The sequence below is a fragment of the Thalassophryne amazonica genome, chromosome 23 (genome assembly GCF_902500255.1).
Source record: "Thalassophryne amazonica chromosome 23, fThaAma1.1, whole genome shotgun sequence".
Lineage (NCBI taxonomy): Eukaryota > Metazoa > Chordata > Actinopteri > Batrachoidiformes > Batrachoididae > Thalassophryne > Thalassophryne amazonica.
Window position 1 is genome coordinate 21,702,813 of NC_047125.1, and position 124,465 is coordinate 21,827,277.

At 41.1% G+C, this 124,465-nt stretch overlaps 1 protein-coding gene across 1 annotated transcript; it reads right to left on the minus strand.

Moving 5' to 3' along the window:
* Positions 1 to 233: 233 nt before the first annotated feature.
* m1ap (meiosis 1 associated protein) lies at positions 234 to 92,937 on the minus strand. Its single transcript, XM_034165044.1, has 15 exons — positions 92,608 to 92,937; positions 92,248 to 92,403; positions 92,040 to 92,165; positions 47,156 to 47,419; positions 46,752 to 46,949; positions 40,901 to 41,066; positions 39,851 to 39,856; positions 17,290 to 17,445; positions 16,991 to 17,150; positions 10,386 to 10,527; positions 10,011 to 10,059; positions 9,775 to 9,917; positions 9,565 to 9,680; positions 9,382 to 9,460; positions 234 to 529 (listed from the first exon to the last, which is right to left on the minus strand). The coding sequence occupies exons 1-15, from the start codon at positions 92,935 to 92,937 to the stop codon at positions 287 to 289; spliced, it is 2,334 nt and encodes a 777-aa protein (XP_034020935.1). The 3' UTR covers positions 234 to 286.
* Positions 92,938 to 124,465: the final 31,528 nt, after the last annotated feature.

The following is a 124,465-nucleotide window of genomic DNA, read 5'->3' on the forward strand; positions in this document are numbered from 1 at the left end:
CAATCAGACTTCCCAGCGCAGCCATTCCACCAGAATGCATGAAAAAATTTTGCGTTTCCAATTCCTTGACCTCCCTGCGACCACATATGGGGACATCATGTTTTTCAAAAAATTACTTCCAATTCAAGGCCAAGTGTTAGGAGTTTAAGGCACATTGAGCTCTTTTTATTTGATGTCACGTGCCTTGTACAGCACATTATGGATTAAACGTTTACGCCAAAGACTTCTTGCTGTTGCTGTAATTCCACATTAACTCTCACCTTCTGTCAGTCATCCTCCAGTTTTCTCACAGTATTACCATCAAATCATCATTGTCGCTGTCGTTGTTATGCCCCTGGACATCGAGGCGATGAGGTGTCACCCCAAGAGCCCGGTGACTACTGCTGCTATGGAATGTTAAAGCTGGACGGGAGGCCTTAGCAGGAGGCGGTACCAAGGAGGAGGCGGCGTGAGAGGAGGTGGATGGCAAAGGAGCCACAGTGGCCCTGACTTTGCTGTTCATTCCCAGCTGGCGTCCTTGGTTTGGTGGCTGAGTGGTGATAGTAAAAAGACACAAGAAGAAAACAAGAGATGAGAAGAGGGTGGATACAAGTTTTAGAAAACAAGGTTTGAGAACAACTTTTTAACAGAAGCAAAATGGTACAGTGTACTGTGACACATTTAATGAGATACAAGAAGAAAATATGAAAAAGTGAAACTATTACATTGTATAAAGAGAGGAAATTACAAAAAAAAAGTTATGTTTCTACATGGTCCAATTCAAACATCACATTGAGTTAGCTGGAGTGACTCAAGAAGGTACTAAAGAGAAGAATAAAGCAACATTTCCCCTGTAATGAACTACTGTCAGTATCCTGATGGTAACAAACAAAATAATAAAATCTCACAAAGTACATACATACGTACATCTTCAACCACTTATCCAGGATTAGATCGCGAGGAATCTCACAAACTGAATGATAATAATAATAATAATAATAAAAATTGTCCAGTGCTTATTTAACACACACAACTAAAATACTAAAAATCGACCTTTAAAAATACATAAAAAAAAGTATTTTGATTTACATGAAAAAAATATGTATATCGCTTGCACATATTAAAGTTATGTTTACTAAAAATGATTTAGTTCAACCTGGTCTCACAGTAAGTCGTGATTCAACAGCACGAAATATATATTAATCTATTGGTTTGTGATATTGTGACGAAAAGAGCCTCATTTTCATCACGGCTGCAAGGATTCATTCTAATTCATTCCGTGATGGCTGCACAAAATTAAAAGTGAAGCGGAGGGGTCGGGATGGTTATGGTTAGGGTGGGGGGAAGGAGTAGGATTAGGTTATGGTTCAGGTTAGGGTTGGGGGTAGGAGGAGGGTTAGTAATAGTGAGTTAAAAAAACCATCCATCCATCCATCCATCCATTTTCTTCCGCTTTATCTGGAGTCGGGTCGCGGGGGCAGCAGCTCAAGCAAAGCCGCCCAGACTTCCCGATCCACACACACCTCCCCCAGCTCCTCCGGGGGAACCCCAAGGCGTTCCCAAGCCAGCTGAGAGATTCCAGCGTGTCCTGGGTCTTCCCTGGGGCCTCCTCCCAATGGGACGTGCCCGGAACACCTCTCCAGCGAGGCGTCCTGGGGGCATCCGGAAAAGATGCCCGGGCCACCTCAACTGACTCCTTTCGACGTGGAGGAGCAGCGGCTCGACTCCGAGCTCCTCCCGAGTGACCGAGCTCCTCACCCTATCTCTAAGGGAGCGCCCAGCCACCCTGCGGAGGAAACTCATCTCGGCCGCTTGTACTCGCGATCCTGTTCTTTCGGTCATGAGCCAAATTTCATGACCATAGGTGAGGATCGGAACGTAGATCGATCGGTAAATCAAGAGCTTTGCCCCCCTACTCAGCTCTCTCTTCACCACGACGGCCCGACACAGCGACCGCGTCACTGCAGACGCTGCACCGATCCGTCTATCGATCTCACGCTCCATCCATCCCTCACTCGTGAACAAGACCCCGAGATACTTAAACTCCTCCACTTGAGGCAAGGACACTCCACCGACCTGAAGAGGACAAAGCACCTTTTTCCGTTTGAGAACCATGGCCTCGGATTTGGAGGTGCTGATTTTCATCCCGGACGCCTCACACTCGGCTGCAAACCGCCCCAGTGCACACTGAAGGTCCTGATTTGACGAAGCCAACAGAACCGGTGACAAAGGGCAGCCCTGGCGGAGGCCAACGTGCACTGGAAACAGGTTTGACTTACTACCGGCAATGCGAACCAAGCTCCTGCTGTGGTCGTACAGGGACGGGATAGCCCTTAGCAAAGGACCCCGGACCCCGTACTCCCGGAGCACTCCCCACAGGGTGCCCCGAGGGACACGGTCGAACGGCTTCTCCAGATCCACAAAACACATGTGGATTGGTTGGGCGAACTCCCATGAACCCTCGAGCACCCGATGGAGCGTGTAGAGCTGGTCCAGTGTGCTGCGACCAGGACGAAAACCACACTGCTCCTCCTGAATCCGAGGTTTGACCATCGGTCGAATTCTCCTCTCCAGTACTCTAGAATAGACCTTACCGGGGAGGCTGAGGAGTGTGATCCCCCTATAGTTGGAACACACCCTCCGGTCCCCCTTCTTAAACAGAGGGACCACCACCCCGGTCTGCCAATCCAGAGGCACTGTCCCCGATCGCCACGCGATGTTGCAGAGGCGTGTCAGCCAAGACAGTCCCACAACATCCAGAGACTTAATGTACTCAGGACGTACTTCATCCACCCCAGGAGCCTTGCCACCGAGGAGCTTTCTAACCACCTCGGTGACTTCTGCCTGGGTAATGGATGAGTACGCCTCTGGGTCCCCAGTCTCTGCTTCCTCTTCGGAAGACGTGACGATGGGATTGAGGAGATCCTCGAAGTACTCCTTCCACCACCCAACAACATCCCCAGTCAGGGTCAACAGCTCCCCACCCGCACCGTAAACAGTGCCGGTGGAGAGCTGCTTCCGCCTCCTGAGGCGTCGGACGGTTTGCCAGAATCTCTTCGAGGCCGACTGATAGTCCTCCTCCATAGCCTCCCCGAACTCCTCCCAGACCTGAGTTTTTGCCTCTGCGACCGCACGGGCTGCGGCTCGCTTGGCCTGCCGGTATCTGTCAGCTGCCTCTGGGGTCCCACCTACCAACAAAGATAAGTAGGACTCCTTCTTCAGCTTGACGGCATCCCTTACTTACGGTGTCCACCACCGGGTTCGGGGATTGCCGCCGCGACAGGCACCAGAGACCTTGCGACCACAGCTACGAGCGGCCGCATCAACAATGGAGGTGGAGAACATGGTCCACTCGGACTCCATGTCTCCAACCTCTCCCGGGATCTGGGAGAAGCTCTCCCGGAGGTGGGAGTTGAAGACCTTCCTGACAGAGGGTTCCGCCAGTCATTCCCAGCAGACCCTCACGATACGTTTGGGCCTGCCAGGTCTGACCGGCTTCCTCCCCTCCCAGCGTATCCAACTCACCACCAGGTGGTGATCGGTCGACAGCTCTGCCCCTCTCTTTACTCGAGTGTCTGAGACACGTGGCCGAAGATCAGATGATACGACTACAAAGTCGATCATCGACCTCCGGCTCAGGGTGTCCTGGTGCCACGTGCACTTATGGACACCCTTGTGCTCGAACATGGTGTTCGTGATGGACAAACTGTGACTAGCACAGAAGTCCAACAACTGAACACCACTCGGGTTCAGATCGGGGAGGCCGTGCTTCCTGATCACCCCCCTCCAGGTCTCACTGTTGCCGCCCACGTGGGCGTTGAAATCCCCCAGGAGAACAATGGAGTCCCCAGTCCCCTCCCAGGGACTCCAGGAAGGTCAGGTACTCTGCACAGCCGCTCGGCCCATAGGCCGAGACAACAGTGAGAGACCTGTCCCCGACCCGAAGGCGTAGGGACATGATTCACGACCCTCTTAAAAAAAATCCTGTTACAAAAATTTGACTAATTTCGTGACGGGAGCACGAAAAAACCCATTAGACTGTGCTGATTTAGTCATGCTCAATATACTGAATTCTTATTTGCTCAAATAACATGACTTTTTTATGTTGATTTAAAGCTTTTCTTTTATGTTATGTATATGAAACTACCCTATGTTAAAACATTACTTTTTTGTTTTTAGTGTATTTAGTTATCTGTTAAAGCAACATGAGTTTTTATATAAAGTATATGCAGTGATTTTTTTATGTTACCAACCTAATCTCTTCAAGTAGGACTCACACTATTAAGTTATAAAGCTTCTGCTTACTTTGCTATTTTTGTATGTTGATTTCTGTTATCTCAATAAATGAATCCAGCCTAATATCTCAACTACAGTATTTACTACCATAAAATTTTCAAAAACATGAGGCATGAAGAAAAACATTTCTTTTACAACAGCTGTATTTTGTTAAAAAATAAGACAATTTTAACACTGGACAATAAATCCAGTTTTAACACATCTCACTTCCTTTTCATTCACAAGGACAACACATGTTGACCAGGTTATCAAGAGTGCATAGTAAACATTCATAACTGCTACAAAATGCATCCAAATTCACAATTCGTCTTCCAACACCAAAAACGTGGCTAACTTCTTCTTCTTCTTCGTGTTTAATGGCGGTTGGCAACCAGCTTATATGGAGCATTACCACCACCAACTGGACTGCAGTGTTGATCAGGACGCTAACATCACGTGCCTAACTGCTTCATTGGTAAAGTTTTCCCTCCCATGTCGCGTGGTCCCAGGAGGCGGAGTTTCCAGACAAAACACAACTACTTCTTTCTTTCTTAACATGACTGAGACTTGTTGATTTTACATCCCTCTAGATTACAAGAATTCTACAAGACTGACATATGTTCAGAAAAGGCACATAAATTAATTGTGTCATATATACAAACTACATTATTTGTACACGGAACGATCCCCCTTTCCCCCCTTTTTCAGTGTAGAAAGAAATGACTGCAGGTAAAAATTGAAAAAAAACACAAAAAACATCAAAATTAAATTTAAGGTACCTTGTTACAGGCCCACTAAAATTAAATAAAATGAAACTGAACTACATGGACATGCCTCATAGCACCTTAACTAATAATGCTCACATCTGGGCACAAGCATAACCATTTATAGTCATAAATCACAAAGAATAAATATGTGCTTGAGTGTCAATTTAAAAGACTCAACAGAGGCTCAACATTTAACTTTATAACCTCAGCGGGTAGACCATTACATAAACCAACAGAATAACTGATAGCCACGTAGCCTGCTGACTTCTTTTTCACCTTCATCCAACATATTTTTTGTTTAAAGAAGGCACCAACTCTAACCATGACACTCAAGTTCATTGCTACTGAGTTCTAACTTAAGTTATAAGATATGTAAAGACATTAGCCATTAAATTATAAATATCAAGTGATTCAATCTCAGCAGTGTACCAATGTTGTATAATTTGCTTATTTTTGTATACTTTCTGCATATACCTTTATGTTTTAACAAGAAAAAAGCATGTCCCAAAGAAAATATTTATCTCCATAAGTCATAAAGAGGAAAGTATATCTGAACCAGTATTACCAATCTTTTTAACGCGACTGAATCTCTCACTTACATCAGAGAAACTTAACATATTTAAATTACTAGTTCATAAAGGGGCATCTATGTGCCATGAAATGCCAATGGGCAATTCCATGAGATGTAACAACCGTTTCCACTTTCAGTGGTCCTTTTGTGATCTAGCCGTCCCAGGGAATTATGGCTTGACCATTATTTATTAATCCGATTGACAATAATAAGTCTTTGTGACAGCTAGATTACAGCAGGACCATTGAAAGTGGAAGCGGATGTTACAGTTTCGCAGAATAACCAGTGGTGGGCACAGATAACCAAAAAATTAACTTTGATAACAGATAATCAGATAACTGAAAAGTTATCTTTGATAAAAATAAAACAATAAACCACCCAAAAATGTATCAGAAGTTACAGATAACTGATAAATTCCAATATTGTCTCTTACAACCACTAATAAACTGAATTTGAGTTTTAACACCACAATAGCTTCTAGTAATATTAAAAGTGACAACAGACCGAAACAATGAGGCCACACTTTTGTCTTTGAACATCCTGCCCCTTTATGAAAATAAAGTCATGCTGACTTATGGTTTTGATTTATAAATAACATTAATACCGATAGAATAACTCCATTAATGTCAATTCTGTCATTTGTACAAAGTTAAAATATAACATACATCTTTTAATGTTGAATAATGCACTAATTCTGAGGTTTTGTAACAAACACAGACAGATTGCAAAGGATTCTGGGTAAAAGTGCCTCTGCTAAACACTGATTGGTTCAGTCATTCATTATGTAAACCAACACGTTAAAGTGACGTGTGTTGGTGTTTACAGATAAATGTGCTTTTGTAAAATATTCCATTTTTTATTTGTAAAAACAGGCATTTTTATGGAGCCCTGGAAGTGTCAAAATGTTTTGAATGTGGAGAGAATGAGCGCTCATTTTATTATATTGTGCCGTGCGCACGTTTGATGATGTTGTAAAACGTGCACTCAATTTTGTCTTGACACATAAATGTTGGCTTTACACTGCGAATTTTGGGCCTTTTTCAGATGATTTTTCATTCGTGCGAGAATTTTTTGGACCGAGTTTCAGGTTAATCATGCGTCCTGCATGGTGTAGTGTACATGGAGTAACAAGCTGCGTTTAACATCTCATGACCACCTCCTGATCGCCGATGGTATGGTCGAATGAAAATCAAACCTGTTTGATATTATTCTGGTCGGCCGTCGTGAGGTTATCCTGATGCTGAGGGGCTACAAGCGTCCAACCACTCGCACTGTGCCTATGCAAACACAGCAGAGCTGTCTTGTAATGTTATTTTTTTGTTTTTAAACTTAATTTGTAAAAAAAAAAAAAAAAGCCATTTGCAAAGCCAAAAAGTTGATTTCACAACCATCTGATATAACCGGGGTCAAAATAAGTACAACACTGCCAACTACTGGTGCCCAGATGCTTAGTACTTAGGGCGAATACTGCCATGAACACTACTGGCCAGAAGATGGCAGTAGAGGCCTGAAAAACTTGCCAAAACAAAATCCCAGATAATCCGTGTCTGCTACATTAATGCTACGTTTACACATAACGACGACAAGTCACGAATGCCACGAAGTACACATTCTTGGCCGCTGATCATGAATGTGATTATTCGGGGCAGAGGCGTCAGGTGTCCTCAGGAACTGCTGCAACCTGTTACCACACGTTACGATTAATGGCACGGTCAAGAATAGTGTTCCGTGTTGTTACGCGCTATCGTGCGCTATTGCGCGTAACAGCGCATCGTTAAGTTCTGTCACGTTGTGAACGAGGTGAATTGTCTCCACACACACACACCCATATTCATCCAACCGAATTCAGATCGCTCCAGTTTTTCAGAAGAACTTTGTGACTGCATGCGTAGTTGGGCTCTGTGCCATGGCGCAGAGAGGAGGAAAAGTTCAGCGCCAGATGTGTGGCTTCATGCGGCTTTCGTCTGGCGCATTTCCCCAAACATCAGGCACATGCAGCAGGTGGAACACCTGCAGGAGCGCGCTGAAGAGCACGGAAATGTGACTTTTAGCCGACTTGGTGTCAGCAATCAAACAATGTTGTGCAGCGCAGGGTTCAATTGTGCGCGCGCTTCTTCCTCCGCCGAACTGGAGGAGGTGCAGAGATGTCTGGCTGCACGTGAGTCTCCTCTCGCTCCTCTGGTTCAGACTCGTTCTCCCGCTCATCGGTTACAGCAGGTGGAACACCTGCAGGAGCGTCCTGAGGAGCTTCAGCGGGAACTGTGGACCGACATTTGAAGCCGAGTTTAATTGTGCGCACATGACAGAAAACTGATTAGTCGTGGCGCGCAGTGAAAGGTGACGCCGCGTCACAAGTTGTGTCAAAACTTGACAGTTTCCGTGTCACTTTGTAATAACGTGTGACAGTTTGGGCAAGAACCATCACAGGAACCACTACGAACGTTGTCACGTTCTATTAAGGATCAATACTCATCAAGACACATCAATACGCTCAGTTGCGACCTCCACGACGTGAGACGAAATGAGGGTGGTGTGTGACATTCGTGGAAGATTTTTTGACAGGCAAAAACATGCTCCACGAATATCAAGAATATCACGCACCAACATGCACTATTAAGAAACCTATTCAGATGCGTTAAGTCACAATAAGAATGTCAGGAATGTGTCACGAATGACAGAAAAATGACATTCGTAACGCGTCTTGCTTATGTGTAAACGCACCTTTAAGATGCGTGGAATTTAACAAACACAAATACAACGTCTATAAACCCAGAGAATATATTCACGAGAGTTTTAGACACTAGAGTTGAATGCTGCGGTCCGTAGAGCTTGAAGAGAGTGTCTGAAATGCATTTGTCCTGTCGTGAACATACTGAGATTAGACTATCCTACCCATAATGCACTGCTGGTCACAGCATGTGCTCACTAAAACTTTAAAATTAGCACATTACTTTAAAACTAAAACATATATCTGATATTTTCACTTTATAAAACGTCAGACATGACAGTAATTTTAAATAACTTGCCCAAAATTAGTTTGGTTAAAATTTGAACAATAAGTTAAAAATGTATGCCTCTGGATGACTTGGGTGATATTGCCAGCGTATCAGTATGGTGTTATAGAAAATGATGATTTTTTTTTGTTTTTTTTTGTGAGACCAGTTTTCTTTTGTCTACAGAGGATAGAGTGGTTTCTTATGGAAGCAGCTCTCTTCTGCTTGCAGAGGGTAGAACTATGCATCTGTTAGGAAACTTTTAATAGGTAGGTGCTCAACTGATTTTAAATTTTAAAAGTGTTTGTCACTGTTCATCTTTGTTTACTATGTTAATTATAGTCCGATTATGATTTTTAAAGTTATCTAAGAAGATAATCTGATAATGAAAACATTATCTTTGATAATTATCTGTTATCTGATTATCAGAACTGTGCCCACCACTGAGAATACTGTATAACCCTGATAGACTGCAGGTTTTTGTTGTAGCTGCTCATACCACCAAGTGTCGCCAGCGTCAACACTGGCGAATTCCTCCCCTAAACTCCAAGTGATGATGGACAATAAAAGCACCTGATGAGGATCTGTTTCAGCAAAAACTTGCAGACCTTTGTCCCTTCATGGCACACAGGTCCTGGAGGAGTTTCTGTGCTTGTGTGTTGGTAATAAAGTGAAGCAGTGCTGCTATATGTACAGCTGTAATAAAAGATTGCCACACCTTCTTCCATGAACAGTTGAGTCAGGTCTCTGTGCTGATTAGTGTGAGCAGCTAAGACGACCTTTATAACGTATTTACCTGTCGCTGTTGTCTACTGACTGCAGCTTTGCCGCCCTCTAATGGTTGTAATTGGGTTCTGTTTGAAATTGGTTGGAGCCTGAAATCAGAATCACCATTAACAGTTGATGCATCATGTTCATTCTCACGTATGTAAATGCACACACACAAACACACACACACTCCACAGTGAGTACTGCTGACCGGTATGGATATCGAGGCTGTGACAGCAGACCTCTGCTCCTCAGGTACTGGTACAGGTTAGTGTTCAGGGACAGAGGACTGAACACAGTGTCCTCATCAAGCTGACTGAGACACCCCTAATGTACACAGACAGCAACTATGAAATTAAAATCTTTGTGCCCCTGAGGTCTGGATGCACTTTCTGTCATTTTTCAGTAAAACAATGCTCGCCTGTATAACTTGCACAGCATCAGGTGTGGGGTCTTGAGTGGATGCAAGCATTGAGCAAGGCAGCAACAACTCTCTGGACACTATCGGCTTCACAAGGAGTGACAGTGATGGTGAGGGCTGGAGCACGTAGTGAGAATGCACACCTGCAAAAGCACACAGGATAGGGGCACACACACAGACAAAGAGCAACTGGACTCCAAAAATCACACACAGGCAGTTTAACCATGCAAACAGACCTGAGCCTCCAGCAGGATCCATCTGCAGAAGCAGGAACAAGTCACGAATCTAAAAACAAACAAACAAAAAAAAAGCAAAATAAGTTCTAAATATGAATTAAATATGTTGAGAATCTATTTTAGTATGTATCACAGAGAAGGATTTATTGTGTAACCATCAAAAATAAATGCATATATATAAGTGATAAAATTTATTTGGATGATGCACTGACATAAGGAGAATACTGACAAAATAATACAGCAGATAAACTTTCAAAATGTATACTAACTGTCTTTATTCACACAAAAAAACATCACCGATATGAAGCTGTGGCAGCTTTTGATTATTGCTGTTGCTTTCTCCAGCTATAATGACTTTAAAACACATCCACACACCCTGAGTGTGTGACACAGGGCGTGGAACAGGTTGTGGTTCGTCTCCATCTCGTCCCAGTCCAGCTGCCAGCAAGTGGTGGGTCGGATCACCAGCGGCAGGCCGAACAGCAAACTCTCACACAGTCCGTCTGCACGCAGAGCCCTGTGCAACACATCAATGTTAACACAACATCGACATTGACGACACACAGCGGCTGTCTTTAATGTGAGAGAAAGAAGACAAAATGACATAATCCTTGCCGAAGTGAATTTGTGCAGCGTCTCAGCCCTCCAGCATTATTTAAATATCAATAAATTATGACATCTGTGTGTGGAAACATGCACAACTCATCGGCGCAACAACCATTTTTCTTGCCATTGCTTAACTGAACTAACATCATTTGGATTCCATCTTACACAGTTCAGTGGAATTGTCATTGCTAGTTGCTAGCCAACGCACTCATCATTTTCATGCCAAGTGCCCACGTTGTTTGAATAGCAAATGTACGTGCACTCCTCTGTGCCACCATGCATGCACTCTTGGTGCTTTGCTATAGTAAGGCAGCAGAAAGCAACCATAGTCCACTTGATGTTGCCATTGTAGTGTTTCTAGTGCTTTGGGACACTTAGTAGTTTATGATGCAATAGCATGATGTTCGTATTGTTGTGAAGTAATTTTCAAAAACAAATGGCTTCATACAATGAATCATTTTCTTTTCTATTTAGATTTTCAAGCATTTGTGAACAGTGACTCCTTGCTTGTGGTTTTTTTTTTTTTTTTGAAAAAGTCAACAAATTCCAAAACAATATATTCATTTACCTTTTCAAGTGTTTCAAAACAATGAACCGTTGCCTGAAGAAATGGTTTCATTTACTGTTTTGAAACAGTGAATCATAATCTGAAACAATTGATTCATGGCGAGTTTTCAGCATTTTGACAAATGGCTTGGATCAAAGTTTCAAAAAGTCTTATTTCTGCCATCATTCTGAGTTTTATATTTTGGGGATCTATAAAACAAAGCAAAGTCTGAAGTGACGAGACGGCTTGATTTTAGAAACTTTCCACCGGCCCCTGCCCTCAGAATGGAGCAATTCATTGACAGACATGGATTGACTGAATGAACACGATCCATGTGGCATGCATTTGTGCCCTCTCACCCCTTACATGACACTGTGGGAGCCTTAAGCAGCTCCTTCAGTAATAGATTGCTGCATCCTTGATGCAAAACAGAACGCCTGTGCACGACATTTATTCCAACTGCAGTCAGACTGTATGATAGCTCAAAATGTTTTTAACATCATAACCACCTGCTGATTTTGCACTATTAACTACACCTTCCGGCACCTTTTGTGCTTTACTACATGCACATCTATGCAATTTATCCTGTGCAATAATTTTACCTTGCATACATACATATATGTATATGTATACTCACTTATATTCTATTTTTCACATAATCTGTTCACATTAGTATTTATGCAACCACCAGAAAACACTGCAATATACTTTAGTCACCTTTCTATAATGAAAATATTTCTGTGGGATCATTAAAGTTTATCTTATCTTATACACAGATGTATAAGATAAGATAAACACAGATGTTGTTTTGTATCCACGCTGTGTCTGGTTTCTGTGCCGAACGTAAGGCCTGAAAGGAGTTTCTGTAGTTGGGACTGTACACTGAGACTGCTACCTGCTGCTTTGGACTTGAATTAACAGTCTTTTTCAAGACTTTTTTACTTTTTTTACCTTTTTTTTTTTTTTTACTTTTTTACTGTGCTCCAACGCCTAAGGAAGACCTAACGGTCGAAACATCGCGACGGAGCACTTTTATCTGCTAACTTTCATCAGCGTTGGCAAGCTAACTAGCTTGCTAACGCTTTCGTTTTTTATTTATTTATTTATTTATTTTTTTCTCTTTTGGCGCTGTTGTCGTGCGTTGCCTGTGCTGCTTCATGGCCTGTTTGGTGCCTTGATTGGGGCACTCCTTCTGCTGAATCACCTTTAAATTATTTACACATTATTCACTTTGTGTGTTTTTAGGAATCCGCTAGGTTGCGTAGCTACTAGCTCTTAGCCGATTTAACATGGCGGCTTCTCCTGTCTCTCCCGCACTTTTCTGCTCTGGGTGTGAAATGTTTAGTTATTCCTCGGCCTCCTTTAGCAGTAACGGTACTTGTAATAAGTGTAGCTTATTCGTAGCTTTGGAGGCCAGGCTGGGCGAATTGGAGACTCGGCTCCGCACCGTGGAAAATTCTACAGTTAGCCTGGCCCCTGTAGTCGGTGCGGACCAAGGTAGCTTAGCCGCCGCTAGTTACCCCCTGGCAGATCCCGGGCAGCCGGGAAAGCAGGCTGACTGGGTGACTGTGAGGAGGAAGCGTAGCCCTAAACAGAAGCCCCGTGTACACCGTCAACCCGTTCACATCTCTAACCGTTTTTCCCCACTCGACGATACACCCGCCGAGGATCAAACTCTGGTTATTGGCGACTCTGTTTTGAGAAATGTGAAGTTAGCGACACCAGCAACCATTGTCAATTGTCTTCCGGGGGCCAGAGCAGGCGACATCGAAGGACATTTGAAATTGCTGGCTAAGGCTAAGCGTAAATTTGGTAAGATTGTAATTCACGTCGGCAGTAATGACACTCGGTTACGCCAATCGGAGGTTACTAAAATTAACATTAAATCGGTGTGTAACTTTGCAAAAACAATGTCGGACTCTGTTGTTTTCTCTGGGCCCCTCCCCAATCGGACCGGGAGTGACATGTTTAGCCGCATGTTCTCCTTGAATTGCTGGCTGTCTGAGTGGTGTCCAAAAAATGAGGTGGGCTTCATTGATAATTGGCAAAGCTTCTGGGGAAAACCTGGTCTTGTTAGGAGAGACGGCATCCATCCCACTTTAGATGGAGCAGTTCTCATTTCTAGAAATCTGGCCAATTTTCTTGGATCCTCCAAACTGTGACTGTCCAGGGTTGGGACCAGGAGGCAGAGCTGTGGTCTTATACACCTCTCTGCAGCTTCTCTCCCCCTGCCATCCCCTCATTACCCCATCCCCGTAGAGATGGTGCCTGCTCCCAGACCACCAATAACCAGCAAAAATCTATTTAAGCATAAAAATTCAAAAAGAAAAAATAATATAGCACCTTCAATTGCACCACAGACTAAAACAGTTAAATGTGGTCTGTTAAACATTAGGTCTCTCTCTTCTAAGTCCCTGTTGGTAAATGATATAATAATTGATCAACGTATTGATTTATTCTGCCTAACAGAAACCTGGTTACAGCAGGATGAATATGTTAGTTTAAATGAGTCAACACCCCCGAGTCACACTAACTGTCAGAATGCTCGTAGCACGGGCCGTGGCGGAGGATTAGCAGCAATCTTCCATTCCAGCTTATTAATTAATCAAAAACCTAGACAGAGCTTTAATTCATTTGAAAGCTTGTCTCTTAGTCTTGTCCATCCAAATTGGAAGTCCCAAAAACCAGTTTTATTTGTTATTATCTATCGTCCACCTGGTCGTTACTGTGAGTTTCTCTGTGAATTTTCAGACCTTTTGTCTGACTTAGTGCTTAGCTCAGATAAGATAATTATAGTGGGTGATTTTAATATCCACACAGATGCTGAGAATGACAGCCTCAACACTGCATTTAATCTATTATTAGACTCTATCGGCTTTGCTCAAAAAGTAAATGAGTCCACCCACCACTTTAATCATATCTTAGATCTTGTTCTGACTTATGGTATGGAAATAGAAGATTTAACAGTATTCCCTGAAAACTCCCTTCTGTCTGATCATTTTTTAATAACATTTACATTTACCCTGATGGACTACCCTGCAGTGGGGAATAAGTTTCATTACACTAGAAGTCTTTCAGAAAGCGCTGTAACTAGGTTTAAGGATATGATTCCTTCTTTATGTTCTCTAATGTCATATACCAACACAGAGCAGAGTAGCTACCTAAACTCTGTAAGGGAGTTAGAGTATCTCGTCAATAGTTTTACATCCTCTTTGAAGACAACTTTGGATGCTGTAGCTCCTCTGAAAAAGAGAGCTTTAAATCAGAAGTGTCTGACTCCGTGGTATAACTCACAAACTCGTAGCTTAAAGCAGATAACCCGTAAGTTGGAGAGGAAATGGCGTCTCACTAACTTAGAAGATCTTCACTTAGCCTGGAAAAAGAGTTTGTTGCTCTATAAAAAAGCCCTCCGTAAAGCTAGGACATCTTTCTACTCATCACTAATTGAAGAAAATAAGAATAACCTCAGGTTTCTTTTCAGCACTGTAGCTAGGCTGACAAAGAGTCAGAGCTCTATTGAGCTGAGTATTCCATTAACTTTAACTAGTAATGACTTCATGACTTTCTTTGCTAACAAAATTTTGACTATTAGAGAAAAAATTATTCATAACCATCCCAAAGATGTATCGTTATCTTTGGCTGCTTTCAGTGATGCCGGTATTTGGTTAGACTCTTTCTCTCCGGTTGTTCTGTCTGAGTTATTTTCATTGGTTGCTTCGTCCAAACCATCGGCATGTTTATTGGACCCCATTCCTGCCAGGCTGCTCAAGGAAGTCCTACCATTATTTAATGCTTCAATCTTAAATATGATCAATCTATCTTTGTTAGTTGGTTATGTACCACAGGCCTTTAAGGTGGCAGTAATTAAACCATTACTTAAAAAGCCATCACTTGACCCAGCTATCTTAGCTAATTATAGGCCAATTTCCAACCTTCCTTTTCTCTCAAAGATTCTTGAGAGGGTAGTTGTAAAACAGTTAACTGATCACCTGCAGAGGAATGGTCTATTTGAAGAGTTTCAGTCAGGTTTTAGAATTCATCATAGTACAGAAACAGCATTAGTGAAGGTTACAAATGATCTTCTTATGGCTTCGGACAGTGGACTTATCTCTGTGCTTGTTCTGTTGGACCTCAGTGCTGCTTTTGATACTGTTGACCATAAAATTTTATTACAGAGATTAGAGCATGTCATAGGTATTAAAGGCACTGCGCTGCGGTGGTTTGAATCATATTTGTCTAATAGATTACAGTTTGTTTATGTAAATGGGGAATCTTCTTCACAGACTAAAGTTAATTATGGAGTTCCACAAGGTTCTGTGCTAGGACCAATTTTATTCACTTTATACATGCTTCCCTTAGGCAGTATTATTAGACGGTATTGCTTAAATTTTCATTGTTACGCAGATGATACCCAGCTTTATCTATCCATGAAGCCAGAGGATACACACCAATTAGCTAAACTGCAGGATTGTCTTACAAACATAAAGACATGGATGACCTCTAATTTCCTGCTTTTAAACTCAGATAAAACTGAAGTTATTGTACTTGGCCCCACAAATCTTAGAAGCATGGTGTCTAACCAGATCGTTACTCTGGATGGCATTTCCCTGATCTCTAGTAATACTGTGAGAAATCTTGGAGTCATTTTTGATCAGGATATGTCATTCAAAGCGCATATTAAACAAATATGTAGGACTGCCTTTTTGCATTTACGCAATATCTCTAAAATCAGAAAGGTCTTGTCTCAGAGTGATGCTGAAAAACTAATTCATGCATTTATTTCCTCTAGGCTGGACTATTGTAATTCATTATTATCAGGTTGTCCTAAAAGTTCCCTAAAAAGCCTTCAGTTGGTTCAGAATGCTGCAGCTAGAGTACTGACGGGGACTAGCAGGAGAGAGCATATCTCACCCGTGTTGGCCTCTCTTCATTGGCTTCCTGTTAATTCTAGAATAGAATTTAAAATTCTTCTTCTTACTTATAAGGTTTTGAATAATCAGGTCCCATCTTATCTTAGGGACCTCGTAGTACCATATTACCCCATTAGAGCGCTTCGCTCTCAGACTGCGGGCTTACTTGTAGTTCCTAGGGTTTGTAAGAGTAGAATGGGAGGCAGAGCCTTCAGCTTTCAGGCTCCTCTCCTGTGGAACCAGCTCCCAATTCAGATCAGGGAGACAGATACCCTCTCTACTTTTAAGATTAGGCTTAAAACTTTCCTTTTCGCTAAGGCTTATAGTTAGGGCTGGATCGGGTGACCCTGGACCATCCCTTGGTTATGCTGCTTTAGACGTAGATTGTGGGGGGGTTCCCATGATGCACTGTTTCTTTCTCTTTTTGCTCCGTATGCATCACTCTGCATTTAATCATTAGTGATCGATCTCTGCCCCCCTTCACGGCATGTCTTTTTCCTGGTTTTTTCCCTCAGCCCCAACCAGTCTCAGCAGAAGACTGCCCCTCCCTGAGCCTGGTTCTGCTGGAGGTTTCTTCCTGTTAAAAGGGAGTTTTTCCTTCCCACTGTTGCCAAGTGCTTGCTCATAGGGGGTCGTTTTGACCGTTGGGGTTTTTCATAATTATTGTATGGCCTTGCCTTACAATATGGAGCGCCTTGGGGCAACTGTTTGTTGTGATTTGGCGCTATAGAAGAAAAAAGTTGATTGATTGATTGATTATACCAAACTTTGGCAGACGTTCTTTTAATTGTCCTCAATTTCTTGACAGAATTAATACTATATTAACTATAAAATTAACAGATTAATCAGTAGATGTCGCTCAAGTACTGACAAAAAAATGTTTTGTGCACATTATCCACTGCAAATCTTTTTTCTACCTGATCACTTTCAGCCTCTGTACTGGTGGCTTCTGATTCACTGGGCCTTTATTGAGAGGCAGGAAACTGTTTACGGTCTCAGTTCTCGCTCCCAGGTGGGGGTCCAGAGGGAGCAGTGCAGGGCTAATGAGACGCTCCTGCATGTCACACTTCACGCACACTGCAGTGAACAAAAACCACAAGAAAAATGTGAAAAATTTGGCTTCCTCTCTATTCACCTTTTAAGTAAAAAAAATTACAATGTATAATAAAAAAGCAAGGATGTGACTACTGTTAACAGGCACTGTATGTGCACGAGCCTGGCTTGCATTTCTCCTGCTGGTTCGGCAGCAGCAGCTGAAGATGTTCCCGGTCTCCACCCTGCTCTTGAAGCCACGCCTTCAACACAGTCTCCAAGGCAAAAACAGTGTTGTCCACTTGCTGCAGGTCGACTTCCATCCCCAACATCAGACAGTCTGCAGATAGAAAGACAGAATACATCAACACCAGGAAAGACATAAGACCACCAGCAGCCTTGCTGCACTCCATCATTTGAGAAGGTCACACACATTTCTCCACTAGATGGCAGCAATAATTAATGTAAGCTCTGGCCTGAAACGGAGACTCACAGCTTGTCATCATCAGAGTGTTCCAAGATCTGTAAATCACACAAGAAACCTTCTGAAGCTTGTCTGGATGTGAAGGAAAACGTGAAGATGTATTTTGAGTGTGATGCAAGGCGACAGGCTTGACGACAAACTTTCCAACAAATGCGGAAAGTCTGCACTGTAACACACTCAGACTGCTTACTGCTTTGAAATCAGTTTTTTTTTTCCCTTCCTGTGGTTTATTCTGGAAATTTAATGTAAATCTCTCTCTTTTCTAAGCGCACTGACGGTATATACACTGTGCTCCTCTACATCCACTTTAAGGCTTTAGAAGCCAGCCTTCCCCTCCTCCTCTCCTGGTTCTCTCTGCCACGTATCACTTATTATTATTGTAAAAAAAAAAAAAAAACTTATTCAAAGTTTCCTTCTATAAGGTGTTCAATAGTTAATGATCCATCAGGAGACCACTAATGGACGGAAGGTGGGGCAGAGGATCACTGAGTGCAAAAACAAGACGCAGAAGCCACATTAACCTGAAATAATGAGAAAAAGCAAGAGAAAGAGAGAAAAACAGCTGAGCTCAGGGATGACTGAGGGGAAATGCACATACAAAGAGAGAGAGAAAAATAAATGCATTAGACGACAAGGAGCGTCAGAGGAAGCGGGGCAGCTGCATCGACAGTGGAGCGATAAGAGGAAAATCCTTGAGATGAACAGAAATGGAGGAAAAGAAGTTAAAGTAAGCTGATGGCCATTCCAGTCGATAACATCTGTGCGGGGGTCAGAAATTACAGGTCGATAGCGAGCGTGTGCAGGGAGATTAAATGTGACGTTTGATCTGATTACTGCAAAAGTGCAATAGGAAAATTACATGTTACTCGTTTGCATGTCTTCCTTATGAACCCTGCCCATTTCTTCTCTCTTCTGTGTTTGTAATGAAAATAAAATAAAATAAAGAAACCCTATGAAATTATGAGAGAATATACAGGCTGGCTGCAGTGAATCCCATTAGCATGTCCTCTGCTTTGTGTGCACATGGAGAAGATAAACTGCAGCATACAATAGTGTTCAGAATAATAGTAGTGCTATGTGACTAAAAAGATTAATCCAGGTTTTGAGTATATTTCTTATTGTTATATGGGAAACAAGGTACCAGTAGATTCAGTAGATTCTCACAAATCCAACAAGACCAAGCATTCATGATATGCACACTCTTAAGGCTATGAAATTGGGCTATTAGTAAAAAAAAAAAAGTAGAAAAGGTGGTGTTCAGAATAATAGTAGTGTGGCATTCAGTCAGTGAGTTCGTCAATTTTGTGGAACAAACAGGTGTGAATCAGGTGTCCCCTATTTAAGGATGAAGCCAGCACCTGTTGAACATGCTTTTCTCTTTGAAAGCCTGAGGAAAATGGGACGTTCAGGACATTGTTCAGAAGAACAGCGCAGTTTGATTAAAAAGTTGATTGGAGAGGAGAAAACTTATACACAGGTGCAAAAAATTATAGGCTGTTCATCTACAATGATCTCCAATGCTTTAAAATGGACAAAAAAAACAGAGACGCGTGGAAGAAAATGGAAAACAACCATCAAAATGGATAGAAGAATAACCAGAATGGCAAAGGCTCACCCATTGATCAGCTCCAGGATGATCAAAGACAGTATGGAGTTACCTGTAAGTGCTGTGACAGTTAGAAGACGCCTGTGTGAAGCTAATTTATTTGCAAGAATCCTCCGCAAAGTCCCTCTGTTAAATAAAAGACGTGCAGAAGAGGTTACAATTTGCCAAAGAACACATCAACTGGCCTAAAGAGAAATGGAGGAATATTTTGTGGACTGATGAGAGTAAAATTGTTCTTTTTGGGTCCAAGGGCTGCAGACAGTTTGTGAGACGACCCCCAAACTCTGAATTCAAGCCACAGTTCACAGTGAAGACAGTGAAGCATGGTGGTGCAAGCATCATGATATGGGCATGTTTCTCCTACTGTGGTGTTGGGCCTATATATCGCATACCAGGTATCATGGATCAGTTTGGATATGTCAAAATACTTGAAGAGCTCATGCTGCCTTATGCTGAAGAGGCCATGCCCTTGAAATGGGTGTTTCAACAACACAATGACTCCAAGCATACTAGTAAACGAGCAAAATCGTGGTTCCAAAAAACCAAAATTAATGCCTCGCAGATGTGAAGAAATCATGAAAACTGTGGTTATACAACTAAATACTAGTTTAGTGATTCACAGGATTGCTAAAAAAGCAGTTTGAACATAATAGTTTTGAGTTTGTAGCGTCAACAGCAGATGCTACTATTATTGTGAACACCCCCTTTTCTACTTTTTTTTACTAATAGCCCAATTTCATAGCCTTAAGAGTGTGCATATCATGAATGCTTGGTCTCATTGGATTTGTGAGAATCTACTGAATCTACTGGTACCTTGTTTCCCACGTAACAATAAGAAATATACTCAAAACCTGGATTAATCTTTTTAGTCATATTGCACTACTATTATTCTGAACACTACTGTATATGCTGATGTAAGGGTGCAGGGGTGACAGTCCAATCTCATTATGTGTGTGAGTCTTGTAAACTTGGATCTTGAGTTAATCTCCACTAACCCAGTTACATGTGTGAACCAGATGTCAAGAAAAAACATTTTGTCAAGAGATTCATTCATAAGTTCACACTGTTTAAAGGTAATACAAAAAAAACCCCTGAAAAATATATTGAGTTTTTTACATTTGGAAAAAAAGTGTACCATGTGATATTGGGAATCTTAATTGTATTTCATGCTGTTTCAGAGAATGTTAGAGTATTTAATGGCTCCAAATTTACTTTTAATAGCATCTTTCTTCTTCACCTTCTGAGTCGCATGTACTGTTTTTATGTACACAAAACTACATTCCATTTTAATGTGCATATAATGAAAATATGCACTCCACACATACACAAACACATCACGTGAATCAATGCATTACAATAATGTGACCCATAATTCAGCCCGCATGCTTTGCACCTGGACAACCCACAATGTCTAATTTTCCTCCGTGCATTAGAAAGAGTGCTTACTAATAACTAATGGCCAGTGTAATCCTACCTTGTGTGGGGAAATAAATGAAGCGGTGAGCTAATGCACCACCAGAGGAGTGTCCAAAGGTCTGCTGTACAACCCACTTTCTCCTCATTTACTTGATAAAGATCAGCTTTGACAAACAGATAATGGACACTGCCATGATGAGTATCTAATGAAAGCTTCGCACCACTACCAGAAGGTTCACATTAAAATGGATCTACTGAGGAAGCTACATCAATGAAAGTTGGATAATGTTAATTTGAATTTCTCTGAGTAAAATTAATTAAAAGTAAAGAGTGAACATTAGCAAAAAACATTTAAAGTTTCTTTGAAGGACTATTCATCAATTTGCTACAAGTCCATTTTACCAAAAAAAAAAAAAAAAAAAAAAATCATGTTCATGACATTTGTTTCTGTGGCAGGATGACAATACCATGGCGGGTTTCCTACTATTCCATAAAAATATGATTGGCATCACGTGTCAAATCACCATGACGATGAATGTGTGTCCGGGACACAAACTTCACAAAGTTCAAAAACATGATGGGGAAGGCGCATGTAATTGCATGATGAATCCCAGTTTGACATTCATGTTTCAATTACAGAGTGCATACTCTGCTCCAGTCTGTCAGCGGGTCGGCAAAAACATTAATGATGAATTGCTTATTGATGTCGTTTGAGACGATGACAAATGGGTCATTGATCATTTAGTCTGAAGCACAGACACAAGACACCAGTTACTGGGTCATCTAATTTCCTTGCAAGCATTTCTGTTAATGCCACAAGGTCACAGAGACAATGACTGCAGACGGACACTTGAAAAGGACAAGAGGACGAGGCGGCAACAACAGCTCTCTTATCTGTCATCTCAGAGATGTAGGGACAAAAGAAGAGATACTGAAGATTGAAATAAACAGAAAGAGTAAAAACAAGCTCCTTTTCTTCAGTGATTAATATGTGGGTTAACATAATCTTGTTTTGATTCTGTGCATGAGCCACAAAGATCAAATTGTAACAGAGAAGCAAAATAACAAATGTTTGATAAAATACAGCATAAATCGAAAACAGCAAGAACCAATGAATTAGGTAAATTTGTCACATGTAATTAAAATGTTGAAGTGTGCCACGCGGCAGAACTGGTTTGCTTTTTGATTTTGCATTTTTTATTTGGTTATTTCGACAGCCTTTCAAGACACAGTCAACATTTTTGATCTGCGCAGAAGGTGAAAAATCTCCACAGAAAACTCTTGCATTACTAAAACATTCCATACATAAGAAGAAATGTAGGCGAGCCTTCGAAAATGAAGAAAGAATAACAATATAACTGGTACAGAATTAAAGCATCTAAGATGGAAAGTGTGCTTGAAAGAATTTCAACTTAAATTATTTCAGCAAAAGATAACAGGACATAACACAGAAGTATTCAAAATATTTCATAATACATATAAAGTTAACAAGGATTTTATGAAATTACAAAAAATATAGTACACACAGTTAGCATGTTTGTTTCCCAGCAAGAAAGTTTGTAGTTCAAAGCCACCTGTGCCCCACTGTTCTCGTAGATGTTGCATCAGGAAAGACACCTGGCGCAAATGTGTGCCAAATGAACATATAGATTTGTCTGGACCTGTTCTGAAGACCCAAAGGAAAACAGGAGAAGCCAAATTTAGCTGATATATGGAATAGCTGCCCTTCAGAAGTACTGGCAGCACCATCAACGTAACTTTTCAAGAGCAGAATGGATACACAATGGGACACCTAAGTCTTGAAATTCAGTCAGACAGCACAAATAAAAAAGACAAGAGAGCCTATGTTACACCCGATGCAAAGCAACGGGTTTAAGTAGCAAATGTACTTGCACTTGTACTTGTGTGTGTCCATGTGTGTGTTGGTCTTCAAATGAGGTGTGGTCAGGTGCCCTGTTGGTGCATTGCTATCAACTATACTTGACACTGGCGAGTCCACAGTGTATGTAAATTCTGCTTGTGTGCAATGCGAAACAAACCTGGATTCATAGGAATATGCTAAACATATTGGAATTAACTTTTAGTTTGGTGTCATACAAATCGTCCTAAGAATTTGTTGCTCAAATGCACTTTTTGTGAGCTTTAGACCCATGTGTGCTATAAATCTTCAAGACGGGGCCTACAATATAGCTAACAACATACAGGACGAAATCGCCTGCAGTCACAGTAGATGTAAGGGTTAGGTAAGACTGCATCAGGCACATGGGGTAGGTGATTTCCCACAATCCAATTAAGTGGTCAAATCAAACAGTCTGTTTCATCAGATTGGGAAGTATGACCAGAAGAAACAGAAGAGTAAAGTGGAGAAAAGAGTTCAACTGCCTGTTTTCAAGCAGAATCTGGAAGGAGCAGACAGTCGACCTGAGGAGGAGGACAGAGAACAGCACAGCTGGATGAACTCTCTTTGAAGCCCTTTGAAAAAAGGTCCACAAGAAGAGCTCCACAGACTGCTCATGAAGGGAGAGTTGGAGAGCAGAGAAAGGAACGCAAAACAGAAATAAAAAAAAAAACACTTAAAGTACATTTTGAAGACACAGACATTATTTTATCACTGATAATAGATAAAACGAGTTCAGTACAGCCACAAAAAGAAGAGTTTGAATAGTTTTTACAGGCGCGAATGCTATAAAATGTCCTCGACCATGTTCATGTGCAGATCCAAGTGAAAGAAGCCTGCAAGGACAGGCAGGCAGTAAAGAGGATGGACAGATGAAATGAGAGCAGGGCGGAGACACTCAAGAGGTGACAGCACAGAAGAAACTACTAAAAAAGGGAAGCAGGAGAATGACCTTGAAGGCCAAGATGAGAGACTGGTTGCAAAGAAAAGAGGCAGACAAAAACAAGGGAAGGGAGATGTAATTTCGTGCTTTTACAGTAAGTGGTTTTATTGAGTGGAGGTATTGGAGAAGTGAACAAGAGAGCGAAAGGAGGAAGAAAGAGTCATTATAGAAGAAAAGCAAAGAAAAAAAAAAGCAAAAAGCAAAGCAAGCTCCGCATACTGCAGAACGACTGGTGGCTAGCTTTTGCGGAGAAGACACAACAACATGCCGATGCCGGAGACATGCGCTCCTTTTATGAAGCCCTCAAGACCATCCATGGGCCAGCACATCAAGTGCAAGCACCCCTGCGCTCCTCAGACGGCTCCACCCTTCTGACGGACAAGGAAAACATTATGCAGCGTTGGACAGAACACTTTGAAAGCCTCTTCAGTGACAAGCGCCCTGTGCAAGAGTCATCAATCGAGAAGATTCCCCAGGTGGAGGTGAAATGGGAACTTGATGACCCCCCAACACTTGAAGAGATCCGAAAGGCCACCACGCAGTTGAATCCAGGGAAGTCTCCTGGCATAGATGGCATGCCAGCAGAGGTGTACCAAAATGGAGGTGAGGCAGTCCTCGACAAGCTTCAGATTCTCTTCTCCAGTTGCTGGGAAAAGGAAATGGTTCCACATGACCTTCGGGATGTGGTCATTGTCTCCCTGTACAAGAACAAGGGCGACAAGTCCGACTATTCTAATTACCGGGGCATCAAACTCCTCTCAATAGCAGGTAAGATTTTGGCTCGAGTGCTGCTCAACAGGCTTACCCCTACCATAGCGCATGAAAATACTCCCGAAAGTCAGTGCGGATTTTGGGCCAACAGGGGAACCACCGACAAGATCTTCGTCCTGAGACAGATCCAGGAGAAGTGCAGAGAACAGAACATGGCCGTTTATGCAGCCTTCATAGACCTAACCAAGGCTTTTGACACGGTCAGTCGTGAGGGTTTGTGGAAGATTCTTGCACGCCTTGGCTGCCCTCCAAAGCTCCTCACCATCATCCGCCAGCTGCATGAAGGCCAGATGGGACAAGTGAAGTACAACGGGACTCTGTCCGGCAGCTTCCCCATCTCAAATGGCGTCAAACAAGGTTGCATCCTCGCGCCCACTCTGTTCTCCATCTTCTTCAGCATGATGCTTCGTGAGGCCAAAGAAGACTTGACAGACGGCATCTATATCCGCTTCAGAACCGACGGAAGTCTGTTTAACTTGCGGCGCCTTCTGTCCCACACTAAGATCACAGAACAGCTAATCATGGAGCTGCTCTTCGCAGATGACTGCGCCCTCGTCGCCCATACGGAGCAAGCCTTGCAGCACATTGTCAACTGTTTTGCTGAAGCAGCAAGAGCCTTCGGCCTCACCATCAGCCTGAGAAAGACAGAAGTGCTATATCAACCGGTCCCCCATACAGCATATACCCCACCCCAAATCAACATCGAGGGTACCAGCCTGAATGCAGTAGAGCACTTCACTTATCTCAAATGACGCATCTGTTGCCAAGGACCTAGACAGTCGCCTTTCCAAGGCCAGCAGTTCTTTTGGTCGACTCTCAAAGAAAGTCTGGCAGAATCATGAACTGCGCCTTTCCACAAAAGTGCAGGTCTACAGAGCCATTGTGGTCCCTACCCTCCTGTATGGAGCTGAAACCTGGGTTCTGTATCGCCAGCAGATCAGATTACTGGAACGCTTTCATCAGCTGTGTCTCCGAAACATCTTCGGGATCAAGTGGCAGGACTACGTCTCAAATGAGGACATCCTTACCAGAGCCAAACTGCCCAGCATGGAGTCTATTATACTCAAACAATAGCTTCGTTGGGCAGGTCACGTAGCCAGGATGGATGATACACGCATGCCGAAATTAATTCTCTTTGGCGAGCTCAAGGAAGGGAGACGAAATCAAGGGGCCCCCAAAAAGTGCTATAAGGACCAGCTGAAGAAACAGCTCTCCCTTGCAGGCATTCAGCATCAGTCATGGCAACATCTAGCTACAGATAGACTCAGCTGGCGTTCCAGCATCAAATCCGCCAGCCTGAAGTTTGAGGCAGAAAGAAGTGAGGCCTCACGCCAGAAGCGTCAAAGACAGAAAGAGCGGGCAGCAGCACAAGCCCAGTCTACTCAAGTGTTCATTTGCCCCAAGTGTAACAGGTCTTGTGCATCCTGCATCGGACTTTTCAGCCACCAGAGGGCTTGTAGAAAATAAACTAAAAAAAAAAAAAAAAAAAAAAAGGCCTTCCCACTATCCTCGCAAGCGAGGAAACTGCCAACAACAATAGAAGAAGGAATGAAACTGAGAAAGAAAATTAGAAGGCAGAAACTGTACAGAAGATTAACTGATCTTCTACAGATATCCTGCCCAACTGTTTATCCTCATGTTAGTGCAGAAACAAATGAGACGGAGACAATCCCAATATCTCGTAACCTTTTCAGTAAAAGTGAAAACTTTTTATATCTTTGGAGGACATTAGAAGTGGAACTGTGTTGTGTTAACTTACCGTACTGAATACTGTGACACTGTACGTGTCTAAGTCAACAATCCCACCATGCTTGAACTCTACCACGCTCATCCTGCTGCCAAAGAAACCTGTCATCAGCAGTTGCTATGACTACCATCCAATGGCACATACTCCAGAAATTATGAATGTTGTGTGGGGCGCTGAAGAGGAGGTACTGCTGGCCCACCACCACCAGATGGCGCCCTGCTTGGAGTGCGGGCTCCAAGCACGAGAGGGCGTCGGAGCCGCTGGAGGTGACAGCTGTCATCCATCAACACCAGCTGTCACCCATCACCACCACTATAAAGACCGGACTGCAACTCCACCTCCTCGCCGAGAAATCTTCTACCATACAGGTAATTTTCTCTGCTGACTTAAACTTTGAGTATTAGTCTGATCTCTTTTTGCAGCCGTTTTCCTGTGGTGTGCCTTATCTGCGGAGTTGGCGTTTGGTGTGGACTGCGACGGCTTCGCCTCACACCCCACTCAGATAAGTGGTTAACTCAGGAGCTGCACGAGTGTGTGATTGGAGGTGGAGGTTCTCCCTCCTTAACTGAACACAGACTGTGGGATTACTGAGTGTGCGGACTCACACTCATCCAGAACTGTTTCTGTTTTCTGCCAGCAGTACCGGGTCTGACTGCTGAAGACAGTGGCCACCTGGGGCGCAGGGCTTGGCGGCTCCGGTGTTCTTCAGGTCCGTTGGTGGTGAGGCTTGTGTGGGTTCCGGCTTTTCTCTCACCGGACGTCTCCTATCTTCGAGCCTGCCACACGTCACCTTTTGTCGGATTAATATAACACATATTTGTATCTGTCTGTATTACGTTGTGCACCTTCACAACATTAAATTGTTACCTTTTGGCTATTCCATTGTCCCTTCATTAACGCCCCCTGTTGTGGGTCCGTGTCACGACACTTCCCCAACAATGAAGGGGTTCGCACAACTGGTCCTGCAACACATCAAAACCAGTTTCCCAGTCACCATAAACCCACACCAGTATGCATACAGAGCAAACAGGTTTAGAAAAGATGCAAAACACTGCTTTCCCCTCTTGAGCAGCAGGGAAGCTATGTGAGGACCCAGACTTCAGTTCAGCTTTCAACACAGTCATCCCGGACAGACTGGTCCCCAAACTTGCTGGGTGAATACTTTCACAACTTGCCTGCCACTGGGTCTAAAGTTTTTTTGACAAACTGCATACAGACGTATACAGTAGGCTCCTACCTCTCCTCAACTCTCACACTCAACACCAGCGTCCTGCAGGGCTGCGTGATAAGCCCCCTTCTGTTTGCTCTTTACACCCATGACTGTGTCCCCTCTCATTCTACCAACACCATTATTAAGTTGGTGGGTAGAATGGCTGTGGCTGGATTCATTTCAGGAGGAGATGAGACAGCCTATGGGGTTGAGGTTCAAAAGCTGAGGGCATGGTGCACTGAGAACAACCTCACCTTCAACTCTACCATAACAAAATAATTCATAATAGATATCCGGAAGCACAAGATGGACTACAACCCAATACACATGAATGGAGAGTGTGAGGAAAGGGTTTCTGCCTCCTGAGATTTTGGAGGCATATTGCAGAAGATCTCTCTGGTTGACAACCATCACAGTGGGAGCCAAGAAGGGACAGCAGAGACTCTACTTCCTGACGAGCCTCAGGAAAAACAACCTATAGAAAAACATGCTGCTGTCATACTGCAACTCTACATGGTATGCCAGTAGCTCTGGGGCAGACAGGACAGCCCTTCAACTGAACATTAACTCTGCCCAGAAAATCATTGGCTGCACACCACTCTCTTTGGATGAACGTTTCAGCTCTCGCTGCCTCAGTGGAGCAGCCAGCACCATGAAAGACCCTTCACATAATGGACATCACAGACAAACATCAATATCTACCCCAGAGTCATATGAGAACTGAACACTACCAAACACCTACACTGACTGACTTTTACCAGCATAAACAACAGTCACTTTTGCACTACAAAGTACACATTTGCAATATAATCAACATAACCAAGTGTAATAACTCAGCTTTATCGTACTGTACTATAATGCAAGTATGTCCATTATATGATAATGCACCATTTGGACTGCTCAAAATTCTGCGGTTTGCTCTGCAATGACAATTACCAAAAAATATCAATCAGTCAAAACGCATATTATAGAAGTCACAGTCTTGCTTCCATAAAGACGACAAAGTAACTGACATACAGAAGTAACCTATGAGTAAAATTAATAGGGGTGTCGGAAAAAAATTGAGTCACATCCGAATCGCGATTCTTATTTATTACGATTCTGAATCGATCCAAAATGTCCAAGAATCGATTTTTAAAAAGCATTTTTTTAAACATTTTCTTGCTTTCTCACTGGGTGTACTGTTTGTCAGGCAACGGCTTCCGTACTGCAGCGTCCCCGCGAGGGGAGGGTCCAGCGTGCTTCAAACATTCGTGAGCTTCAGCTTAGCATGGCGGACGAAGAGCTAATTCAGCCAGCACCGTCTTTGCTGAAGGCAAATGTTTGGGCGCATTTTGGATTTTATTATTTGCTGTGTAAGAAGGAGCTTGACATGACTTATGCAGTGTGCAAAATCTGCAAAATGAAAGTCAGGTACTTCGGAAACACTTCAAATCCGCAAGCCCACATTCTACGCCATCACTCGGAGCTAAAAGAGGGGAGCAGCGGTCTCTGCTGACTACTGACCAGCGCCAACTCTGAACGAGCAAAGCAGATAAGTAAATTTACATCTAGAATCACTTGATTAACCTTGTAGAGCTGCATTTTCTTAAACATGAACATTTTTTAACTAATATAACTATTTCTCAGAGCTGTTTGAATCGAAAATCGATTCTGGATCGAATCGTCACCCGAAGAATCGGAATCGAATTGAATCCTGAGTTGTTGTACGATTCACATCCCTAAAAATTAACTAATCAAAGCCCTAATCAAACTGCATATGTCAAATCTGTTTCTTTATAACAAATATGGATAACGAAATGAAAAATGTCAATTCTCCCAAAGTTATTCTTACATTTACTTTGACTTCTACGAGGTCTGTCAATAAAGTATAGGTCTTTTTTATTTTTTATTTTTTTTCAAAAACTATATGGATTTCATTCATATGTTTTTACGTCAGACATGCTTGAACCCTTGTGCGCATGCGTGAGTTTTTCCACGTCTGTCGGTGACGTCATTCGCCTGTGAGCACTCCTTGTGGGAGGAGTCGTCCAGCCCCTCATCGGAATTCCTTTGTCTGAGAAGTTGCTGAGAGACTGGCGCTTTGTTTGATCAAAATTTTTTCTAAACCTGTGAGGCACATCGAAGTGGACACGGTTCGAAAAATTAAGCTGGTTTTCCGTGAAAATTTTAACGGCTGATGAGAGATTTTGAGGTGATACTGTCGCTTTAAGGACTTCCCACGGAGCGAGACGTCGCGCAGCGGTCCCAGGTGCCGTCGTCAGCCTGTTTCAAGCTGAAAACCTCCACATTTCAGGCTCTATTGATCCAGGACGTCGTGACAGAACAGAGAAGTTTCAGAAGAAGTCGGTTTCAGCATTTTATCCGGACATTCCACTGTTAAAGGAGATTTTTTTAATGAAAGACGTGCGGGCGGATTGCAGCGTCGGCTCGCAGCCGCCGCGACGCTCCGCCACAGGAAAAACACCTCTGTTGGAAGTCTTAAGGACAAGTTGGAACATGTCCAGCTGTTAAACAATTTCTCATATACTCACTCCACTGAAAGCCATCAAAAGCCGCCTGGATTTTACAAATGGTTATCAACATGGAGGTGTTTTTCCTGTGCCGCCGCACCACGCCGGCTGCGTCCCGACGCACAGACCCGTCCGCACGTCTTTCATTAAAAAAATCTCCTTTAACAGTGGAATGTCCGGATAAAATGCTAAAACCAACTTCTTCTGAAACTTCTCTGTTCTCTCACGATGTCCTGGATCAATAGAGCCTGAAATGTGGAGGTTTTCAGCTTGAAACAGGCTGACGACGGCGCCTGGGACCGCTGCGCGACGTCTCGGTCCGTGGGAAGTCCTTAAAGCGACAGTATCACCTCAAAATCTCTCATCAGCCGTTAAAATTTTCACGGAAAACCAGCTTAATTTTTTGAACCGTGTCCACTTCGATGTGCCTCACAGGTTTAGAAAAAAATTTTGATCAAACAAAGCGCCAGTCTCTCAGCAACTTCTCAGACAAAGGAATTCCGACGAGGGGCTGGACGACTCCTCCCACAAGGAGTGCTCACAGGCGAATGACGTCACCGACAGGCGTGGAAAAACTCACGCATGCGCACGAGGGTTCAAGCATGTCTGACGTAAAAACATATGAATGAAATCCATATAGTTTTTGAAAAAAATAAAAAGGACCTATACTTTATTGACAGCCCTCGTATTTCATTGCAGGCAGTATGAACCCATGATTTCACATTTTGTGTGATCGACTTGGCTTTGCCTCATTGAATGGAACATTCCATCTTTCAACTCATGCAAATATTCTTCCCACTGCACTCATAAACCTTCATTATTTGAGGTCTAAAACATTGATCTTGGCATTCAAAAAAGGTTCTGGCCAAAACCAGACACTAAATATCACTGTTTAACATATGCAGTAAAAGACAAAATACCATATGTAAATAAACATGATGTCAAGAGGTTTAGGTAAAAGTAAAATCATTTGGTTACAGATGCAATTGTGTGCACAGCGTGAGCAAACAGTCCTCTGTCAGCATGTGAGTAATAGGTTCCACATCCTGGTGTGAAGAGTGATTAGAGTCGCCGTCTGTACAACCACCTGCTGCTCTGCTGACGTCACACACAGGTGAGAAGATGTTGACCTTCAAAACCTGTATTCCACAGTGGAAAATCACCCACTCTGGACTTTTATGCATTTTCATTTTCAATCAAGGGAAAATCGAAAAGCTTCTGCTGAGCTGCCTCATTTTCACTGCAGATTTTACAGCCAAATCAGTATGTGCAGTGTTTGCTGTGTGGAAATGAGGTTGGACGTGTGTATGACAGATTTTTAGGTGGGGCTTCCTCATCAGGAGCCATGTGCACTTTACCTACCACACACTGAAGTGAAGTAGCTGACTCTGGTGGAATATCTCACCGAATGAGACAGACAGGCACAGTGAGATGAAAGGCAGAGGGATAGACGGAGGAGGCTGGAAGATCGCAACTGTGTGGTTGAAGTTCTAACTAAGAAGAAAACATCTGGTGGAATGTGAAAAGTTGGTTTTTCGTTGGAACAATTACACAAAAATGCAGGGATGTGGTTTATTAACATGCTGCAGGAGTTATAAGCCTGCTGTGAGCAGATTACAAATACCACTGATAACCACAGACCTGAGCAAACTCACAGAATGATACCCACGCTTTGCACGTTTTGACTAAGGGTTCTTGTATCATGTTATGCTGATAGTAAATCTTTTGTGGTGAAATAGCGTAATTAACTAACTAATCTGAGTATGGACAGGTTATACTCACAAAAAACTGTAGCAAAATGTACAAAAAGTAATGCAAAAAAAAAAGAAAAAGAAAAAACATGGTACATATTTTTCAGCTACATTCATACATGTGCACATATTCCTCCATCAGGAGGCTGTATGACATCACAGACAACAAGACCGCAGATCATCTGTGCAAAAAAGTGGTAAGTTCAATTATATTTACGATAATTGTTATTCTAACCCTAAATCTAAAAAAGCAATGCATAAAAAATTGTAACCATTTGTATGCATTTTTCAGCTGAATCTGCATATGTATACCATATATTCCTCCAGCAGGTGGCTGTGAAGACATCACCAACAAGATGGTAGATAACTTGATCTCAGATCACTTGAGCTGGAAAAAAATGCCCCAAGTCCTCTTATACTTATTATTGTTATTCTAACCATAAACATAACCCTAACCAACACCCTAAAGTGTGTTTCTGAATGTTAAATGCAAAACTCATGCTGTGTATGCACATGGAAATACACAAAAAATTATTTCGTACAAAATACTAAACATGCCATGAACTTGGTTCCTTTGTACATGCAACTGACAAATATAAACTCTTCTTGAAGATGTTGAACATCGGAGCATCAATCACTGGCTCGGTCTTGCCTCGACATGCAGTAACAAAAATATTCCTTTAATTTTTGACTATTTTGTCACATTTGAGGAAGAGGCAATGAATGATTGGTGTTGAGTCTCACATGGGTCTCTGATGGTACCATACAGAGACATTCCATTTGCATGGATGTGGCCTGCTGATCTTTTTTAAAGAAGCTGCCCTGTAGGTCTGAACTCCCCGTGGAGAGGTTTGCAAAAAGTGTGGAGCGTTTTCCTCTGGGCCTCAGTGACGTTTCACATAATTATTGTGATGTAACACAATAAATAAGACATGTTGTGAGCCCTCAGGATGAAGATTTGGCTCCCCTTTTCATAATTCTTGGCTTGGGCCCAGCGAACTGTAATCCGCCTCTCCAGGGGTACACATTTTCAGTCGTTTTTCTTGTGGTCAAATACAGATTTGTGGGATTTTTACTGATCCGCGTGCAACTGTGAGAGGTTTGGAAATGTCTTACGGGTTCTCAAAAAGGCAAATAAAGAGAAAGAAATACTTTTAAAAAGTAATTAAAGGTACTGGTGCAGGTTGTCAGTCGCAGATATGAGATTATATAATATGAGCAACACAAAACTTTTGGCAGCACATAGTTGTGAGCTGATGGAGATTTTAATTAACATATTTGTGATGTTTCATATGGGCAGCATGGTGGCTTATTGGTTAGCCCTGTTGCTTCACAGCAAGAAGGTCATGGGGTCGATTCCCACCTGTGGCCTTTCTGTGTGGAGTTTGCATGTTCTCCCCATGTTTGAGTGGGTTCCCTCCGAGTGCTCCTACTTCCTCCCACATCCAAAGACTTGCAGGTTAGGTGGACTGGAAACTTGAAAGTGTGCCTGCGGGTGTGAATGTGTTTGTCTGTATGTGGCCCTGCGACAGACTGGCGTCCTGTCCAGGGTATACCCCGCCTCATGCCCTAGGACTGCTGGGATAGGCTCCAGCCCCCATGATCTTTAATTCAAGTAAGCGGTTCAAAATAAGTGAGTGAGTGAAGTTTCATACTGACGTGGTGACAACATGGCGGCTGGCGCACTTTTCCAAGCCAAATGACCACAAGCCACCTCAAACTACAGCTTGTGACAGCTGAAACCCCACTTTACAGTGTGTGTTGAACAAAACCAACACCAACAAGAAGAAGAAATACTTTTAGGGTAATCCTGATTATGATGATAGTTTAAGGTGTGTAATTGTATCACAGTTACACAATATTTCCCAGTTGCACTTTGGCAGCTGTGAAAGTACCGGTAGCTTGTTTTTTCCAAGCTTAATCTGCGTCTTAGCAGACCTACGTGCTGGAAAGGTGCAGGTTTAAACAGAATCTGGGTTAATACATAGTGAATCTAAGACGAAAGAAGAGTTGAAATATGATGCTTCACAGGATGGCTGGAAAATAAGAGGCAGGAGGGAGCAAGTGGGAGACCAAAATACTGAACAACTTTCTTGTTCTCCAACCAAAAATGGACATGAAGATGGAAACGGGGGAAAGTAATTACACTGCTTTAGAGAGAGAAGTAGGGAAGAGGAGACAGTCCTCTCATCTCCCAAATTAATCGCGGCAGATACAGTGGCGCAGAATGTAATAAAAGAAAGATGAAAATTATAAAAGTAAACTGCGTCACACATAGATGTGCAATCACTCACACAACCAAGTGTGAAAAACCAGACAAGACATTCGGTTGCACAACTACGCAGAGACAAACAAAGCGTTCTCCGTTCTTTCAACCATTAAATCAACAACTGTCATGTGTCCTTCTGTGTAGCATCAACTTATCTCATTTGAAATGGCAAGACAGGAATCAAATAAAAAACAAAAAAGAGATAAATACTGCAGGACAAACTCTGAAATTATGCTGTGGAGAGAGGAGAGGATGAGCGAGCTGGAATGTGAGCGAGAAAGGATTAGGGGAGATATAATGGTGTATAATCCTTTTCTGTGGAGATCCAGGGATCGCTGACGGGGTGTCAGTTTGAACAGTTTGAAAACACTATCTGAAGAAGATATAAATCCTGTTTCTAGTCTTGGGGGAGCTCAGAGTTTAGCTCAGAGTTGTATCAAACATTTTCTGATGGCTATGTGTTGTTAATAATTACCTTGAACCACAATCAAGGTAAGAAATCTGCTGTGTTATAAGTCTGAAATCATATATACACTGTAAAATAGCCATTTTACACTAAGCCTGAAAAATTACTAATTATGTAAACAATCCAAAATTAAACATGAATTACTATAATACCTCATAATTATAGCATTCCTCACTATCAGTCAGCCTCCAAAAATTAGTTTTAGAATTTAGATACGATATTATGCAACTCATAAAACTGTCAATATAATTAATTCTACCCATCCATCTTCCTAATATCTTTGCTCACTTATTCTGTTGAAGACAGGTTTAAGCCTATCCCACGTTCACTCAGGTGTCTGCCTTGATACACCCTAACAGCTGGTCATTAAGATAATTAATTTTTGAGAAGAAAAAAAAACCTTCAATATGACTTTCACTGCTCTAGTTATTCTTTGTAAGGTCTCCTTCACACATAGTATGAATGTGGTCAAACTGCGCATGAAGCAGGAATCATATGCAATACGTGTAAAATCGTAGCTGCCTCCAACAACTCGTACACCTGTTGCTACAACTATTTGTGCACACCAGCGGTTGTAGTGGTGGTAGTGCTAGTGCCCCCACGACTGTCATGTTGCCAAGTATGCATGTGGCATGCCAGAATGTCAGCTCCCCCCACAACACGTGTGCAAGTTTTCCGACCCCCCCCCACGCAACACGTGCGTGCATGTTCGCGCACCCCCCGCAGGCGAGGCGCCTCTCATTTGATCACAGAGTGACACCTTCATCTTTGCGCTGAACTGACGGGAGCATGGCTGGCTGTCAACAGCTGTTGAGACATTTCTGGTACTGAACGCCACGGCTGCAGAACACGTACCGTGTTTTGACAGACATGCGCATGTGTGTGCTTGCTGTTGTCACGTGGAAATACATAAAAACATATCTCACTTTTGTGACGGACTGGAGAAACGGACCATCAGTTCATGTGGACACAAAGCCACAAATGTCACGACTGTCTGACAGGACACACATGTCCTGTGAGTGGTGCAGGATTATATGACAAGGCAACAGTGTGACAAATATGCCACTTTCAGCAGAAATATGCTGTAATAAACGCAGTTTGGTCAGTTATCATGGTGCTTTTTTCTCTTTTTTTTTAAAAATACGTTTATGTCCTTGTTGATTTTAGCCATTTCACACTCCTGTTATGAGATAGCGACTGCAGTGCAGTGGTAAAGTTTCCGTCTGATAATCAGAGCTTTTGTAAACTGCAGGTTCGAATCCTGTGAGTGGCATTTATTTTTTAATTAACCAGGGTTCTGTATTGCGTCCCCTTTTATTTATTATTTATATCAACCCAGTGATATTCACTAATTATACAGCTGGTTTTTATTTTATTGTTCTCTACTTCAGCGGCACGATGTGGTGCACCACGCCCCAGTTGCTCGCACTGTGTTCCTGCTCGCACGACACCGTCGCGTGCACGACACCGTCGCGTGCACAACACCGTCACAGCGGGCTTATTCATGCCTGTCTCTCGGCTCGATGTTTTTGTGGTTCACTCATACGAGCTGTTCCGCTGTGATTCGCCCTGATTTGTACTTATTCTTCTATCTTTGAAGGGGTCCTAAAACTGGGCTTAGGTTCATTGAGTTTCACAATGAATCATAGTGTCACAATATCTTCATGTTAACTGATGGTCTATCTTGTCCCCATCATGGCTGAAAATATCAATTGATGAGTTATAAAATAATTCAACCCCAGCTTTTTATCACCACTGAGCATGTAAAAATATCATTAGAAGTGTCTGGTACCTTGGAGAGGACAAAAGTGTGCATGCCTACCTCAATAAACATTATGAAATAAGAGATTATAGAGTTTGCCATTTTCCTGACTCCCCAGCCCATTCAGTCATGTCGCACTCAACTGAGGCCGATGAGGCGCTCTGTTTCTCAGGTTATTTCTAGCAGAAAACTAGTTTATTCTGCACACAGAAATTTAAAAGTGACATCACCACAATATTTACAATCTGATAATTTACAGTAAACACGTTGCTTTAGAGTGATATAGTTAATAAAACAATGCAGGATTATTATTTTACCCTGTTGTCTGAATTGTTTTCTTCTGCATTATCTCACAAAACTATTGAGGGATCTTGTAAAATTATTACCTATCGTTAGGGGCTCCCTCAGTAAATAGGCGTCTACCTGTGTGAGCTGAGGTGTTTGTTTTTGGAGGAAACTGCATTTACCGCAAAGCTCAGAGAGCTACAAAACCAATAATAGAGGGTATTGATGTGAGAGACAAGGGGGGGGATAACAGATCAGTGACTGGATATTACCCAACCACCTCAAACTACCTTTAAAAAAAGGTTTTAGGATGGCACGTGAATAGAATAAACACTGTCATTTGGAAGCTGGATTTGGCTGCAGCTATATTTGGGTGGAATAACAATACTATCATTTTAAAATGCATTTGGAAAGGAGGCGTCTGGCATAAATAAATGCTCCATTTAAGAAAAGAATGTGATAAAGACTCAAAATGTGGGTATAAGTGTTTGTCAAAATATGACGATGAAGAAATGTATTTTGGCAACTATTTAAAAGGGATTTATCTTGAGTTGTGAGAAGAATGAAGTGCCTGGATTTTTATAATACTGCACCTCACTGAGAAGAAAAGTCTCAATCGGAAGAATGAATTCCCAATCACTTGCAAACAGATTTAAATACGATGCACAAAATGCACGAACATCAACAAATACAAACATTGATAACAATAATCAGGAACTCTCCTGTCGCATCAATGAATGAGCGTTCAGCAGTTCACGTGATTTCATAAGCACTTCCCAGGCATGGCTCAGTCTCTAAAACTGAGGTTCCAGAGACGTGACTGTCATTACAAAAAAAGTGAATCTTTCAACATCTTCTGATAGCTGAGTCCAAAAAGTCAAGAAAACCTGGATGTTATTATTGATCCAGGCCAACTGCAAACAAAGACACTCCAATGTCCCACTCAGCTTCTCATGTGCTGCAATCAAGGCATTCACAAAGATCACAGCCTTATCCAAAAATCATTTCCTCACCAACAAAGGCACCCAAGCTGCTGGACTGCAAGACCCTACAGCTGAGGTCTCAAACTGATTCCAGAAAGGACCAAGAGGGTGCGGGTTTTCTGCGCAACCATCCACTTCACCAGGTGATTTCACTGATCATTTTGAGCTGTTAATCAGTGAAATCACTTAGTTTGAGACCACTGCCCTACGGAATATCCAGTCCACACAAGAGTGTAAGCCAATATGCCAGAATATGCCACTGCAAAGAAGTCGGAGAATCTGCCCACTCTGAAAAACACTCCCTGTACCTGTGTATAAGCTGGCTGTCATGTCCATCTTTGATGTCAGCTGATCAAATTAGCTTCAGTCAAATCAGTCCCAGTGAAATCAAATGATTTGGAAAAATCAGCATAGGCTGCAAACTAAGCACTGCCCATGCTCCAGTTCACTAAGTATTCATAGACCTAGGCTGTGGTTGATTCCTGTTTTCCTCATAGAAAGCCAGACTGCTCTGGCCATTGTTCAGCATGTAGCTGCGACTGAATCCTGTTAAGACAAACTCTTGCAAGTATCTTAGCAGCAGAGCAGTGCAAGGCAGTTACCTTTTCCATCATAGAGAGGGACAACATATTCTTTCTTCCAGTCTGTTGAGATGATGCCCATCTCCTCGATGGAAACAAAGATTGTATCCAATGTCAAGAGGTGAGCATCTCCACCCTCCTTTAGAAGCTCAGCCCTGACACCACAGATCCTTGTAATACCACTAAAGGCTCCATCACACATAGCACGTATGAGGCCAAATCAGGGCAAATGGGAAAAAAAGCCAAACTTCAAGGTGCAGTCAGGAGGGACAGACATTCGGAGAGCCATGTACAGATGGCGTTCGAATAACCGGGATGTGGACCAAAGCCACCTCGAATGATTCGTGCACATTCGGCATACAGCAGCTCTCGAATCCAGGTCGACTATGGCCGGAACACAGCACGGATGCCCAGAATGCAGATCGAATGCGGCTAGAACAAAGCACAAAACCCCACAATGCCGGCAGAATGCCGCAGGAATATGCAGAATGCACCTGGAATGCCGTATGTGTGCAGTCCGATTACCACCTGAGGTCTGGGTGGAAGGCAAGCAAGGGGAGGGGCATGGCAGAGCGAGCGCTGTGGTCTGCTTTTTTGAAGACCTGCCTTGTCTCACTGCTTGATTTCGATTGACAATTTCGATTTAAACAAAAAAGAATTCATATCAAGGTGTTGCCCTTCAGACACAAAAACACTCAGAGCTGTGAAAGAAGAGAATGACAATGAATCAGGAGAGAGAGAGAGAGAGAGAGAGAGAGAGAGAGAGAGAGAGAGAGAGAGAGAGAGAGAGAGAGAGAGAGAGAGAGAGAGAGAGAGAGCAAGTCAGTCTGTTTCAGGAAAACAAAATGGACACTGCACCACGTCCTATAATATACAGCACTTCACAGACTGACTGACACACATTGTTTTGGAAGGTATCTGTTCTGTTTGCAAGAGATTGTGAGTGAGAACATCCACAAAATTAAAACAATCTTGGTATTAAGGGAGAAACATTTGCTGCCACCTCTCGCTCGCACATGCCTCTCCCACAAACCACTCTGAGCTCCCCTCCCACGGTCTGAAAATCCCTTGTACACAATCACAAACTTCCACTGTCATCACCAACATTTCATTAAATATGTGGCTACTTGACTATACAGAGAATGATATAAATTCCATAATTAGTTTTTTGTCTTTATTTGTCTATTTGAATAGATTTATTGATTCCTTTAAGTACTCATTTTTTAATGTCGTCTGTTTAATTAGATTTTCACAACCACTGGTCAGAATCGCAAGTTATACTGTGTTTCAACCAGTTTTCACAAAACTTGGAGAAAAGCACCAGTCTGGTCTGGAATAGTAAATCCTATTTACACCCGGAGGCTTGTTGGTGCTGGTATCTATCTCTGGATTCGGTAGCATGAGGTGGATGAGAGTCTACAAGTCACCCTGGATGGGATGCCAGTCCAATGCAGGTTACTTCCCCTGCCATGTTACTTACACCATGAACTATTTGAACTTGAGATTTTCTCTGTAGCCCTATTGGTTGTGAAGATATACTAGGGGAAAAAAAGACCTCATCTTTTGTTCTAATCTCATAGTTTCTATGTAGCTCTCGGAATTTTGGAGGGTATATTCAGAGAGCTGGATTACCTGATTTAAAAAAAGATGATTATTTCCCCCTCCTTTATTCCACTGAAATTTAAGGTATTACTACTCAAAAATCAGACTATGAAGCGAGAGCCCATAGTGGCGAGACAGAAACACCCTTCTGCAAACACCGCCTTCAGTTAAAAAAAAACAAAACAAAGATACTCCACATCAAACTCTCATCAAAGCTGCAATCAAATGATTATCAACACAAGCTTTCCATGTAATATTCATGATATTTATAAGTTGCTAAATGAAATGCAACAGTTTGTATGCATGAGAAATAATTCTAAGAGGAAGCACAGCAGATCTGACAGATTGGTGGTTTGAAGCTCCATAAATGTCAGTGAGGCAGCGACCAAACATGTTTTTGCCACTCTGGAAAGATATTTTTTTCCACCAGTGTTCTCCAGTAGCTTTCATTTTCCATACCCTCTGCTATAAACTCTTGCAAGAAAACAACACTGTGGAGTAACTGCAGCATCACAAAGGCAAAAGGGTGTCGGCCTTGGTTCCAATAAAATGTGGTAACTATCAAACTCTGTCAGCATTACAAACACTGTTGAATGGCACTGCTTTGTTATTGGACAATGGGGGACACAAAAAGCATCATTCATATTGGTCAATCAATGCCCAATTACTTGTACTGAGGAGGGAGAATGACAGTAATGTGTGTCTTTGATTACTGGGTATCAGTGTACGGTGTATCAGTTTTGGGCACACTGTGCACACATTTGAAAAGACACTTCAGTGCATTCAAACACGGTTGTCATGTTTTTACTTGCCGAACGCCGAAAAAAAGTGAGTCATCAAAGTTGGGAAGGTTTTACAATATCAAATGTATGGAGGCAAAACACCAAGCTGAAATGAATGCTCGACGTTCTTCAGACTATTCCAAGAGAGGCTGACAGCTGGTCAGTGTGAAGATGAACTCATGATGGCCTGTCGGACAGCTTGCAGTGTTTCTTGATTAAGGAGACAAGGACAGAAGGGACATGGCCACACGGCGCTGCTTCAGACAGACATAAAACTGATGAAAGCTTTAGAAGTCCTCTTAAGCTGCAAATCATGACAACAGGCTGAACTAATCCAGGATATCAACTCATAGGAGGGCTCAGTACAAACACACATCATGACAGAGAGAGTGCACGCCTACATCTATATATAATGTAAAAACGACAACAAGGGGTTGATGGCAAGGCACAAGGTTGCGAGAGGGATGACACAATTGACATAATGGTGTCAGCTGAGTAAAAATTCCCATCATTAGTATCATGTTTGCAGCAGTTCAAACAGTGAAAACAACTTCCTCTCAACTGGGATATTTTTATACCATAAAATTTTTTAGGAAGCAGATAAATATTTATACGCCCTGCTATCTCTTGCCACTGCACTACTCTGAATTAAATTATCTGTTTGTGTCTGTATGTGAGCCAATGTTTTGCGTGTAGTTTCACGCGTGCATGTCTTTGCGTGTCTTACCCTCAGTGTGTGTAGCTTCAGGTGAAGAAATATCTTGGCCCCAGTTGTCTGCACTATTGATCTGAACCACTAGGAGACGCCTCAGTGATACCAGGTCAGCATCTTTGAGCCCCATCTCTAGCTGGCATACAATGCCTCGCCCTGGCTGGCTGGTCACCACGGTAACCTAGGAATGACATAACCATAGGGGGAGAAAAAGAATCTCTGTGAAGAGACAGCAAAAAGGACTCCAAGGCATTGTTTTAAATTATGCATATTTACAGTGACTTTCGAGGAAACTCGCATCAGATGCTTACTTGTCAAAGAAAATACAAAGGAACAAAACAGAATATACTAACAGTGCCACTTAACATGAGCCTATAGCTCCTAGAAATCATCAATCTCTTGGCGGAGGCATGAAGTACACATGAACCCCCTTTGTCCAACAATTCAGTCAATGAATTAAATTTAATGATAGAAACCAGCACAGCAATTTTTTTAAAGTTGCTGTTTGCTGAGCAACCACTGACCTAAAGTGATAGCTGGTTGCTTTTGGTCGTCGGGTTCTCTGGAGGATCCTTTGGTACCCATGGACTTAGTGTCAAATGAGAGGTTTTTAAAGGCGATACAGATGAGGCGAACTAATTGCACTGTGAGAGAATGCCAGATATGATCTACGATAGTCATGCGGTGCATTTTTCTAGGCATGATCCAGCATGTAGGTGCTTTAGTACTGAGGATGCTAGCAACTGGACAAGAACAAGGAAGTGCCACCTGTATCACCTGGATGTAGAAGGAAGAAGACTATGTTTGACAGTTGAATAGGGTAGTCTTCCTGAGTGGTTGCCAACCAGGACTCAGAACAACTGCAATTGTGATGAGCTGCACCAGCAGATGCTCTCAGAAATGACCTGACTTGGCTCTTTTCTAAAATGTTCTATAAAGCGAAGAATGGAGTGGAATACGTCAAGGCATCAACTACTATTAACATTGACTAATATTAAGATCCCTCAGACCAAAGTCCACTTTTGAGGCTTTCCAGTTGCAGCTATGAAAGAAAAAAATTAGTTTCATGTTACTGAAATAAAAGAGACTGCAGAACATCACCACAACAAAGCATTCTTTTGGCTCGACTGTAATATTTCTGTTGTACTTAAGGGACATGATTTGCATTCCCAGTTAACTCCCACTCTGATACACTGATTATTCTGAAACAACACATACTTCAACAACAGGACTTGATGAGAAAACAATGAGGGCAAAAAAGTAAATATAAGGATTAGTGTGGATACAAATGATCACTTTTACAGCCAGTTTTCTTTAGACAAGTCAGGGGATGGATACATGAACATTTCCAAGTCACTGAATAAGTCTTGGACTTCATCTATATCAATCATTAAGAAATACAAACAGTGTGGTAGTGTACGGTAAATCTGTTGGCAAGTCTCAAAAACTGAGTGCCTGTGCAAGAAGGAGACCAGTGAGGGAAGCCACCAGGACAGCTAGACAACTGAAGGAGTTATAGGCTTCTGTGGCTGTGACTGGAGAAACTGTGCATTATGCAAATTTTGTCTGCTGCATTTCCACTTATGCAGCTTCAGCGTGTCTTTTCCTGATTAGGACACGAAGCCAAAGGTTTCGATGAACGATCTCTCTTTGTAAAAGGTAAAGAAATTAATTTTGTTACCCTGAAGATTGTTTGAAGTGCAGCAGATCATCACAACTGTTTGGCACAACAAATAAAATTAAATTAAACTGCACATTAAGGGGATGAATCCACTCAAATATGATGGTAGTTGGGGCCAGAATGTGGATTCTAGTTTCAATTTTTAGGTCTTGATGGACTCGTGCACTCTCCACATGACACAGTCTACTGTACTTATTCATCTTGGACGTTGTGCAGCACTTTGGATAACGATGACATGATTTGATGAAATGAAGCTAAACTGTTGTTAAGTAATGTTTAATTGGTCTATTAATTACCCTTTTTGTATTATACTGAATAAATGTATGGATTAAAATAGGCTATTCCAAATTTAGATAATGGAAAGAACTGAAATTGGTTTTCTGTGGTATTTAAGTGCCTAATGAGGGGAAGACAGAGAAGGTAGTGACAGTGAGAAGGTGAATCACATTACCAGTAGCTGTAACTGATGATTATAATCAGATTATTTTGTGGTTCTGATCTCTGGTCCCTGCTGCATTTCTGGCCAAAAGTACAATCTGCTGCTGAAGCCTGATGTGAAGCACATAAGACATAAAAGGCTACAAGTGCTCGAATTGTAAAAATGATAATGTGGTGTGCACACTGAGCCATGTCTCTGCTCAGTGTCCCTCTGTCTCCTAATAGTGGTATTCATATCTGCTGCTGGCGGAAACAGTGGGTCTTAGTGTAATCATCTGTCCGGAGCCTCCTAATAAAGCTGGCAGGATTTGAGAACTCTCTATTAACAACGCACAGCCTTTTTTCCCCACAGGACATTTTGTTCAAATTTAACTGGAAGGACAGCGACCAGCTTGTTTCTCTTCTGGTTCTACAGTCATGCTTTCAGAACTGTTAGCTAAGTTTCATATTCCCCTCAGTTGAACAAAAGTAAAAGCACTGCAACTATTACATGTTCTTAGTCTTGATGATTGGGTAAGTTTGTCAAAACCAGTGGCTTACGTGTCTTTGTTAGCAAGAAAAGGTTTACCGGCATTGAATTTGCAGACAATGTTGCGATCTCTGTGGAAGCAATGAATACCTTGATGACAACAGTAGGGAAGCTGAGTGAGTAATCAGAACATCTGGGTGTGTGAATACCCAAAACAAGATCCAGGATTTCAATAATGCCCTGGAATTAGCCATGAGAAGTGTTTCTGTGGTGAAACTGTTGAACTTGTACAGACCTTCACTTCTTATCAGTGACGTTCATGTCTCTGGCTCCTCAGCCTTTGAGATCAAGACATGAAGGGAAGAGTTTATGGAGACATGAGGTCACTGGATAGAGGTGTGTGGTGATACCAATATCTTTGCAGGGAAAACAAGGTCCAAGTCATGAAAGTCTTGGTAGTTCCTGTCTTACTGTATGGTTGTAAGACTTGGATGTTAACCAGTGATCGAAGGCAATCGTTAGAAATCTTTGCTACTAGGTCCTCTTTGGAGGACCTTGGGTACCACTGCATTGACTGTGCGTCAAATGAATAGTGAGGGAAACTCAGATGAGAAATATCACTATCATGGTGAGGGACTGTCGTCAGCTGCAACATTTTAGATATGTGGCACCTTTCTCTGGGCATGATCCAGCACACAGGTGTCTCAGTGTTGTTGAACTCAGTGGCTGAAGAAGGGGATGGTTTGTTTGTCTGCCAGGGCAGTTGCTACCCAGGGCGCAAAGTGGTTCAGAGGTGTGGTGGATGCAGCAACAAACGATGTGTTCTGACTGAATAACCTCTATTTTTTACAACCCTAAAAATCCTTTTCAATTGGCAGCTAGCTGTAAACAGACCATAGTTTAGCACATATTGTGGCTTGTACTCATAACTATGATAATTTACTCACTTCAAAACTTTAATACACTTTAATTACAATGGATTTATGAAGAAACGACAGCTGATTTTCATAGCGCTGATGTCCTGCATTGGAAATGTACATAAACTGGATTCAAGTGGATTGTCTGATATAAGGAGCAAAGAGCTCTCTTCCACCAAAAATTGACAGAGAATATATGAAACTTTTAAAAAATGCAAATAAAAGTCCACATTCAGTATGTTTTTGCAGCTCCTAAATACACTGAATTGGATGTGAAGAGAGCTAATTTAATAGTGGTAAAGTGGAGCCTATTCACTACATTAGCATGAATTGCAATGCTTGAATAGCAAAGTGGGTCTATTCAGTCTGAGCTAGTTGGCACTTTTGGAGTTGCTCCTTTGTGACAGTGATGAAAAGATAGAATAGTTCATTGTTTGGTGTAAATTAGAGCTTTGAACACAACAAGGAAAAAAAAATTACATAACTGAACAAATGGCTGTATGTTCCATCAAACTTTTCTTAAAAAGTCTGCAGGCCACAAAGCCTTCTCTTATTATGTGCCTGTTTTGTGGAATGATCTCCCTGCAGGGATAAAACAGTCAGATTCCACAGAGACATTCAAATCCAGACTAAAGACGCATTTATTCTCCCTCTCGTATGGCTCGCAAACTGGTTTAATATGGAAGTATGCTTCCTCTCCTTTTAATTCATATTATTAGCAACGGAGCAGGTCTCAACCTCACTTCATTTAATTTCTGGGTCTGTTAGTGAAGCTCAGGGCTAGCTGCCGGTGAGCACCTTAGTGTTCTCTGTACTTCCCTGTGAATTTATACTGTTGGTGAAGCCATACCTTAGGTGCAGTTATTTCTGGCAGACTGATTCTGTTCTTTTTCTCTCTGTCCGAGGCACCGATGAGACATCCATGGTGCTAGACTGACCACGAGATGCCCTGGCTGAAGCTGATACAGCGGCCCGTGGACCACCTTGCTGAGGGTGAACTCTCTGAACCACTGCAGTCTGCTCTTGGAATGCAGTCTTCCATGAAGACAGCTTTTACTAAAGTGAAACTGACGAGGTGATGGATGGACACTGACCCTGCACCCCAGGGAGCTGGACTTATCTCATGAAGCTCTGCCTGTGGCGCCAATGACTGCGTGCTCACCTCAATAATGCACTTTGTTTTTGATGCTATTTTGATTTTTCTGTTTCCTGTTTCTTCAGCTTGGTAAATCTCGGTAAAAACCTTGTAACTGTTTGAAAGTAATCAGCAGTGGGCTACCCCTCTGAGTCTGGTCTGCTTGAGGTTTCTTCCTCAACATCATCAGAGGGAGTTTTTTCTTACCACTGTTGCCTCTGCGCTTGCTCTAGGGGTTGGTAAGGTTAGACCTTACTCATGTGAAGCGCCTTGAGGCAGCTTTGTTGTGATTTGGCACTATATAAATGTCATAAATTGAATTATATCACTTGTTTTGTAACAGATTCAGAGAGCTGTAGATTCATTGTAAATCACATTTTACATGTACGAGCTCCTGGGTTCAATCCCCAGCATCTCCACTTCTTATTTAGGTACACCTAACATGTGATAGTGTGGCATTGTGTAGCTGACTTCACCAATTCTGTCACCACTGTTTATTTGGGATCCTTTTTACTGCTTGTTTGTGAAGTAAAGCTGCCAGTTGTGCTCAGCCAAGTCAGAAAAGGTCAATTAAGCTCATATTGGCTGTAAATGTTAAACGATTTCAGGAGCTGAGTCGGAGTTCCTGCTGTCGGCTTGAATCACGCTTGGTTTGGGGTGGCACAGTGAAGGTTCAGCGGAACTCAGTGTACAATTTCATGCCAAGACTAGTAAAAGTTAATTCGAGATATCAAGAGTTGAAGACGCATTTCCCTGGAGTTTAAACTGCCTGTGTTTGCCTGGAGTTCCACTCGGCCATTCCAATCTGAGCACAAGGTGTGACTTAGTGCTGGCGGGTGGACTTTTCTGGACTCTGTCTCCTTGGGAGGACTTGGGTGCCAAACACAGTCAGGCAAGAGCAAGCTAAGATGTACAAATCCGCTTGCTTTGTGAGATATTTCCACTGAGATGGTCTGCACACAGTCTGTGGGGAGCATTTTGAGTAGCAGCTCCATTCATTTAAAATGACAAATCCAAAAAATAGTTAATTTCTTGGAGATCTGAAACTGTACTGCGTGATGCAAAACCTTAGTCTCTATGTAACAATCTTTAAAAACTATTTTAGACAGTAAGTGACTTGTACTAGCTTGCTAAAGAGGAGTATAGTATGACTCTTTAACTGGATGCTGCATTTGAGAGCAAAGTCAGACACCAAATTTGGTAATAAACACTGCGTTCACGCTCACCTCCACAGATGTGTTGTCGCTGGTCTGGTTGCCAGCACTGGTATGTCTAATGTACTGTTTAAACTGCTGTAGGCTGTCTAGCACAGCCTGTTTCAACAGTTCACCACCTTTGGAAGGTCCCCTGATACAGCCATCGCCTGGAATGGACCTCAGCTCCTCGATACATGAATGCAGTCTCGCCAAGTTACCACGGACTTGCTAAAAGTAGAACGTGTCAGAGTGGAAACAAGAAGGAAGATAAGGGTGAACTTTGATAAATGTAATTGAATTTGGTTGTCCTTTCGCCTAATACAGTACATGGAAATCTCGAGTATTATAAATTAAGCCCAGATATACAGTTCATTTATTACTTGAAGTACAAATGTGTTCCGGCACATAAACTTCTCTTTCAAACTCTTTCTTACCACAAATGGTAGTAAACATTCCTGTTGCCTGCTGACGGCATACAGGCTAAGAAGCGGCATCCTGCAGGGTCCCTCTAAACTGCAGGCCAAGGACAAGACGTTATCCAGGGCATCACAGAGCACTGTACAGGTCTCAGACCACCAGGGCGGTAACGCATCCACAATCAGGATCCTGGCTGGTTGACTCAAAAATGAGAACACTGAGTAGGCCAGGCTCCGTGAGTGAGAAGATGCTGCTGGCCTCTTCCTGTTGTCCATGAAAATCTAGCAACAAAAGAAATACCATCATGATCAGTGACAAAAACAGCAGAGGAAGGTGGGATAAAAATCTAAGTGAACATTTAATAATTCTAAATATGCTAAGGCAGATATACTTTTTTATTTTAAATATTGTTTTTACTCAAACGCTCTGTGAACCTTTGTGCAAATGTGTAAAAATCTAAATTAGCAGGAGAAACAACAAAACAATCTTCATACGCTGTTTTTGCCTGAATATTCCTCATCTTTGGCCGACCTTCACCAATCCAGTAACGAACAAATCCAGGAGGTTATAATTACTTTTTTCACCTCTTGACTGTATATATCACTTTAGCATGAGGATGGAAAATGAGTAATTACTAAAAATGGCGAAAAACATAATGATAACATACTGCTGTGTAAATATAATCAGGCTATACAGCCAACCGTATTCATTAAATGTGTTAATAACTAAGAATGGTAAGCAATCGGACATGTATAACTAGGCTATAATGGATAGACATTAACATAATCCAGCTTTCAATGGTTCCATTTTCATAGAGCTTGAAGGCTTTTATAAACTTCTGAGGATAGAATATGAAAATGTTCAGACTAAAGCAAGTTTTGTGCAATAATGACTTACTGTAAGAACAATTCATTAATGACTGAAAATAAGGCTTTGTGCATTACTTTGGTTTCCAAGGACCAGGGAAATGGGAAAAAGCTGGAGCACCCAGTTAGAACCCACACAAAACACGAAAAGAACATACAAACCCATCACACATATACACGTCGAACAAATATTGTCTACAGTGAGGTTTAACTGATAAATGGACTGCATTTGTATGGCAGTTTTCCATCTGAATCAGAAGTTCAAAGCAGTTTACAATGATGTCTCACATTCACCCATACACACTGATGTCAGGTGTACCAGTGTTGCCACAGTTACTTTATAAAGTTACTTTATTATTTACTTTTTACAGTTACATTTTACAGTTATGTTTATACAGTTACTTCATGAGCACCTGCGGACAACTTGTCGGCAGTAATCAGCAAAGTAACTCATAGTTACTTTGCTGATTACTCAATTTTAAGAGTAACCAAGTTACATTACTCGTTACCTTATTAGTTACAAGTTGTCGGCAGCTGCTAATAATGTAACTACATAAAATAACTAATGAGGTAACTTTGGCAACACTGCTCACTACACACCAGGAGCAACGCAGGGATTAGGAATCTTGCCCCAGGACCCTTAGTGATTGTCTGGGGTTTTAACCAAAGATTCTCTGGCCTCACCACTACACCATCACCTTAACCAGAAACCCAGGTGTTGTTGAAGTCAGAAATCAGCTATGTACTTTGTAGCCTACAAATGTGAGTTTTGAAAATCTGAGTTCTATATTTAGCCTAAATGTTGGCCAGAACATTTCAGAGGCCTGAAAAACTGGCACTGTCAGTTTCTGCAAATCATATACCACAGACTCACAATTGCTGGAAGGGTTTGAATAAATCCTAACTAGACACGTGATGAAATGTGTTTAATACATCTTTGGAGATAGAAAACACATGCCAGATGTAGCGTATTAAATAAACTGAAGGTACATTGCTCAAAGTATGTTTTTATATAACAAACATACCGTATACCTGAAATACTCCAACATAAGAAAACATCTTTTCCTATTTGCAACTGGTAGCAGTAATATCAGTAAGTCATACAACATTGAGGCAGTTCACAAAGTCAGTCACATGTCTGAAACCCTGTGATTACAGACTGTGTGAATCTCTCTTTTGTCACAGGTCACTGGCCTCATCATCACAGAAGGAAGTGCTTATTTGACAACATCAGTGACCCCCCTATTTTGACACTCATCCGCACAATTAGTCATTTCATTTTCACACCTCGATGAGCACAAACAGACAGTAACACGTTGTGAGGAAGCTGCTAAAATGGGAAAACAAGTCAGTTGATTACTGCATGGTGCCCCATTCTACCATGTCTTGGGGGATTTTTGGCCACACTAAGAAAGCTATCTTCAAAAGACCTTCATGAAACTCAGTGGATGAATGTTAAGAGCTGATCGGAAACCAGAAGTAAGTTCCTGATGTTTTATATATAGAATTTTCTTTGACATGGTGAATAAAGCCTTTTTGATCACGACCATTTTCATGTGATCTTCATGAAATCCAGAAGAAGAACCAGTTTAATGTGGTCTGAACTGGAATACTGACATAGAGTTGGGACTTTTTTCATCAGGCATATATTATTCAATATTTAAATCATTTTCACAAACCTAAGAGCTGTATCACAGCTATTAGTAAGATATATCACAGAAAGATAACCCTATACCTACTTGAGAGTTGCAATGGGTGTCTTGGTGGCTCCCCTCACTAGTCCTCCAAGTACAATTTTTGTTTGTTTTTACGGGTGATGTCAATGAAGGTTCTGTACCTGAAGAACTTACATTTGGATTTGTCAATCCAAATGTAAATTTACATAATTGTTGGCAGGTATTCTCAGACTGTCTTTGCAGGTTCGTTTGAGGACCAACACAAAGCAACAGAGAAAAACAGGAACATCCAGACAACATATTTCAACATTTAAGTGCATAAAACAAAATCATACTGATCTTTTGCGCAACTTATTACAAAGCAGGAAAGCCTCAGTTGAGATAGTTTAATCTGTCAATTTTAAGAATGTTGAAGAGAATTTGTTCAGAGACAGCATTAACTTATAATTAATATCATTTACTACCATGGTTGTCTCTGCCGACACCGACAACTAGCTCAGCCTGTTAAGCAACGTTATCAGATATGCAGCGGAAGGAACTTCCTTTTTACAAGAAATACATGCAGATGGAAGACTTGAAAAACCTCTGAAGGCTTGAGTTATCAGAGCAAATACATGAATGGAAGTAATTCCTTCTCATCTAACGCTAGGCAAGGAGCATGCTTCATAATTCAAACTGCTAAATCCACCTTCCTGAAAACCAGGCCTGTCTCAGTCTTTGGGCAGAAGGTGTATTCTAAGCATTTGAAAACTCATTAGCTCATGGAGGTGCAGTCACCCTTTGATCGTCTGTCCATCTCATCCATATCGCACTATGTTGCCCTCATCACCAAGATCAAATATCTTTTTCCTCTGCACCTTTGATCTTACATCTTTTATCGCACCTATATTTGAGTGAACATAAATAAATCAAATGACAACGAGGAGATAAATAACACAACAGGCACAGACATTAAGGGGTTTAGCACATTGGCTCAGGGGGATGGTAGTTTCTCACATTTTCAGATTTTCTGCATGCTCTTCAAAAGGTGAGTAGAAAAATATCTGCTCCTTCCCACTGAATGTGTTCGACTAGCCAGATGCCATCAGAACTAAACATTTTCAACAACACTTTACTTGGGGAAACAACTGAAAAAGTGTATTTTCCTGACAAATGGCCATGCCTGTCTGGATCAAAAGGGTTGTGGGAGTGTCAAACTCATGTGACAATGCAGGCCTTGGTTGCATTATAAAATGTATGCAAGTACTTGATTTCACAGTGAATGAAACAAATTTTGGTCACCAAAACTGAATGAAAAATAGCATCCACTAAGGTGCAGAGCATCCCTTGAAGGTAATTTGTACCATGGCATAGCCTGACTTGATCACTTTGGAAGATATTCACTAAAGCATGGGTTATGTGATACTGTATTTGGAAATAAAATAAAAAAAACCCTAAGCTATGTTGCTAACCCAGCCTCGCTATATATATATATATATATATATATATATATATATATACAAGGTCTATTAGAAAAGCATCCGACCTTATTATTTTTTTCAAAAACCATATGGATTTGAATCACGTGTGATTACACCAGACATGTTTGAACCCTCGTGGGCATGCAAGAGTTTTTTCACGCCTGTCGGTTACGTCATTTGCCTGTGGGCAGTCTCTGAGTGAGGAGTGGCCCACCCTCTCGTTGATTTTTTCATTGTTTAGGAATGGCTCAGAGACTGCTGCTTTGTTTGATCAAAATTTTTTCAAAACTGTAAGGCACAACTGAGTGGACACCATTCGATAAATTCAGCTGGTTTTCGGTAAAAATTTTAACGGCGGGGGTCGCGACAAGAAAAACACCTCCGTTGGAAACCTTAACGGACACGTTGGAACATGCCCAAGCTGTTAAACAATTTCTCAGATACTCACTTGTTGAAAGCCATCAAAAGCCGCCTGAATTTTACAAATGGTTTTCAACACGGAGGTGTTTTTCCTGTCGCGGCGCACACAGATTCGCGCACATCTTTCATTAAAAAATGTCCTTAAACAGTGGAATGTCCGCATAAAGTCCTCATGCCGGCCTCTTCTGAATCTTCTCTGTTCTCTCACGACATCCTGGGTGAATTATGCCTTAAATTAGGATGTTTTCAGGTCGAAACAGGCCGACGACAGTGCCTGGAAGCGCTGCGCGACGTCCCGCTCTGTGGGAAGTCCTTACACCGACAGAAACACCCCATAATCTCTCATCAGCCGTTAAACTTTTCACCAAAAACCAGCTTAATTTCTCGAATAGTGTCCACTCGGATATTCCTCACAGGTCCAGAAAAAGTTTTGATAAAGCAACACGCGCCGTCTAGAGCAGCGTGTGAAACAAAGGAATTCAGCCGAGAGGGCTGAACCACATCTCACTCAAGGCCTGCCCACAGGGAAATGACGTCACCGACGTGTGAAAAAACTCACGCATGCGCACGAGGCTTCAAGCACGATTGGTATAATCGCACGTCATTCAAATCCATATAGTTAAAAAAAAAATAAAAGTGTCGGTTTCTTATCTAATAGACCTCATATATATATATATATATACACACTGTTCAGTAAAATGGGTGGTCCTTAGAAATTCTTGGTGAAAAGATTTGGTTAAAATCCAATAACTTTTTTCAAGTTATCATAGACACATTGATGCTCACATGCACGCACTGTCAGAAAGCATTTCTAGATTTTATATCCCAGCAGCGGATTAAAAACAGGAAGAAGAAAAGAAACGATGCAATGGCTCATAAGAATCCTTTGACTTTTTCACACACCTAACTAAATTATGCAAGCACTTTGCTGAGAAATATGGTCAAAAAAGAGGCAGGAATTTCACTTCATGTTCAAAAACTGCGCATTATTTCATTTTATGACAGTGCCCCAATGTTTACTACACAAACAGACATTAATGGAAAAAATATAAGATTAAGAAGCTGTGGTGTAGGTGTATGAGTGGCACCACAATAATAGCCACTGTAACGCCAAGACCACTGGGAAACACTGACCAAAGGGTGAACAAAATTTTGCAAATTTTCTATATTTTCTTATAATAATACCACACGACAGGGTAGTATTGGTTTTTTTTTTTTTACATTGTTCAAATGCTAAGTTTGCTATAACCAGGCTAAATGTAAAACTCTACATTTGAAAGTAAGGAAAGTGTGAAATGAATGGAGGAAAATATATAAAAGATGCGCTGAATAGTGGATGGGGAGCAGATTAAAGTATTTTGACATAGAAATAAATAATTAAGACTGCCTGCAGATTCCTGTCAACTCAGTGCTAGCTCCCAGCTCATAAGCTTAGCTAACAAGTTATTAGCTAAGTTTGACCAACTTACTGTTGTTTTTCTTTCTGAGTTGTCTTCTGTTGTTATAGTTAAAGAAGGAATGTTCTTTGAAGAGAGTTATCCAGCAAATATATCATAGTAACGAGTAGTAGTGACCAAAACAGTGCCAATTTTATCTTACTTTGCTAGCTGCGTGGCTAATGCTAAAAAATAGGCCAACAACAGTCTGGGCGAGTGGGGGAGGGGCGTATAATAAATTTTAACCTAATACACACAGAAAAAATAATGATTATGGGCACTATTATATTAAAAATTCTTTTTTATTATATTACAAATTATTTTTTATTATTATTATTTAAATTAGATTATGTCATATTTCATGTGGACTGTGTGTCTGTGTTTAACATGTATTGCAGAAGGCATAGCTGTTTCCGAGCTGGTCTGGAACATCCATAAGATCATAGGATCTTGTGCAAAGTTAAAGTTTGTTGTGTTTTAAAATTTATTCATGGTTACCAGGAGGTAGAACCTTGGAAATGTTATGGCTGTGATATTTTGGCAAATGTGTCAATGTGAAACCTGGGACAGAAGGCCACTAAGACCTTGAACATGTGTTCTGTGTTGGGTGCATTCTAATTGTGGCCCACCAAGGGGTCCATTCTCTGAGATCTTTTGTCTCAACAAAAATTAAGTATATCAAGGGGAACTTTGCGTAGTCACCCCATTAAGATTGTGGACAAGTATGATGGTGGACATGTTTAATTTTAATTTATGGCCATCTGGGGGTTGAATTTTAGAAAACTTGCATGTACAGTACAAATCTGACAAATCTTTGTGTATCAAATTGAAATTTGGTAGACAAAGTCACCACACAAACACTATGGACAAGATTGTTGTTGAACCTGTTTTGATTCTGTGGCCACAAAGGGGGTGGGGTCAAGAATCAGACACTTGATATATATGATAGCTTCACAAACAGTTTGTATATAAAGGAGAAACTTTGTAGACAACATCACCCCACAAAGACAGAGGACATGTTTGACATTGGATGGGTTTTAATTTTTATTGTGCCCACCAAGGGGTAGAGTCTCAACAACTGTGTGTAAATGATATCTTGAAAAGCATTTCGTATAATAAGGTGTAATTTGTTACACACTTCACCTCACTCAAACCTCAGATATGTTCATCATTGCCCACATTTCAGTTGTAACTTTGGCCACCAGAGGACAGAAATCTCCACAAGGTCTTTATGGTTCGTGATCAAACTTGCTTTTGTAGATTATACCTTTTGAAGATCAGGTTAAGATAATATGGGTGTTGTTATGTGTACACACACATTTGCTGACAGTCCAAAGTTCTGCCATTAGTTTGTGTTCTCATAGAATAGAAAAGGCATAAATGACGGCAACAAAAAAAAGACATTTGTTGTGTTATTGTTGGCCTTCGAGTTGTGTGTAGGTTTGAAGCCATAAGAATACCCAAAGAAGTCAAAGGAACTGGAAATTGATGATAAAAAAAAGCTGTCCCTGTGTGTATGTGTGTATGTTTGTGTGCACAGAGAGGTTTGTAAAGTGCTGTAGTGTGTGTAAGCCTTAGGTGAATGCTGTGAAATGAGAGCTGATTGATGCTCAGTCACATCTCTGTCTCTCACACACATACACACACACACCTTCACCGGTGACTGAGATTGACAAGAAGCCCTGTGGAACGTACACGGCTGCGTATGGGAGATAAGATGAGTTCTGTATGTGTGGAGGTTGTATGTGAGGGAGGGAAAAAAAAATAACTTTCTCCTTCTCTCTGTACCTGGCAGAGCCAATTACAGTTTCCAGGTCCTGATTTAAAGGAACAGACAGAGCGTGCGTGTCACCAGATGATCAGGGCTTAATGTGGTCACACAGCTAGACATTGGCTGAGGAGATTCAAAAGAGTAAGTTTTCTTTCCTTGTCCCAATTTTGATCTTGGAAGCACTGGGTTTTCCTCTTCATTACTCCCTTTCATATTCCTCCTTCATATCCTTACTCTTCTCACAACTCCATCACAGGGGCATCTACGAGGGGCGATTGAGAGGTTTTGAGCCCGACCCAGAAAAAGTCAGGCAAGGTTCTCCATCTTTTGCATTCTGAGAAACTAACATTTCTCGAGAATGTGCAAAGTTTTGACTCTCTGAGTGCAATGTTGAGAAATGTGGTCGTTGAACTACTATTTAATTTCCACTGAGTATTAAGATACTCTACAGACTGTGACATACTGCTTTGTGCATACTATATAGTAAGCTCGTAGGAGTATACGAATGTGGCCTCAGTTCAACCTTAGCTCCTCCACCCCAACCCCAATCAAAAACATTCCTGGAACACCGCAGTACTGCCTCCTACCTGCAGGTAAGATGCTTTAAGTTTATCTGTGCATAAGCGTACAGCTGGGGTACACTGTGGCCTTTGAGTTTCAAATAGGAAGGTGCATGTAAGGGGATCAGTTTCACTGGTATTATTGGAGAGCAATCATTCATATGCACATACATACACTTACTAAACACACCCACATAAGAAAATAAATACATGCTTCCTAATTTAACAGTTGGAGCTTTGCAGCACTACATTAATCCAGTGCCTTTTTGATTTCCCCATGAGGTCTGGAAAAAGTTTCCCAAGTAATTTTGCATAATTATTTTACACACTAGTCGCTTTTTCAATCTTTGGTCCAGTTTTTTTACTTTTAGTTTGGGTTCAGTGTTATTAACTGCCATCAGATTGAGGTTAAATTACTGTTTATTCAGCTGTGCTGTTTACTGATTTGAAGCGTTTTGGTCTAATTCCCTAAGATGGGAACAGGAGCATGAAATTACTGAATCCTTTAAGCACATCCTAAAAGTGCAATGTGAATTCCAGATAGCTGCAGATAGAACGTGCATGGTTGTTGCAATGACACTCACCTTGAGGTTTGTCAAAACTAGCTTGCAATGTCAATGTTTGTCAACCATTAATGTTGTTTTTGTCCTTGCATCTGTGTTGGTCTAAGGCCGTTTGGTAGCGAGGCAGTATTTGTGCTTTAGTTTGTTATATTGTTACCGTATGCATCAACCATAAAAAAGCACACACAAACTATTTCAAATTTATTTGAGACAGCAGTAATGCACAGTTGAGAAACTTAGCAAATTTCATATAACTGACATTGTACCTTCGTTCCTACCTACGTTCGTTCATTCCTTCATTTTCTGTTCCTTATCTCGGTCTGGATCGAGGTAGCGGTCGACCAAGCAGTACCTTATGTTTTAGCTTATTCTAATAGAATTTAAAAGGACAAACAGACAAACACATGGACAGGGTGTACAAGGTACCACCACATTGCCCCACATAAGGGGGCATCATCAAGAACAGTGAAATACATGTGAACAGAAAGAACAAACAAAACCAGACCCAAAACAATCAAACCTAGACCAAAGGACCAACAAGTGTCCAAATGACAAACAAGACGCCAAGACAAAAAAGTAACCAAAACAAACAAACCTACACCAAAAGACAAACAAACCAATGCACAATAGCAATGAAATAAACAATCCCAGATAAAACAACAAACAAACAACACACAAAAGTTACCAAACAGCCCCACACCAAAATATAAACAAAGACATAAAAGCAGTCAAACTGTAAACAAACCCATACAAACGACAAACAAACTAAGAACAAATCACAACCAAACCAAGACATTAAAGCAACCAAAAGGCAAACAATCCACACCAAATGACAAACAAACCAAGACGCAAGAGCAGTAAAGTGACAAACAAACCCACACCAAACAACAAACAAACCCTGACCAAGTGACAACCAAACCAAGGACATAAAAGCAACCAAATAGCACACAAACCCACACCAAAAGACAAACAAACAAACCCAGATCAAGTGACAAACAAAGACATAAAAGGATCCAAATGACAAACAAACCCAAACCAAAAGACAAACTAACTAAAACATCAAAGTAACCAAACAACAAACAGAACCAGACCAAATGGCACACAAACCAAGACATAAACAACAAACGGCTTAAATGCAACAAAACAACAAAGCAAGACACAAAAGCCAAAAAAGATAAACCAAGACCAACAAGACACAAAAGCCAAAAAAGATAAACCAAGACCAAACAACAAACATGCAAAGGCAATCAATTGGCAAACAAACCTAAACCTAAACATTAAACAAACTCAGTGTATAAGCAAAAACAACAAGTCAAGACTAAACAACAAACAAGAGAGGGTCCCTCTACTGCATAGTGGCCATGCAGCCATACAGATTTCTCAAGCTGCAACATTCACAGAAAGGCTCCCACATGAAACTATGGGTAATGAGGCTGACCAGCAAGGCCAAAAGTCAGACAGCCACCCCAACATACCAACCATAAGATCTTGTATGAGAATCGTGTTTTTAGATATTGATATGCTTTATCTCATTATATGTGTGTTATTATTACAACAAATAATTATTTTCAGAATGTGATCACATCGGCGAGACATCAACAATATTGCTGTTTATTGCTACTTTAACATGAGTAAATTGTGACACATATATGGAACCGAACCTAAACTACCCAGAGGTGTTTACCTCAGTTGAAATATGGCTGATGAGATCTGCTGTCAACTACTCTTTCTCCTTTGAGACAGTAATTGTTCTCGCCACAGTAAATACATTTATTGTTTGTCTTTGTGTGTAAGTTTTCAAAGCGACGAGGAAAAGTAAAACTCAAATCTGGCAGCCACAGTGAACCCCTGGGGCAGCTAATGTTGCAGAATGACAGATTCTGAGCCTCTTGAGAAGCCGCACTTCCTGAAAAATGAAATTGTTCAATCAAAGTTACTTTAATGCTGCTTTGGTTTAACATCACAAACGCCTGCAATCCACACTGTTCTTTAATTGAAATGGGACCCATTTAAAAACCAGTTGAAGCCTGTTGTTACAGATGATTTGTTTGGGCTGTCATGATGAAGAGCAACATGGGAATTGTTACACTTTGAAGTTTGTGTATCCCTGCATGCATATGCTCAATATGTGCAAATGTCAATTGGGAGCCAACTACCCAACTGTTACTAGTATGTACTAGAAGCAAGCAAGTAAGTCGGAGGGGCATAATTCAAACGTGTTATCCCGCAATCATCTCAGCTGTCCTTTGACCTGGATGTTTCCTAATGATACATATGTGCATACCCACATATATATTACTACTTCCTGATACAAAGAAAACTATATATCCTGACCGTACAAGTCATCTTGAATTTCACTCATGTTTTCATGTATGGTATGTCTGCATTCTTCTTTGAATTATCCTTTGAAGTTCTTCTTCTGTTAGCAGGAGAGTTTTAGCTGCTCAACTTGACTATTTTTTTTTTTTTTTGCTTATATAAATGCGTATGCAGATGATGACTTGGTCACATTGCCACAACATCCTGAAGGGGTCCGTTTGTTGTCAGCACATGAAAGCATTTTATCGAAGCGGTGAGATTGTTGCTCAGGGTGGTAAAATCCGAAGCTCCTGAGAATCTTATGACCGTAGCTTTATCAATAAGTCATTGTTCCAGATGCCCCATATGAATAGGAATGGCAAGTTCATGGTAAGTTAGATAACCGAAATCAACTGAACAACTAAATCTTTAGTAATAATATCAGGCATAAACAGTCAATGTGGTTATGTTGACTGAGAGCAAACTTATTATGTCATTTCATTACCTCCGCCGGGAGGTTATGTTTTCGGTTGCGTCCGTTTGTTTGTTGGTTGGTTGGATTGTTAGCAGGATTACTCAAAAAATCCTCAACGGATTTCAATGACATTTTTACCAGGGGTGTATCTTGGCCTAACTGAGAAGTCATTAAATTTTGGTAATGATCCGGAACATGATCCGGATTCAGTAATTTTTTTTAAAGATTCTTTATCATTGCAGGATAGGGCCAATTTCCACATTTTTGCATCTAACTTCATGAAGACAGGTCACAAAGGCTGAACAAAAATTAAGTTATGACACAACAGTAATTTAGCATAGCAAATAAAAAAAAACTTATGTAGTTCATGCAGTTTCTCTTTATAAATACATTTGCTGAAGATCTAAGGGTTTAACCACTAAATCTGAAACATGACGGTAGATGCGTGAAACAATGTGGAATAAGTCTCTTTGCCAAAGGGTATTCCATGAGATGTCAGTGACCCTATGGCCTTGGCGGAGGTTTGCGCTCTCCGAGTGCTTCGAGTTTTCTTTTGAGTCTCTTGGAAAACTACGAAATGTGTGATTTTGTGCCACCATCTGTGAATGCCCAAGTGGGCCTTGAGGCCAAAATCTGAGACGCACATGATTATAAGCTGTGAGATGGGACACCATGTCACCTTTTTGACCTTCATGCATTATCTACAAAGGATGCTCAACCTACCTTGATAACTCAAGAAAACCAATAACATGAATTTCTGTAACTGAAGCTATGAAAGATGTATTTTTATTGTGAAACTTCTGCTTCTTTTGAAGTCGAGTGGAGACTTTGTTCTTGGCTACACTGAATTAATCATTTGCTGTGCTCTCAGGCTTTCTCAGGGCCCAATCAGCAAATTCTTGATCTGGCAAGGTTGTGTTCTCATCATGGAATGACCATGCCCTTGTCTTACTAAGAGTGAAAAAATTATGTGCTTCCTTTCTCTAGTTGAGCTGGCCTGTCAAAACTGTTGAATGGGGTACAACCATTGAGAGCCACTGGGTTAATAGTAGGGATTGTTTTTATTTTTTATAAATTATGGCAGTTCTGCTTTGTTAACTCAGACAATTTGAATTCTTTCAATCTTGCTGTTTAAAATTTTTTTAAAATAATAATTTAAAGAAGTCAACCAAGCGTATAATTCCTTCATCTCCATTTTCAAATTAAAGTTGAAAAAGAGGTCTAATGCATCAGCATTGACTTTACCATTAACTGAGGCAACGAGTTTAAAAAGCAATATTTTCCTGTAACATTGGAGTAAGACCAGTTGATTGTTCTTGGGGAAAAGATACCTTCATTAACAAATGCAGTTGTGGAAATACAACCCCAAATCAGAAAAAGGTGAGATGGTACAGAAACGTGGAGGGTGCAGTCATTCAATACTTAAGACATTTTGGTATTAAGGATACCAAGTGATACCTATTCTAGAAAATGCTTCTTATGATGTGCAACAGTACGGGGGTCATGGTAGTTACATTTTTCATTTCAAAATTCTCCGCACATCAGGGCTGGAGGCAGATAAATCCAGTACCCACATCCTCTTCTTCCACAACCATGGCATTGTGTAATGTGTGCAGAATGTGGTTTTGCATTGTCTTGCTGAAAAATGTATACAACAGCATATGTTGCTCTAAAATTTAATGTGCATTTCTCCATTAATGCTGCCATCACAAAAGTGTAAATTACCTATGCCAAGGGCACAGACAAACTCTGGCTTTTGGACTTGTTGCTGACTCAGAATGATCCTTTTCATCTTTGGTCCGGAGCACACAATGTCTGTTTCTTCCAAAAAAGCTTTGGAATGCTGAGCTGGCTGATCACAATATCCTTTTTCACTGCGTGATGGTACAACCGAAATGCCTCTTAGCCCAGAGCCGTGAATACCGCTTCTGGACAAGGGTAACATAAGACATTTTTTTGCACAGTTACGTTTTTAGTGTTATTTTTGGTTTTCCAAGGTGATTCTTTGTCCATGTGGGTATATCAGCTATTGATGAATGATGGTTCTTGATGTAGTGCCATCTAAAGGATCGTAAATCTTGCGCGTTCTTCTTAGGCTTGTGCCATTGCCCTTTATGCACTGAATTTCCTCCAGATTCCTTGAATCATTTACTGATATTTTGCAGTGTAGAGGGAGAAATTTGCAAATCCCTTCCAATATTTCATGGAGGAACATTGTTAAAAAAAATTCTCACACATTTGTTGAGAAACTGGAGATCCTCTGTTCAGCTTTGCTCTTCAAAGACTCAGCTTTTTGTGGATACTACTTTTGTACCAAATCCTTTTTACAATTGCTTGTTGACATCGCCTGTTTGAAGGAACATCATACAAAAAAGGGGGGAAACTCACTGCAAGCTTTTTTTCTGAATGTGGCACAGACCCTCAATGCAGGAATGGATATTGACAAAGGAAATGAAGTTGACCACAGTTGAAATAGCTTAGGGTCATACCATATGTAATGAAACAAAAGTCAAAGTAAATGTAAGAATTGCTGCATTTTTTTGTTTAATTTGTACTTTCCATACTATCCCAACTTTTTCTGGTTTGAAGCTGTACAGCAGACATTACTACAGCTGAACATACTGTACATCAGATCAGGCATTGTTCTTCTGTACGACATGTGATGAGGAGATGCTGTTAATTCCGTTCAGTAACAAAATAGGCAGTATAGCTTTGCACAGTAACAGTTACAGAACCGTACAGTCCCATCCGATGTCGTCATGTGACCCTTCAACAATCAAACTTATTGTTTGTTTGCTTTCAGAAATGAAGCAAGCAGCAGCATAAGGTATACACTGTGCCAGCTGAGACATGGCACGCTCATGACTTGAAATGCTGAGAGGTTGTCTTGCTTTAAAAGTGGAAATTGTAGAAAATGAAGCATTTGAAACATTTTTTTTAACAGTACCAGTGACGTTGTTGTTTAAGTGGTAGTGCTTCTTCCTCAGGCTGTCACTTCAATGGCGTCCCTTTGATTTCTGCAAGGAATCCATCAATCCTGAATTTTGTCTTGAATTCATGTTGTGTGAAAGACTGACGTAAGTGTGCAACTGTGCATGCATGTGTGTTTGCAGACTGCCTAATGAGCAACTCTCCAAGGCATGCAGTTTCATCAGCTTTGCCACTTTAGTAATGGATAGTTGGCACTGTGCAAAAAGTGCTCATCAATCAAGGATGTCAAGTATAAGTGCGGGACACCTTCTGATTAATGATGCAGGCTCTCACATGTTTGCATTTCACAATGTTTTAAGCAACTGCAAAACATGCCCAATGCCAAAAGTCATGGAGTAGCTTTTCAGCTGCACAAATTCAGTTAGATCCTTTGAAAATCAGCTCATGTTTTGAGATGAACATAACTTTTGCCTTAATGCCGTTGCGATTGGAAAGACTATAAAGCTCCATCCACCCATGCAAATCATTGCTTGAAACAGATCATAGAAGAGACTGTACTGGATGACATCTATTCTAGATATGCAAAGACGTCGAAAGCATAATGAGGAAAAAAAAAGTTTTAAGTACCACTGAAGCATTGGCATATGCTCCAGTTAAACTGCAGTTAACAAAAAGAAAAAGAAAAAGAAATCGATTCCATTAAGGATTTTGGGCAAATGTGCCAAAATTTATATATATAAAAAAGGGGCTTGTTATAAAGTTGACAGGCTGAACAAGCTGCCAGGAAAATCATATGCAACATGTTCAGGCAGAGTGTCTTTTCCTTTCTGGCAGAACACTGAATGTGAAATTTGTCAGAGAAAGTCTTTCTGCTCTGGACAGATTAGGCAAGCGAAAAGAACCTCAGTTCAAATTGTCAAGGTGTTCCTTTTACCTGCCTCTAGTCCCTTCCAGATTTGGCATCTCTGAAATGACTTCAGCAGCTGGAAATTTTTCATGGCCAGATTACTTTTTCAGAGTGAGAACCCTGTTTTATTTTCTCTCTCTCACTTACATCTACATCTTTCAACATGTTTTAGAACAGTTTACTCTCAGGAATTGGTTAATATGTTTGGAATATTAAACATACAAACATACTGCTAATCCAAGTAATCTGCCATGCTTATTCCAGTGTACTCTTTGGAAATAACTGAGGTTTTAAATAATAAGATGACCAGTAGGATTCTTTTTCAATCCCCATTTCTTTAATGGTGGAAAGAGAAAATCACTTTCTACCATAATCTGACCAGAACCGCTGCGGGTAGCCCCCTGATTGGAGATGGACAAATATATTAAACTAGGTTTGATTTCCAGTGTGTCCTTGGACAAGACACTTCATCTGCATTGTCCCAGTCCACCCAGCTGGGAACCAGCCTTGACTGGGGAAGTAACCTGCAATTGACTGAGATATTGATGGCATTTCACAAGGCAGAACTGGAGCCAGAAGTCCCAAGTGGACATTGTGCACCCTCTATCGGTTCCACTGGCATGTCTGGGCCTCACTATATAAAGATGGTGGTCCCCAGAGGAAGCAATCTATTATAATATATATATATATATATATATAACACAAAAGGACATGGACTGGCACCTCCCTACCTAGCTAACCTAATTACGTTCTCAGGGTGCAGGACTACTTTGTGTCCCTAAGGTGAATAAGAAGTCTGCGGGTCACAGAGCTTTCTCTTATTGTGCCCCTGTTCTGTGGAATGATCTCCCTGCGTCAATAAAATAGTCAGATTCTGTGGAGATTTTCAAGTCCAGACTTAAGAAGCACTTATTTCTTATTTTCCCTTTCATATGGCGAGCATACTGGTACCGTTTTGTTTTACATTTTTTACTCTTTTAATTCATTTATTAGTAATTGGAGCGGGCTGCGGCCTCAACTTTACCTAAATTCTGGGTCTTTTAGTGAAGTTTAGGGCTAGTTGCCGGCGATCACCTTAGTATTTCTCTGTTTTTCTTGTTGTTTAATGCTGGCAACTTATACAGTATTTTTTGTCTTTCTGATGCCTGATTCTGTTTTTTTCTCTGTTTCAGGTGCAGCTCCATCCATGAGTTGTATTCATGTTGGCGATCCTCCTGTCCTGTGCGCCAATAGCATTTCTTGTATATTCATCCGTGAATTGTTCTGTGAATTGTTCTGTAATTTATGTTTGTAGCATGGCCCAAGCAGAGGGTCACCCCTTTGAGTCTGGTCTGCTTGAGGTTTCTTCCTCAGAGGGAGTTTTTCCTTACCACTGTTGCTCTGGGGGTTGGTAAGGTTAGACCTTACCTGTGTGAAGCGCTTTGAGGCAACACTGTTGTGATTTGACGCTATATAAATGAAAATAAATTGAAATTGAAATTGAAAAGCACTTTGGTGACGTTTCTTACAATATCCTTAACGCAGGGTGGGGTCATCGTCTCAAAACTAGAAGGCTAGCAGAGTTCACGCAATGTACAAACAGGTTGTCAAAAGACTTTAAAGTGTAGGTGATGCAATATGTAATGTTTTTTTTAGTGTTTAAGACTAAAATAAACAAGAGTTTGAAATGAATGCTTTCCTGGTGCACAGTTACTCAAGAGATAAATATTCGGATTTTAAACTGCGTGTCACTAAAAATCAGGAACTTCTGGGCGAGTCATGATATTGGAGCAGAAGGAGGAAGTGACATCACGTGAGAGCCATTATTTTAATAGTCCCATTAATTTATGGATTTTTACAGGCTACTGACAGCCACGTTTCCACTGAGTGGTTCAGGTCGGTGCTGCACGGTATTATACGTGTCAGAATGATTAATTCTGGCCAGCAGAACCCTTTTGATTGGCAGGTAGAACACTTATATTGACACGTGCACATGCACAGTGTTATGCGGCTCCTCCACTCCACACAGAGGCAAAACTGAGTATTTTCATGTTATTATTTTTTGATTTTTTGTTTGTGGATCATGGGATAATTTCGTCGCGTGCTGACAGAATTCCACTGATGCTTACATTAATGAATTAGGTGCTGCCGTCTTTCAACTTGCGGTGCAAAGCAGCCCGGTGGAGGAAGACGAGGCTCCACTCACAGCAGAGATTCGACCCAGCACCCTCAGACACCAAAATCAATGGATTATACCTGTCACCGGATTGATAGAGCAGAGACTTGAACCAGCAGCAGGACACCAACTGCCAGTGTGACAAAGGGACTTTTCTTCAGCCAGGACAAGGAATTAAATTTTTTCAGACGTTTTCCAAATGCGGATACATTTTGTTTAGACTGTGAAGATGATCTCATTGAGCGAGACAGGTGAGACTATATATTTACTTCTTGTGTGAATGGTTTTAATATTTAATAATAACATGTTACATTAATAATGTACAGTACACTAACTGTATTCAAGAAGGAAACAAGATTTATTTTAAAAATAGCTGATATTTTCAGTCCCTTGTGTCATTTTTCAGATTTGAAATGTATGTACAGTTTCTAAGAAAAAAAAACATAAATAAAAAAATCCACACTTCCTCAACACTTTGTTCTGACGTCACAGATAATAAAACAAACTTTTTTTTAATCAGTTGATTATGACCAAAGAGCTGGCAAAAAAAACAACAATTCATCATCTCCACTGCATACCAAAATCGATTTATTTGTTGTTTATCCTTCACCTGCACACTTATCATCAACTTTTATTGTTCAGGATTTTTTTCAAACATCAACATTTCATAATTTTTACTCATTATTTGTGCATATTTATTGGTGTCACCTACTCTTTAAAAGGTCAGACGATCCTTCAAATAATCTTGCGAGGTATGCAAAAATGAAACTCAAGGTACAGATGGGAGAGGCAAAGCAGACATAAACCAAGGCTAGACATCAAGGCTGAAATGGCCAAAACTGGCAGAGGAGGTTAGAAAATGCTGCTATCTTACATCTTCTCTGGAATGACTTTCAGAATGACTTTGTCCTACAGCACCAACTAAATTCGTAGCACTGAGCTGCAGCTAATATGCATGACCATCATAAAATAATGCAAAAATGATGATTTCTTGCTTATGTGAATTGTCCCTGTTGGTGTTGTGTCATCGTTTGAAGGTGTGTGCATTGATGACAAAAAATAATCATTTTCATGTCCTGAAGTGTGGCATGTTGTGGTCTAATTGGCTAAATTTGAAGACGGCAGAACCAAGAATAAGACGACAGAGATGTGAGTCTTCCAGAAGGCAAACCAGGGTCATATCCAGCTTTTAATCAGCTTCTCCTCAGTCAGCCCAGTTACACGTGGGCCAGTCATATCAATCCTGACAAGACATTCCACGCAAAGACTCACTTCACATGAAATTATTACATCGCATCAGAAGCGAAAGATGACTCAAGTTTCTGAACCCAGAGGCAATTCAGGATTATTTCCCCTTAAACGTCCTACGAAGTTAAAGACACTTGGATTACTGCTTTATTTTGTCAACACCACTCACGTCTTCCTTTTTTTTCAACTTTTTCATCACTTTCTTTCTTCCCGTCTTCGTATTTTCATCCATCTTCATACTTCACTGCCACAGATTTGCATTTATGGGTTTTAGTTCATATTCTTCGGGACTTCCAGTGAGTGTAACGTTTGGGTAGGAGTTCACAGAACTTCAACAGGATCATTACCCATAACTCCATTTTACCATTGCTCCCTTTAAATGGATCCAAATCCTTCCATATCCATCCCGTCCTTGTTTTCTTTGTGCTCATTAAATAATTCTTTTGAGTCAAAGTGCTCTGACGGGTGCTCTGGAATGAATTTTTTTTTTAAAAAACCCTAATCTCCAGACCTGTTGTCATGGAAATCAGGCTCTATTCAGAGTCCCTCGCATTAAGCATGAATGACAAATTTGTGATTTTGTGTGTGTCACTGTACGCACACGTGTAAAAGGCCAACAGGCAGATTTCAGCTGCTAATCGTTCTGTCTGTCACCATCAGCAGAGCATAAAAGAAATAAAGTGAAAGAAGATGCAGTCAAAGGAAAGTAGAAAATCTGTTCAGCTGTTAAATTCTTAAAGCTTTTTGCTGATGCAGCTTGTGGGTTTGCCAAATTGCTTTGGGCTACAAAGTCCTCATGCCACGAATGCTTAGCCACCTCAAAATAGATAGTGTTGAATTCCTTGTTCAGATTTTTTGATTAAATTGGCCATGTTTATTAACTTCACCAGAATTGAAAAGTGTTGAAACATGGAGAGATAAGGGATTCTTCTGATTTGTTTTCTCGTAATTCTTCAGATTCTTGAATGTCACTGTCTCTGACTGGAGATCGGGGGATGCCTGAGGCCTTGTGTTTGCTGAACAGAGGTACTGGGTGATGCCGACATCTTTGTAGGAGAATGAAAATCCACGTCTTCAGTGTCCTGGTGTTTCCTGTTTTTTTCTGTGTGGTTTGGAGACTTGAATGCTAAGGATCAACAAAGGTGACAACTTGATGTCTTTGGTACTTGGTCTACGATTACGTGTCAAAACAGCGGTTGCCTCTGGAGCCTGAAGTGAGGGAGCGTTACCTATGAGTGGCGGGGGAAAAGTTCAGGAAGTAAAAGTCCTACCACCTATTTGTTAGAGTCTCCCATGAAACCAATTGAATGCCCACGTTTCACCTGGCTGAGGCACATAGGTGGTTGCTTTGGAGATTTGGGGATGGAGTGGGTTTCTGCCTGGGTGGTTGCCACCCAGGACCCAGAGCAATGTAGTGGTGAGATGGATGTGGTTGCTTTCACCTGGAGCCAACCTGTTCCGGGACAATGTCAGAGAAAATACAGATGCATGCTGTTAAGAACGCTTAAGGTGAGCTGTCCATGGTGCTGATCAGACCTGGAACATATAATCAAGTAATTGAGGTCATTATGTTAACAAATAGAATTTCGTTGACAAATTTGCTACATTTACAAACTATACATTTTTTTTAAATCCTCAGAGCATAAAGAATGTTGAAAATCAAAGTTGTCATTTATACATGGACACTGAGATTGTATTTTTTTAAAGTGGCCACTGTAAAATCTGCACTTTTCCTTCTATCTGTTTGTAATGAATCAAGCAGCTTTATTAAATAAGATAATCCTATGTTTTCAAAGTTTACATTAATGGCAATAAAGTTAGACATAAATATATAATTTCTGTTGAGCAAATTTGATGAAGTTCCTAGACTGAATAGGACCAAATATACAGCACTCTGTATTTCAAGGGAGTTACTTTGAAAATGGATAAATATTGATAGACATAATCCAGAGGATACACACAACATTTGTCAAAAATTCAACTCTTTCTTTCTGAATGCAGTGCTGTGCTCAGTTAATTTGTGTTCTTGACAAAGGTTGAGACCAAACGTGTGTAGGTGAATGAACCAAAACAATGGATGAATTCACTTCACTTCTGAAGATTCCTCTGAAAAAGCTTGTTCGAAGCACATGAATGATTTTAGTAAAACTCTTTAGCTGTGACATCTTTGGGAACCTCAGTTCTGGCAAAATGGATCCACTCCTTGTACTCCGGTTGTCATAAGCAGCTTATACACAGCGGTAAAGGTGTGACTCACCTCTGAGCTCTCCAACCGTGTTTGTACGAGGTCTGTCAATAAAGTAACGGTCCTTTTTATTTTTTTCAAAAACTATATGGATTTCATTCATATGTTTTTACGTCAGACATGCTTGAACCTTCGTGCGCATGCGTGAGTTTTTCCACGCCTCTCGGTTACGTCATTCACCTGTGAGCACGCCTTGGGAAGGAGTGGTCCCGCCCCCTCGTTGGATTTTCATTGTCTGGAAATGGCGGAATGAAAAGGACTTTTTTTCCATCAGAATTTTTTCAGAAGCTGTTAGAAACTGGCACCTGGAAACCATTCGAAAAATTTATCTGGCTTTCGGTGAAAATTTTACGGGCTTCACAGAGAATAAGGACTGTTACTACAGCTTTAAGGACCCCTTTAAGGACGCTCGGCGCGCCGCGCTCCGAGCTGCGATGACGCGGCACAAGCCACCGGACCATTTCTAAACGGATGGCTCTGTGGATACGAGACCGTCATGTGCTCTTTCTCTGGTTATCACAAGAGCTGGACATCAGCCATTTTCTGGCAGATTTAACTTTTAACAAGAGATTTTGTCATGGAAAGCTGCGCGGAGGCTTCACGCGTCACGACCGATTCGCTTTGGAAGCGAGACAACGGAACACCTCCGTTTCGGCATGTCAGAGGACAAGTTTGGACATGTCCAGCTCTCCACAGTTTCTCTGATACTTACTGGACTGGTAAGCATGGAAAGCCGAGATAGACATGTCCAAACAGGGTTCAAGCATGTCTGACGTAAAAACATATGAATGAAATCCATCTAGTTTTTGAAAAAAATAAAAAGGACCGTTACTTTATTGACAGACCTCGTATTAACATGTCACCTCATTTGATGAGCCGTGGGTAAACGACCTCATAATTGTCTGCTCTCTGCTGGTAATCGAGCACTGAGAGGTTCAGTACATTTGTTACCATAGCAAATGCAAATGAATAGCAGTCCAAATCACTTCATCTGACATGTAGTTGTTCCAGTCATTAATGGAGAAACTGGTTCAGACATTTTGCAAATCCAGAAAACCTCTCACTTGTGCCACCTGCTGAATCGGCCATCTGAATGCAAACAGGTTGAAGTGCACACAATGACAGCGAATGACAAGATGACTTGTGTAATTCATGTATTGTCCAAAATACACCAGTGATGAATTAACAGAGTAAATGCTATCACGTTTACTTAAACTGTGCACGGCGCATTGTCAAAGTAATGTGATGCAGCCAAGTCATGCCACTGCTTTCCCCTGCTATTCCTTGTTGAGTTGTTTCCTCGATACATCCTCATCTCATTACAGCTAGACGACTGCATCCTGCCTGCAGCTTATCAGCACTTCCAGCGAAGCAAGACTGTTTATCCGGCATCTCCGCCGCGACACCTTTGTTGACACAGTTTGTACTCATTCTAATTATTTTCTAATCACTTATACAACTCTGTATCTCACCATGCATTACATGATACAATCACAGAAATGAGATCTACTTGAAAAGTGTCACTCGCAGCAGATTTTCAGGCAGACGTTCTAATCTGTAATGTGATGCGCTGCGGATGGATTGTGATGTGCTGGAGTCAGATTGGATTTATAAACCAAGGATTTATGGAACTGCAAAGAAGCAGTATTCACACCCATATGGTATTTGGATTAATCATCTGAACAGGTGATTGTGGAATAAGAGTGATTGTGTTTTTGTTTTTGCAAACATGCTCTTTCATACCATTTTGATGTATTTTATAGTACAAAAAACAAACAAACCACTTTACAGCCATGAGTGGCAAAAACCTTCATCCTCACATTTAAATGCAAACTATGCGATCATTTCCCAAACAGTAGAATATATAACATTCTAACCCAATTTGAAAGCATAGGGCCCTATCTTGACAGTGGGTGCATAAAGGCTTCTGCAGCTTATCCACTGTCATTGCTATTTATTTGGTGCTATAAACCAGGATGCGGTGAGCGGTGTGTGTCCACATTATTCACTGATGTGTTGTAGCTATGTTGCAGGTGTAGTGTCAAAATTATTCATTTAATGTCTTTCACATAGCCTGCCTAAAACTTTTGCATTATCTCTGTACTGAAGGCCCCATGGAACCTAATGTGCTAAGCAGCTGCGTTAATAACCACAGTGTTTCTGCCTAACCTTCCATACCTTCTGAACCAATACATATGGATTTTATTCTAGGGAAAAGTAATTGTATATAATTACTAAAATGAAAATTAATTAAAAATAAATTAAATTAATTAAAAAGAAGGAAGAAAAAGTGACAATGGGACATACTTTTTCAATGCTGTAATACTAGTAAAGAAAACAGATTAGGGATAAATTTGAAAGAGCATTGTGGATTAGTGGAAAGACATAATACAGAGGTCTGATTTTAAAGGTCTTGAACCTGGGGAAAAGACACGTGCAGTCTTTAATTGTTAATTTAATTGTTTCATTGATGTTTACTTTAATTCTGTGCAGGCAGGATGCCATTTTGCTTCCTTCATCCATCGCTTTTTGTAACTGCTCAGCCCATACTTCCCACACTGCAAAAAATGGGTGCTCAGAAGGTCGATGAGATTTGGTACGGTCCACCTTCCCCTCCTGAGCTCTGTAAACTTTGCTTACCTCATGCCCTTTTTCTTTTTTTGTCACATGGTTGAGACCACGTGTCAAAAAGGGGGGATGATGTGTGCTGATTGTGTGCTGATGTTCCAAAAATTATGGTTTGTTCAAAAATTCTGGTCTACAAAGGCTTTGTGGCCTATGCAATTGATTTTTAGTTTATTTTAGTTAATTTTGAAGTTTTAGTTAGGCTGTTTGTAAGACATTAAATTAATAAGCAGACATAGAGTGTGAGGCGGGGTACACCCAGGATAGGATGCCAGTCTGTCTATTTTGTTATTATGTGGTTTTTATTCTTTGTACTTTTTATGGTTTTGTTTTCATCATGTTTTTAATCCTTTAACTCAATTTGTTCTGTTTTTCCTTGTTGTATTGTGTGAAGCACCTTGAGGCGATCTTATCGTGAGCTGGCACTATATAAATTAATAAATTTGATTTGATTTTGAAAAATAATCAATTTACAGTATAACATTAAAAAACCGTGCTATCGACCAGTTCGTCATCCAATCAGCTCGATTCAAGGATCCGTGTATTGATGTATAGTTGTGCTTATTACATTGTTTCAAATTCACTTCAGTTTTTCTTGCTTTTGTGCCACTTTGATGATTCCCATGTTAGTTATTACTCCAATGGAGTTGGTAAACAAGTGTAGATGTGGAAGCTACTAGTACGTGGTGTTGGTCAATGAGATCAACTAACAACCTGTTCTCTCACAAAACACCCGTGGGATTGAATGCACTATAGTCTTGCACAAGTTGTCTGCAGACTCAAACCAAAAATATCAGAAGTTCAACAAGTTCACAACAAAAACTATAAATACCCAAGTTTTTGAAACTTGAGCTTAAGTGTTACATGTGTCTCGAGCTCTCTGTAAGAACTACAAGAGGAAATTCTGTATGTGGGTGCACTTACTGTATGACACGGTTTGAGAAAGTATACTTGAAGTTATGCACAACAGGTACATCCCTTTGAGAAGTCTCTGTGCTACTTTCACCTTTTGTTATCACCTTGCCACATGCTGCCACCATCCTCGGGAAATAATTACCAATAAGTCTCCCATGAATGGCTCCATTTACTCACACAGTACACACTCAGCGCCACGTAACGGACAACCTAAATGATGTTTTCTTATCAAGCTGCGTGAGTGTCTGGAGAATCTTCTTATCTGCCGTGAAGGGTCCTTGTTGACTCTCGATACGGCACAACAAAAACACACGAAACAATGTATTGGAACCCGCTCACGGCGTCGGTGCGAGATAACGGCGTAGAGTGGGGATTAATCATGAAGTGAAGTCAAACAGCATGAAGTTGGAAAAGAAGCGACAGAACAAACCCCAAAAGGCAAATGAAAATGGAAGAAGCACTTGAGATATTAAGGATGGTCTAATTCTTTTATAATTATTGTGGCCTCACGCTGAGGTTCTTTGGAATTAAAGAAGAAGAAGAAAAAAAGATCCCAACGTGCAGGCAATACATTTTCTTTCAGCATTCTTGACACTTCAGTTCATTCTTTGAGACATCAGCATGTAGAGGAGAAATGTGTCCTGACAGGCGACGCTGTCAAGCTCTGACAGCTGGTCGCGAGTAACTGCAGGTATGAATATATATATATATATATATATATATATATATATATATATATATATATATATATATATATATATATATATACTCAACAAAAATATAAACGCAACACTTTTGGTTTTGCTCCCATTTTGTATGAGATGAACTCAAAGATCTAAAACTTTTTCCACATACACAATATCACCATTTCCCTCAAATATTGTTCACAAACCAGTCGAAATCTGTGATAGTGAGCACTTCTCCTTTGCTGAGATAATCCATCCCACCTCACAGGTGTGCCATATCAAGATGCTGATTAGACACCATGATTAGTGCACAGGTGTGCCTTAGACTGCCCACAATAAAAGGCCACTCTGAAAGGTGCAGTTTTATCACACAGCACAATGCCACAGATGTGGCAAGATTTGAGGGAGCGTGCAATTGGCATGCTGACAGCAGGAATGTCAACCAGAGCTGTTGCTCGTGTATTGAATGTTCATTTCTCTACCATAAGCCGTCTCCAAAGGCGTTTCAGAGAATTTGGCAGAACATCCAACTGGCCTCACAACCGCAGACCACGTGTAACCACACCAGCCCAGGACCTCCACATCCAGCATGTTCACCTCCAAGATCGTCTGAGACCAGCCACTCGGAGAGCTGCTGAAACAATCGGCTTGCATAACCAAAGAATTTCTGCACAAACTGTCAGAAACCGTCTCGTGGAAGCTCATCTGCATGCTCGTCGTCCTCATCGGGGTCTCGACCTGACTCCAGTTCGTCGTCGTAACCGACTTGAGTGGGCAAATGCTCACATTCGCTGGCGTTTGGCACGTTGGAGAGGTGTTCTCTTCACGGATGAATCCCGGTTCACACTGTTCAGGGCAGATGGCAGACAGAGTGTGTGGCGTCGTGTGGGTGAGCGGTTTTCTGATGTCAATGTTGTGGATCGAGTGGCCCATGGTGGCGGTGGGGTTATGGTATGGGCAGGCATCTGTTATGGATGAAGAACACAGGTGCATTTTATTGATGGCATTTTGAATGCACAGAGATACCGTGACGAGATCCTGAGGCCCATTGTTGTGCCATACATCCAAGAACATCACCTCATGTTTCAGCAGGATAATGCACGGCCCCATGTTGCAAGGATCTGTACACAATTCTTGGAAGCTGAAAATGTCCCAGTTCTTACATGGCTGGCATACTCACCGGACATGTCACCCATTGAGCATGTTTGGGATGCTCTGGACCGGCGTATACGACAGCGTGTACCAGTTCCTGCCAATATCCAGCAACTTCGCACAGCCATTGAAGAGGAGTGGACCAACATTCCACAGGCCACAATTGACAACCTGATCAACTCTATGCGAAGGAGATGTGTTGCACTGCATGAGGCAAATGGTGGTCACACCAGATACTGACTGGTATCCCCCCCAATAAAACAAAACTGCACCTTTCAGAGTGGCCTTTTATTGTGGGCAGTCTAAGGCACACCTGTGCACTAATCATGGTGTCTAATCAGCATCTTGATATGGCACACCTGTGAGGTGGGATGGATTATCTCAGCAAAGGAGAAGTGCTCACTATCACAGATTTCGACTGGTTTGTGAACAATATTTGAGGGAAATGGTGATATTGTGTATGTGGAAAAAGTTTTAGATCTTTGAGTTCATCTCATACAAAATGGGAGCAAAACCAAAAGTGTTGCGTTTATATTTTTGTTGAGTGTATAATGAGAAAGGCATCTATTGCTGCTGAGAGAGAAAAACAAGCAACACTGTGAGATTAGCAGTTGAACAAATCCCGTTTTGCAGCGTGATACAACAGTTTATACTTCTCAGGTGAGAAAAACATGATACAGTTATCAAAATTTTGAAAATAAAATCAGGTCAATAACCTGTAAACATACTGGCCAAACCCTCTGTGACATCACCCATTGGTTTTCTGAAGCGTGGGACTGAAGCTTAAATAACTCCCAGGCAACCCATAAATGGGCAAGACCAGCGGGACCTGAGTGCGCCAGGTGAAGCCTGAACACACCCATTGATCTTGAAGTTACTCAGCTAGTTAAGACTAACAAGCTAGGTTAGGTGCAGGTATTCCTGATGACAATAACCTTAATAACCATGGCACTATCTGTGGAGCTAATATCACCAACATATTGATTCTTGCTTTTTAAGACTAACAATATGACCATGCAAATAAATAATTCTTCACTTTCACTCACTGAAAATACTGGAGCACAGACTTCTTACTTCTTTGTTTGTAAACGCAATTAATCACACAGCAAGCCATGTTATCTGAGATATTTGTCTTAAAATGCCCAGGAAGGAGCTAGCAACCTGCTAGCAGCTGGCCACCTCGACGGTAGCTGTGGCATGATCAACTTCAAATGGATGAGTGTTGTTGTCACTAATGGGAATACTAGCTATAGAGGACAAAATGTTTGTGTTTTATTTTTTGTACCAGTCTGTAAACATGGTTTTTTATGTTGTAAAGTTAGACATTTTAACATGGGCATCTGTGGGGTTTGACTCTCATTTGGAGCCAGCCTCAAGTGGCCATTTGAGGAATTACAGGATTTGACACTTTCTCCTTGGATTCAAATTTGATTTTGGTGCTTGATGGTGACATGAACTGTTCAGTGTTTATTGGTTGACTGTTTTCCCGTGAGTCAAGGCATGCAGGTGTTGGCAGTGATTCGGTTTTAAATGAAACCTAGTAAGAAAAATGCTCCGGCTGATTGGAAAGGAAGGTTTTCCAACAATAGGCACTGTGAAATATTCTCCTCGCCACTTTTAATCAGCTTCACTCTCCATCACCAGTGAAAGAGCTAATGCCTGGAGTCCGGCGGCGGCCTGCTGGCTGGGCTGAATAAGTGAGGAGGAAGGAGGGACAGAAAGAAAGAGGGTGGGCAAGAGGGTACCTGATGAAAGAAAGAGAGAGAGAGAGAGGGGGTGAAAAAGAAAAGGGCAAGAGAGGACAGGCTGCGCCCTCCGGCGTCTTTGTCCCATTGGCCGAAATCCAACCCAACACCGCCGGCAGCCTATGACATCACTGTGTGAAACATGGCGAAGGAGGGCGGGGCTCCACTGGCTCTTATCACCCTGGCAACAGGTCTCCATCCACCATTAGAGATATGCAGCGATTGCCTCGCCTTTGGTTTTCTCTCCATCCATCTGACTCTCCTCCCTCCTTCTTGTGGATTTATGTTCTTCCTTTTCCCTTCTTCTCCCGACTTGTCCACTGCCACTGCTTCTTTCTTCACCTCCCTCACGCTCCCTTTCATTCTTTTCAGCATTCAGCGCAGTCTATCGTAAGTGGATTGGTGGCGTGCCCACTTAAAAGGAGTGAAGGAATCACACGACTAATCCCATTGTGAAAGAACAAGTGCACATAGAGAGAGAGAGAGAGAGAGAATATGAGAGAGAGAGAGAGAGAGAATATGAGAGAGAGAGAGAGAGAGAGAGAATATGTCCAAATGAAGAAAGTGTGGAAAAGAGGAGAAAGCTGGATATGGTGTAAGTCAATCAGACAACAGGGGGAAGAGAAGAAAAAAGTCAGTGAGAGAGAGAGGCCGTGGGGGGCTTTGTGTGTGTGTGCCCTGTTAAATCGGGCGTGTAACACCGGCTTTTATAGAAAATCGGCTCCACTCCTCTGATAAGTGGCGGCTCCTCTGATCTGTGTATGAAAGACCGAGACCAGGGAGAAAGGTGACATGAGACAAGGTGGGGAGGAGAGAGAAAGTGTGGAAAAAGAAATTGTCGGAAAGAAAATTTCACCTTCTGAGGAACTTTTTAAAAATTTTTTATTTTGCAAATAAAAGAACATCCGTGTGCTTCCTCGAGGGCATCTGGTCCCTGGCAGTTGTCCTATTGTCATTTCTTCCACTAGCAAATGAAAAAGGAATAAAAAGGCTGATCTGTAGCCTTTCATAAGGCCTTTCTCCTCTCCTTTCCCACCATCCTTGCTTTGCACACTCACACTTCTTTCTTGTCATCCCCTCTTCCCTTCATCCTCCCCTTTTCCTCCGCACCCACCAGGCGAAAACACACGCCTCTTTCATTCCCGCTGCAAAGCTTTTCTTCTTCTCTCTCCCACCTGTCCTCACCCCCTGTGGGAGGTGTAGAAAGAGATTTATGGCAGATAATGTCCTGTCATTATTTTCTGAACACACACACATGAAGGACTTCAACACAAATATGCACTATTGTATGTCTGTGTGTGTGTATATTGGAGTGAATACAGGCTTTGGGTCAAAAAGGGCTTCCCTGATTGTGTTTGGAGAAACTGCGCACTGGTATGTCCAGTTTGTCATACTACAATCAGTTACCACAGACTGAATAAAAGTCCAGGTTACCAGCATCTGTCCTCCTGGAACCTCAGTAGGAACTAGTATCAGGGAAATGTAACAGGTTGTTGTCTTTGTGTAGCCATCCATCCATTTTGCACAGTTTGTCTGTGTCCAAGTCATGGTGGCAGTGGGATAATGAAGGTAGCCCACAAACACCTTTCTACGTATTTGGAGAGACCAAGGTCTTCCTAGATGGTAGGCAACAGGTAGCACAGTACTTGGCCTCCCTTTGGAAAGGTTAAAAGGAGACTCCTTATTTTGTTCAGCCTTACAAGGAGGAGTGTGTATAATGACAGAAACAGTGGACCAACTCTTTACCTTTGCAAAATTCCTGAAATGGTTGTGGAAGGTTGTTTGTCCAGTTGTATAGACTTGTAGAAAGTGTATGGCCATGCCTTTTGGGTGGATTATTTTGGGAATATCGCCCATTGGTACATTAACTTCCGGTTATCCAGTCCCTACATAACCACTGTGAGAGTTATGTCAAGCACATTCTCAACAGGTGTTAGACTCTACTAGGCCTGTGCTTAGCCCCCGATTCTGTTTGTAATTTCCATGGATGGAATCTCCTGAAGTGTGGAGTGTGGCCATCGTGGTGGTTTCAGGATTTCATTGTTGCTAGTTACAGACAGTATAGGTGTGATCTAGACATCTGCAGCTTAGCACCTTCAAACTGGTGTTCAAGGAGCTTCTTACATTAGGTAAAAATACTCCTTCAACTGCCATTAACCAGGGTAGAGTCTGTACATCTGAAGTTGGTTCCTGGGTGCTGGATTGTGAGTGCCACTGCTCCTAATAGTTGAATTGTTAGGACAGGTTAAATGCAGAGGTCTAATTTTGTTATGTGTAATGTACACTGCAATAAAGGGTCTTATCTCTGGCAAATTACTACCCCAAGTGAAGTAGTTGGTCACTCTGTTGCCATGATGGATGCGATTAATTAGAAAACAGGGCCACGTTTTCACAGAAGGGGGAGGTCTGATTCGTATTTTGAGAGAAACATTTCAGAATAAATTTGATTTGGTTTCATTGTAGTTTGCCACAATCTATGGATTTAGGTTGTATTTACTCAGAGTGGTGAAATAGTGCCTTCAATAAGCCACACAGACGTTTTCTACATCTGAACACCCAAACGTCTTGGCGTAATCATGAATGTGCATGTGTTATTTGAATGGCATCACTTATTAAAAATTAGCATTGGTTACAACTACAAACTATCCTAACTGCCGATTAAATCAACCCCATTGATGCCATGAGCCAACAATAGATCAAATTGCATCTGCGAATAGGGAAATGTGATTCTTTTCATGTCTAAATGGAAAGTGATGAGACTCAGTTGGATTTTTCCACGGATTTAAAATACGGATTTAAAAAACATAATGCCAGTGTGATTCAAATCCCACTGTTTCTTACAAAAGAACAAAATCCCATGATGTTTGAAAGAATAGCAGAGAATGGGTTCCATATTGACATCTGACATTTTCACTTAATATATTTGTAATTTCTGTAACCATAGCGACAGTAATTTTCTTGAAAGGAATGTTTACCTCCACTATTTTTCATAGAAAGCTTGCATAAAAAGCAGTTGTCTTAACACTTAAGCTAATTATTTGGAAGATTATTTGGGGCAGTTGAACACTGTAGAATTTGGAGGCATTTAGAAAGGGATATTGAGGTTTCATCTTTGTTTCTGAGGTTGGGTATTATTGTTTTGTGTGATCCCACGTTTTTAAGATATACGTATTTTTATGTGTCTCTCAGACAGATTAGATTTGTTATAATACAGTTGATGTCATTAAACAGATTATTGTTGAGTTGAATTGAGTTTGTGTTGTAAGCATACATTCAGGTCTATAAATAATTGGACAGTCACATAATCTTTGTAATTCTGTACACCACCACAATGGAATTGAAAAGAAGCAATCAGAATGTAGTGTTGACGTTCATCTTTAATTTAAGGGGTTTATCAAAAGTATTGCATTAACCATTTGGGAATTACATTTAGTCAACACTCCCCATATGTCAACTGTCTTGTGGTGTTGTATAGAGACAAGAAAAAAATCTAAATAAAATATTTTCTTGTCTCAAAATATTGTTACTGTCCAAATATTGAACAATGAATGCACAGTAATGTAGTGTAGACTGTCATATTTTGTTTGAAGGTACAATCAAATAAGGTGAATGGTGTAGGAACTAAAGCAATTTTTGTGTTTGGCAACCATTTTATGGTGCCAAGAATAATGTTTGACAGTAAGGTGTGTGTTGTTGCCCCATCATTACGACAAGTTCGTAGGTAAAAGTCCGATATAGGCTCTGAGGTGCTTGTCCCTGGATTCATGGCATGAAATGGATGAGAGTCTTCAGCTACCCCTGGATAGGTTGCTAGTCCATTACAGGTTACCTCCCCAGCCAAGGATGGTACCCAGTTATAGTTGGGTTGTCTAAGGAACTGCATATTAGTTGTTCGGGTCCAATCCTTTTAAGTTATCAGCGCCTCTCCATTGAGACTAGTGACTAGCCGCCAAGATACCCATGGCAACTCTGTAGGTGTTCCAGGCTTTGGTGGCTGTTCAGGCTTTTGTGCCACCAATGCCACAGTCCAATATCTGGCACATTTAGTCATTTTATACATGGATATTGAAATGCCAACTCACTGCTGTTGTTGTGTAGATTGCATTGTGCAAATGTAACCATATCCATGCGGTGGGTGGAGTGAATTCGCAAGGAGTCAACATTCCCCAAATGTCAATGTTTAGCTCTGCTTCTAGCTGCTAGGCTCAGTCACATCACTCTCTCATCTTCAACTGCTTACTGGGATTGGGAAGCTGGGGGTTTCAGTCACATTTCAGTGAATATTTTATAAGAATAAACCTTGTAGAATAAACAGCACGTGATGCTCAGCTTTTGCACACAGTTTTGGTGTCATTTGACTTTTCTGAAGTTGAAATCGCACTGATATTTCAGTGAATGTCAGGCACTGACCTGTCTTTTCTTTCATATTGGTTGCTTTCTAACATCTGAGAAATGTGAAATACGTTGAGCTTTAGCAAACACTTGAGTGGTTGAATTGGTTAAAACTAACAATTCCACTGTGATGGTAATAGATTTATTATAAAAACGTGGATATATGTATATATAAGTTTTCACAAACTGCTAGGGGTTTCACCATTAACCAATATGAGTGCAAAATCGATTTTAAAGTCATCGATAAAATTACATTGATACCAGGGTCACTGAATTGATTTAAATGTATTATGAACTGGTAGATGGCTTAATTTTAATGTTCTTTACTGGTTGAGTTAAACTTGTTTCCCTGCTATGTCAAACAAAATCTCATAAAGGTTTTAAGGACAGCAAGATGCTCTTGTGTGACTTACCACAAAAATGTTAACTTTATGAAGTGAGGTTAACTTCGTAGTGGTACGAGGTACTGTGTAATGGATAAATATATTTTGCATTCTTTGCATTTGGTTCACAATAGGCCGTTGTTGTACTGTTCAGTGCGTGTATGATAAGTGCTCTGGAAGTTGCTCACATGCAACACCCAGGGATGCAAAGTGTTAAGTGAGCAGTTGTTGAACATTCACGCTTCACAGACATGGCTGAAACTATGGATAAAACTGCGGCAAATGTCCATAACTTGCCCAAGGAAGGGTGGACAAAGTCCCTTAAACATGCCCCAGTGACACTCGGAACAATAAGATCTTTCTGGTTGATAATAGATGCATCACTATAATGTCACAATTTTGGAATCATGCTTTGCCCCCAAGCCGATAGCATAAGTAGGATTTCAGTCTTGGTCAAGCAAGATTTACACACCGTTGAACATGCGCATTCAGTTTGTAACATTGACCTATTTGTTAATACAGTAAAACTCGCCGGATATTCGCACTTACAAGCAATAGTCCCAATGTTTTTGCATGGTTTTATATGTAATAAACACCGTATATAATGGATTTTGTATAATGGATTTTTGCTCACATCGGACAAAACGTCCTGTCCGATTGCAATGCAATGCATTTTTATTAAGAACCCCTTGCATGTACCGGACAAAGCAGTCTGGACGTGTCCAGTAACAGAGGTACGAAATGAGGTTCAACATGGACACTCACCGTTTCAAGGAAAGTGGGCATCGTATTTCCTTGATTAAAAGACCAGCCTTTTATTTTTTCAACTTGTGCTCAGTTCAGGGGACCTAAACGAGGGCATAATTCAAGGCTGGCAATTATGAACAAAATGCTGCTTGCGCCTGCCACTGTAATATGGTGTTAGGTTTTGCACATATCCCTAAGTGTGACGAACCAAACCACTTTACATCAGAGTCGTCTGCAAGGATGTGAACCAGCACACCTGCTAAACGACAGGACAACGCAAAAGGCTGTGATTTGTTACTTTTCTGGTTCCACTCCTTCCTCTTCCGTCATATTTTAAAAGTTCTTGCAGTGTGCCTGCCGATAACATTTTGATCATGGTAGTTTTGGTAGGAAAGTCCGCAAATATGACCAACTTCACAACACTGAGTCAGAAAAAGACACTCAAATGACCCACAATTCATGGAGGAAATTGTACACCTTACTTGGTTTGGAGGTTGATGATTGTATAAAGAAGCTCATTGAAGGACAAATTAATCCATAAAAAGCCACTGTTCATGCGGCAAATTGCATAAAGATGCGACTGAGAATTTTAAAAGATTAATGCACAAATCAACGTCATTGCATGTCCACGGAGTTACAGAGTTGCAGAAGCATAAATTAGGGTTTAGTATTATAAGTTACCACTCCTCAGCAGACTTAGAAAAAGAGAGTAAGCTTGTCTAAATGTAATCTTTTTAATGCACATAATGTCTGGAACTTATTTAAGGCAGGTGTTTATTTTTTCCAAACAAAGTTTTGACCTGGTCATTAAATGAGGCAGGTCCTGATTCAGGATTCCCGTAGATCATTCGGTGCCTCCTGACTGTAACTAACCCGTTACAGACATATAACGGATTTTGTCTATTTTAAATGTATAACGCATTTCGATTATAATGGACAAAATTCGTTGGTCCACCTGAATCCATTATATGCTAGAAAGTTGTAATACACTATTTATGCTATGCTAACAACAGCTGACTTCTTCTTCTGTGCTGCACTTTCTACTACTGCATGTGGTGATGCCCCCAGTGGTGAACATAAGGTGAGCATAGCAGAGGAGGCACCAATGTGCTAAATCACAATTGTAAAAATACGAGAAAGGGGCTTCTTTTTTCATGAAATATATATTGCAAGAAATGCGACTTTTGGTTCATTCTAATCCACAATGTAAAATAAGAGTCCAGATTAAACAGAATTAAATCAGACAGTTGAATCAAATTACATTGAATCAAACTATTCCATAATAAAAACCATTGTCCTGGAATCATATTGTATCCCATGTATCTAGATATTATCATATTATTTTTTAAGGGAGAGAAGCACATCCCTACATACTACAATATGACTAGTTAACAATAATTTGAATGAAATAAGTCCATCTGGACATGTACTGTACGTACTGTATGAATAATCCCAGATATCCTAAACTGCTTGAACAATAGAAACCAGGACAGTTGACAAAAAAGGGAGCTATGCACTGTGATTGAAAAGAAAAGATGTCAAATTGTAAATAGGTCAGAGGGACATGTTTGCACCCCCCCAACTGATGAATTCAACCCCGGAGTCACTTTTAACCGTTTTAACTGGTGTTCAAAGACTAGAAGGTTAAAAACTAGTGTTTCCTTCATGTAATACAAAAGTATCTTTATTTTCTGTATTTGCAACAAAGTTTCTCCTGAAGAAGATGTTGAAAACAAAAACAAAACATTATCATCAGTGTGCTTATATACCATGTGATATAAAGAAGACATTTTCGACCAAAAGTGAGTGGCAGCATGATTGTGAGAAATGACAGTTAATATTCTTGGCTTTCTACTGTGACAAAAATGGATGTCAGCTGCAGCTCCGGGGCACGAGGTGCATACAGTCACATCTGGGCGGTGTCTTCATCTTCAAGTTCTCCCTCGATGGCCTGACACTTTGAGTAGACATGTTTGACAAGTGTTAACCCAACGTGACGGGGCCGATGCGGACGATTGTAGCATCGGAACAAGAATGCGTCATGGTGACCATTTCTTATCAGAGTTTTGACAATAACAAACAGTAAATTATACCAAATAACTTTTGCTTGTTTGTGTTTGTAGGTCATAGAATGCTAATAAGTGGAGCAATATTATAAAACATAATTGTTAAATTTTGAAATAATTCAGTGTTGTCAGTGGCTGACCCAGTGGTATTATGTCTATATACAGTAGGTATGCTATATAGGTACTGTCTATGTGTAAGGCTTTTTGAGTTTTGTCCTACTTTCTTGCCAAAAATGATCCTTCTTTCTGTCTGTCAGTTGGAGGACATAGTTTTTTTTAAATTCATGTTTTAAATTTTCTGTTCCGTAACAGATATTGTACTCATCCTGTTGATGTCTTCAGCTTCTTTAGCTTCCATTAGTTGGAATAACTCCATTAAATGTGCATTGATTTTTGGTGGTAATATAATACTGGTATTATGTGGAATAGATTGCTGCAGAGTGCTTTTTAAGATTCATCATGTTGGTAGGTGCTGTAAATAAAGAGTAAAGCAGAGCAGTAGGACTGCACATGTAACAAATGCAATAGAACAACCAATGCAACAGTTGCCCCAAAACCCAACTCAAAACAGAAGCTCTAGTTTAGATAATCCATCCATCCATTTTCTAAACATAGTTATTCCAGTTAAGGGTCACGGGGGCTGGATCCTATCCCAGCGGTTATTGGACATGAGGTGGGGTCGACATATTTATACTGCTTTTAAAGCCCCTGCAATAAAAACTAAGCCCTTGTGGCTGTTCCCTTGTTTTCAGTCGGAGTACCACAGCAGATCCAAGGTGGATTTGCATGTAGACTTGGCACAAGTTTTATGCCGGATGCCCTTCCTGATGCAACTCCACATTACATGGAGAAATGGAGCAGGGATGGGGTTTGAACCGGGAACCTTCCACACTGAAACCAAGCACACCAGCCACCGCCACACCCCTTAAAGCCCTTGAAATACTCTTCCTAAATCAGATGTTTACTGTTCGTGAAGTACTTTCTTTTCTTTTTTTACAGTTTTAAGCCAATGGTAAATTTGTTTCTACTTTAAATAAAATTTGTGTCATTTCGGAAAAAAAAAAAAGCCCCGTACTTTTAAAGCAGGCTGAATCTTTTTCTGATATAAAGTAAGTCCCTTCGGCTGCTCCCTTGTTTGCACTTGGGGTCGCCACAGCAAATCCAAGGTGGATCTGCATGTTGATTTGGCACAGGTTTTACGCCGGATGCCCTTCCTGACGCAACTCCACATTACATGGAGAAATGTGGCAGGGGTGGGATTTGAACCCAGAACCTTCCGAACTGAAACCAAGCGCATTAACCACTTGGCCAATTCAACTTTAATTGTAAAGTGCTTACATGACTTGGTAATTAAAATAATTATTAATTGCAGCCCCAGAGTAATTGCTGTGCAAGGTTAATGCAGTTCACACATGCTGCCGCCGTACACTTTTTGGGAGTGTGTGTATTACGCGGTGTTGTTGTCATTATAATGCGTTTACAGCTCCAACTGCAGCAGGGCACAGCACAGGTGCTGTTTAGAATCAGACTTTGACCAAACTGACCTTGCCTTTCCGACTTCTGCACGGTTCGTTGCACACACACACTCACACACAAAAACATGCACTCTCCTGTCCTCCTCTAAATGTCACAAAGCATTGATTGTAAAACTGTGAACGGCTGCCCACCGGCGATATCAGTTTTTGTTTACATCTCAACAGAAATATAAAAACCTGACAGTCTATTTAAAGGTCAAACTGAAGAAAACTGAAGAACACTGCGTTGGGAAATTTTTGAAAGTAATCTGTAAACTGGAATCAAACTAGAAAAGCACTCATGTGCACAAATATTTCACTATAATGATCACTTCTCATGTTAAATCTGGTTTATAACATGTGTATATCACACGATCGTCTGCAACCAGGTAGATTGTATGCCGACAAATTAGCTGTCACCTGGTTGTACAATAACTAAATCCCATAAACCCACCACTAATTCAGGTTACATCCTGTCTTGAAAATATATTTGTTGTGATGAACGTGCTTATTTTTTGTGGAGTTTGACACAGCAGTTTTCACTAACATCAGTCAAGCAAGTGATTAGATAACTCACAATGCACGCGGCACACATCAGGTTTAATTCAAGTAGCTAGCAAAATATTTGCTAATAATAATAATTTAAAAAAATCTGCTTAAATTTCTTTATCTGGATCATCTACATATTTAATGCCCTGTATTTTGTGTAACGTCCAGTGTTGTCATCAAGTTGCATTGCAATTCCTGCATTGTGATTGAATGAGGTAACGATTCAGATACTGATTTATGTCTTTAAACTCATCTACAGTATGAATAAAAAACAGCCTCTTTGCTGATAAAATGTTTATCTCTGCCCTGATTTGGATTTAAGACCGCACTCAACACAAAATAATCCATCGTTCTATAAAAAGGACTCCCTGCTTGGTGCTGAGTTTAATCTCAGTCTCAATCCACCGGCACTAATCTTGAGGATTATAAAACCCAACTCCACTACTGACACATACACTGTTATTAACGACATATTTATTATGTGTGTCAATCTCCTATGTCCTGTTAAAGTCCGCCCCCCCTTTGAATCAGTATGAGGCGGGATCACATATAACACACATACAGCCACACAATGTGCACATCTGTGCGATGCAATAACGTATGCCCTCAAATAATCCCATTTATCTCTGATTACAGTGGTGCTTTTATATGTGTGCCGACATGTTTGTCTATTTGGTAAAGCTGAAAAAGAGTCACGTTCTCCAAGAATCCAGTTTAATTCTTTGTTCATATGGGTCACTTTTTGATTTTTAATTTATCAGTGTGCAGAAATAATGAGAAGACCATCTGTCTCAGTGTCAAGTTGAACCACATGTTGGATGAATGATATTAGGGTTATACAGCAAAACACGTCTGTATAATCACTTGTAATCTGTAATATATCGTATGAGACGCTCACGTAATCCCGATGTCCTGCTGAAGAGATGAAGCCTGAAGCTAAATATAGATTACAGACCAATCAGCAGTGAGAACTCCAGACTCCATGGAATTCAAAACAAATTTTTAAAAAGTACATTATGCAGCTCAGGCGGGGGTTCAGGTTTTTTTTTTTTCCTTCTTCATGTACAAATTTGGGTCTCAGAGTTCTTCTGAGAGAATCGTGTTTATTTCGACTTTCTTTTGCATTTGAGCTTTGCACAAATGTTTTACAGAGATGTGCCAAGTAGGTTGTATGAGACTGCATCCGTTTCACTTCATTTTCAGCCACCCAGATTTTCACTGAGATTCTTTCAAAAGTAGTTGTCACTGATGTTGTCATGAATATTTGTCTTTCATGTCAAAGAGACGGTTCCTGCTTAAGATGGTTTTCCTGTCCGTGATGTATTGAGATGTGTTTGGGATAATAGAATAGCTAATGCTAGCGATGTTTAGCAAAGAGTAGCAGAATGCCACAAGCTATCTTGCGGTGGTAAAAGTCTGCCAGCGACATATTGCTGCATGTTATTGTCAACCTATTCACAGATACTGTGAGTGCCGTGCAGAGTGGGGACATAATCACTGACGTTTTCCCTAGTGAATATTGGTGTCCATCAGGGATGTGTTTCTGGCTTCCACCCTTTTCAGTGCTTGCATGTACTAGGTATTGGGTAGGTCTGTGGAAATCGGTGGCTTACAAGGTGTTGTAGGTGAGGAAATGTTTACTGACCTTGACTTCACGGGTAATGTTGTGATTTTTGTAAAACCAATGCATGTAAAACCTTATTGCAGCATTTGAGAAGCTGAGTGAGGAATCAAGAGTATCTGCATTTGCAGTTGTCCTGGAGCAAGACAATGACTTTCTGGACTTGGCCGTCAGAGGTGTATCTGTATTTGGTGAAAGTGTCAAACTTGCCGAGACATTCATTTACCCCACTTATCCCGGCAGTGATCTTCATGTCTCTGGGTCCTTGGCCTTTGAGATCCAGAGAAAACTGGTCAGAGTTTGAGTTATGAATTTGCTGGACAGAGGTGCTTTATGAAGCTGATACCTTTACAGTGAAACAAAGGAATAAAAGGTGAATCAAAGATCCTTGGGTTCCAATGGAGTGACAGGTGAAAGAAACTTCACTTTACATGCAATGCAAAGCAAAAGAAGATCACCTTATAAATTGTGACCATGTGGTCCAATTGTCTTTGCATGATCCAGTGGAGAGGTGCCTTAATACCGAGGACCCCAACAGCTGGAGAAGACTAAGGACATGCCCACGTTTCACCTGTCTGCTGCAGATACTGTAGATGTTTATTTTCAAGAGATGGGGTGGACCTGCTTTCTGCCTGGGTAGGTGCCATCCAACATATGCCCTTAACAGAATGAAATTCTACACTATTTAGCTTGGACCAGGTTTATATTCTGGTCAGCACACCACACTTAACTCCAGTAAAGACTGAAGTACCACTTGAATTAATGTGGTTTCTCATTCAAATTGTAGTACTTCTAAAGTCATTCAGCAGCCTGAAGTTTATTCTTAAACAAACCCTCCCCATCTTGTAGTGAGCATGTATGGGATATGTATTGGATAAAGCATACAGTAAGAGTAGTATATATATATTTCACCTTATTCCAAAAAATTACTGTAATATATTTAATTAAGTACTGCAGTGTACTCACATGATAGTACATAAAACTAAAGCTTGATATTTCCAACTGAGAAAGGCATCACACTTTTATAAGTCCTTCCATCTTTCTACCCTTCCACTCAACCTAATCTTTTGATTTTAGTGATATTACACTCTGTTTTGAGAGAAATTTGTCTTTTAAGAGCTTGAATCATATTGAGGAAGGCAGTAAGCTATTTAATCATATTTTTAAACATGTAGTATTGATGTACAATGTGTATTATCCTGTTTTTAAGGTAAAATAGCAACAGGATTTGAATTGGTTGGGTGGGGGAGAGACATACACACAGAGAGAGAGAGAGAGAGAGAAAGAGAGAGAGAGATGGACCTGCTCTGGAAAGTCTGTCTGTGTTGATATGCTATAAATCATGCATGTGGGACTGAGTTTTGTGTGCAGTTCTGGTGAACATGTGTGATTGAGCACCATCTTGGCTCTACAGTGCAGCATTGGAGAGGAGCCAGCACGGCAGATGGCAAGCTGTCTGCAGGGTTTGGATACTTACGGGGCGCCTAATTCAGCAAACACAGACAACTGTGTGGCGAAAGATGCTCGGAGAGACATAGTTATTGTCTCTGCGTCTTTCCCTCCTCTTGTTTCACTTTCTCAAGATATTTGTTTTTGCCCTGCTGTTGATTCCCTCCTCCATATTTTTTTTCAAATTTTCTACATTACACCCCCCACCCCACCCCCATCATTTACTGCTGTCAGACTCAGTGGTAGGACACAATTGCAGGATTCAGACGTACGTTTGACAGGGTTTAATGACAGTTCCAGCAGGGTTCAGGATGTAAAAAGGCTGGTTGTTAAAAACAAAAGTAACTGAAGCATTAGGCGGAGAACAGGGTACAAAAACAGACAGGCAGGTCGAAAAAACGGCAGGCAAAAACAGGACTAGACACTCAGAAGATACACGCTCGAAAGAGGCACAAGGCACAGCGATCTCACAACCAAGTGAGGGAAAAGGTGCAACTAATAAAGAGGGAGTGATTAAGAGGAAATGCATGACAGGTGTGGAGGAAGGATCTGGAACGGGGTGTGGCAAGCAGGAGGGAGGACAGGAAGTAAACGCCCAACATCAAACACCAGACATCAGACACCAGACAAGAAAAATCCTTAACACAAAACCCAAGCAAGAACAAAACAACAGAAAAAAAAAAAAAAAACAATACAATAACAGAACCCCCAACAAACTCCACAAGCCCAATCATGGCAACTGGAAAAATATGTCACACCATTTTTAACATCCCTCCGCTCCATTTGTCTTGATTTGCTTCAAAGCCTTGGACCATAGATCACGGATCATTATTCAACCAATATGAGTTTTTCAATGACTAATGGTGATTTTTAGAGATAAGGAAGTGATTGCCAATATACGAGGTCTGTTAGAAAAGTATCTGACCTTTTTATTTTTTTCAAAAACCATATGGATTTGAATCATCATTTGTATATATTACAGATATGTTTTTACATCTGTTGCAATTAGGCAATTTACTGTAAACTGTCTGCATTGTCTCTGTTCAAGTCTGACCGTGTAAGGTGTCCTTATATCTGGCACTGGCACATTTGCAACGGTTTCAAAGAACCCATTCCTCTTGTTTTAAGGCACCAGACTGCATATAAATTGACACAAGAGGGAGCTCTAGGATTATTCAGATGAAGCCACACTGACATGCCGACTTGTCAAATGTGACTGCATTTATTTATTTATTTTTTAATTGGCCTCATGCGAGCAGATATCAACCAAGGTTAACCTGAAGATGCATTTAAACAGCCTGATTAATCGGTCTACAGTCTGAAAATCCACTCTCACTGACAAGACTTATGGTGATTTGCAGAGACACAAACAGAAGCAGATGAGAACATTTAAATATTTGCCAAATGGTGCACAGCAATTACGTAATTATGATTAAGAAGACAAGTTTAACAGCATGGACAACTTGTCAAAAATTCTGAGTCAGTGAGGAGAAGGAGACATGCTTCTGCCTTCTTTTAGTGTTCTTGCTACAGTCCAATTTCCATTTTAATGTTTATTTTTTGTTTTTTTGCTGAAAAGTTACTTTTACAATCAGCCGCCGACATGAACTGGGGAGAACAAGTTTCAAAATGCATGATTTGATTAAAGGCCTGCTGTGTTTCTGAAGCGATAATCTTCTGCCTAAAATGGAAATAACAAGAAATGCTGAACACTGAAATAGGAATGTAAAAACAATACTCCTCCAGGACGCAGGTATTCAAGGATTCCTGCATTCTTTTTTTTAGATATAGTCATCTCATTTCTAATTTTTTTTTTAATCACATCATGTCAGCCCGTTTCTTTATTTCCTCCCCTCGTCTCTCTTTTTGTCTGTGCTGATTTTGGGTTTTGATGCTCCGTCTTCCTGGCTCCTCTGCATCCCTGTTCTCTTTCCATCTCGCCACCTCTCCTGGAGCAACAGTATGTATACACCCGGTTGCCGTGGTAACGGCAGGAGGCCACATGAGCGGGTGGATGAACAAAAGACCCAGAGACCCTCATCCGCCAAGGGAGAGAGAGAGAGAGAGAGAGAGAGAGAGAGAGAGAGAGAGAGAAATCAGTTTTCATTTTTAGGAAAGGGGGCTTGGTGTGTGCGGAAAATGAAGAGGAGGAAGAGGGGGATGGATAGTTCATAAAGGAGAGAGAGAGAGAGAGAGAGGAATAGAGAGGGAAGGGATATTTGGTTAAACAAATAAAAAAATAGGTTTTGTGAATACAAATGCTTTAAAAATGTGCATCTCTTATTACTTAAAACTGCAGATTCCATGTGCCACTGAAGGCATCTCAGAATTTAAAATAATTGATAAAATCCAAATAATCAAAATGTTTTTCTTCTTCTTATGATTTTTTGAAACATTTATTTCTTAATGAATTATTATTATTATTTTACTTTTGACCTACCTTGCAGAAGCCTCAGAAGCAGAAGCTTTCATTCCTCTCTGGTGCCAGCTCCTTGTCCGCATTTGAACTCCCGCTGCGGGTATGCCCTCATTTCAGGGAATAGTGAGCTGGATGCTGAGGACCTTCTTGGCAGCTGAGGACCACATCACACTGTCTTGTCTGAGCCGTCGTCTATGTGAGCTCAGCTGGAAAGATCACCTGCTTGCCCAGTTCAACATGCGTTTCTTATCCCGTTACAGGAGAACGCAGTGATCTTAATTTTCCTGCTGATGTATTCTACCAGTTTCCTGTTGGTCTGACAAAGGGAATGTGGTTACTGATGACCTGAGGAGCTGTTTGCTCCAACTCTGGACTTCTCCAACAGTTCTGCCAGCTTCTTCCAGTCTGACTGTCTTACAGTCTTTCCAGGTTCTATTTGTACTGCAACCTGCTGATGGCTCCATCCACCTCATACAGATCTCCACCTTTTCACCCTTTATAAGCTGGTCAGTGGATTCCCTTAGTGTGATGAGGAGGGTTTTCTCCTGTCTTTATCTGAGGCATAGTGATTTCAGTGGGAGCTGTAGCACATTCTGCCAAGGAGGTCTGAGTCTGGGGAAGGCCCAACCATTCCTCCATGTAGGTGTTAGAGATACAGTTCAAGCTGATGACATCTGATGATGGAACTTCACTTTGCGTAGTGTGAAATGATAGCATCATACACTTACATTTTCCAGGAAGATGGCTGATGTTAATCTTTGTCAGCCCATCTGAGAGTTCCTTCTCAACCACTGGCCCCATTTGTCTGTCTTGAACTCTGGTATGTACTCTGGTAGGGCTTCAGATTGGATGTTCCACCAGTAGTGGTGTTTTCCCTCACCCTTCCACAAAGACGATGCTGTCGTTCCGTCCTCCTTTCCTAAGTGAAAGGAACTATGATATTGCAGGATTGATCTTCATCCTTCCCCACAGCATCAGCTTGTCCAGGCTCTTAAGGAGCTTTGTTGTGCATGAGAAGATGAATATACTGTAGATATGATCCAGATTTCTAGCCTGGTGTTAGTCATTATTTTGTCATAGGCACAGGTATGCACTGATTGATTGGCCTTCAAGTTATATATCATAATATTGACACCATTTGTGGTCTTGTAATCTTCTTGCTGCACCTGCTTTGCATGATTAGTAAGTCAACATTTCTCCCAAATGTTTTATCTATATATCATCCCAGAAGGGAAATCCCAGTTGTCATAGCAGCCAGGTACCTCAAAGAATACAAAATAAAAAAATAAAACAAACAATAAGAAAAACTGAGGTAGAAACACACAGAAGTGCAGTGGCTCCAATGTCACAGTTTAAGAGGGTGCGTTAAGGAGCAATGGTGTTATAATGCAAGTATTCAGGGGTACTGTTATGTGGAGTGCAACAGATAAATAGTATAGGCTTTTAGTCCTGTTCAGAGACCACAGGTCTGGCAGCGGCAGATATATTAAAGAGTCTGATGGCACTGGGCAGGAACGATCTCCTGTACTGTTCCCTTAGCCAGCGTGGTTGTATGAGTCTGTTGCTGAAGCTACTCTTAAGATTGTCCAGTTCTTATGGAGGAGTGGGAGGCATTGTCCTTAATTGCCAGCAGTTTTGTCAACATTCTGTCCTCAACCACCTCCTTCAGGTTGGCAAACATGGAGCCAACAACAGACCCTGCCTTTTTGACCAGTTTATTCACTCTGACGGTATCCTTTGCTGTGATGTCTGTCTGCACACCAGAAAACCACAGCAAAGTAGATGATGCTCACAACAACAGACTGATAGAACATCTGGAGCATCCAGTTACATACATTAAAGGACCTGAGCCTCCTCAAGAAGTAAAGCCGGCTCAGACCCTTCTTGTAAATGGCCCCAGTGTTTGTAGACCACTCCAGTTTATTGTCCAGGTATATGTCTACATCAGTCTCTACATCACCTTCATAATGTGAGAGGTCAGTGCTATTGGCCTGTAGTCATTAAGAGTCACAGGATGCCCATTCTTAGGCACTGGGACCAGTCGCTATTGGCCTGTAGTCATTAGGAGTCACAGGATGCCCATTCTTAGGCACTGGGACCAGGCAAGATGTTTTTCACAGCACTGGAACTCTCTGAAGGTGAAGGCTTAGGTTGAAAAAATTCTGGAGTGCTCCACAAAGCTGGTTGGAACACACTTTCAGCACCCGAGGGCTGACACCATCCGGTCCAGCAGCTTTCCCCTGGTTTAGCCTCTCCAGCTCTCTCATCACCTGGCTCGCTGTGATTTGCAGTGTGGTCTGAGGCACAGAATATGTGGCAGAATCTGTGGTGGATGTCAGCGGGAGGATGAGGGGTGGAAAAGATGTAAAGAGGTGTCTGCTGCAGGAGATGGTAGAGGGCTGTGAGGGTTGTGAGAGAGGCCTGGGGTTATTACTCAGAGGAACACTCAGGGGGCCATGGGGTGGGGTGGTCGAGCTGGAGTCAAACCTGCTGGAAAACCGGTTTAGCTCGTTTGCTTGATGCATGCCCCCCCACCCTCCACGGCAACCCGCCTTTCTTCTGGAGGCCAGTGAGATATATATATATATATATATATATATATATATATATATATATATATATATATATATATATATATATATATATATATATATATATCCTTGTAGATGACAAATGTTTTTTTGAGTATAAACTAATACCACACCACTGACCTGTCATTATGCATAAAAAACATAATATAATACATAAATATCCTGGGATGAAATCCTTAATCCATCATATCAAGCCTTACTCTAATTACTGTAACTATAAAAACAACTGTGCTGTGGAATTGCGTTAATCAGCATCTGTAACTGCATTCCTTGATTGTAATTATGTTGCCCTTGTTTCACATTCCGAACAACATGCCCTAACCTACTCGTAATTAGGGGTGAAAAAATGCACTTGCTAAATGTCAAGTTGATTTCTACCTCAGCCTGTTGTCTTTTATACTCCTCATTATTTTGGATACTTTTCACTAACACATTTTCCCCCCAGGCATTGTGGATTCATATGTTTTGCCAAGACAAAATTTTGTCTCTGGGTTGATGCTACAAGATTCGTCTTCTGTATCAAACTGAAGCTGTCGCCGCTTTTAATTGAGTGTAAAATGAAGACGTAAAATTCTGCCTCCAAGTCATTAACCTTTGAAGTCAGTGATGAACATTTCGGCTCGTGGCATGTATCATATTTGTCGAAATAAACATAAGTGGGGAAACGACCCATTGCAGAATATACAGATGGACCCTTTAGGGTACTAGTGGGAGAACCGTATTCAATTATCTTGCAGATTAGAACCTGACAGGTTTGTGTGCTGCTCACTGGAACAGGACAGCCTTATGCAAATATAATTACACCAATTAATTCACAGAGGGGCTTTGGAGGGGGTTTTGGGTGGAAAGACTGGCAGCTGTTCTCCACCACTGTTGTTATGTGTGTGCCAGTAGGTACGATGTTAGTGTGTATGTATGGAAGTCGATGTGCACGTGTGTGGGTGTTGACATTCTGGGAATACTGTTCTTCACACCTCCACAACCCCCCACCACCCACCACCCCCGCCCATCCCCCTAAGCCTCCTTCCCTGTCTGTCTACTGGCGATTGAAGGAGCTCAAAAGCGCTTGGGAGAGACTCCATGTTTGGAGGAGAAATGGAGGAAGGGATGAAGACAGTGTACAGCGTAGTAAGAATAGTGTGTCAGAGTGAAGGGAAACTGAACGAATAATGCTGAATGTTGCCAGAGAGAGAGGATCAGGCACCAATATCAATTTTAGCACAAACGTCTCAAGGATTAAGTTACTGTAAATGCAGTAAACATGAGCATCCCATTCTTTGTATATATGCAGCACATAAGATATAAGTCCTATATGGATTCTGTAATGTGAAGCTCATGAAAGTCTTCAACTCCCCCTTGATGTGGCGCCAGCCCATCACAGGTCATGACTCCTACCCAAGGCCGGTACCCATTTACAGCTGGGTAGAACAGCACAATGTAAATGAAGTTGCTTCTCCACAGACACAGACAGGTAGGTTGTCCAAGCATCAAACCTTGGTTTATATATTGGTAGCCCAGCTCCTTATCCCACTGAGCTGCCATTTCTGCTGACATACTGGTAGCCAGTGTATAAAATGCAAACATTAGCAAAATCCAGATGAGCGCTTTTATCCTTGACCAATTGTTTTTGCAGTCAGTCTTCACTTCCAATGCCAATGGAAGATGGAAGAGCTGCAAAAGGATTTTGCACCTTTGTAACACTTTTCTCTGTTTCCGCTTCTGTTTCAAGTGATGGCCTAACGGTTAGCTCCACGGCCACAGCTGCTCCACAGCCTGGATAAGGGAGGTGAAATAACAGCACTTGAAAACTATATTCCATTGAAAACTATATCACATTATTTGTCTGATCATAACAAATGCAAAAAAAAGTATAGTTTGGACCATCTATGACAGAATGTTCTGGAGTTATGGAGTAAAAACAGAAAAAATGGTGACAAAGGTCAGTTTCAGTTTGTACAGGGGTCAAAATTGAAGTTGCTACAATTTTAGTAAAAAAATGATGCAAATTATTGTTTGGGTTAATAGGATTCTAAAAAGGAATAGTTTGCACCATCTGTCATGCTTAGTTATCACGTTACAGGGTAACATATGTCACATGTCATAGAATTCAATGGACGTCGAACTTGTTTGACCTTTACTTTGGAGGCCAAACATTCAACACAGCAAAAACTATTCCATTTATTAATCCTTTTATTTCAACCAATAATTTGCATAATTTTTTACTGAAATTGCAGCAACTTTAACTTTTGACCCCTGTACAAACTGAAACTGACCTTTGTCACCATTTTTGCTGTTTTTACCCCATAACTCCAGAACATTCCATCATAGATAGTCCAAACTATACTTTATTGGCATTGTTATGATCAGACAAATTATGTGATATAATTTTCAATGTGATTGGAGCATTTTCAAATTTTGACCTCTGTTTAATTCTTCATTGACCCCTAGCTGGCTACAGCTACCACCCTGGGATGGCTATCATACATTTTTGTGTAGACCATGATACACTGAGGCTGGATTCTAAGGGTCATGTAGTCACCTTAAGTGGTACCGATTAGGTCAAAATTGATGACTGGCTCATGGACTAACTGTCTCAGTCCAACCAACTGTGGTTGGGGAAGTAACCTTCATTAGACTGGTGTGCTATCCAGGGAGAGTCATAGACTCTCATTTACTTAATGCTATTGAATCTGGTGATAAATGCCACCACCAATGTACCTCCAAGCCTAGATCCGTCTTACTTCTTCTTACCTGTGAAGAGATGTTTTCTTGCACTAAACCATCTTACTAAAGTTTTGAAAACTTAGAACTGCTCTGCCATTGTCTTCTTCCCATATTGTTTTGCACATTGCAAGCCCGTCTTAGTGCCACCAACCTCCTGTAAGAAGCGAAACTCTGAATCCATGATTTCTTGGAATCATTGATGATGATTACTCGTGCTTTGTATAGGTTCCTGCTCGTTAGACATCATTTGACAAGTCTTCAGAGTCTTCTAATATTTGGTTTATTCATCAAATCACTGTGAAACTAAATCAAAATTCAAGTTATCAACCCATAAACTAACCCACCACAACAGTGTTTATATTTATATTCAATTTAGCCCTTACTCTAATATGGGTTTGAAACTTCTCTAATATAATTTCTAATCTCATAAAGTGTTGAAAGCGTAGCACGTGTGAAAACCTTGAGTTGTGTTCCTCTTCTCATCCCTCTCTCCATCACTCCCCTGGAGTAAAAGTAGTCAGCTAATGAGCCAGCAGATGTTTGGGTGGGACAAATGTCACTTTCTTACTCCTCCCTCCAGTCCTCCTGTCACTCTTTTCTCCATTTTTAATTCCCCACAAATTCTTTCTTTACAATCCCCAATTTGCAAAGGAGCTGCTGCTATAGGAGTCCACACACGGCTGCACACGTCCCCTCATTATGCAAATGTTTTTTTTTCTCTATACTGATAAAAACATTAATCTTTATGCTGTATGTAGTGATTAATGAACAATGCATTTTTTATTTAAAAATGCAGGTTAAAGTGTTCACAAAACATATTTCATTATTTCTCCAACTTAAAAACTGACCTTTCTTAAAATAATCATTTATTCTCTTCTCTTTATGTCTCCTTACCTCTTACACTTCATCTTACTCCTATTTTCTGTTTGGTTAAAGCTGCAATGTGTAGGATTTAGTGTCATATAGTGGTGAGGTTGCAGATTTCACTTTGGTTCCCTTCGTGTTTTCCCTTCTTGAAGATTCCTGCTCCCTTGTGTGATCATCAATATGTCTGATAGTCTGTTTCTCAAAAATGGGGGTTCAGGAAATATATAAGTGCACCGTGCATGTGTTGATGATATCTTATCCAGTCTTACTAGTCTTGAAGGTGTCGTGCAGAATCATAGTGGTGTTTGGTGTAATTGTCATGATTCACCATCTGTCTCGTAACAAGGGCATGTTGTTGTAGAAGAAGAAGAAGCATTTCTCAACTGCTTTTCCATCTAGCCAGCAGACGTTTAAAGCGCTTTACTAGGAAGGGGTGTTATTTCAAAAAATTTGGAAATCTATAAATGTTTGCATGGAATATGGAAATATACACGGAATAAACCATAGCAGGATAAATTTTGGGTCATAAGGTTCCAAAAACCCATAAGGACGGAGCGTTTGAAAATTTCAAGTAATGCGTGTGTCGTATATGTGCTGTTGACGTAGAAAACCACTTATAATAATTAGTTCACTGTGGCCATGTCATTCTTTACATGTGATGATTATACTCAACTGATGTTCCTGAAATAAAAACTACATAGATTTTGTTTGTTGCAATTGATTGTAACATATGTACTGAAATTACTGAAAAGCTTATTGTTACTATAGAACATGAATATAAACTTGGGGTCAAGCAACATTTGGAGCCAAATTTCAAGTCTCTTGATGCAGCGGTTCTCAAGATATGACATTTTCGTCGATATTTCTGGTGATTTTTGAACCCGATATCTTCACTGGCTCCGTCCATATGGGTTTTTGGAACCAAATGATCCAAAATTTATCCTGCTATGGTTTTTTCTGTGTATATTTCCATATTCCATGCAAACATTTATAGATTTCCAAGTTTTTTGAAATAACACCCCTCCCTAGCTTTACAGTGATGCCTCACATTTACCTCCCCAACCAAGGCTGGTACCCATTTTTACAGCTGGGTGGACAGAGACGATGCAGATCCAAGGACACAGACAGGTAGCATGAGTGGGATTGGAACCCAGGTCTACCTGGCAGGCCAGCTCCTTATCCACTGAGCTACCTGCTCTACTAGAGAAGTCTTAGGAGTATGCAGGACGTGGTCAAAGTAAGACAGCTTTGATGTGGCATCTTCATGGACAGTAGTGGTTAAAATTGTGTATGTAAGAACAGGGCTTAAGTTCGGTCCATGACTCTCAATCATTCAAAATCTAAAATGGGCTACAAATGTGGTCATCATGTTTAAAAAGTAGTGAGGGTGTAGGACGTTTTCAGTTCAGTGGAGAGTATAATCACAGCAGGTCACGCAGACTAAACTTGTCACAGTTGTGGACTTCTTATGGTCTAACTGTGTCACAGTCCAATCTGTCCCCAAACACAGTAACCACATTCCTCTGAACACATCAGCAAAGCAACTTTTCCTCCAAAATAGAACATTCCTCATCTTCTGAGTCCCACTTTGCAGCACAGCGATAAAGCCAGCTGAGGCAACCAGACACAGAAGCGGTGGTGGTTTACTCTCTAAAAACATTTACATCTCTCTGCTATCAACCAGCTACAGTTGTTCACTTTCACAACATGCTTCTGTAATAAATTTCTGCCATAGCAATCAGTCTTAAAAAATCGAGCACTTCACCCTTTACCCATTTTTCTCAGTCTTTTAAAATTGTCCATTGCCTATTGCTGAGTTGAAGATGACTTGGAAAGCCCAAATTGGGAACTCTCTCCTTCAGAAAAGCGTGCATTCACTTGATCAACTTGTAAAACACTATGGATGCCAACATTAAGATTTTGTTATTGCTACAAGGACCACATCAGTAGGTTTTTATGGCATCTTGCCGTGATTGAGAAAGACAGAAAATGTCCCAGGTAAAATATTATTTTTTAAAGCTGTGACATAAAGTTGAATAAACTGGGGCACCGAAATCTTGCATTCAAATCATTTTGTCCAAATTAGTGGTTGGAATTCCTCAATTCCCAGCATGTCATGAATGCAGCATTTGCTGCAGTTTCCTTACAGATAAGGAGGTTTCTTGTTTAGAACGCATCTGCTGTCTCGGTGTTCAGGTTGCCAGTGGCTGGAGAAGGCCAAGAGGACACATATTTCACCCGGTTGTGGCTGATAGATGGTTCCTTTTGAGAGGTGGGGATGGACCCATTGTCTGACTGGATGGTTGCCGTCTGGACCCAATGCAGTTCTGTTATGTGTTGGGTGCAGCAACATGCAGCACCAGAGCACGCGCCCAGATCTGATCTTGTTAAGAAGACCTGAAGTTCTTCTGAAAGTTAATGTAGCAAGATGAAGTCCGGATTGGAAAGACTTGGCTAACGAGGAATTCCCCTTTGGCTGACCTGGTAAAGTTCTGGTCTTTAGTGCGAGCAGTCTGGGGTCTGATCCCACCGCTGTCCCAGCCACAAAGGTCCTCCGGTCACAGTTGGCGTTGTCAGCAGGATGTGGGTAGTTACAGAACATGCTTAAATGCACCTGTGACTTTGGGACAAAGTCAAAAATGGTGGGGAGACATGTAGCAAGATGAAGTCTGGATTGAAAAGATGTTCCCGCTAGCTTGGCTAAGGGGGAATTCCACTTTGGCTGACCTGGTAGAGTTCTGGTCTTTAGTTCGAGCAATCCGAGGTTTGATCCCACCGCCATCCCGCCAACAAGGCTAACGGGGAATTCCCCTTTGGCTGACCTGGTAGAGTTCTGGTTGTTAGTCTGAGCAGTCCGAGGTTCGATTCCACCGCCACCCCGGCCACATTAGCAATAAAATAACATTTTCTTCCCTTAAATAAGACAAATAATACTGCAAAGAGAATTGGTCTCTCAAAATTATTTTAGTAGACCTGGTTGTCCTTCAACTGTAGGCTCGATGGAGCTGAGCGATGAAAGAAAAGAAATACTCTTTCAGATGGACTTAGAAATCTTGAAGACAACACAAATTCTATTGTTGAAGCTCATATTCAGGAGGAAAAATGTGCTGAGTGAGCAATGCCCAGGCCATGGAGCAGAGAACCAACTCTTTACCTTTGCAAGGATCCATACGGCATCTTGGGAACCTCAGAGTCTTCCACTGAGAAAGCAGTAGGTTAAGGTGGTCAAGAGACAAGAGACCTTAATGGAGATAAACTGTGGAAAATGGATGGAAGACCTGGTGCAAGATTCATTGAGCTGTTTCTAATGATGGACTTCACACATTCTTCTTGTAGAGTATTTTTCCTTATCTTGATGTAAGATGACAGAAGAATAAAATAAAGACATTTGACATCACCGAAACACTGATCCACTCTTTTGAAGTGAAGTCAACAACAACTTTTTCCCCCCGACTGTGTGTAAAGCACCTGTGGATTAAATAATTCATAACGTTACCACCTGGTGTCAATTGCGTATAATCTTGTTTTAAATTTTTATCCCCTTTCCTCTTCACCCCCACATTCTGCTTCTCAGATTTATACGCTGCACATCACTGAGTTTTTTTCCCCTCCACTCTAGTCACGTATTAATGTCACAGTGAGATGAGGCTCTGCACTTTGTACCGAGCACTTGTTTCGTCAATTTGATCTCAGCGGGGTGGAGGGGCACAGTGTCTTTACTCACCCCAGATTCTCTCTCGCTGGTCTTCTCTTTGCTTTTCTGCACAGTTAGACGGAGTTGACGGGATTAAGAGGACATTCACATTGGACGGGATGAAACACCGCCAACTTTGGTCGATGATCCCGTTTTAAGAGCTCAGGCGTATTGTATTTAGGTCAGATTTGAAAATTGCATACATTAAACACACTAATAAGAAAAGCGTCCTTCAGATAAGAAGGTGGTTGAGATGGACAGATTGCAAGAGATGGGTTTGGGGTGTTGGATCATGATGTATGTTGATCATAAGGGAGCTGACAATGGCATAATCTACTTAATCTGGTCGAGGACAGTGCCATCTTCACAGACTCAATAATTGATAGCACCATCTGCTGTGGAATCAAATCTACCAGAATGTTGCACGTACAAAATGAGAAGCGAGCGAGACTAAATTTAACAACCTTGTTCTTTGGGAGGTTGATCACTGACAATTAAAGTCAACAATATTGTTTTATCACAGTTGTTAAATAATATTGCAGTGAAAGCACAGTGGTTTTATGGAGGCCCTCTGGTGAAATAAGCCGATGGACCCTTGAGCATGTTATAGTGTAACACGCCTGGAGATTGCATACGGGGTATGATGGTGAGAGAGATGGAGCCAGATGATCTCAGTGTGGTGCAGTCAGCACATCAGCAAGCATTAGCAGATTAGCTTCCATGTAATTTAATTTCGAAGACCAGCGGTTGTCAAACAGCCATGTGTTCCTTACAAAGCACTTCCTGGAGCTTTAACGACGTTACCGCAGCTCATGCTCAAGAGTGACGACACTACAGACCAAACGGCTAATAAAAAATGGAACAGTACCTTTGATTATTCATGGGGTGTCTTTGCTAATGTTTGGTTTCAGCCGTATATGATGGCACATGAATTATTTATTGGTTAGCATTGTTTGAACACAATACAGAGGTAGCTAGTTCACACAGCGATCCCCGTGGGCTGTAGGAGAAGACTTCAATTTAAAACCAATTCGTCTAGCGTTGATTTGGTTTGTTCCGTCCGATCCAATTTGATCGCAGTTCAATAACACAAAAAACGCTTTCATTCATAGCACGAATTGTGCTTTTCTGAAGGGAATTCAAGGAAAATATCCTGATTTATCCACTTGTACCTCCAAGAAATAGATATTGCTGGGTAGCTCAAGTGGTCCTCAGAAGGTAGATCATTTAAGTTTGGGATCTTGCATTACGAGTACAATTTTTAATCATATTTTAATGAGGTGAACTTGAGCTGTTGTACCTGGATACACAGCAGAAAATGAATGAATGAATGAATGAACTTCATATCATTAGGAAATAAACCATTGAAAACCCTGATGAAAAATGCAGTGTCCATAGGTCGTTCTGGTTAAATAAACCGAAATAAATAACATTACCTGGGCTCATTATAACAGTTCACCCCAACCCCGATCCTTTCCATCACTACCCTCAATACAACAGCACAACCCATTGTTGGGGGATTAGTGGTAAGGTTCTGGGCTGCTTGTTCTATTTCCTCCTCAGCAGTGGTTAGGCATGCAGCCAGCTGCGATAAAAACATGAGTGAAGAATAATAAAGGGTGGGGAGGGTGCTAAATTGATCTGTTCGCTAATCTTATATAGTCACAACTACGATTCGGCTCGAAATTTCGATGTGGCTCCTCTGATTGGCAGCTGAACTGAGGGGGAAGTGTGCTCGGAAGGTGGAAATACGATGGGAAACGAGGCTACACTGGTCTCCGTGTTTTCCTTAACGAGTTCTAATGTTGGCTGGTGCACACATACTTGCGTGTTTTCAGGCAGCCACAGCCTCCACCATACATTAACCGCAGGGGTGCAGGGTCACGGATTGCAACCTCCCCAACACCAGGTTGTGAATATTAATGCGTGGGGACAGATAAGCAGCCGTGACAATCCCTTTAAGACCGTGCTCCTCTCTGGTTGGTGCATCTGCTTAATGTATGCCAATCTGTGCGAAACACTGTTTTTTTATTTTAGGCGATGCTGCAGAGTGGCTCGAAGGCTTCAGGTTATCTGACTGTGGGCTGATCTTCCACAAATCAGCACATGCGCAGTGCAAGTATGATTATTTCTTTCCAGTGGATGCAGCTCTCGTTTTCACACCCTGCACCCACAGCACATAAATATCAAGTATAACTGCGTGTTTTTTGCACCCATGGGTGTGTTCTTCTAAAAATGAGGTGTGGTCAGGTGGAATTTTGGTGTGTCGTTACCGTGTGGCAGTGCAAATGATTACAAACCAACAAAGCCTGCACCCAAACTGAGGCTTTTTCAGCTCAGTGTTGATATGCCTCACTGGGGTGGTTTCACCTACACTCTGGTTTTACACACTTACACATAAAAATGAATTTAAAACAAAAATGAACAACAACAAACTCACTTTCTTTAAAATTCACAGTCTATAATCATGACAAACTTGCATTTCAAGATCTCTGTTGACCGTGAATGTGATCTTGTACATTACTTGATGATGTAACTTACTGGACTTTCCACCATGTGACTCTGTCCAAACCAACCCTACCTGGAGAATAACTTTAGCTCAACTTTGATACTTCAGGAAAACCTATTTGTGTCACAGCATGAATGACAGTGTTAATGGGCTCCACGGAAATGTGAGGGATTACCAAAGGATGACTAAAATTTGCAATGAAAAAAGGACTTTTCAAACATCTTCAAAATCCTGCTGTGGTTAAAACAAGACCACGGCACATTGACAGAATATCCCGGTTCATTATAGACACTGTTCCTGGACTCTCTCAGGTTTTTAGAGGTATGAAAGGACAAAATTTCAAACTGTGACCTTCCAGGATGCATATTCATGAAAGCGAGAACAGGACTTAATAGAAAAGCATATATATATGAAAAATATGGTATGCTGTTTACTTCCTCCCAAGAGGCCATGGTGACCAGTTGCAGCATGAGTACTGATTGCTGTCTGCACCTGGTGGGGATACAGAAGAGATTGGGTGTTTGGAGGCGGATGAGGAAGAGATGGTGTGGAAAGAGATGCTCGAATGCTTCACCTCAGGGAGCTGTGGTGGATAATTGCTGCTCTGGTAAGATGCACAGATCCATTTCCTCAACAGAAAGCCTCTTACTTTTGAGTCCACTAATCTAAACAGTAATATGGCAGGTACTAGCGCACTTGTGTCTTAAAGGCATCCCAAAATGATTTCTTGATTTCATGCACATGAAACACCCATGACTAATTAATTGGCTCAATGCAGCCGGTTTCCATCCTGTCTGACTTTGCACTTGGATTATCCATCCATCCATTTTCCGTGACCACGGGGTGGGAGTGGGGGTCGGTGGAGGTTGGGCTGGAGACTATGCCAGCAGTCATAACGTGTGAGGCAGAATACACCCTGGACAGGACGCCAGTCTATCGCAAGGCCACATGTAGACAAACACATTTACACCTGCATGCACACCTGTGGACAATTTAAAGTTTCGAATTCACCTAACGTGCATGTCTTTTAGAAGTGGGAGGAAGCCAGAGCAACTGGAGGGAATCCAGAATCCGTCTGTGAAAAAGTAACTTGAAGAATTTGGTCAGAATTGAGCCAAAGTGGTGGACTGTTTGACCGACAGCCAATGGCAAAGTGATTTAATTTTTATACAAATTGGTTAAAGGTCAAGGTCACAGGTCAACATTTGGAAGTCATACTTACGCAGTACATAGGGGACGTTTAGCATAGATACTATGAGGAACTGGTGAAAGATGGTGACTATTAAATACTAATATGAAGACATTGATCACCTTAGGTGACCTTGAAAGGTCAAACTCAAGGTCATAAAAGTTGAACTCAAACAGTTTGGAGACAATATGGATTAAACATTGTGGAAGAGTTTTGCATTAATCACAAATAAATTGTTTTCTTTCCTACGGTAAGAAGTGGCTTTTTTTAAACAATGTGCTCAGTTTCTTTAAAACCAGTGCAGTGATTTCAATAAAACTGGTCACTCATACATGTTTTCTGATAAACAATCAATCACTGAAATTTTACACAGCACCAGATAAACTTCCAGATCTGGTTGTGTGAAGCACGCATATGTTTTTAATCTGGTTTACATGTGTTTGTCTTGAGCAGGATATCTCAAAAACGTATGAATGGATTTCAATGAAATTTGCTGCAGATGTGGGACTTGAGTTTAAAAAGGTGACCAGATGCTGAGGCATTATAGTTTTAATAGATTTTACCATAGTATGTCTAAATGGTTTCCATGCTATCGGCATTTTAAAGAAACAGCGCCCACAATCATGCTTCAGCATGGTTAAGGACGGATAAGCGGGTGACTCTTGGCTTTATGTCAACATCTGCTTTAATCCAGATCCGCTGTGGTTATTCCAAGCAGACCCAGACGTGAACCTGAGCTTCCACCCTGACACTGATAAATATGCTCGCCACCCACTAGCCACGGGTCTAGGCGGGGTCGGGCTCTCTGCAGCCGCCGCTGATGAAGACATCCATTGTGATGCTGAGTGATGTTGAGTCACTCAAAAGTGTTTGGCCGCGTAAAGCAGAGACATGCACAGTGTGAGCTTAATCAAGCCCGATTAGAGACGCCACCGTTCACTTCTTAGCTCCATTTGGCTTTTCTTTATCGTCGCTCCCTCACCTCTGACCCCTGCACCCCTCCTCCCGCTCACCCAAATCCTTTAATCCAGGCTCCTTGGTGACCTGTCCCCTTTGTCCCGGTGTCGGGGAACATGTCTGCACCCTCACCCCATGAAATCGGCAACTAAGCGCAGACGACCGCGCTGCTCTCCTACTGAGACAAACAGAGCGCGTGGTAAGAGAGCGTCATGAGACTTACAGCTGCTCCACCGTTAATTAATAACGAATGAACGCTGCGCCCATAAGGAGCATTTTTCTAATGAAACAAGCTATTTTCACATGAAACAAACCTCTTTGTGGATTATTAGAGATGTTAAAGCCTGCAGACTGTTGACCTCGTATCTCGGATTTAATCATCTTAACCCACACAAGCTCCACCCCTCAGGTGTCACATGACTGACAGGAAGATTAAGGAAGCCAGACCACACAGTGAAAAGAGGACATTTCTGCACAAATATGCAGCCTTTAAACAGCTATTTTTATATTTCTCAAAATTATGTTACAAACCAATTTATAGTTTTGTAGAAGGAAAATATTTAAATGTGAAAATATTTGCAAAAATATTCAGCATTTTAAAAGTGTTCTTTCTTTTACAAGAGCTTGTGAATTTGAATTGGTCTAAGTCAAATTAGACCTGTAATCCATATTTGTCTCTCAAATGAAAATGCAGTAATATTAATTGCATGATGATGCCTGAGATGTCAGCATCTTTAATTAAGAAGGATATATTATGTAGTCCATTTGTTCATTTCTGCAACAATGAATCCAGGGATCATCAGTTGCTCCCCTGTACACTGTCTGCTGGTTGCTATTGCAGGAAAACAAGTTTGTGAAATGTAGGATGATACATATTACTTATCACAAGAGAAGGCGAGGGGGCATGAATCCGCAATGCCAAAGAAGCAAAAACGTGACTAGCATAATGCAATCAGAAATCTCCTCACTTGATAACACAAAATCCCCCACAGTGTCGCTTTAAAAACCTAAATTAAACTTTGTAGCTAAAAATACTACATAAATTTACAACCTTTAAAAAACAATTTTCAGATTTCAAAATGCTGGGTTTTACTTCTGTGCTGCAGCACATTGGCACTGGTGCTTGTCTAGACAATTGCCTTTGCAGTTCTCAATCACCAGCAGGGGGAGGTGCAACAAGCGGGTACCAGGAAACATAGAAGAAGAATCCCAAACAGTTTTCAATCTGTTAGCCTAGGCTAGTTTAGCATCATATGCAATTTCTCCTGGGTTTATATGACATCATACAAGAGAGCAGTTTCCTGGTTTTCCGGTGGACGAAGTTTCATCTGCGTTTCTTGGTAGATGATATGAACATCGAGCTCCTTGGGCAATTAATTTCAAGCTAATAACTTTTTTAGTGTCAAAACAATGTGTCACTCAACCTTAAACTGTCTTTTTCTGTGTATCAGCTACAGATTACACAGATGTGTAGTGGCGCAGAAGGAAAAAACAATCTTATTCTGCACCCATTGCTTTCAATGGAAATATGACCCCAATGAACAACTTGGGATATGTGACAAAATCTCTATCTGGGACGAACAGCCTGTAAATGACCACACCCTTTTTCATCCCGAGTGTTACTTCAAATACAGCTGTATTTTCCTAATTGCAGCAGCTATAGATTTTCCAAGGTATTCGAAATGTCCAGAATGATCAATGCATGTTTGGGAGGGTCAACAGCCAACAGCCCAGAAAGTTTAAGGTACTAAATATGTGACGATTGCGGACAGTAGGTTGTTTGACCTACTGTTTTCCGGTGGCTTTCTCTTAAAATATCAAAATTAGAAATTATACACTCTTCTATGACCCTTCTAAACATGTACTGGTCATTCTGAACATATTGAGCACCTTGGAAAATCTGTAGCTGCTGCAGTTTAGAAAATACAGCTGTAATTTCCAGTAACACTCAGGACAAAAGACGGCATGGTCATTTTTGGGCTGTTTGTCCCGGATAGAGATTTTGTCACATATTCCAAGATGGCATATGTGACAATGGGAGCCTAGTCTAGAACAGTTGAGTTACCCTCTCCTAAATGATATGAATACATGTCCTAGACTATATAGCAAGTTGTAGTCCGTGTGAGGACATCTGTGACATATGTCACGGAAGGCTAAAATTGGGTGTTTCAGAAATCAGTGTACCTTATTGCAGGAGATTTTCCACATACAGTCATAGAAGTGTGGGACTTTGGGTATGACACCTTACTATATATTTATGTATAAATCTGAGTACAAAATTATTTTACAATAGGACACCTTTAATATCCTGAGTTCTGTTCCATGACATTTGCAGATTGGAAGTTTATTAGACACAATATCATATATTTTACCTACTATGACAGATTTCATTTGATGCATGTGTCATTGTAGATACAACAAAACAACAGAAATACAAGAAAATATGACAATGTGTAAGTTTGAATATTTCCACGAGACAATTAAAAAATAAATAAAATGGTTGCAGTCTGATATTTACAATCACATTTATTATATTGTTACATTTGCATTCAGTTAACCTTGAATTACAATCAAGATTTCAGAATAAAGTAATTTTTTTTTTTATCTTTGTTGAACATAACCTCAAAACAAAGTTAATCAAAGAAAAAATTACAATGTTTGCACAGTGTCCAACCTGAAAATTAGTGTTTGTTTCCAGTAGATGAGAAGTAAAAAGATAAAAAATATATATATATACCTGTCGGCTCAGTGACGTCATCGTTTTACCTGTTCGTCCAGGTGGGCGGGGCGTATTTTCTGCAGGTTTTCTGAAGCACAGACATGAAGATTCACAGACTCGAAGATTCATTCACTCATGGAGGACATCTACTGGAGAAGTAGTGCTAGTGCAATTTATACTCTGACCAACATGATATATATGTGTGTGTGTGTGTGTATTTATTTATTTTTCAAGGAAAAAACGCACAAAATTTGTCACTCTGTCTCAAACTGTAGTTGAAATTTCACTTGTTCTTCTCCTTAAAACCTTTTTCTTTAACACTCCATCATCATCTGGTCTTCCTTCCACTGACAATATGGGCAGATCACACAGAGTTTGTGTCTTGCAGGCTTCTGTAACGTATGTTACAAAAACCTAAAACAAGCTGTTTCAGGCTTAAATTTTGTTCACAGCGTCATTTCTACATGAATAAACCTGAATTATGGGACTTTTTGGGATGTTTCACAAGAAATCAGACAATATTTTTACACTAAAGGTCAATAAAAATAACTTTTTGGAATGACCTCTTTTAACTTGTTACACTCTTCTTACCTCTGATTTTATCTCTCATTTTTTTGGTGTTAAGAGTTTTTGCTTTGTGGTGTGTTTCATGTATTATGTTTCGATCTTATGCCTTTAAAACACACAAAATTTAAGTAATATTAACATACAGATGAGGAATTTGGACAAAGGAACCTCACAGCTGTTCCAGATTTATACACACTAACATAAAGACGCACAATAAATGTTTCATGTGCACACAAACTGTGAAGCTCCTCCCGTATGAACTCGAGCTTTGAAGCGTCGGTGTGTCAAGCTGATCGTAACAGACCGGGAGCGAGTCCTCGCCGTCTCACACACAGCCCAGGACACTGATCGTTATTCCGGAACCAAAAAACACTTTGGATTACTTTGCAGTGCAGTTTGTCACCGGATTTCTGCGCAAACATCACTAATAATCATTCCTCTCTTGGTGCACGCATGCCGGCGTTTTTTTTTTCTTTTTTCTTTTTGCGGATTCAAGCTTCACTGAGCAGATGCAAGCACTTCTGTGCGCTTTGTGCACACTGCAGCCAAAGGAATAACGCATCATTTAGACGATCGTGTTGGAATTATTAACTCATTTTGCACTGCGCGCTCTGCGCTTCCAAGCGCCAGCAATCTGGGATTTTGGTGGTGAAATCGACACGGTGGTGAAAAACCCACAGAGAGCCTTCACCCTCCAGCCCTCAGCATACCGGGGCAGGACGGGAGCCGGATCGCGATGACTCCGAGCGCCGCCACGATCCTGCTCCTGTGTGGTGCCTGCACGCCGGAGCGTCCTCGGCAGCATCCCTGCGCGCGCCTGGAGGTGAGTGCGTGTCAGATTCTTTGTAAAAATCACAACAGTGTGGTTGGAGGCAAATCCAGACCTCCGGCTGTGGAGTCATGGCTTCAGAGTGATCGTGTTCATGCTGCGCACTAAGTTCCTGAAGTATCGTGCGCTCTTGTTTTACGCACTTGGAGCGCGGTGCCAAAACCTTTTGACTGTGGTGCGACGCACGTTGATGCTGAAGCAAACAGGTGCCGGACTTGTTCAGCACGGACTGGGCGCACACAGTACGCCGGACGGCTGCTGCACAGCAGCTGTCACATTTAGAGGAAGGAGAAGTCAGGGATCAGGATCTCATCTTCACGATGTTTCTCGGATATGTTCACATTACAGATTGAATGTGACTTTTTTCCGCAAGCATGGTACTCAGGTCTGATCTTTTTGTGGAGTATCAACGTGCCAAATTATTATTATTATTATTATTATTATTATTATTATTATTATTATTATTATTATTATTATTATTATTAATTTATTTATTTATTTTTTTTTTTTACAAATTTTGGCGCATGCACTGGCAGCTATGTTATTGTAGCTACATTCACATTATTAGATGAAATGACTTGAATTTGATTTTTTTTTTTTTTTTTTGCATCGGTGTGACACAGAAACAATCTGTTCTGACTTTTATGATTCCAAGAATTTCCACTTTTTCATATTATATTTGTGGTACTTGTGGTACCAAATCTGACTTTTATATATGGATATAGTCAGATTTTTTGTGTGCATGAGGAACTCAGAGCAGATCTTTTTGTATAGTAGGGACATACCAAACTAGATTATTTTTGTATCAAATTTGGGTTGCATTCATATGTATGTAGTCTGTATGTTTATTATGACTGCATTCATGTTATAAGATGACCTGAAATTTCAAAATTGCATCAACATGCAAATTTGATTTTTTGTTTTGGTTTGGTTTTTTGTTTGTTTTGATCAAATTGCATTAATATTTTATACCCACCTACAGAAATTAAGGGTTGCTAGGAGGCTGGAGCCTATCCCAGGACTCATAGAGCACCCTGGTACACCCTGGACAGGATGCCAGTCGATTGCAGTGCCACATATAGACAAACACGCATATTCGCCTACAGTCAGTTTAGTCACCAGTTCACATAACCTCCATGTTTTTGGAAATGGGAGGAAGCCAGAGGAAATCCACACAAACACTGGGAGAACATGCAAACTCCACACAGAAGGAACAAGGCGGGAAGCGACCCCAGGACCTTCTTACTGTGAGGCAACACTGCTAACCACGAAACCACCCTCAAAAGTCAGCTATTTGCATATATAAATATAAATATATATATAAAATATATATATATATATATATCATATCATAGATAGATTGTCATTATGGCTTCATTTACAGTATTGGATGAAGTGACCTGAATCGACATTTTTTGCATGCATGTGACAGATCTGATGTTTTCTGAGTCCTGTGAACATGCAAAATTAGGGTTGTTTTCTGTTAAATTTGGACTCCTTTACATGTAGTTAATATAATTGTGGCTGTATTCACTTTATGGACTGAAACCTCAAACTTTTTTTTTCTTTTCGTGTGACTGATATGCTCTTTTCTGAGTCATATGACACACACACACATATATATATATATATATATAAATTTTTGTGTGTGTGAAAAAAATCACACTAATACCACTTTTGATTTTAATGCAAATGCAGCCTCTGATTCCGATCTATTTGTATTCTTCCATGCAACAGGTAGATTAGATCACACATTGCTTACAAACATGAACGTTTGTGATTTCATTTTATTTAGTCTTGAAGGGACAACTGGCTGAACGTGAGAGTGATGAAGGGTAAGACGCGACCAGCGACACATTCAAACGGCTGTAAGTCAGAGCAGATGTACTCTGACAAGCCTGGATCTCTAACAAGCTCTGTCTTTGTTCCGTGACCAACAGGGTCAGTGGCACAGACTCGCCAGCCTTTTTGTTTTTTGGGAAACTGACAGCGGGTTAAAAGGAAGCTGGGAAACGACAGGAGACATGCATTACAACAAAATATTAAAATCTGGAGCTGTTGTCACCCCTTGGATGGACATGCTATGGCCAGTGTCTCCATTTTATATAGTTCCTGCTTACGTCCTGCTTCTTTTCTTGTGCTTTTTTGGTGGTGTTGACACAGAGGAGCAGTGAGGAGGAAACATTCAGAGTTTGTGTTACTCTATGTTCATTGACCATGAGGCTGCATGACAGTCAGCTGACTTTTAATAGGCTTTTCTTTGCTGCTGCACTCTGCAGGTCCTCCTGGTGTCCTTAAGTCTCATGTCTCCACCATAGTCAACATCGGGCCATGTCTACATGAAAACAATTGCAGATAAAGAAAAAGCGACACTGTCAGCTTTGAGAGATTAAAAGTAGAATGACATATTTGCATCTATGTGCATAATCATCAGCGTTTGCACATGTTATGATTACTACAGAAAGACTCTTATGGAAGTTCTTCTTATTTGTGTTTTTGTGCGAGTTAAGCTGGGTATGCATAGAGTAGCTGAATGAAAAACACCACAGCTATGGACTGAAGCCAAGGCAAGGAGGCAAGAGTTGTAGCTGTTCTCTGCATTAATTGTTTATACAAGTTTGTGCAGAAACATCAGCCAGATTCCAGAACTGGATGTTAAACTGTGCACCTGCAGGTGTAACATCACACCGTGGCCATGACTTGCAATACCTCAGCTAAATTGGGGAGCAGTATCACTGTTTCAGTAAGACAATAACAAAACAAAAAATGCAGATGGTTTCAATGAGAAACTGTGCAATATGCGTCACAAAGATTTAAGTATATCTTGATTAGGAGGAGTTGGTATCGCTGTTGAATCAAGCTGTTAGAGACAATAACAAAACAAATGGCAGAACATTTTGATGAGAAACTGGCCTTATGGTTCACAAAGATTTAAGTATATCTTTTGTTGTGCCACTTAGTTTAATTGAAGTATGTTTGCAATTGAAGACACACAACAGTTGTAAGTTCATTGTAGCACAGTTATCTTTTTTCACAGTTTGATGTTCTACAACACACTCAGAAGCATCTACTAAATCAGAGTACAACAGCAACCTGAACTATCCAGACCATCAACCTGACTATCCGGACCATCAACCTGACTATCCAGACCATCAACCTGACTATCCAGACCATCAACCTGACTATCCAGACCATCAACCTGACTATCCAGACCATCAACCTGACTGTTTCGACCATCAACCTGACTATTCTGTCCATCAACCTGACTATTCTGTCCATCAACCTGACTATTTCGACCATCAACCTGACTATTCCGACCATCAACTTGACTATCCAGACCATCAGCATGACTGTCGGACCATCAGCCTGACTATCCTGACCATGAGCCTGACTATTCCGGCCATCAGCATGACTGTCGGACCATCAACCTGACTATCCTGACCATCAGCCTGACTATTCCGACCATCAGCATGACTGTCGGACCATCAGCCTGACTATCCTAACCATCAGCCTGACTATTCCGGCCATCAGCATGACTGTCGGATCATCAGCCTGACTATCCTGATCATCAACCTGACTATTCCGACTATCAACCTGACTATTCCGACCATCAACTTGACTATCCCGACCATCAGCCTGACTATCCTGACCATCAACCTGACTATTCTGGCCATCAGCATGACTGTCGGACCAACAACCTGACTATCCAGACCATTAATCTGATTATCCCAACCTTCATCCTGAGTGTCAGACCATCAACCTGACTATTCCGACCATCAACCAGACTATCCTGACCATCAACCTGGCTCTCCTGACTACCAGCATCAGGGGCCTGTCTCTGCACACATGAGAAGTGAAATCTTGATGTCTTTACAGCACCTTATGTTGAACAGGAAGGAAACAATGAAGATTAAATATAGTGTGTGAATGCAGCAGCATCATGCTAGTAATGCGGTACTGATAGATGTTGTTGAGATATGTGTTAAAAGTAGTTTTGTTAAAATTATTCTGCTGTTCACTGTGGTATCATGCACTGTGCACAGCAAGCATTTGTCACAGTAGAAGAGAAGTGGTCAACAAAAGGACGAGAAAATAGTTGGGTGATTTACGTCAATAAGGTCCAGATTAAACCTATAACATCGAAATGTTTTCAAATGCCAGGAAGAGGCTTTTAATTCTTCATTGGGATCCACAGCAGCACTTATTTTCCATTTCTTCATGCACTGGCCAGAACTCATTATAAAAATTGTGGGGCTTGAAGTAATTAAGAATTGATGTCTGTCAGCTCTTGATTGGCTGAACATGTAGTCCCGCAGTCCTGGTAAAATTGGGATTAAGAACCACCCGTTTAAAGTTTGCTACTAATATCATAAACAGGCTTTATAAACACAAATCAAATGCACTAAGTCTTTGCGTGTGTTTTATGACTGGATGGGAGGGTGGGCCCTCTGCCAGACTCCTTCAGTTTCACTGGGATAGCTGCCGGTTTCAGAGCTCCTCACATGAAACTCATTAGGGTGTTGGCACACAAGGAAGGGCCTGAAGCATGGATTTACAGTGGAGGCACTTTAAGGAGTATTTGGGGTTCCCAACCCTAAACTTTGTTCATTCAGGTTTTTCATCACAAAAGATTTCCTACCACATGCGTCCAACTAGTCCAGCAGAGCTGAGGGTATCGTTTTGTGAGCTTTCTGACAGATCTTGAGTTGGTACTTATAGGAGTAGTTATCATTCAGATTGGTAAGACTTTAGAAGCTTCCTGCCTTGAGGCCACCCACTGTCCAGCTACTGTGCCACCTGCTTGACAAGCAGAGTGAGTTTGACTTGACAAAACAATATTTTCCTTTGTTTATCATCAACATTGGCTTAACAGAGTCTCTGTTCCTTAAATCCTTGAATCCTTGAGTCTTTGAATCCTTGAAGAAGTATCGACGCACCAATATGGTCTCTCTTTTTCATAGTTTAACTTGCTAGACAATATTCTTTCCACATACTGACTGAGGGAAGTGTTGGATGAAAAGTTAAAGAATCAGACTATTCCATTGTTAGGTTGACCATCTGGACGTTTGGGTGGGAAGGTGAAAGGCCAACAATTGTCCAGCCGTCATTACCACTGGCAGTTCTGCTCTTGATTGACGCTGTTAATCTGCAACTGCTCCAGCAGATGAAGGTGTCTAGTTGAACCAGACACCCTTCAGGTTCTAGGTTTAGGCTGAATGTGTTACAGAAAAACAGCAGCTCACAAGTAATCGCGAAATGGATTTCAAGGCTTAACGTTAATGTTGGCCGGCCCACTCCATAATCTACTCTGTGGCTGTTCAACAGATCTTCGTTTATCTTCATCTTGTACCCTTAATGGTGTTGAGTTACCCATGATAGAATTTTGTTTCAGAGCTACTATTTAATAACTGGAGGGGGGATGGACTAATTTATCAGTTATTTAGAGGGTACATGCATTGACTTTTTAAAACATAGCAATAGATTTAAACTTGGGCCGCCAAAATGTACTTTGGGCACCAAGGTTTGGTTCTTGGTGGCTCGTGGGGCCAGTGCTTAAAAATATTAGTGAATACCCCGAAGATTTGCGTATTTGTTTTGTTGTCTGAGTTCATTGTGAACATGATGGACAAAATGCTCACGTGCGTTGTTGTTGTAGCGTTCAGAAAAAAGTGGCTTTGCATGAGACATGGAAAACTGAAAGAAAAGTACAAGAGGACTGCTGTGGATTATTGTTTGGTTGAGGTTGCATTGTTGTTCTCCCACCAGGGGAAAAAAGGGAAACGTAGTTTTACAAAGAACAGGATGAGATCTTTTCTTTCCTTTACAGTCCCGCCCCCCCCCGCCTTTTCCTCGCCCTTCTTTTCCAGTCCTCATCTCTCTGTTCCCTCTAAGTGGAGCTGATAGGGGATGGCGGAGTGGAGTGGTACCGGGGGAACGGTCCTGCAGAAATGCTTTTAGTGCTTTCTTCAGTCTTGTCTGATAAGCCCTGCTCTTCCATAGCTGTAGTTTGGAGAGCGTTGTTTTGCAGCATTTTAAAAGCTGACTCTTTATCGCTCATTCTTATGTGGTAATATGTCACATACTTTTAAAAGTCTCTTATTGTGCACGCCTCTGAATCAAAACTCATTTTCTCTTTTCTGGGCTTCTTCTCTCCTTATAGTTTTCTTGTTCATGTTCCTTTTTGTCGTTTTTCACCGTTTTCTTGTTTTTAGCATCAAATACATTTCTTTTTTTGCTCATCGCCAAATTGTATCTGATGGTTACTTTAATACGGACAACATCTAGTAGCTCTGATAGGACCTGCAAGAAGTGAGAAAAGGAATATTGGAGGAATATTGCGTTGTCATTTTCTCGTGTGAAAATTCAACCCCATCATGCAAAAAGTCTGAATTTGCATCTCAAGTCAGCCACCTACACGAGCTCTGTTTTACATTCATCAGCAACATTTTTTAACACACAGTCATTTAATTTTATTCATAATGTATGGTCCTGTGAAGCTTGACATTGTTGGCGAATGACATTAGCAATGCATATTGGCGCCCATGATATCTGTCAATGGTCAGCCCACATAAGCACTTCTATGACTGCAGCTTGTCAGAGTAAAGGTCACACCAAGTCAGATGTTAAAGGTCCACACACAGTTGACGCAAGCACATTTCCTGGATAATTTCATACTGGGAATTCCTGTGGGCTTTTTCTTGAAATACCAATTCTCCAACTCTTGTTCTGATTCCTTGCCCACTTTGTGTCTCGCTACACCTTGTTCCACTGCTGACAGTCGTTTGCACACATGCTGCCAAAAGGTTAAGGTGGGATGCTGATATTCACCTTCCCTTGATCTTTCCTCCTCCATTCATTCCTCCTTCTCGCCTGGTCTTCATTTTTCACAGCATCAATGGGGCAAACAGTTTAAGAGTCACTACAACAAATAAATACAGCATGCAAATGAATAAAACAGCTTTGAAACAAACATTCACTTAATCCTACGGATAATTGATTATAAATAAACACATGCAGGAATTCAGGAGATGTTAAGTACAGTTCAATTAACACCTGACACAAGGATCCAAGAACTGCCATCATTATAACTCAATGAAATAATATTAATGAGCTCATTATAAGTTGCAGAAAATAGATTTAAGTTTTACTTTAAAAGACACCAGAATTTGTCTGATTTCAGCAGGACATTTGTTTGCAGATTGCAAAGCATGCGGCGGCACATAAGGCTCTGCAAACTGTAAGACATAAAGGCATAATGCTATATCACAATTTATTAATTCATTTTCTAAACCTACTTATTCCAGTTAAGAGTCATGGGGTGCCGATCTCAGTAGTCATTGTGCAGCCTGGACAGGCTGTCAGTGTAGACACATATAGACTGACAAACACTTTCACACTTGTATTCACACCTATGGTCAATGTAGAGTCACTGATTCACCATGTAGAGTCACTGATTCACCTAACCTGCATACCTTTGGCAATGAGAAGAACCCAAAGCATCCAGAGGGAACCCAGGCAACCAAAGGGAGAACATGCAAAGTCCACACTGAAAGGACCAGGTCGGACACAAACGTTTGACCTTCTTCCTGTGAGGAAATAGTCCTAACCACTAGAGTCACCATGCTGTCCCATGTCTAATTTGTATGATTTAAAACAGGGAAATTTGATCTCAGTTGTATGCATTGGCAGTAAAGTTCGGCTGTTTTGAGTCAAATTGACATGTAATAGCAACTCGTGGGAATAAAGCCAGTAAGGACTAAGGCAATGTGACATTTGACCCCAGTGACGTTGACCTTCACCCAAATGATTGATCTCTGGCTGACCTTGCCAGGGAAATTCTGGAATCTACCTAACTGCGCCACATTTGGTCCAAATAGAGATGAAGATAAGATTCCATGATGATGACCTTTGCAAAAATGAATTATTTACAGTCATTTTTGGGGTCAGCCTTCATTGTTAGTTTGTTAGAAATCAGCAAAAGGACCTTAGAGGAAAAGGCCAACAAACACACCTCTCCCCAGTGATTGACCTTTGGCAAATTTTATCGGACTGGCAAAAATTCTGGAACCCACCTCCCATTGTGTGCCACGTTTGGTGCATATTCGTGATAAATGGATATTTGACCTTTGAACCTAATAACTTTTGTCAAAACAAACCCATTAAAAACAATTCTGGGGTCAACCTTCATCCACTTGCCAAGTTTGGTGGATCTCAGCCACAGGACCTGAGATACGTGAGGGAACAAACAGTAAAGCATTGCTGAAACTACAGTATGATTCGTTAAAAGTCTTGCAGCTTCACTTTGAACACTCTATGCACAAACGTATGAAGCAGTTTCTTCGAAACAAGATAGGTTGGATCTTTGAAATATTTTGCAAATTAAAACTCATTCTTGGTTATTTCTCTAATGTGCAGATCAAAGGGCAAGGTTTGCTTTTAAACTCCTTCTTTGTAACTTTGTTGAGGGAGCGTTTGCGTTCAGTATTCACTGCAAGGCTTTAGAGGAAATGATTGCGGTGCACAGCTCGAGCATGTATCATGAACTCATTGGGATTCACTCCTGCTTCCTCTTCTACACTCTTTCCTGACTCACCTTCTTTTGCCAAAAAGTTTAATTTCACTCCAAACAGTGGCGTAGGCAGGCCTCACCCTTACTAATACTCTGAATAAAAATTCACACTTGCAAAAAGTTTTGTTTGGTGTGATTTCATCTTGTGTTCGATGCCCACATATTTCCTGTCTGAGATGTCACGCTGTTCAATATTGTTTGCCCGTCATCAATCTTATAAATCAGTATTGATCACCTTGCTCCTCAGTTCAAGGTGAAACAAAGGAGAACAAGAACAAAGAGAAAGCACACTAGTTAATATTTACTGACCATTGATACATTTGTATTAAAATGAAAAAGGTTGAATGAAAAGGAATCCAGGAGAGGAGGGGATTAAGTTAAAGTTAAAAAAGGGAAAGAAAGTGACAAAATTAATGTGATAAATGTAGATAGAAAATATGACTGGTAAAATGAAATAATGTGCATAATCAATCAACTCTGATCTTATCTTTGACCTACTATAATAACAACAGGGCATTTTATATGTAGACCCTCATTTCTTTGAGTCACACACTGACACACCTGTAAATGCTGCTTTTAGAACCACAGTCACACAGTAAACACAGTGTTAGCATTTTTAAAGAGGGTCTTCTTTACTTACCACATTACACTGTCAGCCATTATTCCTTGGTTGCTTGAGAGTTGATTGATGACTCTACTGCATATTTCCACAGTAAGCTTAAATTATTGATCATAATTTCTTCTAGGTTATGTCGGCCCCATGATTATATCACACGTATGTATACATCATATACGCACGTATATGATGCTTGTTTCCAGGACAGCTCTGTCATGGTGCTGTGGAGCACTTCAACCCAGTGTTTTCATAAAAAAAGATCATTGCAGATGGGTGGTGTTCCTATGACAACACCACTTCCAAAATGTTTGAGGGTCAGGTCACTTCTGTTCTGCAGGGTACACTTGTTTCACGGGTATTTGTGTGCCACCAGCTTTTGTGGATTTATTGACCTGTAAACGTGTCGACCCTGAATATAAGGACAACCCCATTTTTTTCAGATGTATTAAAAACCCTCATCATCTAATACTTGAAACAATGTGGTATTTTGTTGTTTACACCATCTGATGATTTTTAACTGTTTGTTAGTTTCATTTTGTGCAGCCCACTGAACTGCAATGTGCTCTAGGGCCATAAGGTGCAGTCGAGAAAGTTTACACGGGAACTCTAAATTGTTCACACATTGCAGTCACACTGAAAAGGTCTTTGTGAGTCTGTGTATGTTGACTGACTGATTATCAATTGATCACTGGAATGTGGAAGCATGTATCTTAATTCCATTTCCATGTTATATACAGTATTTGTTTAAAATTTCACTTTATATAAGGAAACATCATATTCAGCACACAGCATGTTTACTCAACAACCTCTTCCATAGCTGAAGACTGATTCACAATTCTAATAATCAAATGGCCACTCTTGGACACTATTTCAGATGTTTTTGTGCTTATATGTAGGAAATCCAGTGCAATATGAAATAAAAAAATACATGTACAGGAATGTTATGTCATATTATTCTTACATTGTTTAGATGGTGGCCACCTCATTTTGCAATAAATGTCACATCAGCACTGCACCGGCAGAAGCGACAAGTCAGCTTGTTCCACATTTGTGCCTGCTGGCATTTTTTTTAATTACCTTCAATGAAAGGTAGACCGTGGAGGAACACATTCTGTGAAATGTGCAGAGTATAAGTGCTGCGAAATAACCTGCAAATTTCAGTTTTACTGTTTTTTTTAATTAATTAATTACTTTTTTTTTTACAGCAACAATAATGAAAAGAATTGCATTTTTTTAACCTGGATGCACTTTGTCACAGAATATCAACAACAGTAGTGAAAATTATGAAAATAAATTAATATTTTGAATTCACATCATCAGTTTTACAGAGGATCAGTCTTTAAGAAATACAAACAGGGTGGTAAATCTGTCTGGAGGAAGCAGTTCTCAAAAACTGAGTGACCGTGCAAAAGTGAGGGGAACCATCAAGACACCCAGGCACTTCTGTGGCTGTGATTGGAGAAGATGTGCTAGAGTGCAACATTTGTCTGTGGCTTCACGAGTATTGCAACTTGGAGTGGCCCAAAAAAGATGGGAAATTTTAGCTATAGCTTGCCAGAAGGTAAGTGAGCTAGATTTGATCTATTGTCGGAAAATTCTTCCTCGTGTGACTCCACCATTACACTATGACTGCAACAGACAAACTTTGCGCTGTGCAGTTTCTTCAGTCACTGGTATCTTGGTGGCTTCCCTCACTAGTCTCCTTGCACGATCACTCACTTTTTGAAAAGGGCCTTTTCTGGACTGTCTTAATTCCTTTTTGTTGTGTTCAAGTCGAGTGTACGTACATTGTGTGCCTGCCAACGTTAGACACGCCTGATTATTGCACCATTATAATGGCAAAAGTTACACTCAACTTCAGACCAACGTTTTGTCGTCTCTGGTGCAATTACTCTTTCCTGCCTTACAAAAACAATCCTCCAGCACTGCATCTGGTCACACCTCATTTTAAGATCAACACATCCGTGAGTGCACAGACGAGCGCAAGATCTCTGACTATTTAAACAACACAGGTGTTGCATGTATGAGCAGGTGGTTAATGCGCTTGGTTTCAGTTCAGAAGGTTCCGGGTTCAAATCCCACCCCTGCCACATTTCTCCATGTAATGTGGAGTTGCGTCAGGAAGGGCATCCGGCGTAAAACTTGTGCCAATTCAACATGCAGATCCACCTTGGACTTGCTGTGGCGACCCCAAGTGCAAACAAGGGAGCAGCCGAAGGGACTTACTATAGGTGTTGCATGTATAAATGCAAAACACAGCATTTGTGTTGCACTGTGCACTGTGGCGTGCAGGGCACAGTGCACTGCATGCACTCTGCGCTTTGCACTGTGCGCTGCTGCATGCAGAAAAAGGCGGAAGCTGAAAAAGTTGAATTGGTCTGATGAGAAACTTGGATAATTAACATACACTTAGTCGCTGTGAAATTCCACCTTTGAGGAGAACTTGGCAATCAGGTTGAGCTGCTCTGGCTCACTGCTGTAAACACAAATGTTCTGCCAAACTAGTTTGTAGAGAAAATAGAGACACGCGGGCGACGTTATTTAGCTCATTCGGGAGTCTGTCTGCAGTTCATCAGGCTGATCAGCACTCTGTCATACAGGTACACACCTGGCTGTAAAATGAGCATAGTGACACGCACAAACCCACACACTTGCTTTGCCTTCAAAGAGAAGCTGAGTAATAGGTGTTCTAACGAAAAAGGACACACTGATTTGACTGTGTGCTGTCGGCTGTAATGAATCCAGAGATCTATTTCCTCTCTGCATATTGCTCTCGTTCTGTCTTTGGCAGCCAAGTAAATCAAACCATGTTTCACTCCCCGTGTGTGTGTGTGTGTGTGTGTGTGTGTTCTGGCACGATGACAACAATGAGGCCTGTTGTTTCCTTACACACACATACACACAAGTTTGACAGTAAAAGCTGCTCTGCTGCTCCTCTGTTGTGTATTGATTGTTGGCATTTTCCGCCGTAGCGATCACGTAGTGAAGTTTTGTGTGTGTGTGTGTGTGTGTGTGTGTGTGTGTGTGTGTGTGTGTGCCAACAATAACACGTGTTGCACCAATCTGAATTTTTTTCCTTCTACTCTAATTTGTGGTATCAGCAGCTCCAGGGCGGGGCTTAATGGGGCTACAGCTCTCCAAAGAATTCCAGAATCCTCGCCGTAAACACAAAGTAGGAAAAGATTTTGATTTGCTATTGAAAATTGTTGCAGCATAGATTTCTCAGTACCAACACCATTCTGCAGCAAATCTGATTGCACTTCCAGTGTGCATAGCTCCCATTAGATGATGTTTATGTGCTGCACCGGGATCAACAAATTCATGCCGTTCATATCCTCTAAAATACTCTTGTTGTTTGTTGTTAAGGCCCACGTGTAGAGGTAGCACATGTAAGGGAATTGTTTTCAGGCCTGTATTTTGTGTTCTGATGGTTGTGAACATGATAACTGGGATTGGATCCATTTTGGACCAAATTTGGTGGAATGACTGGGGGTTCATCAAGGAGAAAATGATTCGATTTTCATTAGTGTTATTATGAAATTGATTGATTCAGAGTGAACCTTAGAATTGAGCGTCAAAATTTGGTCCCAATGCTTATGGAATATTTAGATTTCTATTGTGACAAAACTGGTTGCTGCATCCACACCACTTTCAGGACTTAAAGTCCAAGCAGATGTCGTAAGTGGAGCAGAGTGGGGCCTGATAGGGACTTGGTTGGACTTGGTTGGTTGGGAACACCAGGAGCATGGTTCTCCAGCATAAAACCCGGGCTAAATCCCTGTGTTAAACTGTACCGGATCTGATGTGGCAACTCTAAGCGACAGGGGGCAACCGAAAGGAGCAAACATCAAAGGTTGGTTGGAGATACACCTATGGTTACTGTTAAACAATAATATGAAGTCATTAATCACCTTTTGATATGTCATCTAACCTTGGGTGACCTTCATGGGATGAGGTTAACTGGGAACTTTAGATAAATGTTGAAATTGGATATGTCCATTTGAATGCTGACATTTAGAATGCATCTAACCTGGATTGATCTGAGAAATTTGGACACATATTGATTTGGGATGCATCCATTTGGGATACATCTTGCAGGGATGTTTCCATTTGGGATGAGTCCAACTTGAAAATTTGGACAGACATCAAACTGAGATGTGCCTAACAGAAATTTGGGCACACACCTAACTGGGATGCATCAGCCTTGGAAGTTTGGACCAATGACCATCTGGACTGAGTACATTTTGGATGTGTTGAACTGGGAAATCTGGACATGGCTCTACATGGGATGCATCCACTTAAGATGACACCATTCCTTCCATTTCTCCCTATTTGGACCGAGTCATTATTATCCCCCTGCATATTGATCTTCTGCTTCATTATGTAATTTCAATTTGGTGTTCACGTCCTGGAAAGAAAATGAGAGCAGCACCAGGATTCTTAATGGCAGGAAGCAGGCGGGAGCAAACACAAAGGGAAACCTGTCAGCGCCCCTGCAAACACACAAATAAATACACACTCTTCCTGTTCCTGATCTGTTTTAAAGCGCTTATCGTTTCGACTTTAAAAAGTTTCGAGGTATGAAAATGTGTTTTCTGCGTGTGCGCACAGTTCTGTGCTTTTATGTGCATGTAGTGTATTAATGTGTTCAAACTTCTCATTAAATCTGCACTCCCTTCTCCCCCCCCCGCCTCCTCCTCGTCTCCCTTTTATTGTGGTTTCTTTTAATTGGCGTCTGAGGTGGTAATTACAGGGAGTGAGTGAGTGTGGGACACGAGGAAGGAGGGGGAGGAGAAACAGAGGATGAGGTGGAGGAAAAGAAAGATTGTGATGAAAGAGTCACAGTGGAGATGAGAAAATAGTGGAACAATTTTACCATCTCCAGTTATTGGCAGCTATCAAGAACTTCTGATGTACTTCTTTTTTACTTAGACAATCACTGCATATACGAGGGTAGGCTGAAAAGTTCTAAGGCTCACTATAATGCAGTTAATGCATTACTCCTTCATGGGGAGCCTTAGAACTTGTCAGCCTACCCTCGTATATAAATGGCAAATATTCTTCTCTTGCAATATGATTTTATAATGGATTTGAATTTTTATCTCCACCAAAATGGTAAATTTCACCTTTCAATTAGCTACTGTTTAGCAGGACCCACCCCCCTCCAACATTTTACCAGTTTTTACAAACTCAGCACTTTTTTTTAATTGAATCTGCATAACTTGGTGGAAGTACGAAACATTACAAGAAAAATATAGAATATATAATATTCTAAACATTGCAAGGTTGTGTTTTGGTTTGTATGTTAGCCAAGTTCTGTACTCCTGTGAGTACTCATTTAATTAATTCATTGCTTATAAAAGTAGAATCAGAGCCACGTGGATTAAGGAAACTGTAATGTTGCTGTTGAAGTAAAAAACAAGTAATCAAAAGGAATCAAGCATTTTTAATGATTTTGTTTATAAAATGAGGGTGGACTTTGTTTGCACTTTTTTGTGCCCTCATTTTATTCCTTTTAAAGTATTGCTCTTTTGCTCAGCAAAGCACAGACTTCAGGATTTGTTTGTCCTTAATTTCATTAATTTATTTATTTGCTCACCAAAGGTCACCATGTGATCCCTGCTGTGGCAGCATACGTACACTTGGATGGGAAACTTGGGTAGATTTGAGGTGTAATTCCAGAAGCATCATGTTTCAGTCATGCTTTTATTTTAATTAAAATATTTCAGTGTATATCAAGGTAATTTGCCAGATGTCGACCAGGAGACAACACAGTTGCTTGTATAATCTGAATGAACGGTCATAACACTGTTGTTATTGCTTACGCAGTGTTCATTAATTTTTGTGATTGAGCTGACAGAATTCGGATGCACTTAGTAATAAAACAAACGCTGTAACCCAACTGCTTCCTGTCGATTTTACTTATCCTGAAGTGGCACACCTCTCCAAGTCTTCAGTGTCACACTCTTCCGTAGTTTCTCCTAGACACGTAATCTTGTCCAAATGCACAGACAGGTAGCATTGCCTGTCAATCTCATGAAAGCAGCACCTTTTAGGACTGTGGCATTTTGGGGGGCTTCTAACATTACACTCTGTCACCTTATTTCTTGGCTGCTTGAGAGTTGTTTGATGACTCTGCTGAATTTATTACTAAGAGCTTAAAGGTTGCATTAGAACTTCTACTTTGCTTGTTAACTCATGATGTGCACTCTTTCCAGTGAG

Excerpts from the sequence above, each read along its gene's own strand:
- m1ap (XM_034165044.1), bottom strand. The coding sequence starts at position 92,937 with ATGCATCAAGCAAACGAGCTAAACCGGTTTTCCAGCAGGTTTGACTCC. Across the intron at positions 10,528-16,990 it reads CAGAGGCTGAAAGTGATCAG|GGCTCTGCGTGCAGACGGAC; the intron begins GTAGAAAAAAGA and ends TGTGTTGCACAG. Across the intron at positions 530-9,381 it reads TCAGTAGACAACAGCGACAG|CCACCAAACCAAGGACGCCA; the intron begins GTAAATACGTTA and ends ATCACCACTCAG.